The sequence below is a fragment of the Drosophila miranda genome, chromosome 4, assembly GCF_003369915.1.
Source record: "Drosophila miranda strain MSH22 chromosome 4, D.miranda_PacBio2.1, whole genome shotgun sequence".
Lineage (NCBI taxonomy): Eukaryota > Metazoa > Arthropoda > Insecta > Diptera > Drosophilidae > Drosophila > Drosophila miranda.
This window is the reverse complement of record NC_046677.1, coordinates 23,388,280-23,493,345: the sequence shown is the minus strand read 5'-3', so window position 1 is coordinate 23,493,345 and position 105,066 is coordinate 23,388,280. Positions and strand designations below refer to the sequence as shown.

The 105,066-nt window shown below is 43.9% G+C and overlaps 5 protein-coding genes and 2 long non-coding RNA genes across 9 annotated transcripts; 4 read left to right on the top strand and 3 right to left on the bottom strand.

Moving 5' to 3' along the window:
* The first annotated feature begins 398 nt into the window (after window positions 1-398).
* On the top strand, window positions 399-36,349 carry LOC108162419 (cGMP-dependent protein kinase, isozyme 2 forms cD5/T2). 2 transcript variants are annotated; one of them, XM_017297145.2, is made up of 10 exons: window positions 399-619; window positions 2,050-2,389; window positions 15,499-17,272; window positions 23,079-23,245; window positions 32,408-32,627; window positions 33,661-33,897; window positions 33,967-34,116; window positions 34,175-34,794; window positions 34,862-35,051; window positions 35,411-36,349. In XM_017297145.2, the coding sequence occupies exons 3-10, from the start codon at window positions 15,564-15,566 to the stop codon at window positions 35,574-35,576; spliced, it is 3,459 nt and encodes a 1,152-aa protein (XP_017152634.1). In that variant the 5' UTR covers window positions 399-619; window positions 2,050-2,389; window positions 15,499-15,563; the 3' UTR covers window positions 35,577-36,349. The 2 variants fall into 2 exon arrangements, with proteins under 2 accessions (XP_017152634.1, XP_017152636.1); XM_017297147.2 differs by lacking the exons at window positions 399-619; window positions 2,050-2,389; window positions 15,499-17,272; window positions 23,079-23,245 and adding exons at window positions 25,490-25,706; window positions 30,663-32,235.
* A 96-nt stretch (window positions 36,350-36,445) lies between these two features.
* On the top strand, window positions 36,446-37,385 carry LOC108162421 (PI-actitoxin-Aeq3a). Its single transcript, XM_017297149.2, has 2 exons — window positions 36,446-37,082; window positions 37,134-37,385. Exons 1-2 carry the CDS (start codon window positions 36,968-36,970, stop codon window positions 37,307-37,309), a joined length of 291 nt encoding a protein of 96 aa, XP_017152638.1. The 5' UTR covers window positions 36,446-36,967; the 3' UTR covers window positions 37,310-37,385.
* On the bottom strand, window positions 37,332-39,306 carry LOC108162420 (UDP-glucuronosyltransferase). Its single transcript, XM_017297148.2, has 3 exons — window positions 38,012-39,306; window positions 37,732-37,948; window positions 37,332-37,673 (listed from the first exon to the last, which is right to left on the bottom strand). Exons 1-3 carry the CDS (start codon window positions 39,123-39,125, stop codon window positions 37,382-37,384), a joined length of 1,623 nt encoding a protein of 540 aa, XP_017152637.1. The 5' UTR covers window positions 39,126-39,306; the 3' UTR covers window positions 37,332-37,381.
* Window positions 39,307-42,163: 2,857 nt separating this feature from the next.
* LOC117189035 lies at window positions 42,164-42,838 on the bottom strand. Its single transcript, XR_004473092.1, has 2 exons — window positions 42,577-42,838; window positions 42,164-42,516 (listed from the first exon to the last, which is right to left on the bottom strand). It is a non-coding gene; the product is annotated as an uncharacterized LOC117189035 (long non-coding RNA).
* A 15,092-nt stretch (window positions 42,839-57,930) lies between these two features.
* On the top strand, window positions 57,931-60,301 carry LOC108163823 (protein odd-skipped). The gene is made up of 2 exons (XM_017299311.2): window positions 57,931-58,334; window positions 58,446-60,301. The coding sequence occupies exons 1-2, from the start codon at window positions 58,262-58,264 to the stop codon at window positions 59,651-59,653; spliced, it is 1,281 nt and encodes a 426-aa protein (XP_017154800.1). The 5' UTR covers window positions 57,931-58,261; the 3' UTR covers window positions 59,654-60,301.
* Window positions 60,302-86,375: 26,074 nt separating this feature from the next.
* On the top strand, window positions 86,376-89,453 carry LOC108163889 (protein sister of odd and bowel). Its single transcript, XM_017299408.2, has 2 exons — window positions 86,376-88,610; window positions 88,707-89,453. Exons 1-2 carry the CDS (start codon window positions 87,250-87,252, stop codon window positions 89,155-89,157), a joined length of 1,812 nt encoding a protein of 603 aa, XP_017154897.1. The 5' UTR covers window positions 86,376-87,249; the 3' UTR covers window positions 89,158-89,453.
* A 2,482-nt stretch (window positions 89,454-91,935) lies between these two features.
* Window positions 91,936-94,204, bottom strand: LOC117189053. Of its 2 annotated transcripts, none has more exons than XR_004473108.1 (3): window positions 94,118-94,204; window positions 92,462-92,611; window positions 91,936-92,400 (listed from the first exon to the last, which is right to left on the bottom strand). It is a non-coding gene; the product is annotated as an uncharacterized LOC117189053 (long non-coding RNA). The 2 variants fall into 2 exon arrangements; XR_004473109.1 differs by lacking the exon at window positions 94,118-94,204 and adding an exon at window positions 93,202-93,423.
* Window positions 94,205-105,066: the final 10,862 nt, after the last annotated feature.

The following is a 105,066-nucleotide window of genomic DNA, read 5'->3' as shown; positions in this document are numbered from 1 at the left end:
TTTCAAGGTAATCCGCGGAGATACAGCAATAAACGAGCATCCAAAAACCACCGCCATGATTGATAGAATCGATTTGTTCCACCTGATTTGCAAGAAGAATCAAAACTTCACGTTCCACTGCCCACGTCCTGCTCACGTCCAAGTGCTGAGCGTCGCAGCCGCTGTCGGCGCCGGCTTAGTTATAGGCAAGGTGTATTCAAACAAAGTGAGGCATGACAAAATATCATAGGAGGATTTAATGAAAAGCCTCACCCTACCTAAATTTACCTTTGCTACCTGCTGTTGTTGCTCTCCCTCTCTCACTCTATCTGCTCCACTCTCTGTTTTTCTGTTGTTGTGGGGGTCTTGTAGTGCTCCAACGGCTCCAACGACTCTGTCCACTGCGCCGCGTTCTCATTGTGTTTTTTTCTTTCGCCGCGTTCGTTCGCTTCTGTCCCGCGAAAAACGTTGTGAGCGTGTGTGTGCGTGCTCTCTTCTAGTTGCTTCGCGTTGTTTTGTTCTACGGGCCAGCTAGGCTAGTCGTTCGATCTATCTAGGCTCCAACTCTCGCAGAGCGTGCGAGGGCATGTGTGCTCAATTCTTAGTGCTATTCCATATGTGCAACTATTTACCGTAAAATGTAAAGTCTAACGAAAAAACTATAAAAATGTTAATTTAAACAAATGCAAAAACCCTAATGACGGAACAAAGTTCATAGAAAACGCAGGAAAATCATGTGAATGCAGTTTTTTTTACAGTGACGGGGGCAGTAAATGGGAGAGCATCGGAGACGGAGAGAGAGAGAGAGAGAGAGCGAGCAGCGCACGCTCTCATCCGTTTGACATTTTAGTCAACGTTTTAGTGGAAATTTAATAACTTAAAGAGCTTTGGCCTGCATTGAATTAAACATTCGTTCCCCCCTCTCGCTAAGCTGCAGCATGACGCATTTTGTAGAAGTAGAAGATTTTCCACTTGACAATAGAAAACTCCAGTGATCCTCTTCGTCGTGGCGTTTAGCTCCAACTCGTGCGATCTCTGTCTCACTTTTTCGCCCTTCGGAACAACTGCATTTTTGCGTCGCATTTCCTTCTTTTGCTGTTGTTTCTCCTGCTGCCTGGCATTCCTTTCTCCTCTCCTCCCTTCTGCTTGCTTTTGTGGCTGTTGTTTGGCACACAAATTTTTTCCAATTTGTGCGCGTTGGTTGCCGCCTTCGCTGCTGTTTCTTTCTGTCTCGCCGCCGCGGATCTATTTTTAGCAACAGTACTGTTGTTGCTGTAGCATTGTTGTTGTTGGTTAACTACGCTACGCTGGCAGCAGCAGCAGCAGAACAGCAAACTATGCAGAGCGCGAGAGAAAACAATCGAGTAAAAGAGCACAAGAGTGAACAGCACAGTTGGGCCTCGAGTGGAGGAAACAAAACCTTGGAAGAATTTTCTATAAATTTGAGAGTGAACAGAAGGAAAGTCAGAGTGTTATCTAATACAATTATTGATTGTTGGAAGGTCAAATTGTATAAATTAAACATTTTGTGTCTTATGGGGAGTTTTCACTGTAAGAACCAGAGAGTCATCAAGAGAGCAATTAATACCTACAGTAAATGTGACGCGATGTGAAACAATGTGCTAAATATAAGTCGAGTCTCCACTGTACTTTCGACTCGAACGATAACAAAAACAGGCAGAGTGAGAACGTGAAAAGTGACTCTCAGAGCGCGAGAGTGGGTCACACAGTTTGACCTCGAATGAAGGATTTGACATGTAAAGTTTTTTAGGGGAATTTTCTGTATAGTGAAACGTGATGTCAAGAATATCTAAAATCATATTCTAAGAAAAATTCAAACTTAATAAAGTTTGTGTCCAAAAGAATACCGTAATACGTGACTCCACTGTACGTTTGACTCAGGTGATAACAATAACACAACGAGTGCGAGTGAGAGGATCCACTAATACACTTGTTTGATCGCGCTCTCTCTCAATGTCTTGTCTTTTGCTCGCTCTCTCTGTCGCTCTCCCATCTGTCATTCGCGCTCTCTGTCTAATAACATTTACATTTTAATGCCCAATTTCATAGAAAATCAAGTGGAAAAGACACGCGAGAAAAGTGAAACAAGAAAACAAAAGTGCAGCAATTGCTGACGCTCTCTGGCATGCACTCGCTTTAATTTTGTGCTTCCTGTGGAATTAACGGAGAGCAAAGGCAAAGCGTAAAACAGAAACGAGAGCGACATCAACAAGTGGAGGCAGGCCAGACCAGACGCAACTTTCTTCAGCCAAAAGCCGGCTGAGCGGGAGCCAGCCATCCATCAAAAGCGGGCGTTGAAGAAGAAAAACGTGCAAAGAGGAAGCTGAGATCAGGAGAGGAGATCATACTGCGCGCTCTTCTTGTTTTGACTCTGGAATTTCTTCAAAATGTAAGCTTCCTATACTACATATATTTATACCTAGTATTTGTAAGGTGTATCCACGAATGGAAATCGGAGTGTGGTATGTGGTGCCACGTCATCGCAGAAAAAGTTCATATTGAGAAAAACTCCAAAAAAACGCCAATGTTCAAAGATAATTGTGTTGATATTCTGCACAGCTATACCCGTATTTAGTAATGGGAATGCAGTAGTCGTTACAATTCAATATTTTCCTTAATACTCGCTTTAATATGCAATTATTGTCCGTTGCCTGGTATTTGCTCATTGGCGGCGTTATTTATTTATGGATTTATGCCGCCTACAAATTTCCGATTGCACAATCGACAACAGATCGGGGCGGCCTTTGCATATGAACAACATATGTATTGTTTGCCCCCGACTTATTCGAGCGCCCTTAAGCCGTCGCTGTATTTCACTTCTCCCTTCTGCTAGTATGCGCTATCTCGCTTACTCATTCAAAGCTTGCCCTTGTGCTTGCATTGAATAATCAATGGAGTAAAGGAGACTCAGGGTCCAAAGCCCTTGTTTTTTTTTGTCGTATGAATACCCCTTGGGTAGTTACGTGGGTGGGAGTATATTGGGTTGAGTCACTGAGTCTGACATTGTGTTTGTGAATCCTCATATACTGATCATTCAGACCAGAAACTCCAAGAGTAAAGAATTCCAGCCAATACAAAAATTATAGATTCTGTTCTGCGAGTCTTCTGTTCGAATGTTATCAATAATCATCTATATATAGCTTCCTACCTCATTAGAAATCAATAGATTTTCAAGGGTATCTATGGTTTCAGATCCAGAATCTATTCTTTCTTGTTGGATGAGATGATATGATTCAGGCAGAACTGATCCAATACACCGCAAGAATAACCAGGGAAATCTGCTCATGAGCCACGTAATGCGCTGCGGTTTTATAGCTCTTTCGTTACATGGCATATTCGAAGCGATCCATTGACGAACAAAGCACGTTGCTGATTTGTTTTTCGCTTTGTTTGCTTCGACTTTATTTATAGAATTTTTGTCATAAAGTTTAGCAAACAAATGAACAAACAATCAGTGAAAAATCGCTGACTATTTCAATTTGTTTTCGTTGAATTTTCGGAGTGGGGTTGGGGTGTGGTGTGTCTTACAACTGCGCAGATTTCAAGTGTAAAATTATTTATGGGGGCTTCTATTCGTACTATTTGCTAGTAAACAAAAAAAAAAAAACCTTATCTAAGGAAATGCTGGGAGTTGCACAACAGCTGTCACCGAAATGAAAAGAAATTACAGACTTTATTTGAGTAAATAAATTGCCTTTTGGCTTGGAAATTCTATATGTTTTTCCATACAATCGTAGGTACTCGTGTATTTTAAAAATTAAGTCGCAGTTGGAAAATTCGTTATAGGGGTTCAGAATTCCATAATATTGGCTTTGGCTCTACAACACAATAATATACGATAGGAGGGGCATTTCATGGGATACAAGGAAGTGTTGTTCAGTGGTATGACAAAGAATAACGTTCTTTGTGCGAAAAAAAACCAAGCAAAAATCAAGGTTTTCTTGAAGAGCGATAGCTAGAGAATCTATAGAACTTAGTGTAGGTAAAATATATCGTTCGAGATTCTTAGCTTTAAGCCAAGGCTAGGTTTAGATCTGATATATATATGTATATTTAATATTCACCAATTTTTATCAAATTTGGATGATTTATGATGTTGAACATCAAATAAAATAAACTGTTTTCTGTGATATAAGAACGATCTTTCCTACGGGAAATGTCTGAGCAATCTAATCTAATCTAATCTATGTCTGAATATCTAAGAAAGATATCTCCCAAATGGAAGAGTTTATTAAGGAATTTAAGTTTTCACTTTGGACAAAATTAGAAGGAAACCATAGTTGTGGATCCAATATATCCTCCATTAGGAATCACCAAAGAAATCATTCGATCATTCTCCATATCATGAATTTTATATTATTTGTATTTATTTAAATTTGTCGTAAACAACGTTTCGAATTCGAATCCGTTTCTGTTTATCGCTCATATCATTTGGCACTGCACTGGCGTTTCCCCTGTCAATTCCATTCCGAATAATAAATAAACAGACTGTCAGATCTTCAGTTTTCGCAGATCTTAGATTTCCCCCCAACCCTTCCCTCTGATTCTCGATCCCCTTTCCAGAAAATATATTTTTTACCGCTAAGCAGTTTGTTTTGGAATCTCTTTTTTCGTTTTGTTTTTTCTTTTGCCCGTTCTTTATTGTGGCCCCCAAGACGTGCCCCTTTTTCGGGTCGAGTTTCGAGAAAAAAATGCTTAAGCCGCATATCAAATTTTTGTACAATATGCAGTATTAACAAAAGAAAAACCAACAACAGAAAACGCCAATCAATTTTGAAAAAGGAAACATCTAAAATCAAACACCGGGTTTTTTTAATTTATAAAAGTTCATGTATTAAATTGGTTTCAAAAGAGCGTAAATCTTAAGAGAGCTTTCTTACGTTTGCTTACGTTGCATGACATAAATATTTGATCTCTTTCGTTTCGGCTCTCTTTCCTTATTTCTCTCTGCACTCTCTTTTATTTGTGAAACAGCTGGTAAGAGTTTCATTAAAGAGAACGACCCCTTGAGAGAATAAGTACGATCGCTAATGTATGTAATGTAAACAATGTACATATATGATACGTCTGAAAGCAATGTTATTTGAATTTACGCGCTTAATGTGTATCAGCCCTGGTGATCAGCTGGTGATCAGCTGGTGATCATCAAAATCCAGCCCTGGTATTCTCTTAATTTTTCGCTTTCATTTCGATTTCTCTCATTTTACTTTCTCAATTCTTTTACCTTGCAACCAATGAAAATATTGTTGAGCATTTGTAGATATATACAGATATTTGCAACCTTGATGTTGCCAAAACATGTTGCTAAGCATGATGAAAAACTAACAGTGCTGCCAGACTGATTTCAAATACCCAGCTGATTTATTGGCGGATAATTCAAATTTTAAATATTTTAGACTAATGATTCGAAGTTCTCCTGGAGAAGGAGTACTGAAAGAGAATTTTATATGGAATATGGGATAGAGCATTCGTAATGAGAAATGTGTAAGAAGATTCGATTATATCCTCTTTGTTCATCAGATTTCATCATAGAAAATGTGCAGAATAATAAAAAAAATCTGTTTATTCTCGTCATTTTATAGGACTTTTAATAACAAAATTCTTTTAATTCTGGAAATATACATACATAATCGTATGCATGCAAAATTCGATATCTCTTTCATCATAAAGTACCTACAAATAGTATTTGAGAATGGAGAATATAGAGTATTGTGAGATTATCATGAATCTATATATATTGCATCTACTAGAATATATGTATATTTATTCCACGATTTCCTAGATATAATAGTCATAAGAACTTTTAGAGTTCTCTTTAATTAATTTCATTGCTTTCTTTGTAGTTTTACTTTGCTTTAGTTATCTTTTCCGCATTTATAGATTTTCCACTGCCCCACCCACACACCACACACGAAGTGCGTGTGTGTTTTCTGTCACTCAATTGTGTGGCAGTGGCTGTGGCGGTGACTCTGTTGCCGCCCAAATAACCTTTCGATTGCGCCAATTAAATATTAAATATATTGTATAATTATTACCCATACGGGGAACGCTCCACTCCACTCACAAATCGAGACACGACGCCTTATCAAATTCCGCCAATGTCGCCGTCGCCGAATGCAAACAGAAAATACAACAGAGAAAACAACCTGCTATCGATGGATCCCCAGGGGCGTAGGGAGCCGCACAATACGCAAAAGGGGGATGAAAATTATGCGGGGGAATCTGTGACTCAGCCCCCCGCAGCGAAGCCCCTGTCTGTCTGTGGCTCCAATCAGTGCACGCAACGAACCATTTAGACACAGATGCAAATGTATCTGCATCTTTTGTGAGAGTTTCCATTGGATTTTCCACAACGATTTGCATGCGAAATAATTTAATAATGTTTTGATATTTACATGAAATCACGTCCCACGTGAAATTACTTTTTGCATGTCTGCCTCTCTCTTTCTCTTCCCCTCTGTAGAGCTCTCCCCCCTTTTCTCTGCCTCTTTTGTTGATTATATTTCCAGTTGCAGTCGTAATATTGTTTATTATAAATAAATCAGTTGCCCCTAAACGCTTTTCGCATGACTGCAGGAGCCATGAAGCAGCAATCGATGGCAGGGAACAGGCTTTTCTGATTGTGACACACAAAAGGAAAGAGCGATTGGGGAATAGAAAAAGAGAATAGCTGGGGAGAGAGAATAGGATTGCGGTCCCCGCAATAAATCATCCATTGAGTGTGGGACACCAGAAGGAATGAATGTTGCTGTTGGTTCTACAGGTTTTCTTGTGGAAATTTGATGTCAATTTCCCACATGCTGTCAACACGGCGTATGCATGATATATTTTTTGAAAGCCATGTATGCCGTGAAATATGATAATAAAGGTCATGGGTCTTAAATAGAGATATTAAATGCAATTAAGGTAAAAAATTGTGCGATAAAAATAAGAAATATTAGCAGGCTTATGGGTAAATGGAGGTGCTCTAAGCTTTAACATTTGTTGGTGTTAATATTTATTTTATTTTTATGCGAAAATGTCTATTTAATATAAAAAATGGCTTCATAAGATTTAAAGCTCGTTTTTAACGTCTTATTGCTAAGAAAACTTAAACCTTAAACATATATAAGCCTTGTAAACCATAAACCGTAAACCAGATTTTAAATTAAGCTTTTAAAACTCCCTTTTTTTTAATTACACCTTGAAAAATTTTAATTAAAATTCCTTAAACTAAATTAAATTAAAACTCTTCTTGGATTGTTTTGGAAAATGTCATTCCAAGGGTATTCCCATTTTATTTAAATGGAAAACCGTTGCAGCAATTAAGATGTCAACTGGCATATCCTTTAAATCACCAACGAAGTTAAATGGTGGCCCCTGGGTGCTGCGTGGATCTCATAAATATGCAAGTAGGGTATCTATAGGATACCCCATGCCGATCCAAGCGTGTGCCACCGTTGCATGGCAGTTGCTGCTGCTGCTGCCCCGAAACGCTTTTCATTCTACTCCGATACTCCAATACTCCGTTGCATGCTGTCGAGCAATTAGATTGTCAATGGAAATGCACTTTTAGCCAGCACTGTATGTGTGTGCATGTACTTTTAGCCAGCACTGTGTACTGTGTGGCTACAATTATGATCTGGACGACTGAACGATCTGTTAGCGGCCGCAACGCACGAATCAGAGACCGCCAGCCACAGGGCGTAGACACCCATATTCCTACCATATCCATAGATCACATATGTGTTGGAGAGTGCGTACGAGAGTGTCTGTATCTAAGTATCTTTTTGTGTGCATTTCAACTGGTTTTTTTCTTAGCCAAATTGCGAGTTTTAATTTAAACGACAACCACACACAAAACGAACGAAACCGAAACGTCGGGCGAAAACGCTTCTGGGGTTCACTTCGATAACAAACAACGTTTGCAGCAGTTGACTCGCTGTCAACGCTGTCTCTCTCTCACTAGCCCTCTCTCTCTCTCTCTTTTCTCGCTCTGCCACAAACTACTATCGATAGCCGCCTCTTACGATCGTCGCCCGAACACACGCCAATCCCTCGATTCATTTCTCGAGCGACGCTCAAACGGTATACAACGGATCGGATCGGATCGGAGAGTAGAGTAGAGTTGCTTCCCATCGACTGTGTCTCACCAATTAATTAAAGATACTCCGTATCCGTATCCAACCGATCGTTTCGTATCCACAGAATCGCATCTCGCGTCTCGCGTGTTTGTGTGCGTGTGTGTGTGTGTGTGTGTGCAATCCTCTGGTGCTTTTTTCTACCCCCGTTTTTGTGGTGTGTTCATTAAAAGTGCAAATTGTTTACGAGAATTTTGCTGCCTCTCGAAAGGTAATTTCCTTTTACGTTTTCACCAGCGTACCGTCCCAGGCGTGCAATTTTCCTTAATCGAGTGTGTACTCGTATCTGTGAGTGCACCGGTATCTGTGTGTGTGTGTGTGTGTGTGTAACGTTTTAATTAATGCCTGAAAGAAGAGGAGAAGAAAGAGCCAAGCAAAGACCCAAAGAGAAGAGTGAGTGACGGCTCCTGCGGATGACAGTCATGTGACAGGCCACCAGGCATTCGAATATATCGGCAAGATATTCCAGTAGCCGACAACTGTCATAACGGATGATGAGGGGACGCTAGGAAGGGGGGGGCTCCTTCTGTGGGGTCCATCCAACCATCGCTCCAATTGGTTTGATGCCAAACCCAAGAAAGGCTGCGCGAGTGGGTTTCCTATAAAGCAAGAGTTACAAATGTGGCAGATGAGATGAGAGGCTCCATTAGATGAATGATCATCGCTTGGAGGATCATTAAGGAATGTATTAACAACTTTATAAAGTCGTAAGGCGCATGAATGATCATCAAGGAGCGCCTTGAAATGTAGAAATTCGATGGAAACTGGATGTTTAAGGAATGCGTTTGCAGCTCTATAGCGATATGCAGATCGCTCGATGTAATTTAGTTATTATTCTTCTGAATAGGAGTTATTTTTTAACTCTAAGGGGATGTGGGTCGCTTGGGATCCTCCCGGAGTATTGGAGTAGCCTCTGGAAAATCATTAGAAAATGATTGGTTCTCCAGATTATAAAATAATACACTTATTCTTTTACTCCGAAAAAAGCTTATACGATCGTTTGGGATTGTTAAGGATGGTTAAGAAATTCATTTTTATTAGTATGTTCAAAAATCCCTTTATGTATCTTTTCAATGTTGTCCGCTCTAATCTCTTCATAAAAATAACCTGAATAATAATTGAGAAATCCTTTCAAAAAATGTTTCTTTTTGTGTACTCTCACATTTTCATTCATTATTTAATCATTTTTCACCAGAATACTTTTTCATGACTGGCAAAAGTCTGAGCCACAAAAAATTATACGATTAGAACTTGTTTTGGGTCATAAGCGGCATTTTCAGAGGTTTTCGTGGTTAAGACTGTTTATCGTTTAATAATTGTCTTGTGAAAGAAACTTGAAATGTCAGCAGTTTGACGAATCTCTAGATGAAAGATGTGAATGTTGTAAGAATCGCTGAATAGATCGCGATAATACATTCAAGATGTTATGGAGTAAGTTTTTAGTTTTATCTAGAATTTGTATACCTATACATAGGGAATGCTAGGGAAGTATTATTTAGGGTTTGGAACCATGAATAATCATGTTATTCAAAGAATACCGTACATTTATTTTTTCTTTTTCTTTCATTCTGAAATTTTTCTGTAGGCTTTTTCTGTGCGCTTCACTTCTCTGAAATGCCTCTTCTTATTCATTCAAGGCATTCGCCATTCACCTGCTACCTTAACCCTTCAGCAATCCTTGTTAAAATCGCTTTAAATTCAATTTAATTTCGAGACTGTCTCCAAAAAATAAAAAACAAAAAACAAACACCGAAAACCACTCCCGTTTCGTTTTGGTTCCCGCTGTGCAAAGGTTTTAATTGATCGAACGTGCGTTTCATACCAAATTGTTTTAGGCATTCGCCAATTTTTGCCATAGAAACTGGCGTCACAGTCGAGTATCGTATCGAATGTCTCCATGTGGCTATCCCATAGATAGAGATACAGATACTCGTAGAAGTACCAGCAGAATGAGTACACTTAATGCCTGAAACTAAACCAACTGAAAGACCTACCAAAATCAACCTACGAAACGAAACGAAACGATCGAATGACTGTTTTCTGTCGCGTATCTGAATGTTTTTTTCGTGTTATCAGGCGATCAATTGCCTTCGGCGGAACCAGGGACGAGGGACCGGAGGCAGTCGCTGTCGCAGTCGGAGGCATAGCGATCGATCGATCAGCGGACGTGTCGCCGGGACTAATGAACATTTGTAAACCAACAAAAATAAACGATAAATAAATCTAAAAAAAAACCTAACTAAAGCAAAAAACTAAAGCAACAGATTACACAGATTGAACAGATAACAAGAAAGGAATACTTCGAGCTATGGAATGCCCACTAGTTATGTAGAATACGTAAATTATATGGGGCATAGGGAGAGGAGGCACGTACTGAATTTGGTGCTCTTGTGGGGGCAAAAGAGTGGCAGGAAAAGAAGGATATAGGCCCAGTAAAATCAAGAGCCTTATGAAGGCGGAGTACAGATATTTATGTCAGAGGGGGACAGCACTATTTTGTTGTGCGATAAGGGAATGCATTGCGATGTGATGCGATGGCGAGATGCGATAATATTTTGTGAGTCGCAGTTTGTTGTTCTTTCTCTTTCTCTCCCTCTCCCTACCGATGGTGACAACGTTGCTCCTTGCACGCAATGCACTTCTCTCCCTGCAGTTGTTTCTATTCTTTCTTCCGCTGTTGCTGGGAGAGCAATTACGCTGCACTCTCATTCTCAGGCCCATCTCTCCGGAATTCTCCGGAAATAACGGGGTGGGGATAGGGTTTACTGTTTGTTGCCTGTATCGAATCGATGAATACCCTTTATATATACCGAGAATGTCTGCAGAATAATCTCTATCAAAAGTAAGAACTGTCGTACCGCGGGAGAGAGAGAGTGATATCGAGAGTACAGCTCTGACTCTTTGGGTCCACACAATCCGTCCTACCTTGCAACCAGCCGGACTGTACTATTCCCTCAATATATCCCAATCCCACGCTCCATTGACACTCTTGCTTATCTTTCAATTCCACGAATCTAATGACCCTTCCATTCCTTACACATGGGGGTATCATTACACAGTAACAACATACTAATGAGCGATGATCTTAGGCCTCGACTTGGCGTTGATTTTGCGTAAATCATTTGTTAATTTGCGTGCGGGGGTCACCAGGGGCGGCCGCGACAAAAAAAAAAACTGTTGTTTGTAGCTCGGGTCACGACGGGGCTTCGTCATGGCGTTGTCAACGCCTGCAATTCTATAAGAATTTATGACTCGAGACTCGAGATTCAACGTTGAATTTTTATTACAATTTTATTGATTACAAAACACACAGAACAGAAATGTTGAAAAACACAAACCCACACTGAAATGGAAAATAACTCGAATAATTGCACGGAATCGAACGAGAAATGGAAAACGGAATGAAATTCCCAGTTCCCCCGACAATCAATTTGTGTGGAATATTCTCTCGTAGTGTTTTTTTGTTGAGTAGTGGAGTGAATGAAAACCAGACAATTCTTGTTTCAATTTCGACTTCGAGGAAGCAACATTTAAGTATCTGCTGTATCTGTATCTGTATATGTATCTGTGTATGCCCCAATATGGCTGACATAACTCTCTCCAATTGATGTCTCAATTCTGTCGTGTGTTTGCGTGGAGCGGAAAAGTCGCTGACTAAACGCTTAATTATGCTTTAAATGATTCGAATGCGAGTGGCATTTTTGGCATGCCCCCATGCCCCATGCCTGGCCCATTATGTTGTTTGTTTAACATGATGTTGTCGAGGCGCTGTCTCCGCCTCAGAGTCCCTCTCTTTTCTGCTCCTCCCCTGAGACTCTCAGATTGACAGCTGGGACACTTGCCATGTGCCTTGGCTCCTCTGAAATGATCGTGAATGTCAGTTTTGATTAGCAAATGACCAACGGAATGATGATGATGATTGCAGTTTGCTGAAAAGCGAAAGAAATTTTGCCTCAAAGATTTAAATATTTGCTTTTGGGAATTGATTTTGATGGATGGATCGATGGGATGTCAAAGATGATCACCGATCAATGGCCACCAATGCCTTTTAGGGATTTAAGTGATTAAAAAAATTAATTTTTGGATAGGATTTAATGGAGATGTGGCCAAAATTATATCTTCATTGATGGTAATTCGTTGTTGTCTAGGCAAATGAGCCTTGAGAATGACTTAACAATTGCTCAAGACAGCAGAGCTTTGTATATATGGAGGGTTTTAGAGATTTATGGAAAAGAAAAAAGCTCACTTAAAACTAAGAAGTTGGAACGATTTTCTCGAGGCGCACATTCAAAAATGCAGATAAAAGATAGAGAGAGATCCATCCTCTCTCCCTGGCACTAAAATGTCTCTTATTGATCGATTTTCGTCCTCTCATAAAACCAGGGAATCAGCGAGCCCAAATTCTATTTGAACTTTGTTGCACAACTGCCTTGAGAATGTATCTACAGGCTGTATCTACAACCTGTTGTATCTCCCGCTATCAGCGATCATAATGACACACTAATTGCGCGTATCTTTCAATCTTTAACGCATTCGTGAGCGGCTGTCAGGGATTTCTACGAGAAGTCACGCCGCAGTCGTCCACAGAGAACTTCCCTAAATGGTCAAAGCTTTAGATACAATATACAATATGTATATGTACATATATAAGATTCTCTGGCATAAGTTTAACTTGGTTTTTTTTTAATTTTTGGGTTGGGGTGGGGTGTTATCAGTGGCATGAATGAACTCAACTCACGATCGATTCGATGTTAATACCCTCTCTCCTCCAGCGGCCAAAAACCGAGTTGACATTCAACAAAATGTAGTCGTTTATAAATGTTTTCATAATACTAATTAAAAGAAAGAAGAAAAAAAGGGGAACCTGTTTGCCACCAGAGTTGCCATCCGATCATTTAAATGACAATAAAAATATAAAATCATTTAAAATATTACGAAAGTCGACAGACTGTCTTTCGTTTGGTTTCCTTTTTATTTATGGCCACGAGATGGAAACAAATTGCAATCGTAATTGCGCTTAAGTGGCAGCCCCCCCGATCACGAGACCCAGCCAGCAAATTCATTGACAGACAGATACAGAGATACAGATACATTTAAAGGGGGTACCCGTCAATTGTGTCTATAAATAAAACCGCAGCGTCTCTCTGTTCGGGGCCTTTCCATCAATTGTTTCAATTTGTTTTGTTTTTTCCTTTCTGTTTTCTGTTTTTCTGGAGGAAGAACTGCCACTATTTTGGATCGGCGTGCGGATCGCGAGAATTGCATTTAGTAAAATTTGCGGGTAATTACCCATCGATAATTGCCCGCATTTTGTGGGGTAGTATCTCTCGTATCTTCTATCTCTCATATCCGTATCCGTTCGTTCCTCCGTTTTCTAGCCCTCAATGTCGATATTCCCCGCATTGTTTATGTAGTGCCCGAGCGCATACGAATCGTACATTAATCCCCTGTGCAATCATTAACAATGCTAATGTGCGTCTGAAACGATTGTTTGAAGATACATTGCGGGTGTTCGTTCTCCCGAGAGACGTTTTTCTGACACGCATCGCTGAGCCCTAACCCTCAAGGTGAATGCTGTATGATCGCTGATCTCCACAGAGAACTTCAGCCGTGATCTTGGACAGGTTTCTAAACGGATCTTTATGCTCAAGCTTTGCTTTTTTTATGGCTGGAAGGTGATCTTAATTTAGACTTTTGTTTTTGTTTTTTTAACGATCTTCTTGAAGTGTTTTTTGTTAGATCTTTATCGATCAATAAATTAAGATCAAATTCTGAAATGAACAAATTAGGCTGAAATTAAGGAGATAATTCATTACGAAGTCCCTGGTTTCACTTTCAAAAATTTACTAATCTTCAGATCTCTTTTTACATATTGAAAATTTTCATGATAGGAAATTCTTCAAATTTGTTTTGTTTTTCTGGTATTTATATTTATATTAAATATTATATTCATAAATTTTCGAGTATTTTGCTTGTATTTTTGCTGGTAGTTTTTCTCTGCTCATATTTCTGCTCTGGTATTTTTAGTATCTTTCTGGTAACTTTCCATTATACGATCGTATTTCTGATGATCACTTGAGAGCTTCTACGCATCCCATCCGCCATCTCAAACTGATCTTCCTCAACAGTGTCTTCTCATGCTTCGTGCTTCGTGCTTCAGGCACTCCCCAGACTGATCTTCACCTTCGATTTGAACTTGAATTTTCGAAGAATAATCTTCAATCTTCCACATACTATCCTATCACTGTTTGGATGCCATGATCCACTCATGATCCGCCCACTCATTAATGTTTTTGCTTATTATTCTATCCGCTTGTTCTTCCAAAAACCTGCCACACTTGTTTATAGTGGGGGTTTTTTTGTTCTTTCTTCTTCTATATGTAGTTTTTGTTTACAATGTACCCCAGACCATGTTTAGTTTTTAGACGGGTTTTATTTTTAGCTACTCTACTTGGCCATTCCATTTGAATTATTGTCTGTCTTGAAACGTGTCTGGAAACAAAAGCATAAGCAAACAAACTATAAGCGTTGAGCCACTTTATCTATTTCATATATGAAATTCTTTGAATTTCCCTGAAACGAAACTCATTTCGAGATACAAACTACGATTCGAAAGTGATATCTCTATGGACTTAAGGAGTGTCGCCCAAAAAAGTTTGTCAAATCATGTAAGAGGTTGTATATGCAGCAGATATGATAAGCCAGTGTGTGTCTGATATCCGAATTCTATGGGAAATTAATTTCGAAGAAGAGACGATGAAAAAGGGGGTCGCCTACGAGGAATTTCTTCCCCATTGGATACTTTTCATTCATTTTAAGCATTAAGGCTTTGATTGCTAAATCAGTTTATGCAGCTATAGATTGGAGATAAGCTATGGATTATAAAGATTAACTGTAGATTAGACTTGATAAGTGACGAACGCTTGAATCATTCTGTAAATATCGAGCCCAGTCTATCGATATTATAAACTATAGACCGTTTAGTCTTTGTTTTATTTCAATTGAATGATATCCGTTTGCTTCGATCCACATATGTGCCCGACTTCCCCTCCATTATCTACACTTGATTGCCTTTTGGTATCGATTATTGGTGTATTATCGATTTTTGATCAACATTTTATTTATTTATCGAAGTCTTTTTATCGAAGAGCAATAGAATTGTTTCCGATTGGTTTTGACTTGTTATCGATTTAAATTATCGATGTGTTTACGATGATTATCGAGCTTTGAAGTATCATCGTTCTTTTCCATTTTTAATGCAGGTACTTTAAGGCGGTACTTTATCATATTACAATATTAAATATGCAGTACCATCTCTGTCAAAAAAAATATCTACAACTAAAACTAATTCTCTTACTATTTCTCTCCTCATTGGCAGGGCTTCGTTTGCTCCATTGATAATCGTTTCCGTGGCGGCTGTTGTTTCTGCAAGCCGCCTGGAGGATGCGTTTCTGTTTTGATAGGCTGTGCTTCGCAACCAAGCGGCCAGCCACAAACAACAATCGCCAAAGCAGCAGCCACAGCACAAATGACCCACAGTGCACCAGCACCTGCACCACCGCCGAGAGCCATAGCCACAGCCATAGCCATAGCCCACATAGCACCACCACAGATGCAGCAGCAGCAGCAGCAACAGCAACAGCAACAGCAACAGCAACAGCAACTCCTTCAACAGCACCACCGCAGAAACAGCAGCAGATACACCACCAACCGATCGGAAAGGGAGGAGATCTATTCTATGCGGAATATCAGAAATTAAAGCCAGCGATAATTCATAGGGATTACAGGGATAAACCACCGGATATAGAACCAGAAAACGAGGAGAAACTTCCCCAAAAGGAGACCCCACCAGCACCACAATCTCCCAAGAAATCCCAGACACCTTCCATACAAACAGAGATACAGCGGACAGAGCTACAGATACAACAGCTACAGTCAGAGATACAACAGACACATCTACAGCTGCGTCGCTATCGCCGTCACAGCAGTGCCGAAGATCGTAGGAAACCGAAGCAGCAGCACCACACGAACCACACGAAGGTACTATCACCAGATTCCGATTTCGTTTCCGATTCCGCCGGCGATCCGAAGATCCGTAAAGCAGCCAGCATGCAGCAGGAGCCGAACGCCAACTATCAGTTCCAAACCGACTTGGGTCTGGTGAGCATCGTCCAGAACGTCGCCAACAACGCCGCGAACACCAACAACGCTTACGCCGCGACAAGCAACAACAACAACAATAATAATAATCTGCTGGGCGGCGGCGTCGGCATCGTGACATTGCCCTCCGCGGGTAATAACCTTGGACTTTTGGGCCTCGAACAGACGGCGTCGGGTCTCCGGCTGATACAAGCCCCACCGCCGCACTCCGATGTACTCACCCACACGCTGATCTACGGCACACCGCCGTCGGGGGCACAGCAGCTGCACACGGACCCCAGGAGTCTGTTGCATCAACAGGAGCTGCAGCTGCAGCAGCGCTATCAGCAGTTGCAACAGCTCCAGGCCCAGACGCAGGGACTCTTCTCGTACCACCAGCCGAGTCCGAGCGGTAATCCGGGAGCGAGTCAGCCGGTGGCAATACCCGGAGCGGCAGCCGTTGCTTCCTGCAACTCGCCCACGCAGCTGCAGGCGCAGCCGCTGCCACTGTCTCATCCCTCAACGCTGGCCTTGGCGCAGGTGCAGCAACAGATGCAGGGTCTCCGGATATCCGGAGGCTGTGGCGCCCCCAGTCCCGGCTCGGCCACTCCCTCACCGGTGGGCATGGGAGAGCCGACGCTGATGATGAGCAACACGGCCGCCTATGTGGCTGCCACGCCGCAGGAGGAGCGCTTCATACAGATCATCCAGGCCAAGGATCTCAAGATCCAGGAAATGCAGCGTGCCCTCCAGTTCAAGGACAACGAAATAGCGGAGCTTAAATCCCATCTGGATAAATTCCAGAGCGTCTTCCCCTTCAGCCGGAGCAGTGCCGCCGGTGCGGGCGGATCCTCGGGCGGCGGTAGTGGCCCCAGCACTGCCACAGGTGCCACCCGCAAGTCCGGACAGACCTTCCAGCGACAGCGTGCCCAGGGTATATCCGCAGAGCCTCAAAGTGAATCCTCGGTGCTGCTGGAGCATGTCACATTTCGCAAATACGACAAGAATGAGCGGTAAGTGGGACTATGGGTGGGATTTTCTTTATAGCACTTCATATGTTTCGAATGAAATCGTATGTCGTAAGCCCCTAAATGGAGGGCTTTATCCTTTGGGTTAAACTTCAATGCTGTACGAGCCTTAAATTAGTTCAGAAATGAAAAAAAAAATCTGAGAGTTCAGTGTCCTCCTTTTGTAGTCATTTGCTTTAGAGATTATAGCTCTTCACTGCAGGAATTATGAATATGAAATCTTGTATTAAATTGCATCATTCCTTATTCAAGTTGATATTTTGGAGATTAATTGGGTTTTATTTGGAAAGATTAAGAAATGGATTAATCAGAGGGAGAACTAAGGCTAAAGCTTTCCGTTCATACATAACTACTGAGTCCTGAGTATTTCATTCTCGTTAGTTTGTATTTCAATCTGATTTCATCAAGAAATGATAAGGAAAATAAAGTGTTGTTAATTGTGTTCCAATGGATAATTGAATACAATTTCATTGAAACATCATTGTTATTCCCAGTTTAATTCTAAAAATTGATTGCGTTTGATATTCCTAGATTGATTTTGTATGGAATACACAACCTTTGATAATTGTTGATTAGTTTTGATCAATATTTTTTTCTATAACTCGAATCCTTCAATTCCCTAGATCTTAACCCGTATTTGTTTACGTTCAAATCCATTTAAGATATTTATTGTTCAATTTTCCATAAATTTCGATATGTTTTGATTGAAATATCTTTCGTGGCAGATATAATCCGAAATATGTTCCTTTAGAATATAGCACTATAGTTCCTAATATTCGCTATATTAGATTCGAATCTTTTTCCATATATTTCGAATAGATTTCCACTGATTCACTTGTTATTCACTCGCTTTGATGCTCTGAAATCAGTTGAACCTGTAATCGCTTCCTCGCAACCACATAGATTAGCCATAGCCCTACATTATTTATAGTATGTATAATTTTGTAGGTCTATGTATTTATAAATATATATACGGATGTGCGCGATACGATAATGATCGGCCATGGTCGAATGGGCGTCATCACGGCGATGATCTTAATCAAATATTGGGAGCAGCGCCCTGTCGCCAGTCGCTTGTCGCCTGCCACAAAATGCGTTTATTAAAATTGACTTTTGCTGACAGTCGTCGCAGCATTCGCAAGTTCACAAGATTTCCTCGCAGATTTCCCCACAGATTTCCCCGATCCCAGAGCTCGCTATAGCTGTGCCAGTGGCCTTGGCCAGTGTCATCTTGCGCCATCTTCTTAACCCACAGAACACAGTGTACATATATCCACGAATATTCATGATATATTCTTTATGAATACTCGCATGTAGATGTAAATGAATTGTGGGTCCATAGAGACCCGCTGCCAATTGGCAACCAAATCACACGCTACATTGCGTCATGTTCATCGCTTTGTGTACCCCTTGCATTTGTTGGGGTTCAGGGGCATATTGAACGAGAAGAAAGGGTTTTTTGGGGGGCCGTAAATCATGTATTTAATACAGGATAAGCCAGGTACGTGTGTCTTTTTGTATGAAAAATGGGTTCTTGGAAACAATAAGTGGTAATGGAGGTCGAATATGACACTTTAAGAGAGAGTACAGTGAATAATTACTGAAGGAACATCCCTATTATCCCCAAAGTCATTCAATTTGTTGAGCAACACACCTAACACACCCTTCTCCAAGAGTAATTTTCAATAAAATACTATAATGTGAATGGTTTTTGTTAAGAATCACGCCCCATCACTGCTAAGAGTTCATTTACTCATTTCTTTATGCTGACTTTTCAGCTGAATCATAGGGTATTCTCTAGTCTAAATATTAATACTATTTGCGCATCTTTCTGGGGTATCTCCGGGGAGGAATATCTTTTTTTAAGACACTTTTTTCTTGCACGATATTCGTTCCAAATCTGCTGCCTGCCTGCAATCTGCTGCTGCTCGAAATGTACCAAGAAATTTATAACAAAAAAAATTAAATCTGTGAAAATGCGTGGGCCGTCGACTCTGCAGCTTTTTCACACATTTCGGCTAATGTCTGTCCTCAGGTCTCGCGTTCTCCCGGTTCTGCCTGGAAGTCGTTGCTCTTGGCCAGAATTCATTCTCCTTCTCTGAAGAGATTTCCTCTATTTGTTTTTTGGCTTGCCAAAACATAAAACACAACATAAATATTTGTTCTTCGTGGGAATCTGGCGGCAGTGCTAGAAAATTGCTTCCTGGGGATGGGCGACACGCGCTTCCAAGAGGCTGCCCCTCCGCGCCCGCCTCTCTATTATAATTGAAAACATAATCCCCCCCACCAGATCTGTGGCTCTAAGTAATGCCGCAAATTTGTTTAAATCGGCCATTTTTATGGCCCAAACTGTTGACACAATCACAGAAAAAATCGACCCGCAAACCCATGAAATTGCAATTCAAAGTTTTTTTTTGTTTTTTAATGGTTTCCCCCGGAATGGAGGAATGGTGGCATGTGTTTCATGTGTTGCATAGGTGGGGGTGTGGTGTGGTGTGGTGTGGCCACTCTATCTCTGACCAAAATCTATGCCGACGGCGGCGACGCATGCAACAGGACATTTTTTGACACTTGCGTGGCATAAATCACAAGCGCCGCAGGCCTGAGACTTTGGAGTTTTTTGTGGCACAGTGTGTGTGTGTGTGTGTCGCTTTCAACGGGGCCATCTAATAAATAATGCCACAAAATTGCATGAAAATTGCATTTGAATCGGAGTTGGAGTCGCGCGTAGAGTCGCAAATGGCGGGGGGTCGACTGAGAACTTGCTACATGCCCCAATATACATGTAGCACTAAAAGTCACAAATATCAAGATGAAAGATGACCAAGCCACAGACTTTGCAAAGTCATAAAAGTGGGGGCCTCAGAGTGTAATTAAAGATAGATATCTGTAGATTCAAGTTTCCAGATTTTTAATTTGAAAAGAAAACATGGAAAATAAAACAGCTCTTCGCCCAGACAAAGGTGTGATTCGTTATTTCCCATACAAATTTGTCATCCAATTAGTACCTTATTACTTCACAGAGAAAGATTCTAATAGCCCCATTTAACACACAACACTCCCCGATTAGTGTCTCAATCTCTGTATCTCTATCTAACACTGTATCTCCAAATGCGTCTGTTATTGGATTACCAAAAACAACTATTGATTTTGTTGAGTAATATCAGATTATATCAGAAGATTTTGGAATAAATTCATACATAGCTAGAGGGAGGGAAACGGAAAGGCAGAAAGTGTCTTGGCTGCTGCCCAACCGACCGAGGGGTGCAGCAGCATGACGCGCGACATTGTGATAGTGATGGATAAATAAATACCTAAAATCTTTATATTAGAACACCAAAAGTGATCTGAATTCATTAATCTCCACTAAATGGATCACTTTCAGCCATCAATTTACTTATCACCTTATTTCTTCAGTCAATTTATCAACCATTTTCCTTTTGATTGCTGCCAAGTTGTCGTCTGTCTGTAAGTCTCCTCCCAGAGACATGGCTTACAAGCCTTGATTGCCGTGCAATCTTGGACCCGCAAACACCTCACACATTGCATAGATTAAACGAATAGGTGGCCATGCCCATGCCCCACCCAGAACCAGTCAAAGCCTGATCTCTGGTTGGATACAACATACAGTACGGTGTCTGAACTTCCATTTACTCAATTCACATAGCGAGAAGTCACTTCATTTTATTGTCAACTGCTTTTAGACGTCAAGTATTTGCAGTTTTAATTTGGTTGTCGCTAAAAGATTGAACGCACCCGCAACCTCAGAGTTCTCTCATGGGACTTTGGGCACCCAATTCTGTTGTATCTTTTCTAAGGTGCAGCCTCCGTCCGTGCCTTGGCACACATTTCACAGATCAAATTTACGCACAAATAAAGCCATATCTAAATGGTTATAGCTTCCGACAATGGAACGCCGCAGCCGCAACTGGAACTGGAACTGGAACGCCGATCCGGCCCGTAGGTCTAATTGAAGCTATTAATTGTTTAGGCTCGTACTCGTACTCGAACTCCTCTGTGGCACCACACGAAGCTGTTGGTAATTGTGGTGCCTCTGGTGCGTGGTGGTGCGCAAGGAAAGCCAATGATAATTTACGCATATAAAGTGCCCCATGGGGGCACAGCACAGCACAGCAGCAGCAGCGCGACCCACTACCTCTCTTCCTTCTTCTGTTTTTGGGCGACAAAAACCCGTTCCTAGTGGGTTTTCTAGTGCGTTGAAATCTAATACTTTTCCATGGATTTTTCTCTTTTGCAACAAGAAACGCCGCTTGTTGTCGCTTCCTAGACGCCGCACTGCACCGCTGCTCGTGACTTGCGTATCGATTAGACACGGTCTGCACGATCTTTTTTTTTATATATGTATATTTTATGATATTTTATTAAATTTTAATTGTAAGTCTTATAGCGGAGTAACGCACAGGAAAAAAAAAAGATAAAGGTGTTCGAATACCCGCCAAACAGGCGCCACAGGTGTCGTTGTGCTGTGCAACATTTTTCGGTGCAACTCATCATCACATTTTGGTGCAATTTGGTGGCTGGTTCTGTAGCGGTTTTTGCTCCTGCCCCAAAACTGTCGCTGTGGAACTCCCCAAATTCGAGTCGTTGCCAAAAACGAAGCTTACAAATTGGCCCCCAACCCTAACATCGACGACAGGCTGTGCAACGCCTTCATCATTAACTCTCTGGTGGCACTGGGCTGCTTGCAACGTGTGGCAACACGGTGTTTTGTGCAGTGAACTTTTGGTGGTGATGTGATAGATCTGACCAGCTATTGGCGGTATCTCTTGGGTAAATTAATGGCTAAGAGCAGGGGACTTTAGGGCAGAATTACTGAATAAAGTTTGATCTTTTTTACAATTAAATACTGCAAAGGATATTCCTTTAGTATTTGAGATATAGGGGACTACAATTAATATATTAGTTAAGGCCTCTGTTGGTCTTGAGATATTTCATTTTGTAATATCGTTCTACATATCTATTCCGATAATCCTTGGAAAAATTTCCATATTTCGCATAGTATATCGTATTATTATGAACAGTACTTTATAAATGATTTCGCGCACTTCACTTTTGTTTGGTATTTTTTTGGTATTATTGGTATTTAATACGCAATTAAATTTTTAGTATTTTGGTTGGTATTTTTTTTACAAAAATTCACTTACAACTAAAAGAAAACATTTTTATGTAGCAAAGTTTTCAGTATTTTTGCTCTTTTGTCCTGTATGGTCACACTGTTCTGGCCTTAATAAATCACGTAGCTCAGATCACTACTAGTCCTTGCTCTGTCTCCGTCTCTGACTCCGTTTTCAGTATAACTCTTTTCTGTGGCCTGGCCTGGCCTGGCCTGGCCTGGGCCGCAAGTTGTCAAGTGCGCTGACAGATAAAGTCATTTGACATTTACAGGCATTGGGAACATGGCATGGCATGGCATGGTCTATGAGTCCATGAGTCTGATGCCCCACTCCCTCCCTAACTATCACTCCTGACTCTAAGCGAAGCATACAATTTTCAAATTTGTATTAATTTCATATCGGTCGATTGGGCGCATGCCAATATCCCCATCTACAATTTTTGGTGTTACAACGGCGGCAACTTGTTGCATGGCTTGTAACTTGTAAGCTGGCAAACGGCTGGCACAAACGCTGGCAGATAAAACGATTTATATGTGTCGGTCTGAAAATTAATTGGACTTTTGCTCGTGCAGCTCATTTTTGTGACAGTTTTGTGCCATTTTTAATAATCATAACTAATTGAGTTTATATCTATCGCCTGTCGCCTTTGATTGCAGCTCCCGTGAACTTATCAAGTCTGCCATTCTGGATAATGATTTCATGAAGAATCTGGATCTGTCGCAGATACGTGAAATCGTCGATTGCATGTATCCCGTTAAGTATCCAGCCAAGAATCTAATTATCAAAGAGGGAGACGTCGGCAGCATTGTTTATGTTATGGAAGGTGAGTTGAACGAAAAAACTAATGAAAATTAGTGTGGGTGGGTGGGATCGGGTAATAAGTAAAAGAAAGAAAGATTTATGTGTAGTATACGTAATTATCTACATGCATTCTACATGGGTGAAGCTTACTTTGACGGTGCAAAGTATGCAATGTGTAATATTACACGACATATGACATGAGCCCTAAAAGCAGGCATCGATATTTTTTGTTAGAAGTGCTGTTGCATTCTCTGCATTCTCGCCCACACTTTTTGACTCTCTTACTTCCTATCTTCCTATCTTTCTCTCTCCTCTCTCTTTCTATCTCTGTGTATGTTGTACTTTTTCTAGCAACATCTGAAAGATTTACAGCAACATTCAAGCAGAAATGGGCAACATGACGAGGATTTTCAGCAACCTTTGAGGGCATTTCGGAAATGCACGGCCTTGACACAAGAAAAAACAGAAAAAATGTGGAATTTCGTTCTTAATTCAGAAAATTAGTACATCCTTGTTGATATTTTCGATTCAACATCAAGAGGTACATTCCGTTTTTGCATACTCAAACGAGATCGTGCAACTCGTTGTGGCAGATAAGCCACCAAGCAGCTCCTCTACACACGTGTGCCCATGCCCAGTTCTGGGCTCTCTCGGCGGCTCTATGGCACACCCACACACTTACGCCGCAACTGGAGAGAAGTTCAACAAAATGTCAGTCTGTGACTCTTGAACAATGCCTTACGATGCCTTTCCTTTCATTTTTTTCTAGTTTTAATAGTTTGGTTTTTTTTTTTGCACGTTTCTGCGTCTGTCTTTCAGTTCACGAGTATTTCTGGGTGTGCTCTTGGGTATAGTCTACGACTCCACCACCAACAACTCGAACACCGGAGTCGTAGCTAATTGTTGTTTTAAATATTTGCACGTTAAAGGCTTTTCGACGGAGGTCTTTGGCTCTGCTTTGGCTATGGGGCAGGCTACCATCGGAGGGGTCTCTGAATTTACGAGTACATTTCGTGTTAATTTAGTGGAAGACTTAATTTACGTACCGTACTAACATTTGCATTTTAATTGCAATAGCCACGATATCAGCAGTATACACACCAAATTATGCACAAATAATTATAATCTACAGACAAATCATACGTACAAAGGCATTCCATCTTGCAAAAATTAAAATGGAGTTGCAGATGTAGATGCAGATGCAGAAGGGGAAGATGATGCTTCCTCAAAATCATGCAACAATCTTCAGAGATTTTGCGCTTCCTTAACCTGAGCATCGATGTCCGCACTTGGCTCCGCCGGCTGTCTGTGCCCCAGCCGGTGCCGTGCCTGTAACCCGCTACATCGAATGGGACGATTGGGGGAACAGATGTCACGGCATCTGTCTAGCCATATCATGTGTGAGGAAAAGAGAAAGGCATAGCTATGGAGAGTGACACAGCTATATAGAGAGTGTCGATCTCATTACACATGACCGAAAAAATCCAGATGGGAAAAGATTCGCCAGAATCGGGCCTTGTGAACCCTACAGATGCCCTGCAACAGGAAATGTCCCACATCGCCTGCGTAGGAGATAGCGTTGGGATCGGGAACGCTGAAAGTCTACCTGATTAAAATAGTCCAAGAAACAGAAGTCTATACTCGGCCATGATGTTTTGATTTCTGATTTAAATTTAAACCGAATGCTGATTAGCAGCTAAAACAAAACAATTTTAATAGAGAGTGTGCTGTCTGTGATTAGACAAACTTTTGTGCTAATCTATAACTAAAAGGTCACTGGACTTGAGTGTGTGTGTCGCCGTAAATACGTGAGTGTTCAGCATTTTATTTAAAAATGTGTTACGCTTGCCAGAAGATGTGTCCATCATAGCCAGCCAGTTCGGCCTGTACCCTACACCTTCGATTCCACACTTGTTTTTGCTCAGCGTCGTACCTGTGGATCTGTGTGTGTGTGCACGTTTTTGTACGTTCTCTTTTGCATCGCTCGCTCTCTCACCCACAAACAAAACAAAGCAGTGTGTGGCCACAGGTAATACTGAATAAAAGGTAGGGCAGTGGTCCGATCTCTTGCTCTTTCGAACAGATTGCTTGAGTTTTTGGTCCCTGTATCTCGCATGGCCGCACCTTCCATTGAATATATTTTGGTGCCAGCTGTGCTCCCATTGGGGCTGCTGTGTTGCCGCGCTCTCTCTCTCTCCCCATCGGTGGCTGCTGGTGCTCCCCTCTTTTAACAGTTGGAATCACAACACACCGCAGAGGGAGTGCGTCATTCGTTCGGGGCAGCACAAGCGAAAACAACGTGAGAGCGCATGCGCGCTCGGCTGCAATTGCAATTCTGTACTTCGTGTTCGTGTCGTGATTTGTGATCGTGCGTTTCGTGCTGCAGCAGCTGCATTTTTTTGCATACACGCTTCGTCGCGCAACAAAAGCAAAAAAACTAATCCACAAGAGTGCGATAGGGAGCGGAAAGAGTCTTAAGCAAAGTAAAATACATAATAATAGGCCGAATGCCGTAAAGTAATTCTCGAGATATTTCCAACAATTACATAAACATTTCTGAAATAAACAATAATCTGCATTCCATGTGTGAACCCGGGACCGCAGCCGGAGGTTCAGGTTCCCTCCAAGATTTCCTAAGAAATTCTCGACCCAAGCGAATGGAAAATAAAGACTGAAAAAGAGAGAGACGGGGGAAAAATCCAACACAAATTAAAAGTGAAAGTGAATTGTTAACATTCGTACGAACGCGAGTGCATTAAGAAATCGACTAAACGTTTAGTCCGGCTACAGCTTCTGTTTCCTGACGCCCCCGTGGGCGTGGTGGTGATCAGACAGAGCCAGAGACAGGGACAGAAAGAGAGACAAATGTAGTAGAGAATTGACACTCGGAGAAACAGTGGATGTCTTGGGGGATTTTGCTCGATTGAACAACAACAAACCGAAACCGAAAAGATCACTTGAAGAATTCCGGTTTGTGGTTTTCCATTGTTGCTGTTGTTGTCTTACTGTTGGCTGTAGTTGATTTTTATTGTTGTTGCTGCCCCGCTCCGTTGATTTGTGTATTTTTGTCGGTCATTGGTCTGAGCGAAAAAATCTCAAAAATTTGTGTAGAAATACAGAAAATTATAAAGGTTTTTGGCCAACCCGAATGCCAAATGTCGCACTGACAACGCCATGACAAACGGAACCACCAAAAAGCACTAAATGTACTCTTCTGGAAGATCGTGCAAGAATGTGGAGAATTGTGTGGAGATTTGAGCCTCGGATAATGTTCAAAGAAAATAGTGATAGGGAGGGAGGGAGGTAGATAGGGAGAGAGAAATTTAATTGAAATGCGGAAAAGAATTTCAAAAGAAATGCGACAGCTGCGGAATGACTCTTGGAATTGGTATCAAAAATTAAAACAAACATTAAATTAGAAATCGTGTGAAATGTGAGATCAAGCCATGAAGATCATGCCAAGACAGAAGCCAAAAAGCCAAACGACAAAGATGACAAGCGAAGAGAGAGATGAGAAGAGATAGAAACATCTGTGCTAATGTTACGCTGGAATCAAGCGCCACCACCTACCAACTCGAATCTACATACCTCGTACCCCCATTTGACTTCTTCTGTCTGTGGGTCGCCATCGTATCCAATTCCCGAAGCACAGCTCATTTGTTTCTGAATCTAGATGGTTAGTAGAGGAACTAGACCGGTCTACTTGGTGCCGGGGGCACTCTCACTTTTAAGTATCTCGCAAAAGGCCAAGTGGCAAAGCCATAGCCACAGCCACAGCCAGCTGGTCTCGGACAAGTTTTAAGCCTGAGGCTTGAAAGAGGTCTCCACTTTTGACATGCAAAATGGTGCCGCCGCTTTGCTCCGCTTCGGTGACTGTATTGAGTAATAGATGGAAAAGTGGAAAATGATGATCGCTTGAGGGGCTGGGTGGTAGAAGCAGCTCATTAAGAAATCTTGCCCTGAGGCTTGATCAAAATTGAACAAAATGATCATATTACCAGAAGTCATTAATAATTGGAAGAACCCCAATGGGTTTACGGTAGCTATGTATGTATTTATGGGTGAAATTTATTTAATAATGGCCTTTTTCAATATGCCCGGGTTGGGGTATTTCCCATCTTATCAGCACAAAATGCTACTTATGGATCACTGATCTTTCCACGACTTCCATTCTACATAAATCAGTGATCTTGTTCTTTATAGATTCTGGGGTATCAGCAACGTCAAGTCAAGTGGTTTGACAGCTGCTTTATTGCTGAATTTAATTAGAAATAAAATTGAACAAAGAGCATCAAATTTATTCAAGTTCTTATTCTCCTCTTTCTACCATCTTGTTTGACTACAATCTACAGATCGTCACAAGCCAACTTCAGATCTACAGATCTTTTGCAACCATCTCCCCCCTAATGCGGGGGCTCTGGCTCCGCTTTCGTTATAAGCCATGGCATGACTTTCATTAGCTGACCGATGGGGCCACAAATATTGCATATATTATATTTTACAAGCAACAGTTTCGTGTATCGAAATATGAGGTTGAAATGTGACTGTGCCAATGGAATGTTTTGTGTTGTGTTTTGTTGGCCTCAAAATGGAAGTCAAAAAGGGCGAAGCACAAACTTTAATTTCATGTAGATCGTACATAGTAATTACAGGCTTCCATTCCAAGCCCATGCAAAAAAACTGAAACCAAAACTCGAACGGAATCTCTTTCTGCCTGTCTGTCTGTCTGTCGGGCTGTGCCCTTGGCCCACAAGCCACAAGTGTGTGACTAACTCTGTGTCTTGGCATTAATTGCAATAGCAAAGAGAGGAGCCCTGCTCTCGGATTGAGTTCGGAGCACCGTTAACTCTATTTATAGCCAAATGTTAAAGCCATGTCGCGCTGGGTCTGTGGAGCTGCTTGCTTGAGCAAATTCTTGTTGCCAAACCAACGATTTATTCCAACGATTGTATTCAAATTAGCGAATCCGCGACTCTGTCGACTCCGGCGACTGGCTGACCTTCAAAGCCAACACTCAGGCAACATTCATTATTCATTCGTACGCGAACTGTAGCCGCCGCAGACTGGGACTGTGCGTGGTGTTGCAAAACCCTCAGCTCCGTCTGTCTGCAGCTTCCACTGGTAGCTCTGTTGTTGCATGACGAGCGGCACTTCCGCATTCGAAAAATGCCACCGACCTCTGTGAACTTTGCACTTGAGGATATTTTTGGGGAGAAAATAGCAGCCTGCTGCCTGTAGGCTGCCACCTGGACGTTCAAACATTCCATTGATTTGAAAGTTTTCTCCAAATTACGGAAATTGTTTGCTGCCTGCGCCTCACAGACATATACCATAGACCGTACATCTCTTATTCATATATCTCTTATCTTGAAAGCCAAATCACGCCTTTGATAAGAAAAACCTCTGGTTTCCCCCGTTCTTCCTATCTATCCTATATTTTATGAATGTCTCTGATGTCACAGCTAGGGACACATTGAGCAAATAAATATCTTATATTTGCGTTCGTTCCCGAGAGAGAACACCTCTTGCATGACACGATCGTCACCGTGCGGTCTGTGTTGTGTGCACGCGGTCTTTTGTTTGCTCTCTGATTGATCATAATAATGGCTCACAAATGTTGTGGCTCCCAGAGTCAAGGTGAATCGTTGTTTATGTGTTCGGTGCTAGTTGTTTGAGTTTCTTGTCGTTTTTTGTTGTTGGTCTTGTCAAAACATAACAATTAAACGTTGAAATTGGTTCGGGCTGTTGACAGTACGAGTAGATGGTGGATAGTACATATCTTTTCTTGAATGATACATTGTTGCACATGTTCTAATAGTTGGCGTTTCGTGGGTTTGCAAAGTACTATCTTGATTGAAATGTCATTTCAACTACATTTTTGCCATCCAACCAAGAGAATGCTCTAAAAATGGAAAAAGAAAAACCATGAAATTGAGAAGGTTCAAAAAGATATTGATACTAGTTCAGAAAACGGCTAAACGGGGAACACTATGTGTTCCGCGTCATGCAGCAGTGCGCCTCGGTTACTTTCCATCCCATATAAATGGCTCCCTCTCTCTTTCTCTGATTGATTCATCTCTCATTAGAGCGGTTAGGCTCTCTAATAATTGACAGATCACCCGCATAACTTGCGATGATCTCTCATCGAAAACTGAGAAGCACACCCTCCTGCGGCACTCATGAATGACTCACAATTGTATTCATATTCAACCCACATAAACAGTTTTCAAGATCACTTACATATGTCGTCTGTTTTTCCCAACCCATCAATTAGCGTACAAAACGAGTACACATCCATTGATCAGCGATCGTTTAAGCAATCTCCCGAATGTATTCCGAATATAATTCCCTTCCAATTCCGAAGGGTGCTCCACTTTCCTGGCCCAATGATTACGAGTGTTTGTATTCGCACTCGTCTGTAGGTCGCAGACTACGTCACTTTTTTGTCTGTTCGATGTTTATTTTCTCACTTCCTCTCCTCTGCGCACTCGATTCGCGCACTTTCATTCATTCATTGGCTAATTTATCGATGATTAAGCACTGAATGCATTCGCATTCGCATGCTCATTCGCAGAAAAACCAATGGTGAATACTTTTTCACGACTCACTCATTCACACGCTGATTCAAATTGACCGAAAATTAATTTGCACTTGATAATTGCTATTATTTTCTGTGTGGCTATGCGGCTCTGTGGCCCCACTTTGATCGACGGGAAATCCTATGCAGAAACCGGTCAAGAGATGCAGTGTTTTGTTTCTTTTTTCCAAGTACAGTGGGGACTCTTTTTTAGTGGATATGTGCTTAGCATATTTTCGTGTTAAATTCATGTTTTGAAAGATATTTAACAAAGGAAAAGGTGTCACGCGTCATCCACCAGCGTCATGGGTGGATCCACAACGCTTAACATTTCTTTAATTTTCAGTGTTGTTTTGATGGCAAATATTTACTAGCGGATTGCTCCCTTGTGAATGCAATTTTTCCTTTAGTTGGAGACATTTTTCAATCCCAATTTAGTTGGAGACTCCGTCGCCTCTCTCTCTATTTAGAGGCAACAGGTGTCCGCCCCAGAGAGAGCGAGAGAGAGAGCTACATATATACAGTGGCACCTGTCTTTAGCCGAATGTCATATGCAGTAGTACAAGTCTTTAGTCGAACGTCTTATACAGTAGTACCTGTCTTAAAGCGATGGTCATGCAGATCTCGAACTTGGCTTTTGGCCATAAAACCAAATCAATCCACAAAAACGTGAAGCAACTGCCACAAAATAAAAAAAAAACATCGAAAGTTGTACAACATACAAGAAAAAAAGCAACAGCAACGAAATAGCAACAAAAGCCACAAATGAAAACAACAAATAAATAAACTATTTAGCAATAAAAATAAAAATAAAAGAAAAGAAAATACAATTAGTGTTGTGTCTGTCCCGTACCCCCTTTAGGCCTCTGGAAGCGCCGTCGATCCATCCATCGTCCGTCGTCTGACTCGTCAAGTATTCCATGCGCGAAATATCTTTTGGATTGTGTTTTGTGGGTTATGCAAAAGATACAAATACACGCCCCAAAACATAAACTAAACTAAAAGACAGAAAAAATAAACACAAAGCACGTCCATCATCGTCGTCGTCGTCGTCGTCGTCATCATCATCGCTGGACAGTGAAATCTTTTTGTTTGTTCGGAATCCGTAAGGCGTTTCGTAATGAAAATCAAACATTATCCGGGAAAAGCCGTGGATGCCAGCCTCTCGCTGGAGGGCAGCAGTGCCATGGGTGCCATCTATGAAGCCAATTGGTTGCAGGCAGCGGCACCACTTCCACTTCCACACCATCCCCCAGGTGGAGGTGGAGGAGGCACAACGACCCTCAGTCGACAGGGAAGCAGTGCGGGTACCAGCTTTCTCCTGGATGGAATCTCAGCGTTGAGCAAATACCAAATGACTCTGGAGAATATCCGGAAATTGGAACAGCAGTCAAGGGACAGACGGAGGATTGTGAGCATCAAGGAGCTGAATGGCTATCGACCATCGGCGCTGCAGCATCACCAGCAGCAACAATTGGAGAACAATTGGGTGACAGAGGATCAGGATCAGGAAGAGGAGCCTCAAAAGGAGGAGGGTCCCGAACCCGGTCCCAATCCCAAGCAAAAGATCCCGGAACACGTAGAAGAACCTGCTGTCAATCATTATGTCCTCGATCCCACAGAGCGGCCGCGTGTGCCACGCCCACGGCAGCAATTGTCGGTGAAACCACCTTCGCTGCGACGATCCCAGACCATGGCCATGCCTCCGAGCTATGCTACGATGAGATCGCCACGAAAGCAGGCAAAAGCTGCAGCCACAGCCAGCAACAGTAGTTCCTCCGCGTACTCTACGTTCTCCTCCGCTGCGGAGGATGTAAGGGATCCTGCAGAGCAGGTGGTGATATGCCAGCAGCCGCAGCGTGGCATGCAGCCTGCTCCGCGAGCAATGCAGCCCCACAGAGAGCCTGCGCCGCGGCTGATGCAACCTCCTAGAGAGCCGCCACCAGAGCCGCCTATACGTGCCTCCAAGAATCAGCAGCCATTGCCAGCACAACGTACCTTCAAGGAGCAGCCAGTGCCGCAGCTACGTGCCCCGAAGGAGCAGCCATCAGTGCCACAACGTGTCGCCAAGCCCCTGAGCAGATCACAGACCAGTGTCCAGCGCTATGCCACCATTCGCATGCCCCATCACTCCACCTCCTTCTGTCGAGCGGCAGCCCGATCCACAGATCCATCGGCAGTGCGGAGGCACAGCCTGGAGCAGGCTCTGCAGGGACTCCAGGTTCAGGAGGAACAGCCTCGTCCGAGGGTGGCGGAGCCGCGACAAATCTCACCCACTGCCTCAAGCAATGGCAGCTCCAAGGATCTCAATGGGGAGGGTTTCTGCATACCCCGACCTCGTCTCATCGTTCCCGTTCACACATATGCACGTCGTCGTCGCACAGGGAATCTCAAGGAGCAGTCGAGTGCCGGGCAAGAGGAGGAACCAGCGAAGGGTAAGGGTAACAGTTGCAGTTACAGGAAGATCACAGATGCACAGACGATCATTTTGGGGTACATAAAGTAATGATTGCGGGGATCTATTGGGGATATATTAATCTTAAGAATGGGATAGATTATTTTCTTTTATTCTTCTAACAATTTTACATCTCCAATCTCCCTTTCCAGATGGACGCGTGGAGGTCTCACGCGAGGGCAAATACCTCTCGACCCTCTCCGGAGCGAAGGTCCTTGGGGAGCTGGCGATCCTGTACAATTGCCAGAGGACTGCCACGATTACGGCCATCAGCGAATGCAATCTGTGGGCCATCGAGCGGCAGTGCTTCCAGACCATCATGATGCGCACGGGGCTCATTCGTCAGGCGGAATACACGGATTTCCTCAAGAGGTAATACCCTTTTCCACCACATACAGGAGACATTATAAATTATTTCCTCAATCGTGGAAAATGGAAAATGGGAAATTTGTATGTGCATTTATAATGAAAGTTTCTTGCATTTTTTGGCCTTAATTAATGTACATTTTGCACTTAATTATATCAATTCCGCAAATGCACAGCAGCACTTCGTGTTTGCCCCATTATGGGGCACACAGCAAAATCGCTTCAGCTTAAGGATTTCTTCATTTTTTCGCTTTTATTTTTTGAGGTAAAGTAACTTTCTCCAGACAGAGCCATCATCGACAGGCATCCCCACATCTGCACATCGTCTCGTCTCGTCATCGTCATCGTCATGGTCATGGGCGTCGCATATGACGTGCGGCCAACGAACGCATAGAAATTTGTTGTTTTTTTCTTTTCAAATGGAGCTCCAAATGGTGGCGACTCCAACCAGTTTTTGGCCTTCAGTTCCAGATGCAAGATGCAAGTCCCGTAGATCGCGTAGATCTTTCAAGTGACCAATGAATTAATTGGTGGCATACGAATACCCGCCGTTAGGTGCCCGTAAAACCATAATTGAGGTTCGCCATGCACTCGTTTCGAGACCATGAAATGGCGGAAAAGCGAACTGCATTAACTTCGAAATGAAAATGAAAGTGCAATTGGGGATGCAATTGCGATGCAAAAGATACAGATGCAGATATACTCGTACACTGGCAGCATTTGCGCCAGAGGGATCTAAGACTTGCTTTGGAATCTCTCTAATCGAGAGCTGAGCACTAATTGAAGTACTTTCTCTACCCCTCCATTCCTTTAATTTGTGATCGATCAGATTGTGAAATTTAATGAAGAGAGTACCAAAGATTTATAGATCACCTTGATGATGCATTAGTGAACAAGTCAGGGACAAGAGAGACAAAAATCAAGTCTAACGAAGAGAATGGAGATATTTTCTTAGTTTCTTTGAAATCTCTTATTGCAATTGCAGCACTTTCTTTTAATTTGAATTGAAGTTAATCCAAACATTTTGCATTTTTTACAGTGTACCCATTTTCAAAGATCTAGCGGATGATACTCTCATCAAAATCTCCGATGTCCTGGAGGAGACGCACTATCAGCGTGGCGACTACATTGTGCGCCAGGGGGCACGCGGCGACACCTTCTTCATCATCTCCAAGGGCAAAGTGCGGGTGACGATCAAGCAACAGGATACCCAGGAGGAGAAATTCATTCGAATGTTGGGGAAGGGCGATTTCTTTGGCGAGAAGGCGCTTCAGGGGTGAGAAAAGCACAGATTAAAAATACGTGAATCCTAAATAACGGTGCTAAATTGATATTTTCTTAATAGGGATGATCTACGCACAGCCAACATTATTTGTGATTCCCCCGAGGGCGTGAGTTGTCTGGTGATTGATCGCGAGACCTTCAATCAGTTGATCTCCAATTTGGACGAAATCAAGCATCGCTATGACGATGAAGGAGCCATGGAACGCATCAAGTAAGACAGAGAGAGTCTCCCTATAAATACCCAAAAGTAATACCATATTCTTTTCCAGAATCAATGAGGAATTCCGGGACATAAATCTCACAGATTTGCGTGTGATTGCCACCCTAGGAGTGGGTGGTTTTGGACGCGTGGAACTAGTGCAGACCAATGGCGATGCCTCGCGCTCGTTTGCCCTCAAACAGATGAAGAAATCACAGATTGTGGAGACACGCCAGCAGCAGCACATCATGTCCGAGAAGGAGATCATGGGCGAGGCCAATTGCCAGTTTATTGTGAAGCTCTTCAAGACCTTCAAGGATAAAAAGTATCTGTACATGCTGATGGAGAGCTGCCTCGGTGGAGAGCTCTGGACCATACTGCGGGACAAGGGAAACTTTGATGATAGCACAACGAGATTCTACACCGCCTGTGTGGTGGAGGCCTTTGACTATCTGCACTCGCGGAATATTATCTACAGGGACCTGAAGCCGGAGAATCTGCTGCTGAATGATCGCGGCTATGTGAAGCTGGTGGACTTTGGTTTTGCCAAGAAGCTGCAGACGGGCCGCAAGACCTGGACGTTCTGCGGAACGCCCGAATACGTGGCCCCCGAGGTGATACTGAATCGTGGCCACGACATAAGTGCGGACTATTGGTCGTTGGGTGTCCTAATGTTTGAGCTGTTGACGGGTGAGTGTCGTAGAGATCTCAGAGATCGCAAAGTATTACTCACTAATTTGGGTTTCTTTTTCTTCAGGTACCCCTCCGTTTACGGGCTCCGATCCCATGCGCACCTACAACATCATACTTAAGGGCATCGATGCCATTGAATTCCCCAGGAATATCACACGAAATGCCAGCAATCTGATCAAGAAACTATGTCGTGATAATCCCGCCGAACGTTTGGGCTATCAGCGTGGCGGCATCAGCGAGATACAAAAGCACAAGTACGGGTCTTACACATTAAAACTAGAGTTGCATTTGGAGCACATTCATACGCGTATTTGAGGAGGATTTTGGTTCCACTGGGGTGTTAAAATGATTTTGTGTTTTCTAAAGCAGTATGTTATACCACACATATAGCACATATTTCAGGTCGTATAGTATTGGATTAACTCCGATCTGTGTTCATTTAGAATCAGAATATTTTGATTGTTTAAAATTGTAAATAATGTGAAATCGTTCCTGGCGATTGGTCTCTTTTTCATTTCTTTCGAAATTAATGGGTCCTAATGCAACAGAGTCTTCTCTTCTCTTCTCTTACAAATTCCAAGTTCCCCAACTAATACGAAAATTATCCTTATAGATGGTTCGATGGCTTCTACTGGTGGGGCCTTCAAAATTGCACACTGGAGCCACCGATCATGCCAACAGTCAAGAGTGTGGTGGATACCACAAACTTTGATGACTATCCACCCGATCCGGAGGGTCCACCCGCAGATGATGTCAGTGGATGGGATAAGGATTTCTAGTTTGGATTGGAATATTTTTCGTGTTTCCTAGACGATGCTCTCTCTCTATGCGTCTGCTACAATCATAAACAAAAAAGGAGAACAAACAGGAAAATAAGGAGGAATGGAGAATACAGAAGAATTGATCTTAAGTGCGCCATATGTACGCCAAAGCCAACAGTCAGCAGCTTTAATTCCAAAGCTGCCACCCAGTCCCCAAGAGTAGCAGTCGCACAAAGCACAACCCGCACACACATCGGCTCATCGTCTTAGCATATATTTATGTATCCTTATGATGTGCAACAGAATGAATTTATTAACGAGTTTATAACTATTATTATGTAATGAGAATGGGATGTCTAGTTTTCGTTTTTGGAATTGATGTAAATTGTAAGTAGGTGGGAGCTCTGCTCTGCTCTGTCATTGTAAAAATTCTTTTCTATCTGTATATCTACGACTATATATTATTAACATAACGACATATTATTATTATTATTCATTGTTAATGTCTCACACACACACACACACACAAAAACATACAAATCGGGTTGCCTTATAGTCTTTAAGAGTATATTTTAATGCAACATATGACCAAGAACGATTTTTTAATTTCATTACTCCCCTCCCCCATAATATTTGTTACTTTTTCCCCATAATATTTCTTATATCTCTTCTAACTTTCATTTAGTTCTAGCGATCATTTCTGTTATTTGTACGAATAATAATGCCTTTTAAATTGTCTTTTTTAAGTAAAACAGTTAGAAATTGAATAAACAAATTTATGCGACAAATAATGGATGGGATTGATGGATAAAGATGATCCTGTTTTAACATTTTTAAGTTATATGTTTAGTTTAGATATCTAGCTAGCTCAGGTTAATTATAGAATTGTAAAAGCGCATCATGCAGCAGTGCCCTTCGGTTGATTGCGTTTTTGCTCGGAAAGCTTCGGCTTGGTGTCGCTTAGGTCAGACAAAAGTTAATAATTATTGTAAGAGGAAAAGCTTGTCGTGTTTATAGATAGTTACTTTTCATATAGCAATATCTAAAGAATATTTCATAAGAAATATTCACTCAAAGTTCGACCTCATCCAAGGTACTTCCTGCTTTTGAGGTACCTCTCTATTTTGTAAGCTCCCCGGCCGCAAACTCACGTTTTCACTCAAGTGTAAGAAAATATGCAAAAAGACGAAGAAAAACTGAAAATGGAAACGAATTTGGGCAAAAAAGCAACACACGTCTACGTGCCAAGCAAAAGAAAACCCGAGATTCAACCGTAGAGAAAGCCGAGAAAAATCTGTCAAAGTGCATGACAGTTCATATGGGAACATTCTACGCCAGACGCTCGACCGGATCAGAACGGAGCACACAAAACGGAGGTTATAGATTCATTATTTAATGAATTAGTAATAATGCTGCTAATTCTGATGTGGAGACTACTTTGGCTGCTGCTGGCGTTGGGTTTAAGCCTGACGCTTGGAGCCAGTTTGGAGAATAAAAGCCATGCCGAAGTCCAGCTATTGATTGGTGAGTAAATGAAATCTCTGCAAATCCCAAGCTAATGGTTGTACCCTTTAGCTTGCCAACAGCCCAAAGCTCCGGGTCTTTGTCGTGGACGTCAGCTGCGTTATGCCTACAACAAGGAGACGGGCAACTGTGAGAGCTTCTACTACACGGGCTGTGCCTCTACGGAGAACAACTTCCTTACCTTCGAAGAGTGTCGAAGAGACTGCATGCAACGCTTGCGCTACTGAAGCCAGGAAAGACGAAACACCCTTCCTTTTTTCTTAATATATTTATTGGTATAAAGAATGTCATAGTTTGCCTTAAGATCTCTTTGACTTCCTGCGTCGATTGCCATTGAAAGACTTTGATGAACTACCACCAGAAAAGTGGCACAGGCTGTAGGCCAGTGCCATCAGCACCACGAAGATCAGGCACACACTATCCAGCGAGTGATAGACGAACCAATTGAGTTCTATGCCTGGGGACTGGAGCATTTCGGCAGCCAGCAGACCATGCTGGATCACATGCTCCACACACCAGATGGCGGATTCTAGGGGACTGTTTTGACGCTGGTTAAAGATCTTGGAGATGCCAAGTGATCGAGTGGCATAGCTTCAATAGAGAGAATAGTGTTAGCCAGATTATATACCAAAATATCAATGATGTATACCTCGTGTTATTCAGTTCGTTGAGGGCCTGCGTTACTCTCGTCACTCTAATGTCTTCATAGTCCAGCTTCAATCCCATTCCTCGATTTTGCACGGAAAAGGCATTCAAGAACTGATCGCCATAGATGGGTGTAACCAGCATAGGCTTTCCGCAATGTACCGATTCTGTAGTGCCAAGAAGACCGCCATGGGCCCAGAATAACTCCACTTTGGGGTGACCTGAAAAACGGACCCAATTCAATAAGGTATGTGGTCCAGAGGGATTTAAGCTTTATCTCTCACAAAGAAGTGCCAACTGTGGAGCCCATTTCACAAACAGGAATTTAGTAGAGTCCACTTTAGGTTTTTCATCCGCCTCCCATTTCCAGATCACGCGCAAGGGCTGCCGTTCTAAAGCCTCAACAATGGCCGCAAGCTTATCCACATCGATGCTGGAGATCCGAACCATAGACCCCCAGCTGATGAAGATTATGGGGACATCCGATTGATCGAGGAACTGAGCAATGTTTGGAGTTAGCTCCTGCTCCGCTTGGCTGGTAAGGTGCACACCGCCCACCTCTATGAATTGACGGGACTGCGGACGACTGCCCATCAGGGAGTAGTGCTGGTTGCCAAAGATAAAGGCGGTCTGAGTGCGCGCCACTTCATCCACATCCACATCGATGCCAAAATGCTTCCGGACTAAGGCGTTGTCCGCCCGAATTGAGTGATATTTGTAGAGGAGCTTTAGCATCTTTGCTTGGATGAAGTTCACCAGACGCTCGTCCCAGCTGAGGACACCGGCAAAGCCTACAAACTCCGACTGGATGAAGGAGGGTGTGTCTGGCAGATCGATACGATCGTAGTAGTAGGGCATTAGCGCACACGTGCTCAAGCCAATGATGGGCAGATCCATTAGCTTCGCCAAAGCCAGCTGGCAATCGGAATTGAAGTACTCCGTGAGCAGGAGGTCGTAGGGCTTCGTCTGGTGTCGCTTGAGGACCGTCTCCACATGGCCACTGGCGTAGAGGCGCTCACAGGACTCTTGGCCCTCCGAATGAAGAGCAATGTATTCCCAAAACAGAGTCAGCAAAGATCGGGTCGGTGTGTGTTCCGATAAGGGCACCAAATTGATGGTGGTGCTCGATTGATCCTCGCCTGCCTGAGAGATCAAAAGCTGCTCGTAGTTGGGCCACTCCGCCGCATGGGGATGATTCACATACGAGATCACAGTGAGCTGATGGCCACGCCTCACCAGTTCATTGAGTATGGGCATTACCACCTTAAAGTGGCTGAAACCAAAGTGCGGATACACAGCCAGCACATTTCCACCAAATGCTGGTGGAGGGGTTCCCGTAATGACGATTAACCACAACGCAATTAAAACGCTTCTGCTGATCCGCCACCACGTTGTCATCGTTACTTTGTTCTCGCGCGACTGCTTTCATCTTGATTATCTAATTTTACATGCATTCGTATATGTTTTATAAGAACGCTGTTCTGATACGAGTGGTTTTTGTTAATTCGTTGTTGTTCACTGCCAGTGCAGTAGAATTGCATTTGTGGTTCTTCACTAGTCATCAGTGCTGCCAAATTAACTACTTTATAGCTAGTTGGCATGACCAGACGGAAATCGAACTACTTAAATTTAGCTTTGTTCGTTTTGAATACAATTAACTAAATTATATTTGTAGCTTAATAATTGACATTCTTTTAATTACAGATACGGGCTGCAGCTATTTTTTCTTTTAAAAAGTTGACAGAAATACTTGTATTATTGAAAACACAACTCTGAATTTGGCAGATTTTACATGATTGCTACATACATATGTACATCAAATACATGTAGAATGTATAGTATTATACAACTACAGCGACATTGTATTAGAAACAAATTCCATTTAAATTTTCCTTCGACGATTAGTAGTACTGGTACTTAAATTCTCTTTTAAGCTAGCTACTCGGCTTCGTCGGTATTGGGCATTCCGTTTTGAACCATTCCACACTGGGCCAGCGACCCCATTTTTCGACGTTAATTCCAAAAAATTGGTCCTGCGCCGATCTGACCCTATTTGTCTAAGATTGCTGTTTGCTCTCCGAAGATTTGAATTTGCACATCATTAGAGTAATGGTTTTTTCTGTAGGCCATAATTCTGCTATCCGTCGGCCGATCGGGGCGTGGCATGTCTCTCCGTGATCGGGAAAGTCCTCCCAATCGACTGCCATCGGAAAAACGGACATAAATTTTTTTCCCGATGTAACCATCATTAAATTTGGCAAAAATCGGCCCCATTTTCGTAGGCAAGATTTTGATGCCGTTCGACAGTCTGGATCCTCACTATCCTGGGAGAGTTAGTCCTGCGCCGATCTGGCCCTAGTTGTCTGAGATATAGCCTTCTGAAGATCTGGATTTGCAAATCATTAGAATACTGGTTTTTTCTGCACGCTATATCTCGGCTACACAGCGGCCGATCTGGGCGTGGCATGTCTCTCCGTGATCGGGAAAGTCCTCAAAATCGACTGCCATCGGAAAAAAGGACATCAATTTTTTCACGATTTTCGCAAAAAATCATGATCATCATTAAATTTGCCAAAAATCGGCCTCATTTTCGCAGGCGAGATTTTGATGCCGTTCGACAGTCTGGATCCTCACTATCCTGGGAGAGTTGGTCCTGCCCCGATCTGGCCCTATTTGTCTGAGATATAGCTCTCCTAAGATTTGCATGTCATTAAAATACTGTTACTTTATTTAAGTCTTCTTTCCATTTTTTCAGGTCGCCCCCTCTGGTAGCCAGGAATTCCTTGCGTCTTACGCTGCTTTCTCCGCCTTGATTCCGCCGCAGCACCTCTTCCTCTCGCGGGGTCGAAGGATGACTCCTAGCTGGACTGTGGCAGCCACTGGGTATCGTAACTGTCGCTAACTCGACAGTTTGGCGTCCCGTCCTGGAGTCCTATCCAGTCATTATCGAAGCATATTCGGGACAGACCGAGTCCTATCCTAGCCAGACAGAATCGTCTCACAGCAGGACAGAAGCGCACCCCTTAGAAAATCCGTACCCAACAGCCACCATCATCCTTCGTTCTGGACATCGAAACAAGGACTTTGACTATGGCAACTAAGGGAGGGACTACGCGGGCTACTAGATAGATATCGTTGGTGATAGGTTTAAGGATATACGCGTCCATATATTTAGATAGTCGATACAAATGTTTTCCACTTGTTTATATATTTATACTAAGCTAAGTTATGATGAATAAAACTATTGAAAAATCATCCTTGCTGTTTTCTGTATCGGGGAAACTATCCCGATTACCAAAAGGCGTTGCACACCCAGATCGTTTCACAACTAGCGGAGAAAACTAGATACTTTTAATTGCCGAAAATGTCCTTGATCCTTGATAAGGACTCCATCAAATCAGGGAAATTTTTTCGATCACAGGAAGCCTTCGCACGCCCAGATCGGCCCACGAATAGCGGAGAAACCTAAATACATATGTATGGTTGGGGTTGGTCCTTACTGAAGGATCAAGGAAATTGTTAAGCTACCAATGAGGGGGAAAACAAGATATATATGTCTTAAGAAAATATCCTTGATCCTTGGTCCTTGCCAAGGACTCCATCAAATTAGGGACATTTTTTCGAAGACAGGAAGCCGTCGCATGTCCCGATCGGGCCTCGAATAACGGAGAAAACAAATCTGGCTTGTAACTGGCTTTAAAAATGTAGTTCAAGAAATCACCGATAGCGGCGCCACCGTACAAAAAAAAACTCGCGTCAAATGGCCAAAATCTGGATGGGACACCAGGCGAACAGAAATGAGCAGAAGGTCGCTGATTTTTTTTTTTTTAATTTTTGGTCCCCCAAAAGTATGCACCAATTTTTTTGCACTCGCTACAGTTGCTTACTGCTGATTTCTGTTCGCCTGGTATCCCATCCAGATTTTGGCCATTTGACGCGAGTTTTTTTTTGTACGGTGGCGCCGCTATCGGTGATTTCTTGAACTACATTTTTAAAGCCAGTTACAAGCCAGATTTGTTTTCTCCGTTATTCGAGGCCCGATCGGGACATGCGACGGCTTCCTGTCTTCGAAAAAATGTCCCTAATTTGATGGAGTCCTTGGCAAGGACCAAGGATCAAGGATATTTTCTTAAGACATATATATCTTGTTTTCCCCCTCATTGGTAGCTTAACAATTTCCTTGATCCTTCAGTAAGGACCAACCCCAACCATACATATGTATTTAGGTTTCTCCGCTATTCGTGGGCCGATCTGGGCGTGCGAAGGCTTCCTGTGATCGAAAAAATTTCCCTGATTTGATGGAGTCCTTATCAAGGATCAAGGACATTTTCGGCAATTAAAAGTATCTAGTTTTCTCCGCTAGTTGTGAAACGATCTGGGTGTGCAACGCCTTTTGGTAATCGGGATAGTTTCCCCGATACAGAAAACAGCAAGGATGATTTTTCAATAGTTTTATTCATCATAACTTAGCTTAGTATAAATATATAAACAAGTGGAAAACATTTGTATCGACTATCTAAATATATGGACGCTTATATCCTTAAGCCTAACACTAACGAAATCTATCTAGTAGCCCGCGTAGTCCCTCCAATGGTTGCCATAGTCAAAGTCCTTGTTTCGATGGCCAGAACGAAGGATCATGGTGGCTGTTGGGTACGGATTTTGCGAGGGGTGCGTTTCTGTCCTGCTATGAGACGATTCTGTCTGGCTGGGATAGGACTCGGTCTGTCCCGAATATGCTTCGATAATGATTGGATAGGACTCCGTCTGGCGGGGGTACTTAAGTCCCCTGTGGAGGAAGATATATGTATTTTAAGATATGTGAAAAATTATATACTGAATCACTCACGCGTCTTGAAGCTGAAGCCCAGCGTTTGATTCCCGTGGGCGTGAACCAACAATTCCGCCGTCGATCACTGGTCCCTGATGCAGCAGACGGGACGCCACATTGTCGAGTCAGCGACACAGCAATGGCATTACGGCTATGGCTCGCAAAAGGATAGCCAGTGGCTGCCACAGTCCAGCCAGGAGTCATCTCTCCGACCTCGCGAGAGGACGTGGAGCTACGGCGGAAGAAAGCAGCGTGAGACTCAAGGAATTCCTAGCTACTGGAGGGGCCGACCTGCTAAAAGGAAAGGAAGACTAAAATAAATATTTTAATGATATGCAAATCTTCGGAAGGCTATATCTCAGAAAAATAGACCCAGATCGGTGCAGGACCTACCCTCCCAGAGTCGTGAGGATCCAGACTGTCGAGCGCCATCAAAATCTCGACTACGGAAATGAGGCCGATTTTTGGCAAATTTAATGATGTAACCATCATGATTTTTTGCGAAAATCGTGAAAAAATTGATGTCCTTTTTTCCGATGGCAGTCGATTTTGAGGACTTTCCCGATCACGGAGAGACATGCCACGCCCAGATCGGCCGCTGTGTAGCCGAGATATAGCGTGCAGAAAAAACCAGTATTCTAATGATTTGCAAATCCAGATCTTCAGAAGGCTATATCTCAGACAACTAGGGCCAGATCGGCGCAGGACTAACTCTCCCAGGATAGTGAGGATCCAGACTGTCGAACGGCATCAAAATCTCGTTTACGAAAATGAGGCCGATTTTTGCACCACAGATTTTGACACAAATAAAATACGTTACATTTAAATTTTAATCCAAAAAATTTAAAACTAAAAAAAAAAAATTGCAATGATTCCAAATTTCACTATACTTTCGAAGTATCGAATATACTTCGAATTAGCGACATACTGACTTTTCAATAAACAGTTTTGCCGGTAATACAAAAAGTGTGAAGTAAAAGCAAATATGAGCAACAACTGCTAGAACGCAAAATGCCCTTTGAGGAGCAAAATTGCGCAACAAGTGAGTAGAGAACAAGTGAGCAAAAATTACCAAGTGAACAACAAAGAACAAGTGAGCAAAAAATAACAAGTGAACAAAAAAGAACAGCTTGGAAGGAACATGTTCAGTTGCTCACTTAAGTGAACAACTCTTTTTTGTTCACTCACTCATGAGCAACACAGCACTACATTGTATTGTATATTTTGCGCTTTACAGCACTGAGAATGTATGTATAACCATGTAGACTAGATGTAGCAATGCCAAATCAATTGTAGAATGTGTAGAGTTGCCACTCTGTTGATTTTAGTCGTGTATGTGGCGCCACTAAACCTGTTGAGATTTGAATTTATTGGCTGCGCGGCTTTTTGTTTCAACTCAAACGTATGCCAAAGAGTGAGCAAGCGAAAGGTAAAATAATGAAAAATAGATATCTTTAGAACATCCTTCTCTCTATATCTACTTGTGTCATGCAACAGCTAGAATTGATCGATCTTCCAACTGTTTCAAGAGGAAGCCCTCGCCGACAGGACTTGGACCATTTTTTTGGCGGCTGCATGAAGGGGCATTGAGGGAACTGCTGATAAAAGTAAAAATTGAATCGCTTGCAGCACCTAAAGGATTTTGTAGGCAGGATGTGGCGGCTTAACAAGCAATGTGAATGTAAATCAATTAATCCCTATTACATATGAGAACAGATCACAGAAATGAACAACATTTAACTCTCCCGAAATCAGACATACATACATACAAATGTACATCTGCATACATTTCACACATTAAGAAATCAATGCAAGTGTTAACTTGAGTCAAATGTCTCTAACGTTCGATTATGAAAAGCCTCAAGATATTCGACTGGACAATTGAATTGCGATGCCAATTGAGAAAACAGACCCTCAAAACACACATACACAATCAAAAGCGATAATGGACAGTAGTAAGCGTTAATTGAACCGCAAGCGATGTGGACCGATACTAAATGTAATTGGCATTCGAAATGCATCAGACATCTACAGAGATGCAGAGATACAGATACATTTAGCATTTAACAGCTGCCTATGCCGCAGCTGGGGCTGTCTGTCAAGTGCACTTTGCTCTTTGAGCTGCGGTTGCTGGTTGGTTTTTGGGCTGTGTTTGGACCGGGTCCGTGTCTGTGTCCGGGTACGAGTACGGGTACGGGTACGGGTCCGAGTCCGCCTGACATGCCCGCAAAGATTAGTGGCTGTAATTTGAAGTGGCTGCCCCTGTCCCATCCCTGAAGAGAGAACTATAGGGGGTTTTTTGGGAACAGAGGCCTGAAGCAACTCGATTGGAGTCTCTGGATGGAGATGGCATGGCTCGTTAGGCGTGGATATGGAACATGGGAGTGGGTGTGGGAGTATGGGAGTGTGGCAGTGGGCGTCCGTTCTATCGACCCACTTCCCAGGCCCCAATGCTGATGCCGATTGGCTCTTAGCACACACACTCACTCCCCTTCAACACGATAACAGCCAGTTAACGTTAAGTGTTTTCTCGGTAAGTGTTGGCTCGATAAAAAACGTATGTAAGAGTAAGAGTAAGAGCCAGAGCCAGAGCGAAATGTGGCATTCGAAGCAAACAGAGCAATTAAAAACGAACATTCGAGCGATAAGTAGGTGCCCATGGGAATAATTATATTTTGCCGGCTGTGCGTGAAGGCCCCTCTGCATCGGTAGTTTGGGTATTGGGATCCAGCAGCGACTTGACGCCCCCATTATAAACTCTGATTGCTGATATTGCGAGCATTCAAAGAGTTTCGAGAGGCTGCTCGGTTGGGAATAGGTTTTCGTTTTAGGATCTCTCTCTCTCTCTCTCTCTCTCTCTCTCTCTATGGACAATATCAGGGGTCAAATACACATGGGAATGGCTTCGGCTGGCACACCCATTCCCAGTCCTAGTTCTCTTCCCATACTCTAGGCACTTCTGTTTCTGGTTTTATCTAGAGTTTAAGTTTATAGGGTTTCATAATTTTGAGAGGTCTTTTTAGAGAGATTCTAGAAGTTATACTTCTGTTTTTGGTGGCAATGTCCTACTTCATCTGTTGGTTCCTTTGTTTGTGGACTTCCACAGTATCTATAGAAGGGTTCCCAAGTTGCAGAGGTTATATCTGTAATACCACTAAAATGTTCATTTCAGATGACGTCAGTGGCCCTCAAATGTTTGCCCCATTCAAGGCTCTAGAGTCGTGACGCAATTCACGCCACACGCTCCGACATTGTTCTCCTTTAATGACCACCGATTTGGTGGGCATCCTTCGAGCGATGTCGCTGCAGGACTTAATTAATGCGCTGTTTGCACAGATTTCAGCATTTCGCCATCGCCATTGCCATCACCATCGCAGTCGCAGTTATGATCCAATTTTGTCAGTTTAAGGACACATACGTTGGCTCATTTGTTTGCTCATTTGTCTGGCTGTTTACTTCGATTGTCGCCTCGACTGGACTGGACCAAGGACTGTCCCGAGCATCGATGGCCGGGATTAGTAGGCAATCAAAGGACAGGACATGTGTGCCCAGCGGGCGTCAGCTAGCACAGACAGACAGCTGTGTCCAAGTCATAGGACAGGGAAAAGGACCTACTGGGGAGTCCGGCAGTGATCCAATTAACGTCTGGACACAAGGCAAACAGAAAGTCTGCAGTCGCAGTCGTTAGGGGGTTCCCTTCCACATCCACTTAGGTACCGTACCCCGACCCCCAGTGGGACTCGTGCCGCCGGACAATGACGGGTAGCTGGTTGCCAAACTGTCGGCAGCGGCAGATAACTGCACCAATCTCAAGAGTGCCGGCTGGCCTTTTGGTCGACAGTTCCAGTGGCGCATTGGTGCAGTGGTTAGGTTGGAGCTTCAGTTTCCTGTCCCTGCCTGTCCGCACCGTCGAGTGCCAATGGGCGCATTAAGGCTGAACTACACAAGCTACTTGAATTTTGGTCTGGTCTGGTCTGGGTGCCAAGAAGCACGTAGCTGCAGTTTGGCCATGCCACTCCAGGTAGTTGCAAGAGCTGGACGAGCTTCCTCATGATATAAGGCTGGTTACAGCCATCGACTGTACACACAGTTGGCACTTGCTTCTACTTTCAATTGTCGATAGCTTATCGGAGGCGTTTGTTATAGTCACATATATATCTTCAAGTCCCCAAACATGCATTACATCCACGGCCGGGAGCTTAACTGCCACTTGTATATCCCCTGAAGGGCTAAGATTGCACTGTTTCCAACAGATAAGCTCGCATTTCAATGGGTTCTGTTCTGGTAAGCTATACCCTCTCAAGATCTCTCAGGCTGAGTTCTTTATTCAAAGTTAGGTGACAGATTGATTGTGATAATCAATCGAGTGGTGCGGCCATAGATAGAGATGAGTAATATGAGGCTAAATAATAGTTGAATTATTAAACATTTAAAAGATTTGGCCATTGGTTTGGTCTTTGATATTTTTCATATTGGTTAGCATAGACTAAATTTAGAAGGTATAGGTCAAAACATATACAAAATAAAGCTACTTTTAAATGATCTGTAGACTGTTATCTTCCTGATATTTTAGTTGGCTGCTTTTTCCATTATAAATGTTAGGTTTAAGTTTCATCCTTTAACTTGAAATTGTTTTAAAATATACCTACATTTACCCCCTATTGTAGTGTTTTCAGTATGGCCAGTCCATTCTTAATTTACGTCTTGGCCATTTTGGGCAAGGCCACTGCCACTCTTGCAGCCGTATCCACTTGTCGTTTGGCAAGTGTTAAAAGAACTTGATTCGTGCGCCGAAAATTCAAGGGAATCGACATTGGGCTTCCTTCTACTTCTCCTTCGTCTTGCAGCATTTGTGTTTGTTCATTACTTGATTTCTTGGCTCGGCGTTCGGGGCTCGGGGCACCGGGCACGGGGCGTGTGACTCGCGCGCTCAATGCAAACAAATGGAGAGGCGCGCACGCGCAATCCTCTTCTTTTGGGCCAAAAATGGGATTGAGGGAACGGAAGAGCACGGAACGGCGGGCATGTTTTACACGTGAATTATGATGACAAAAAGACGCCGGACGAGGCCAATAAAACGGGAATGGCAATGGGCCATAGGTCATGGAAATGGGATGCAAAGTGAAGGTGAAGCGGGCAGTGGAACACTCGACCTGAAAGCGTGTAAAAATTGGCATAAACAGAAGACGAGGCGAGGCATGTGTCCTTCCTTCCCTATATCCATATACTATTTACTCCTACAACTACTCCTACTCCTATTTCTATGTGTACTCCACGCGACGCGCTTTATGGCCTTTGTGCATTCGTGGAAAATATTCAATTGATACGAAATTGCTGCAATATAAATGCAGTGCTGCCGATCGGATCTGCTTCGAAGGGCTAGTAGGTACTGAAGCTCATAAATGCGGCAATAAAACCATCTTTCAGGACATGAAACGTGGAACATGGACTCATGTTCTCATGGACGCGCGTGTATTAGTACGGGAAGTGTGGCGAAATGGCTTGAAGAAGCATACGAGAGTAGGAGTAGTATAAGCGGCAATTTGTTAACAGCTTTGTTGTTGAGACAAAGTCACTATCTCTCTTTCTCTCTCTATCTCATTCTCTCTCTCTCAAAGGTTGAGAAATCGGAGAACTTCGACTCGTCCTCATCCTCATCCTCAGCATCGCTCATCGCGCACAATGATGTTGCAATTATTGAACCTTCTGTATTTTCAAATTTCCATCATTAATAACACAGGCGGAGGCCAAGGTGAAGGCAAAACACACACATGCAGATCTTCAGGCTCGGAACCACTCCGAGATCTCATATCCGTGGATCGTTCCGTTCCGTGCCGTGACATGCCGCTGTGGACGACTCGCTGTGACCATTAGCGAGTTTCGGCGGAATACGCGTGAATTCGTTTTGTCTAACAATGCGACGACTCACTGAGCGCATCAATTGAAGGCGAAGTCGAAGCAGGAATTTTCGGAATGCCAAAACGCCGCAGGTAACCCACGGCCTGGAACGATCTGGCCAAGAACTCTCGCCCAGGAATGGGTATTGGGCGAGGCATTAACGGTCCCAGCGAGGAGCCGGTGCAAGCATAAAGATCGCCCATAATTATTCATCTTGGGTGGGGACGAAACTCACGAGTCCGATTCCAAGGCAATGGCACAGGCAAAGGAAGAGCAAGGCATCTTCTACAGTGGAAGATTTCGCCTTGGGACCGCTTACTGTGTTTGTCAACGCAGATGCTAATCACAACATTAGTCCCGAGCGCTGAGCGGGATTCCACTTCAGCACAGAGCGGGATTCCAGAGATTCGATATGCTCGTTTGGCCTAGTCCATCAAGTCCATCCATCCATCTATCCATCGAAACCCAAACTCAAACCCAAACTTGGGCTAACCTCGCGCCCCCTCTGCGACCCAGCAGCAGCAAGCAGCGTCTCAAGGCTGTGGATGGATAATGGCAATTGCGCTTGGATGGAGGGAAGGCACACTGGATATACTCGTATCGATGAAGTTGTCGCCGAATCGAGTACGAGTATTTGCCAAACAGATAATTATTTGTAACTATTTAGCAGCAGGATGCGGCACCGATCGATTCCTCCTCGGGGAGCAACCTGGTAGGTGTCTCTGTCCCTGTCTCTGTTTTGGGTCTGCCTCTATTTCTTGTTCTGGTTGTCGTTCTGTGTGTGTGTGGCCAATCTTGGGTTAACCATGAAACGAAGTTCGATTAGTTGGCCATTGAATTGAGTGATTAGTAAAGGAGTTTCAACAGAGAGATATTAAGATACTAAAGAAAGGAAAAATATCCTTAGATGGAAGATTGCACACTCAGTAGAGGTAATTAGATAATTATTTACATGTTCCTTAACCTATTTGGGAAGAATGGTTTGACTGTGAAGATGGGAAGGGATATTTCGAAGTTCATAGAAGTTTAAATGTACATATGTGATAGATAGCAACAAAAAAGGTAAGATTTCGCTTTTCCATGAGATACTTTCTTATTTGAGACATGATTTGGGGTGATTCGAGCCTGATGTACTTCCAAATTTTGTATCCTTATCACTTGAGAGATTCCATTGGATATGCTCCTTGCCGGATTTTTATAACGAAATTTTTGACTGTGGACAAGCACTCAGATATCTGATATCTTCCTGCTTTAGACTTTGTTTTGTAACAACCACATAACCATAACACTGCTCCTTCACTTCACTGTGTTGTGCTGTGCTGTCACAACGAAACCAAACAATCTGTGGATCTTTAGATGATAAGAGTTTCGGTAGTACTCGACGGGGCAGCCAGCCAGCCACTTGAGTGGTGCAACTATTTACTACCGTATTGCTGCAACAGTTCCCCGAAAGACGCATTAGCCGTAAGTAGTCATAAAAAAATGCAACTGCAACACGTCCCTACACTCCACATTCAGCACTTGAGATGGAAAAGGAAAAGCGATTTGAGACCACACAAAAGTCACAGTCACACAAATGGAATTACAATCTGGAGTCTGTAACTGGACATAGTTTTAACCAATAAATTTCCAAGTGATTTCCCTACAAAATTCTTGTAGCTTGAGGCACTTGCCTCTGTGCCTCAATGTCTGTGCGAGAGCACCAGATGGGGATACTGCGTACTCGTACAATATGCGGCTGATGTCGACAATTAGTCTCAGCGAAAATATAAACAAACTCAATGGCGAATGGAGAGTTTTAAGAAATTGTTATCGGCCAAGGATTCCATCTCGGGTTACCCCACAAAATTGAACTCGAGAAGTGCTTTCTCTTTGGTTCGGTTCTGGTCGAGGTCTTCTGTAGTTGGGTCTTGTGCCTACAGTAATTTATGGATAGCGCCGCACTGTAAACACTGCCCTAATAACCGAATTGGGATAACCAACATTGCATGTAATCGGAGCAACAAACACTTGACACTCCCCGAAAGTGGCGCTGAAGGATGTCCAAGGATCGAGTCGAGTCGAATCATAGTGGAGCTGCAGCTGATCTACGCTGTGCCCCTCCACTGTCCTCTGATCTTCGATCTCTGCGTGTTTTTTGTGGGTCGCACATGTTTTGCCATCATAAATCACAGAATGTTATGGGTGCGACGTGTCGTGTCGTTCAAAACGCATTTTCACACTTTTCGTCGCCCCGTAATTTGAATACTTTACAAGATCTTCGATCTTCACTGGAAAATCATCGAAAATTGATCATCGGTTGGAATGAGTGGAGTGGGAGTGGAGTGGAAAAGGGCACTGGCTCATGGAGCATTATTAATTACACACTTGTCTTGGATTACGCAGTGGTATATAGTATCCCTTCTAGTGCATGCGATATGACTAGTTATCTATCAATGGGTGGCCACTGCGCGGGATCATTCCTTTCATTAATACTCCCTTAATGAGACGTGGGGCTGGGCATAAGCGTGAACACACTCCCCAGGTGTTTTTGGGCTAATTGAAAAGACCTACAACCCGAGCTGTGTGTATATTCAAGCCATTTCAATTAGCCCTACACCTCTGCTCTGCTCTGCTCCTCAGCAAGCACCCCCACAAGGAACTGATCCACAACAATTCCATTATTAATTAATCAAAGTATCTTTTCGAAAGCAAAGACTTTCAACTGTTGGTGGGCCTGGGGACTACGAGTAGTTTTCGCCACCATTTTGTTGAGGTGAGGTTCTTATAAGAGTTGAGTTCTGGCTCGTGTTTACATGCATCACATTTCACAAAAAAAAAAATACATACACATAAATATAGAATCCTTTCTTCCTTTCTCGGCAAAGAACTCCTGGATGTTACCCCAATCCTTAGATAATCCTCCTATTCGATGGATAAACCAATTTGTGTCCCAAAACCCTTTTTAAGCAGCCTCTCTTTTTAATTTATATTCACTTTTTCGTCACAGACTGCCATCATATCGAAATCTAAGGAAGACATTTGCTTGATAATCATTCAATTACCTATGAATATTTCAATTCAATAAATAGACGATTGATAGACCACTTGAAATATATTTTTGGTTTCAATCGAATCTATCATCAATGGGTTGAGACTGGCCACGCATTTTGATTGGCGGGCGCCGGTTTACTTTGGACCCAACCGCCATTCCTACGACCCAACCACCATATAGATGGCCATATAGCCAGCCATCCACATCCACATGCACTGCCACACAGCACAGCACAGCACAGCCTTCCCATCCGCCATATTGCTAAATCACAAACGCAAATAAAGCATAAAAGGAATAAATAAATGGAAAAAAGAGAAACAGACGGCAAAATATGAAAGTCGGCGGTCGGCGGCCCTCTCGGACGATGTTTATGACAAGCGCGGCGGCTAAAATCAAAGCCACCCGCTCGCTCGCCCTGTGACTCGGTCTCCGGCTCCGGCTTCGTCTCCGTGTCCGCCTCCGGCATCGTAAAGGTGTTGTCGCCCAGTTGTCATCGCTTCACCCTTCCCCCCAAACAATCCTCCTCCCCTCTTGACCTGGGGCCCAGTGTGCCGTTTTTTTTATCATTAGATTTTTTACCAACTCATTCTGTTTTTGCGACATTTTCGTGTCCCTTATCAAAATACGGGGTTGGTTCCGTTTACGATCTGACAGCAAACAGCACTCGACTGCTAGGCTGATGATGTGGTGACTGACGCTGGGCTCGATAAGCTCCCAAGCGACCGCCTCCCCCCATGTGGGGTGTACTACCACACACATAAGGTAGCCAACAGTCCACCAAAAGGAGATATAAAAGTGGGAGGAGCCTCCAGTTGGGTCGGGTCTTTGTTGAGATCTAAATATCTTACTGTGTGTTCCAACAACGGTGCGAAAACATAGCATACCAAAGAAAATAAAACACTGATTCCACATAATTTGAATGGAAAATATAAGATATAAAATTTACTGAAAATCGGGAAGAAAATTTCACTGCACAAAGAGAATTTGTCGAGACCGGAAACCTTGTTTCCCAATCCGTAAGAGTATAAGTCGAATTAGAAGATGAGTTGGATACCTTTATACCAAGAAAACCGAATAGAACATCTCAGATATAAGATTAATTGATGAATATTTACGTTATATTTGAGTTAAGGTAAGTTTTTAAAGAATCATGTTGAAAATTTCATGATGAAAAGATCATTAGCTCTATCATCATTGGCTTTCCCAAAAACCGTACAATTTGAAGTTTATTCAATAAAAAGTATGTTTCCAAAACAGAAAATTCCCATTCCATTTGAACCAACTCTTCATGCCATTGAAGAAGACTCAATGTGGGATTAAAGTGTTTTCCTCCAAGTCAAAGGATTAATCTAATTATTTTAGCAAATAAACTGCAATCCTTTCGGGGGTAACGAATCTCAAACCAAACCAAACCGAAAAACCCTTTTGATTCGCTACAGGAAATAGTGTGTATGGGGGAGTAGCCTCTCGCTGCACTAATATGACCAGAAAAGTCAACTCTCAAAGGATTAATCTAATTATTTTAACAAATAAAATAAACCCTTCCCTGGACTAAAACCGTAACCCTTCCTGGGATTCGCAACACACGAAACATCGAGGATATGTACACACTTTGAGAAGATATGCGTAGTGACTCCTTTTGGCAAGGCCACACACACACAAATACACAGACCTGAAGAGAAGTGCCTTTTGCGAAGTTCACTAATCCTTGGGCTACTCCTTTTGTTCGAGCGAGAGTTTCTCCGATTTCCCCGTACTATTGTCGTGCGTGAGCGGGTCCGGTGAGCAGAAGGAATAGAGCGGAGTAGAAGTAGAAGCCGAGGAAGGAGTAAAAGTGCGTCGCGCCCACCGCAAGGTGAAAGACAATGAAGGCAAGCCAAAAGGAGCGAACCCTAAGGAGAACATTTAGGGTTAGTTCCAGGATTTGGTCATAACCATAACCCAGGGACAAGACAGGAGAGGATTGCAGGAGAAGGGCTGGCAAGGGCTGGCCAGGGCTACCTGGGTTGGGCATCAACACCCCTTTAATTACGCTGGTAAAGATTACACCCCTTTTTCGAAGGGGTCGTAGAGGACCGAATGTTTTGGTTTTGGTCGTGGCAACTTATGGTTGCCTTGTCCTTGGCCGATTCACCCGCCCGCCCGTTTATGGCCCAGCCGCGATACTCTTCGCATTGGCCTGGCCCAAAAGGAGTCGCGGGCGTGACGCGTTTATGGTGTGTTTAGATACTTTTCGCAAGCAATTCAAATCGCAACAATGCAGCATGCACCCGTACTGCACCCAGGCCTTGACTTCTGATCGTATAATGCCCATATTTACCTAATTATAATGCGAATCTCAAGGACTGCCGTGGAACAATTTTTGCAACTTTTTGGCGTTGCTGGGAAATTGGTGTTGTGTTCAGCAGTTCATTGGAAGCATTTTCAATAACTCAAATTGTTTTTTCTTCTACCTCATTGGACCTTCTGCCTTCCTTCTCCTTCGGAGGCTTTCTCTCTTTCTGTTTTGCCATGAAATTGCAAATTGCTTTCGAGGCTAAGCCTTGAACCAAGTTTTTGCCTTCTTACAAGATCTTTCGCTCTCGCTCTCTCTCTCTATCTTCATCTCTCTCTGTCTATCTTTTCGACTTGATGTATGAGAAAATGATGTTGGATTTAACTTTAACCCCACCCATCTGCAGGAAATCCATTATGGGAGGGAAATAAAAAAAGACTTCTAGAGATGGCATTGATTCTTGGTTTCTTGGAAGATAAACAAAGATGTCAGTAGCTTAAGGAAGTTTGACTCGTAGAAAAATGTTATGTTCAAGGCTAAATCATAGATCTTCAGGGAGTTACCTTGAAAAATGCTGGGAAAAAAACATTTCTGCTGCTCTATTTTTTGTGAAAACGATTCTTGGACTAGTTTCAATTAAGTTTAAGTTTCAATTAAGTAGTTTTTGAAAGTAGTTTAACTCAGAGGAAAATGCATTTAAGTTTTACTGTGTTGGTCACCAGCAACCATTTTCTTAAGTTTTTACTTAGCAAGTGCAATGCTTTCTTAGAAGATCAACTAAAGATCCCAGTAGCTTAAAGAGGTCTGATTCAAAAGAAAAAAATTGTATTCCAAGCAACGAAGGTCATCAAAAATATCAGTACGTTTATTCTTAGTTTTTCCAATTTGTTGCCTTGACTCACAAAAAGTCGATTTTGTGGAAAAAAGCGAAGAGCGAAAAACGAAAATCGAAACCCCTGACCCATATGGGCCACTAAAAAGTAATTTTACAGTTATTGCCCATAGACAGTGACTGCAACAGCAACTGACACTGGCGTTAACAATGCAGCGACATTTTTGGCCTAAAAAATCTAATTTTTTTCGTGGAAACATGAAAAAATATCATAAAATATGCATGGCCCTAACGAAAAAACATACAAAAAAACAAAACAAAACAAAAAATGCACAAAATATTGCTAAAAACCGGGTCAGAGTCCAGAAAGTCAGAGGTAGAGCCATGGAGACCCGAGGGTCTTTCTGTGGCATCTTCTGCGAAGTGTTTGCCAGATTTTTATGGTAAGTAAGTTGTCATTTTTCGGTTTTATGATGATTTTGTGATTTTTTGCTCTCGTTGTTATATTTTTTACGCTCTACATTTTTTTTCCTCCAACTTTTCGCAGAGGACGAGGTCGAGATACAATGGCAGGCTACTAATGTCGAGCAGAGGGCCAGTTTTATAGTTTTTTATGGCTTTATGGCCCAGCCAATGACTTCTTTATTAGTGCAGGTCCTTGGCCTTCGCCTTCCCATCTTTTTTTATGGTCTTTAAGGAGCTCTCTCTCTCCGCGTATATCTCTGGATTGTTTCCGTTTCCGTGATGGATGTATGAAGATGAATTTGAGGATGCGGCTCTAGATCTGGTCTCCTTCCTATATGCAAATACAGGAACATGTGTGTTAGCTGAATCCTAATCCTTTTTGGCCATGTGTTGATAACAACAAACAGCAATAGCAGGAAGTCAGTGCCACGCCATATATCATATGGGAATGTACGCTGGGAAATATTCGGTCTGGGTCTTTCATGTGTGTCTCCGGTTCCACTCTGTTTGTGTGTTTATCTATCTATTTATTTATTTATTTGCCTTTGTACACTTATGACATGATGTTAATTACTGCGCGCGACTCCAAAAGCAAAGAGCGGAGAGTCAGAGAGTCAGTCGGTGGAAGAGTCACCGTCACAGAGGAGGAGTCACCGTTCACCGTCTGTCCGTCCCTCCGTCCCTGTCACTTTGAAATGGAAAAGTTCGCCGACTGTTTGCCCCGTGTCAACAGCGGCGACAATTGCCAAACGCTAAAGCTGCCCACGAATCCGACGGTACGGCACACATCCCATCGCACATACTCGTCGTTTAGTGCATATGTATGGTGATGGATAGAATAAAGATTTGATCTGGCCATGAGGAAATCCTTCACTCGCAGGATGCGGCTATTGATTCAGCCATGTTTGATGATGGGAAAGTTTATTGAGCCTGTTGTCTAAATATTGTTTAATTGGCTTTCGTCCAGAGGATCACGCGACTAGGAAAAGTCAATCCCAGAGTCCAGAGTCTGTGACGGAGTGTGTCGCAATGGGCTTAGTCCTGATGCTGATGTTGATCCTGGTCCTACGTTGAGTCTGTGCTTAAGTGGGTAAAACCTATCAATGGGAAATGTCTCGTTTCGTTTTGTTTTGCTTGGTTCATGGCTTAGCCGGAGATTACGGAAACGCTGTGGGAAAGACAAGTCGACAAGTCAAATTCGAGGGGATGTACTGCAGGGAATTCGGAAGCAGGAGATAATGGGATAAGAATATCCATAATTTGTTGGTTGGAAATTTTGAAATATTTTTTAATGTGTGGGAAATCCAAAATAGGAATTAGGATTCAATTGGATGATCGTCACTTGGTCTTTAAGTTTTTGTGTAAAGATTGTGGAATGAAAAAGACTATTTATATTGAGATTTATTTATAATATTTAAGTCTGTATAAGTATCTTCATCTAAACAACATGGAATCATCGTCGAACTATTTTCTGTAGGCCAACCACATTCAGGTGTATCTTTTCTTAGTGTTCGCGCTTAAATACCCTTAAAATTTTCACCTTTCACTGCTATCCATAAATTGCACCTGCTTGTCTCTCGATTCAATTATAGCTCATTTGGAGATACAATTGAGTAGCATGAAGCATTTCGAATGCGAAACTCATTAAAGGCAATTGGCAATGCCTGGTAAAAAGTTCACCCAAATAGGGAGTCACTTTTGATGGGAAAAGTTCGAAACTTCTATCATTATTCCATCATACTGCAAATTGATTGCTTAAATATCCTCTGGGAAATCCGTTTATCCCTTTTGCCATTGCAAATATGTTTTCCATATTCAATTTTTGGGGAAATGGGAATCAGAGTAACCATCAATCCCCTCATTATTTTGGCCCAAAAGTGAGTCTCTTTGATGCCACTAATTGAATTCCCGTTTTAAAGTGTAAACGTTAAAAAAAAGTGATTTGTATTGCAAATTAAAATTTAAGTGAAAACGAATCACACGGACAAACAGTGCAGAGTGCAGAGCACAGGGACAATAGATTACAATATCCTGGGGCGAGGAGCCAGCACGACATTAAAAAGGTTGAAAACAGACGAGGATTGAGGATGGGCACGAGGATGTGGATGGGCTCCCTGGCGGGGATGCAGCTGCGGCTGGCACATGCGCCTGGGTGGGATTGGACAGGGATTGGTTTGGGTTTGCTTTTGGGATAAGGATGCGGGCAGCAATGGCTGCCTGACGACTGCCGCCTGCCACCAGTCGGCAGAAGCAGCAGCAGCAGCCAGCAGCAACGGAGGCAGCAACAGCAGCAGCGGCAGCAGCAGCCAGCAGCAGCCAGCAGCAGCAGCAACAACGGGCGTCCGACCGTCAGGCCAACAGTTTCCGCTTGTTTACTGCCACGGAGACGGATACTCAGAGTCGTCCCAGAGTAAGAGTCACGTCACGAGAGTCAGAGTCAGAGTCGGGGCCCGGCCCGGCCAGGCACTGGGTACACGCGCAGATACAATAGCAACAACAATGACACAAAAGATACAGATACAGCAGCGCACGGCAGCCAGCCAATCCCAGAGCTCGACTGGGCAGCAGGGTAGGCGTGGACGTATCTACCATTTCCAAATAAATTCAACCCCAGATGGTCGGTCCGCGTTCGCTCCTCTCTCCACTCCACTCCATTCCATTCCACTGCTCGCGGAGCCTTCAAAACGGATCGACGAGTCCGCAGTTGCATTCAGTTATTAACGAGCGCTACTCTCAGATACAGATACATCCACAGCAGCAGCAGCAGCAGCACCAGCAGCAGCAGTAGTGGCAGGCACCAACAGCAGCAGAAGTCACTCAACACGCGCACACACACAGCGCGAAAGATAGAGAGAGATAGAGAGAGAGCCAGCGAGAGAGTATACGAGAGAAAGAGAGAGATGAACAGGCATAGAAAGAGATAGCACTCGTACGATTCACACGAGTTTGAGTCGGAGAGCGGCGTTCGCAACGAAATTCAGTTTATTTCGAGACGTTGTCGAGGGCACGTCGCATTCAAGAGATCGCACTGAACAACCAGATACAAGTGAAAGATACATTTACGTAAATAATTTACGGAACATACAGAGCAGAAAAGAAACCAAAGCAAAGCGAAGAGAACAAACAGTAGATTGATTCTACAGTGAATAACAAGTGAAGTTTCGAGATCAGTTCAAACCAAATACAAACGGGGATTACCATGTCTTCCACTTCCGCCTCGCCGATCAGCAACATAACCGTCGACGACGAGCTCAATATCAGCAGAGAACAAGGTAATTATCCGCAAAAAACAGCGACGGCAAAACGGATTACTCTAACACACCCAACATGTATCTGGAGTTGAACGAATCTAACAAAATCACTTTCTTTCGATCTTTTTCCAGACTTTGCCGAAGACGATTTCATTGTGATTAAAGAGGAGCGCGAGAGCAGTCTCTCCCCAATGCTAACACCGCCGCACACACCCACAGAGGAGCCCCTGCGAAGGGGACACCACTCCACAACCGCCGATGAGGCGGTAGCCACACAGCTCCATATGCGGCACATGGCACAGTACCAACAGCAGCAGCAACAGCAGCAGCAGCAACATCGTCTCTGGTTGCAGATGCAGCAGCAGCAGCAACAACATCCCCACTATCCCGTTTATGCGGCAGCTGCAGCCGGAGCTGCGGCCAGCGCCGATCCCGTTGCAGTACACCAGCAGCTAATGAATCACTGGATCCGCAACGCAGCCCTCTATCAGCAACAACAGCAGCAGCAGGCGGCACAGGCCCAGGCACACCACCATCCGCACCACGCCCACGCCCATGCCCACCCACACCACCACTCGCACCACGGCCACGCCCAGGCCCACCCACACCAGCATCCGCATCATCATCCCCATGGCGTGAGGCCATACCCCGCGGGATTGCACGGTCTCCACATCGCCGCTGGCCGCCACTTTGGCGCCCTGCCCACCATGAAGCTGAGCGGTACCTCGGGAGCGGGAGGAGCCACTGGCTCCGGCAGCAGCCGACCAAAGAAGCAGTTCATCTGCAAGTACTGCAACCGGCAGTTCACCAAATCCTACAACCTCCTTATCCACGAGCGCACCCACACGGACGAGCGTCCGTATTCCTGCGACATTTGCGGCAAAGCCTTCCGGCGGCAGGATCATCTGCGGGACCATCGCTACATCCACTCCAAGGACAAGCCCTTTAAGTGCAGCGACTGCGGCAAGGGCTTCTGCCAGTCCCGCACCCTGGCTGTACACAAGGTCACGCACTTGGAGGAGGGCCCTCACAAGTGCCCAATCTGCCAGCGAAGCTTCAACCAGCGGGCGAACCTCAAGAGCCATCTGCAGAGCCACAGCGAGCAGAGCAGCAAGGAGGCCACGTCACCAACTACACCCACATCCCCTTCCAGTGGTGGGGCACCAGCACAGGCATTGAGCTCGCCTCAACCTGAACAGTTGGTCCACCATCATCATCATCATCAACATCACCACATGCCCGTCCTGGATCTGTCCTCGTCGTCATCCGCCTCGTCTACCACCACGGAGAAGCCCAAGCGCACCCTAGGTTTCACCATCGACGAAATCATGAGCAGATAGAGAGATGCATGGAGACCGAACCGAAAGTTAATCAATTTTTGGTTTGTGTTTAGAGTCATGTCATCCAGAGCTGGCCCCGGCCAGGCATGGGAAATGCCTGGCCCGGACCTCGCACAGAGTGCAGCTCGAATCCTGGCCAAAAGGAAACCACAACCTCGCCAGCACACCCCGCAATCGCACCCAGTGAGAGGAGTAGAGGTAGAAGTAGCAGTGGAGATGCTATCAGTCAGAAATAGTGCAATCGGCTCTATATGGAATAGATATAGATGCCGGCATTGTCCTAGCCAAAGCCAAAGCAAACACAGATACAGATACGAATAGTATTGCAAACACACACGCCTCCTACAAAAACAATTCCAAAACATTATGCAGTCGAATCGAACTTCGCTGTCAACGCTGTAAACTATTATTTAATTATATATATTATCATGTAACTATAGTTTAATTAAAGTTAATATATGGTACCTTATAGCCAATTAAGTAAACCAAATGTTATGTTACAATAGAACAATCAATCAATCAAACATTTAAATTAATCCCAGACAAACCTCAAGCCCGTTCTTGGTTATTGAAAGACTGTTTTCGTAATAGCTTTTACAATTATATTTGAATAAATCAATCCGTGGATTGTTCAATGCATTAATCCAAGCCACGTCTCATGATTATTTCTTGTAGTAGTGATTCCCATATGATTTATGAACATATACAAGAATTTGCCCTATCAAACGCGACTTAACACAAAGATACAACGATCTCATTATCGCCTATAGTCTTTATATATATGTATGTATCAAAAATTGAGCATTGCATGCGCCTAAAATGATATGAAGCTATCACAAGAACCATACGATTATATGTATGTATAAATGGAAAATAATATCAACTGAAATTTATAACGTCTTTTCTTTATCGCGGTACATTCTCAGAGAATATCTGTGGGAATTTCTGGGATTTACTTAGCCAAAACCTAAGTTCTGCTTCCTTTTTATGATCGTCTGGAAATCGCAATGGTATTTGACAGATAAGTTAATCTACAGGGTTCTATGAAGTGGTTTATTATTCGGCAGAAGAAAGTATACATCATGGAATTGATTTTAGAAGGGTTGATAATTGATAAAGCTGCAATGAATTTCAAGTTATTGGAAATATAGTCATTCCGGTGAAAACTATATTAGATATATATTGGTTATAGAAGAGGTTATGCACTCTTAGTTTTAGCACAATTTCTAGCCAGTATTAAATCTTTTGAATGAGTCTATATTCACATTAACCTATGAAAACTGTAGTATATGTATCTTCTTCTTTAAATGTTCAACATTCTTCAAATACACATTTTCAATCTTCTTTCAATAATAATAGACTTTGAAAATCTATATTTTTGAATGCAAAATCTACTTGCAGTAACATCAAATATATATTTCATAGAATTTTCAGCTTGTTCTGTATCTTCCGCATAGCATTCCCCAACCTATTCTTGTCTGTATATCTGTATCTTCTAAATCTAAATCTAAATCGTATCATATCTGTATCTATATTATCTGCAACTCCTTTTTGGCCTTACTCCCACACCTTGTTCCCATGCTGCGGCGATAACTCATTTGATTCAATTTGGATGACCATCTAGGGAAGAACATCAAACAGCAGCTGTCAAAATTTATTAACCATTGGCACAACTCAGTTTTGATTCACATTCATATTTGAAGCATTTTAAGCAGCTCTATTAATTTTCAAGATTCCGATTAAGTAAGCAGAAGTTTCGCCTTATAAAAGGAAGCAACCAAATCAATGTTAAAACTGTCGCAAAAGTTAATTTATGAAATCGAAACGAATTGAATTTGATTTCGGGTTTGCTGATGTTTTGCTTTTGTTATATTTTTGAGGTGTGGTCCAAATATTTATGGCATTTATTTGGGTCTCGGTTTCGGTTTCGGTTTCGGTTTAGGATTTGGTTTAGTTTTCATTGTGGCTTCCATTGAAATTGTCCCATGAGTAAGAGAACGTGCCAAATGGCATCTAAATCTGGGGAAGACAATTGCAATCCTCTGAGGTTTCCAGCTCATTCTTTTTCGTTTGGAACTCCATTTCTTTTAGCACGCTCCTTACCAGGAACTGCCAATATTTCGATTGTGATCTTTGTCCCAAATCGAGCATAAGATTGTCTTTAATTGACGCCTGAGGTCATTTCTGTCTGACTGTCTGGCTGGCTGGCTGTCTGTGCCCGCATGCCAAGTACTAAGGATCTTCGTGCTGGTTGCACCAACAGCTGCCTCATTTGCTGCTCAATTTCCATTACACTTTGATGACATACTCGGGGCATTCGCTCGGGCATTATGGCCATGTACAATTGATTCCGTTTCGCATTGTTTGCGATTGCCATTACCATTGGCATTGCCATTGGCATCCAAAATGTAAACGTATTCGCCAATTGATGTCTACATTGAAGTCAACCCTCTTCAGGTGTGTGCTATGGTGTGGTGTGGTGTGGATCGATGCCATGACAAGTATCCTGGACGCGCCCTCCTGCCACGCCCAGGAGACATTTCAATGTCTCAAGATATCCTGCGGCTACGCACTGGCATTTGGCCAGTGTGGGTTGGCCAAAATCGCAGCAAGATCCAGACCGGGGCTATGGGTCTTATCTTGGTCAACCGTTGGACTTGTCCTAGCCATACCATCCTGTGTTTTGCAACACTTCACTGCAGGAAGTCCCCAGTGCCAGAGCACCACCAGGAGTTGGCCTGGGCCTGGGCCAGGTCATGTCCTGCCATTCGACACACACTGTCCACAGAACAGGCCATAATTGCACGAGTCCGCACTGCGTACAACCAAAATATTTTGTGAAAGTCACAGCGGGACATCGAAGACTGAGATTCCTGTGAGCCAGAGAGGGATGGGACAGGCAGAGGCTGTAGCTGTTATCCTGCAAGGAGTTGGTCAGATTGATGTGTGTCCGTATGGGGTTTTGTCCCTTTTGTCTGCTCCTGCCCTATCGCTGTCAGTTTGTGCCTTTTTTAGGCCACAATTAAAAGGATCGGTTCCGCAACTAGGGTGGCCCTAGCCCCGTACTGTTGGCACTTTCGGATCTATGCTGTACATATTTCCTCCTATCCAATATATCCTATAGGTATGTTGTAAATTGTAGTGGCAGGACGTGCTGCAGTACGACGTCTGCCAAAAGTGAGCCATTTACTGCCACAGAAGCACCCCTTGGCTCTCTCTTGGCTATGTCCTTCTCTATCCTTGTGTGTCTTGGCCCTTTTGGCACCCGTGGTGGCTGATGGCTCGATGGCTGCCTACCGAGCATGCAATTTTAATGAGCTGCAGGATCTCGACGGCAGGACATACTCTTGTTCAGCTCGGGGCACGTTCGCACTCCACTTGTGGCCTTGGTGGACCACCTAGTAGATGTGTCTGCGATGAAGTTGCCTCGTCTGCTCGCCAATTAAAACGTTGCAAATCGATTTTTCGCTATTCAATAGCTTAAGCGGGGAGTACCAGCGTCACCATTCCATTCAATGGATCTACCGAGGAGGTCTGGCTGGAGGGGGAGTTCGAGTACCAGCGGAACGAGGACACTCTTTAAATGGCCGTTGACAGAAACCCTCATAGCCGCTGATGGCGATGATGACAGCATTACCCTACACATAACTACATAACTCTGTATGTCTGTCTGCCATTTCCAAGTTGTCAAGTGAGCCAAGCCCAAAAACACAGATACAAAACTTGTCTCTCGTAATTGTACATTGTCTAGATTGTCAGCTTTTGAAGGTGGTTTGATATGCCGACGACGCTACGCCTTTAGCCCCATGGCACTACAGCAGTGCGTGCCACTTCACTGCTTTCGTTACGATTCGAATACTGTGATTTGATCACAAGTGAAATGATACTCGTATGAGGGAAGTGTTCGATATACATATATGGGAGTCTTTAGGAAAGATTGATATATGATGTCTAATGCATTAAGCATCACTGAACAAAGTTTTCATATTTGCAAAGGAATACCATTACCTCTATTTAATATTTGTTCATCTACGAATACAAATGCTTCACTTTTTAAGGACTGTGAATGAATAGGCATAAGCTTAAGTATCTTAAGTAGAAGACTCTTCAGAAAAATCACAACTCATCAGAGTGTAAGAATCTTCTAGTGACTCATACTCCACCTTTGCCTACCCATAGTTACCACCCCTTTTCAGAGCCGCCTATGATCGCTCCCCACTTGACGATGGTTGCGTTGTGGCACACACAGTAGTCGCATGTGTCACAATGTGTCGCAGCCTAATTGCACTACACGCGTAGTTACTTAGAGCCCCCAGACGACACCTACTTCCACTTGCCAGATGAAAAGCCGAACGACGAACGAGACACATATCTTGGAGGGGGCGATGGAGATACCCATTCCGAGACCGAGATACGTACTTGACAACATAACTAACTAACACACAACCAACCACATGAGCCCCCCTTCACCCCTCCCCACACCTAGCTGAGACACGCTGGGTGTTCGTTTTTCTTCTTTTATGGTCGTCTCCACTATCTATCGAATATTTTGACACTTTTGTTTTGCCTAAAAAGGTGTTTTAAATATAACTTACTTACGCGTCTTCTCGATATCAGCCAAAAAACAAAAACCAGAACAAAGCAAGCAACTGCTCTGGGGTTCTGTTTCAGGTTCTGTCTTAGATTTGGTCAAACAATTTAATCGCCTGAGGTTCTTCTGGTTGGGTTTGCCTTATCTGTTGGGCTCAATCTCCCAGTCAGTGCATTAATTGACACCTAGACCCTTTGGTGGTACTCCTTCCACCTAGACGAAACCCTAGAAGACCGACCCTCTAGGCCTGAGACCTTAGACTCTGACAAGGGACTGTCAATTAGGCTGGTGAATTTATCACCGGGCACAAATCAGTTTGGGAAAACAAATGCTAACCTGGCTAAGAGAGCGATCAATTTTATTGGCGGCGGGCAGCGACTAGACGACACCTTTGGGCATGGGAGGTCCACATCCACGGAGTCCATCCCCCATCCTCCCTCCAATCACTTATTGAGAACTTAATTGAATTACCAGAGAGACACAGGGAGAGAGTGGTGGCTTAGAGGCTGCTGTTAACCATAGTGTTTCCCCAAGGCATCGCGCCCAATGCCCTGTTGTTGTGGTGTTGGCCAGATAAAGATGAAATGGTCGGCAACAGGCAACACCTTAGTTAGTGGTTCCATCGTCCATGGCCGACAGAGAGAGAGAGAGAGAGAGAGAGATCTGTGCTGTCTTGACAACTCTTTTGTTTGTTATGCTCTGAGATTGCCGTCTTTTCACTTGTTCTTCGGTGTCCGTTCCACCGTTGTCCGCTGTCTGTTTTATTTTTTATTATTTCATTCTCTTTGACATTTTAATGCGCCCGCTGGCATTGTGGCACTCTCATGGTGGTCACTCGAACACCCTTGAAAATGGTGTGATAGCCATAATCCGATATAAATAAGACATTATAAGAGGGTCCCCCCCAGCACCCCTCAGCACCTAAGCAGGATCCCTCGGGCTCTGGGAATATCTCTCATTGGGGGATTACAAGGAATCGACGACATGTGGCGCTTCACTGGGCACAAAGGCAATCGCAGAGCTTTTATTCAAAGGAAGACGAGACTCGAAATGAGTAAGACCGAACCGGGGTGTGAGTCACGGACCACCTAATATGTGGCTAGAGCTCCTCTGCTCGTTATATCCTCACATCCTCTCATCATTCATTTTTGAGTTTTTTCATCAAAAATTCTCGTTTCAAAAAAGTGGGAACCATGACGGGAATCATGGGAGTAGTTAGGAGGGATTAAAGATGGAACGAATGATATGATAGATCTTAAGTTAGGAATGAGGTTCTCTTGAAAGCTATTCGCGATAAGGCTTATTCTCATTCTTTCCTGAATCGTTTTGAACCGATTCTTCTACCACATTTTCCGATACCTACATCGATAGTACCTTCATTTAGAGAAATCCGTGTCCTTTCTTTATGGAATCATCCTCCTGGCCTGCGCTCCTGCTCTGTACTTCTCTCCATGATCGATTGATTTCATCGATTATGGCCCAACAGTCAACGCTGTCTCTGAGCTCCAATGTTTATTTGTTTATTTGTTTGTCTCTCACATATCGTACGATACACCGACACACTCCCACAGAGAGAGAGACAGACACACACAAAACACATGATCAATTACAACCTGGCCGGGGCAGGTTCCCAAGCGGCAAGAGGAAAGCGGAAAGAGGCAAGAGCTTCGGGCCCACGTTCGAGGCGTACTCCTCGCCATGGGCATGCGCATGCGCACAGCTTCTTTCACTTATTATTAAAAGTAACAAATTATTTTCAATTGATTTACACGCTGGCAGTTCAGCGGTTCAAAAGCATACACCCGCGCACTGAACCCCATGAAGCCCAGGCCCGATCGCAGCCACAAGCCCTCGCTCTCGACCAAACCCTGACCCTGAACAGCGTTCCCTCTGCTGTTGATTAACCACTCACTGGGAACATTTAATGTGTAATAACGATTTGTATCTGGGCACAAAGTAGTTATGTTGAAATTCCTTGGGCCGCCGTCGCAGTTACCATCATTAATCATAAGAATGTGAATCTTTTTGAGGGAGTTGGGGTCTGGAGAGACACAGAAAGAGACAGAGAGAGAGAGAGAACACCTACATCAACAGCAGTTCACATGGCACACAAGATCTTCCGAGTTCCCGAACACACAATGATCTTCGGGGCTGGGGCCTGGACGAAACAATATTTCATATCCATAAACGGTTAGTCAGAGAGAAAGAGAGACGACTAGACCCCGATCATCGTCTATGCACCGATTTAACGCCCCGACATTTACATATGTATGTCCCTCACCCAGCCACAACCTCAACCTTTGCCTCCACTGCCTCCACTGCCTCCCATACCACCTCCACCCCGATCTTCAACTTCAACCTGAATCTTATTGGCGTTGGCGTTGGCGTTTGCCTACGGTACGTGCCTACAAATTATGTTTCTTCACGTTTACATGCCTCTGACATGCACTCCCAGGCGGGATTGGGCTTAAGCTTGGGCATGGGCCTGGGCCTGGGATTCTGGCTGGGATCTGCTGGGGATGCATTCGAGTCGAGTCGAGTCCATTGCGCTCTCTGGCTCTCACCGGGGTGTCCCTCGGCATCAACGTCAGACCTCATCAGGCCCCGATCGATGCCTCGTCATCCATCCCATCGACAGTCTTGGATTTTAAGTTAGGTTCTCTTTTCCATTTTTTACCCCGCTGCGTGCTCATCGGGTTCGTTGAGCTTTCTACGTTAATTTGTTAACAACAATACTCAATACGGTCAATACGGTGTCGCAATCGGCAATCGGCAGAGATGTGAGATCATTATGATATGGTAATTACCGCTCGATTGATGGAAGAGCGTTGAAAATTTGGCAAATTTCGTATTAAGTGCTTTAGGGCTGGGGCTGGAATAAGTTGGGGATCTCCAGCGAAGAATTGGTAATTTATTGATCTTTTTTATAAGAAAAGTTTAATTCAATTCAGTATAACCTTTCTTTGAAGGTTGATCATAAAGAATCAATATCCGTTATAGGAGAAATAGCACCTACCCAGGTCAATTTTTATTGAGCGTTCGTTAGAAGGATACGTATTATATCTATGGCATACATACGTAGACAAGCACTATAGTATATCCATAAAACTAAAGACCTCTCTTCAATTATGAATGAATCTAATTCCCATGAAGTTTCCAATATATTCGAGCTGAAATCCCATTGATCTTTCTTTAAATATGAATGATCCTCCAGGCAAGATAACGAGAATTGTCCGACTCTCATCGGGAAGAACCGTTTCAGCCATTTTCACATGATTATGGGAATAGGCAACAAGAAGGCAATAAAAGCCCCACACTTACATATGCTAAAAATGGGGGGTTGGGGTTGTAGTTGGGGTTCTCTCCTTAAGCACAATCCCCTTTTACTCCATTGCCAATTCCCAACTAATTTCAAGACCATATTGCATGATGTAGTGGGTACAAGAGGCGATTTTTATGTTAAGCACAAGGAATTCGGGCTATTAGCGCCAAAGGATTTTCTCATGGTTTAAAAATACTCAACGTGCGACAAATTTCGCCGCCGGCCAAATGCAGCACGAAAGCTGCACGCGGAGACGCGCGAGTCTCGGTTCGAGTGGAGTGGAGTGGAGTCCAGTGGATTGGACTGGAGTCCAGTAGAGTAAGGGCAGGTCATTCGGGGGTACTGGGGGAGTTGCATGGCTGCTGACCGACCGGCTGGGGCTGCAACTGAAGTTAAAGCTGGAACTGAAGCTGAGGGGCTGGACAGGCCATGGCAAACAGCAAACGGGCCACAACACAACACATCTCTGATTGCTCAGGCGCGTTGCGGGCGGTGCGGTAGGCAGTCGAGGCAGCGGCGTGCTTTATGGCAGGACACCCCTCTCATTCTCCCCCTCATTTGCCTTCTGCTGCCAGCGAACCTCTCGACCGGTCAGAGTGTACGCCACCAGCAACTAAAAGTCTGGAAGACAGGAGCGGATCCGCCATGGCCTGGAGAGGATTCACAGATTTGACTAATTGAAATTATGTATGAAGCTAAACTTGGCTTAGAAAGCGGTTTGGATATTATGAACAAAATCAGTGTCCCAAAACGAATGGTATTTTGAAATAAATAACTTTATTTTCCATTCCATAAACTAAACTAATACCCAGAAAACTTGGAATATCAATCAATAATCAGGAATCAAAGGCAATCGTATAGACAGCTGTAGTTAGCATAATATAATAAACTTCTGTTCTTAGGGATATGTCCCTGAGTTTCCTATAGATATAGACTCTACAGGTTCCAGAACTTATCAAAATTTCAGAAAGCAACTAAAAACTTTCGAAAATTCTTTATAACATAACTATCACAACATTTTGCATCCCCCTGAAGCGGTAAAGTCCGCTCCTGTCGTGAGAGGGGGATTTGTCCGCCTTGGCTCGGGCATACAATTTAATATTAAAGTTGATAAACATTTTGACCACGGCAGTTAGTAAGCAAACGTACGATCCACCTACTCGCCTTCTTTAACGGCAGCAACCGCAGCAGCAGCAGCAGCAGCATCTGTGGCAGCAGCAACTGTGGCTGCAACTGTGGCAGCACCGCCATCATCATCATCAACATCAGTGCGGACGTGGTCGTGGCCTGACCCGAGAGCCTCCCTCCAATAGTTGACTGTTCGTCTGGGGGTCGGGCTATATCGAGAGTCGGGGTTTAAAGTTGGGGGACTGGTGAAATAAATTCAGAAACTATGCCAGCTCCAAGAGTCCGAGTGCCGCGTCCTGAGTCAACTGATTGCGCCACAGATTCGCACTTAGTCAGTGGCTGACTGCGCTCTGAATCCCGAGTAGAGAGGGGTAGCTGCAAGGACAGAGGGCAGACTGTTTTGGGACATAAACGGGGGCGTGTTGGGGCACAGACATGGCGTGGCAATGAGCTTTGGTAGTCGCTCGAAACTCGAGTCGAGTCAAGTGTGGCCAGAACAGGGACTGGAAGTACGAATTTTGGGCGAAAATAAAATCGAGAATTTAAATGCAGAGCTCTCTTGAAGAGCTCTCGATACGCAGATATTGTGTCTAAATAATGTTCGGTGCTCGATAATTTGACTCCGGAGTGAAGCTTCTTCAATGCCCACGCCCCAAAGCTGGCTCCACCTTCGGCATTCGGCATTCGGCATTTAAGATGCAGCTTGTGCAGCCCTGGCACCGTGTCGGAGCCTTATAAAATGAGCAGCATACAGAGGCATGGGGCATGGCCAAGACCATGCACCAGCCGCCAGCCACCAGGCAAGACCCAACCAGACCCGAACCCGAACGCGAACGCTTTTCGAGAAATCAACGTCCAACGCGATTGTTCCCATGCAAGTTTCTACAAATATTTTTTTGTGAATTATTACCTTCGTATTTTTCCAGTTCGCGAGGAGTCAAATTGGTCGGCACACGCTCGAGGGCACACGCCATTTCCCACGGAGTGCCTTTATGGTGGAGAGCTGGGAGCTGGAGAGGGAGACGAAACGACTGCTGCCAGTCTGGCCATCGTCATCGTCCGCACCCGTCTACACTGCCTGATCCCAGATCCCCACCCTCCTTGCTTTTCGAAGCTGCCGTTGATCGCTGATCAGGGTTTTTGGAGGCTTAAGTTTTACGTTAAGTAAACCTCAGATCAGGGCAGGTGGTAGGTTGTTCAATTAGGCCTAGCCCCAGAGTTCAATGCGTAATCAAACCCCTATGCTCTCTTCCTCTCTCTCCCTCTCTCTTTCGTCTCTCCCAACTGTCAACTATCCACGTAATATGCAATAATTGCCAACTGCTGCAGTTGCCAACTGTCCAGCAAATCAAATATTGCTGCTCCTCTGCATCTGTCCTCTCTCCTGCTGCGAATTTGATGCCTTGCCCCGGCTGAGAGCATTTTCGGCCTACACCTTTTGTGGCTAATGGGGCTCTGGCTGGCCAAGAAGAAGAGGAATAAGCTCTCATTCCGCTCTCATGCCCAAGTGGATCTTGGATATCCGACTAGAGAATAAACCCACGCATTTTTACTTGGCTTTCGGTGATGCCTGAAACCCTGTGGGGTATATCTGGGGTACATTGGATTATGGAACATTGGGTTACAGCAACTGAGAGAAAAAAGATCTGTGCGAACATAAGTATAAGTATAAATCATGGCTAGAATGGGATCCTATATCTATCCGCTTCATAAGTCAACGATATTTTAAGATAGCTAATTATCAGATATTAGATGAATAATTTTCTGTGCTGATTAAGGGATCATTCGAAGCGTCTAATTGCTTTCATTATGATCGTTAAAGCTGATCTTAAGTCATAATCTATATCAGAGGAGATTAGAGACTGGAGATTTGTAGAAAGATATATCAATGTGAGATCCAGTCTGTGAAAAGTTTATTCAAATATCCCATTCAAGAAGTACCTTCTAGTCCGTTCATTTTCCACTAGCGAACATTTCTACTTCTGTTGGACTTTTTTTTATATTTTTAATTGGCTTGTCGCATGGGGCAGGAGGTGGAGAAGAAGGATGCGGACATGGATGAGGAGTCATGTAACCCAATGGTCCGAGTCTTCGTCTTCGTCTGAGGCTGGGACTGGGACTGGGGATGGTCGTGGCCGTGGCTGGGTGTCAGACACACATCTTCCCTGGTCGCAGGGCTAATAGAAGTGATGTCGATAGCACTTAAACACGATATCCGTTTCAATTTGTTTGGATTCTTCAATTTAAAAGGTGATAATTTTCTACTTTATGGCCCTCGACATGTGGGCCACCCATAAAACTGATATCGGAGTAGTGCCTGTCTCGTTGACTGTGTCCCCTGTTGGCAGTCCCTATCCTTGGGTCTGGCACTGGATTTGGGTCTCCATCTACGTCTGCATCTGGTTCTGGCTCTGGCTCTGCCTCTGTCTCTGGCTTTCTGTGAGTTTGGGTTTGGGTTTGGGTTTGGGACAATCTTGTCCATATACATTCAATACATTTGCAGTGTCAGGTTCGAGTTGAGTTCGATTCTGGTTCTGGTTGTGGTTCTGGAAGACATCGTATCACTCGCTTAATTTGTTATTCGCTGGTTTTCACACTTGATAATTGTGGCATCGGCTGGCGATCCCTCTCTCAGTCCCTCTTCCATCGCCAGGCAACCAGCATCATCAGCACCATCATCATCATTGACCACTTTGTGGTGGTTCTGGTGGTGCTGGTTTTGTGGTGTTCTGGTGGTTAGTGGTGGCAGTGCTACGGCTCTCTGTGTGGGCAGTTTCATTGCCGTTGTTGATGTTGTTGCGCCTGCAATGACTTCAGTTTATCAGCTCCAAGTCTCCAAGTCTCCGGGGGAATGTCTAAATTTTTTTCTTCTCTTTTTTTAACCTCTCGGGATGATGCGTTTTTGAATACCCTTAAACTTTTAGAGGTGTTACGATTATTAGCAGATGTTTGCCAGGTATTTCATTAGCGTCAAAGTACATCTGCTGCTGCATTCTGTTTGTTATAATTCCCTAAAAGCTAGAACAATTTTATAACTTTATGACCATATGGTTTTCTAGGAACGAAAGATTATCTGAGGGTAACAAAACGTCGACAACCTTCTAGAATTTCTTGTTGTTTTTTGGGTTTCTTTGATTGTTGGAACTGAACTATAGCGATTTAATGCGTATGCACAAATAAAACAAGCAACACGGCCACAAGTCGGCCAGGGCGACAAGTCTCTAAAGTCGGAGGCGTTTTAGCATCGCGTTTTAATGGCCAACTAAATCAACAGACAATTAATTAGTCATTCGACTGTGGGCTCCAGAACGATTCAACGGTTCGATGCGAGACTTGACAATGAATTCAATTCGAAACTCAAAACGTTTCCAAACTGGAAACGGAATTGGAATTGGAATAGGAATGGAATTGGAATTGAAATCATGATCTGTTATGTTTGATGATGCAAATGCAAATTGCTTTTGGTTGGGTGGTCCCTCAACAAATTCAAATGTACGACCCGATTAGCATAGCAGATCTCGGGTTTTGTTCTTCGGAAGATAAGCCCCGACTTGGGTTTGGATTGAGGATTGGAGGGAGGAAATCATCGTTAAGTTTATTTTGGCCCAGACAAAGAGTCTCGACTGTGGATGGGTACGTGGTACGGGGTGTAGGCCAATGACAATGACAATGACAATGAGGTGATGACGATTAGTTAAGAAGTTTCTTTATATTGAATCAATTGGAACATTAGGTGGAATGCGGTTGTATGTGTGTATGTTGAATGAGGTAGTAACGGGAAATAGGTATTTTAAAATTATTTTGAATTGAAACCTCGGATAATAATAATAATAATCATTTTACACACTTTTACAAGTTATGTTATGCTAAATCATTTTAATATTTTAGAATTCTTTAAAGAAATCGATACCCAAACTTTCTGTACTATTTAACATTATTTGGATGTTAAAATTTGACCATCATGGATTTTATTTCTCCGAAAACTGAATACAAAAGACGATTTTTACATAATTCCCTGTTTAAACATCTTCTTATTAATATTGTTATTGCCAAACACCTACCAAGTTTTCCCACTCTATCTCACATCGCTTTCCTATTACTCATGGCTCAAAGTTTTCTCTCAAGGAACCATCAAAAACGGTCTCAAGAAACCCAAGCCATGACATCGTTGGAGGCGGCTGTGGCTGTGGCGGTGGCGGCGGCAGTGGTGGCGGCGGCCTTCTCTGAAAACCGACAATCGACCGAAAAAATACTACACAATACACAATGCAAAATCATATCACTAGACATGGCTTACAATAACAGAGTCCAACTTTGACTGAGTGCAGAAGGTGGAGTGGAGGAGGGATGGAGATGGAGGCTGATGGAGAGGGAACTTTTACAGTGAATACTCATGGCTTGGACGGGCAGCATGCCAACAATGATATTAAAAATAACAATTGTCTTCAGTGGTCTTTAACACCCGCACCGCTGATAGACACGCAACAGCAACACCAACAGCAACAGCAATAACAGCAACATCTAAAGGGAGAGAGGCAACATGGGGAAGAGAAACACTTGAGTGGCATATAAAAGTCACATCGACAACTTCGATTGACTAAAGAAAATATTGTACATGGCGATGGAACACTGAACATCGTCGAATCCACCACAGATCCACAGATCGAACACCGATCCACCAACCGTACGAATGGAGCACCAGCACCAGGCACCCCGAGAGCATTTTTGAATACCTGAACAATCATGAAAATAATGACGTTGCACATTCCAAGAGCAGCAGCCGCATTCGGAGCCACAGCCGCACATGAGATACGCCGACGACTGAGAGTTGTCGAGAGATCCGCGCGGATCGAAGGCGATCGATGTATCCAAACATCCCAAACTCCCTCGTAGGCCTCCTCCATCGCGTCAGCTGCTGGCTGCTTCTTTTGGTGCTTCTTCTGCAGATGATGAGCTTTTTTCGATTCTCATCGACAGCGACACAGCAAGGGAGCCACAGCCACAGCCACATCCACATCAGACCATGATTATGCTCCGTCTCCATCCAGAGCTTCATAAATTAGTGATATTGCATTATTATGAGCCTGAGAGAGGCCCGGGCAGGGCGAGGTCAATGCGGCGTATGCGCAATTTTTGCATGCGACCAGCTGGAACATTGCACGGAACATTGATGATCTCGGAGATACCTGTGACTTATTTTAGGTGGATGAAATACATCCTTATATCTCATAGAAAGAGTGAAAAAGTTGACGCTACACAATTACTATTTTATGGCATATATGTAGTAAGTCAGTAACATATTTTGGGGAACTTCCGCACGAGAATTATTTCGTGAATAACTTTAGCATCATATTAGGGTTTTACCTTTCTTTATGGAGAACAGTTTTCGTTCTACAAGGATAGGACATGCTATGTCATCTGTCCAATATACCTTCCCACATTTAAGCATTAAAACATAAGCCGCGCTGGGGTTTGGCTTCCATAGAAATTTTTGCATCATGTTGTGATTAATGAAGCATAGCCGGGGCACAACTATTGACAGCCTATCAGTGTCTGTCTGTCTGTCAGTCTGTCTGGCGGAGATTCGCGACGGCAGCTGATGGAGTTGGGGGAAGACGCCTCCGCTCTCTCTCGCTCTTTTTGTATGGGGAGAATACCCCAAAGACTCTTTCCTTCCAGCCAATTGTTGCTTTGCGTGTTCCGTTGACTAAAGACTTCAATTCGGGCTTCAATCGTTTCATTTAACTGATGATCCGACTGCCGCCGCTGCCGCTGCCAGCCACTGCTGCTGATGGACGGCATTTTGGTGGGGCTCAGATTCTGGATTTTATATTTGGAATGGGAGTGGGAATGGTACCTTTTGTCTGGCTTTATTTTGTGGTGGCATCACGCAACTGCCATTTGGAGCGTTTTGGCTACCATAACATTATGGAGGAAGGTTCCTCCAGCATGGAATGGAATGAAACCCTTCGGTTATCCGGGTATTCGGGCACTTAACTACTTTATGGCTCCTTCCATATCGCATACACTTGTGAAGATCGAACCACAATGGCGCCCCCCCCAATCGAAATGCAGAAGTTCTTTTATGGTTTTTATAGCCTAGACACGGGATTCGGGCATCGGGATCCGCGGGGTCTTCGATACGATATATAGTACTATGCTCGTAAAAACAACGGTAAAAGTCGGGTGATATTCTTCAACTTTTTTATATGATTGAAAACGACACAAAAAAATGGGGAAAAATGTTAAAAAATAAAAAAATAAAACAGATTTCCAAACGCCACACAATCAGGACTGAGACACGGCCTCTCTTCTCAGGGGCTTCGCACTTCTGGCGGCCGCTAATAGCCCGATTTAATTGGCCATAACAGCCACAAAACCTACTACAACAGAACCGAAACCGAAACTATTGGGGCTCACTCACGTAGATGAGATTATGGATAATGGCCACAACTCTCATATCATTTCAACGGGTCCATATCCATATCCACATCCACACCGATGTCGATGTCGATGTCTATGGGTGGCTATAAATTTCTCTATCGGCATATTTTTCTTCTTTTTTTTTTGTTTTTTTTTTTTGTGTATTTTTGCCATTGTGTGGCCCAACGATAATATCATCGGGTTCGGGCATGGAATTTATCGGGCTAGGTGGCAGATGCAGTGGTGGTGGTGGTGGCGGCGGGGGAGCTCCGATATCAAGGCGGCGGTAGAGGAGGAGCAATATTTCACGGCTGATGGATGAGAGATATATCGAAGTACAATACGGGATGGTGTGATATATAGACTCATGCGGTGGTAAACATAAATCAGGCCCTCAAAGTTTCCCATTAATATAGAGTAGGGGGGTGGGGTGCCCCCCAATAGGAATAAACAAAATATTTTTGATAGGAAAATGGGAGAAGATGTTGTTTGTGGAAGAGGTACTTGTCAATGAATCCACCAAACCTGCGTTTCCGATCAGAAAAGTAATTTATTTAGATTCATTCCGAAAAATATTATATTTGAAATCAACAGAAGCATATAATCCGAAAAATATTATACTTGAAATCAACAGAAGCATCTATCCTAATATTCTTTTCCGTATCCATACTAAAAATTATTGATGACCTTTGAAAGAGTCTAAAAGATGTATGATGAAAGATCTTCTAAATTAAATTCCCTCCATGGATCAAAGCAAAGGTCCTTTTTTTAAGAAAAATAAATTCCTCTACCTGAAGCTCCTGATTTTCCATTAACGAAGCATGTAAATGGACTATACAAAAGTTGCCAGTTCCCACTCTTGTAAGCGTCCTCGCTCTGACTCTTCCCGGTAACCCCTTTCTCTTAAGGAAATCAAAACTAAGTCCATTCACATTGCGACCATTTCACGCGCTTGAACTGCGACCTTTCTGGGCCTGCTCCTGGCTCTGACTCTGGCTCTGTCTTTGGCTCTGGCTCCTTGCCTTCCTCCAGCCATAAATACGCGATTAAGTATTCAAATTCACAGTCTGATGTGAAAGACAACCAACATTCAGATGAAGAGGAGCATCCTCTGAGCCAATGATGATAATGCCGGCAATAAAGCGAATGGCAACTGAAATCGCACAAACTGGTAGTTGGCTGAGCTTTTAAACCTTTTAAACTTCAATCAAATTTCTCAGGACTTGGCTCAAAGAAAGAGAGAGAGAGGGAGAGAGAGGGAGAGGGAAAGACCATACGCCACAGTAATACATAATAATATTGTAATTTGGAGGGTCGAAAGAATGCGTAAAAGCCAGCTTTCTTTGAACTGGGACCCCGGACCAATCCCTGGGATACATCGTCTGTCTGTCTTTCCGACAGATGCCAACACGTAAACGCTTCACATGGGACACAGCGATGGAGAGCTACCACCAAAATTGCATGGCCAACAACATTTTATGGTTGTGTTATGCGTTGAGAAGAACAGAGCCCAAAAAATGCTTTGCTTTGATGAAAAATTTCCCCCTCAAAAGATAACTCTTTGGCCATATACAAATTGGCTTGGCCATTAGTCTTGGCCAGAAAGAACGCAAAAGATTTAAACGTTTTAGTGGCTGCGCTTAAGACTTTTGCCGCAATTTTTCCACTTGAGTTTATTACGGCATTATAGCCCCATAGAACGGAACGGGAGAGTGAGATCGAGAGTGAGGGGAACCGCCGCGGCGATCCGATCGACAGCCCGATCCCGAGATCTTTCAAGTTCCCACAACACAATTTGTTGTCGCTCCCTGCGCTATTCATTCGATTCCAAAGAATCGAATCCTTGCCTCTCCCCCCCGCTAGATGCTGGATTCCTTTATTTGGAAAACAATTCGATTAGAATTGACTTCTGTCGAGTGTCGTTCGGCAGAGAAAGAGGGAAAATACTTTCACGTAATGCACTAAAATGGACATCGGATCGACAACAATGAGCTACATTAATTGTTTGCCATTGTAAGGGCTCTCAGATATCCCCCTCCCACTCCGTTATCGCCGGACAATGGAAATGCTGACGCGGCCAGAAGATCCATGCGATTCCAATGACTCCGCCACAAGTGTCTCTCAGTCTTCTCTTAAGTCTGCTCTTCTTTTTCTTGTGTATTTTCACGCACATTGTGAAGTGGTTAGATAATCCATTGTTTACGGGGTCTTACTGTAGCAAGGGTAAGGCTGATGATCATCATCATCCTCAAGAACTGAAGTCCAAAACCGTTTGGTCATTTTGGCAGCGGGATTCATTCGAAAAACTCCAGTTGGTGTTAAAATTCGACTCACGTTGATTTTTTTATAATTGCAGACAGAATTGGTAGACAACCCGGCATCGGCAATCGGCATTGGAGGAGGAAATAATTTAAACGTTTCCAATAAACATTTGGAATATATTTTCAATTTGTAATGTTTTTGTGGATTTTTGAATAATTTTTACAATTTATCTGTTTTTATTCAGCCCATTTTAAGCCCAACAAGTAGCATCTTTAAACAGGCAGCAGAATCCACAAGGCGGTCTTAAACATTCAAAATTCGTTTTTTTTTTTTTTACAGAATTCTCCATCAAATAAAGGTTAAAGTAGGCTTATACATATATTGGACATTATATATTAGACCATCTTCCTGTAGTCCACTTTCAATTGCTCCTTTTCTGTTGTCCTGCTGGACCTCTGTAGAAGACTTTTGCAGTCCTGCATTTATGGTAATTTTGTTCTATACTTTGGAAGAACAAGTGCTAAGCTGATTTATACCGGGAGCACACTAGTAGTACTGACTCGAATTGAACACAAACGCATACGGATATGACTGATATAGTGTTGAGGAAAATGCGATTGATTCATTATTTTCCAAGGAACACTTGATCTAGAAAAACTATACAACAATTGCTGAAAATATCGTTTAGAGAACTTCTGTTGGAAAACAGAACCCCCCTCAAGTGGTGCTTGTATTAATTGATTGAATAACATTACCCATCCATCATCCATCCAAAAGACATTCCAATCACCGATCTTCCGCATGCAGATCCCCTTCCCAAGGAATTATAACACTTGACCGAAACTGTTGTTTACCCAGAAACCACCTCCATTACCATTTCATCTTAATCTATCAACCACCTTTCAAATGGCATTCACCATTCATACAGAGAAGAACCCTCGGAAACTATACAAAAATCAAATGGGAATCAATGGGAACTTTGGGAACAATCGCATTGGGGCGTTTTAGGTATAACAACAATAACTAAGAAAAGAGCAACGGGAAAGGGAAGGGGAGGAAGAACAGGGGGGAATCCGAATCTCAATTTGAATCCATAGCCAAGAAATGAAATCAATTCAAATGATGTGTATAAAAATGAAAATAATACAAAGATAAAGAGTGGAGAAAATGTGCGCAACATACAACGAACACAACTGGAAACAAAACCATATAATAAAAAATCAAGAAAAGTAACTACAAAAGCGCAAAGTATCTGAGTATTGGAGTATCTGAGAGGAGATGCTGATGCTGTGTGTTCGGATCTCTGGGATCTCTGTTGAGGTGAGGGTGAGGATGAGGTTGTTGCTGGCGGCGCTGCAGACCAGACACCGAACATCCGACAACGACTCGAACACCGATCCAAACCGAGCGAAGAGAGACAGAGACTCTTAACCTTTGACGCCCGAACAATGAAGTGGTTAAAAGCAAGACATTAACACACAGACATACAGGCGGCAACAATGGTAGGGGGCTTATACGATCTAAAGGGTCTGGGTCTATGGAGAAGCATAACGAACCGAACGGTGAGGAGAGCAGGAGGAGGAGACCTCATAGAGGAGAGACCAAGATCTGGTCTTGTGGCACTTGAGTGGAATGACAGAAATTAGTGAAATTTATTATTGATATCCACTTGAATTTATAGAGCAGCGAACAAAAGAGGTATCCCTACACCTACCTCACTCTCTCTCTCACTCTCTGGATAAAAGGTGTATCTTTGTTGATCGGGTGGCGTCGTCGCAGTCGTCGTCGTCTTGGACTTGGACTTGGTGTTTGCAGCTGCAACAGCTGAAAATTGATGGGCCCTGTAGAGAGAGAGACAGTCCAGGTATGGTTAGGGTCTTGGCTGCCCACCGATCTAATGTGTGTGATAAACAGGTTCAGGCAGTGGTCCGGGCCATTGGTAGGTGTCGCTGGGCATATAAATTATGAGCCAAAGACAATAAAATGCACACCAGGCAGCAGCGCTAATAGCCGATAGATACTGCTGTTGAGGCGCAGCGCTTTCTTTCGATATTGTATTGAGCCACCCAGAACACCCGCAGCAACAGCATCAGCAGCAGCACCCTGAAAAGAGTTTCCATTTCCGAGAAAACTTGGGCACGCACACAATAGAGTTATTTAGAGCTGAAACATTATTGATTTGAAATATCAGAAGAAGTAACCAACGCAAGTATGCGTTGAAATAACAGGCCAGATCATCGAGCAGAGGCCTTCTGCCTTTGGGGCCCTGTCAGGCCCGTGTTCTCAAGAGAAAAAGATTCCACAAAAAGCCGCCGAATGCCGAACACCGAACACACTCCACATTTCAAGGTGGTGCTTGATGTGTGCCTCAAGTGCCACGGAATGGGGCGAGTCTCGCTCTCGAGAGATCCTCGTGCTCGTGCCCTCTTTCAAATGTTTCGGGAGAAAGAATTGTGGAACCTTTAATTAAACGGTGGCCTAAAATATGCAAACGAGTTGGAGATGGAGTTGCAAGCGGCAGACGGACGGCCGAGTCGGCAGAGGTCCGACTCATAACTCATTTCAGAGGAACCGAACCCTCCACATCTCCAGAACCGAGGGCTCTGTTCTTCAGGAGGGAACCACTTTGCATACACACTGAAGGCGCTGCTAAACGGCTCACGCCCCACTTTCAACACACGTCCTTCGGGCGTTGGGGCCCCTTTTTTTCGGCAGTCGTCATGTGGGAGGAACCCACAGTGGAGGCTGGGCTACTGGAACACAGGCAGAACAAGAGAGAGAGCGATCTCCTTGGTCGGAAATTTGCATGGACCGTGAACATTTTGATTATGGTTTCGTTTCAAAATCTCATTTAAAATCGATTTATGCAGGAATTAAAATTCAGTTTAGCCAAGGCAACCCTTTCTGATACACTCTACTCCTCCTCCAGCTCCTCTCATTCCTCTCTGCCGTGTGTCCATCACGAGGTTAAGAAATTAGTAAAACTCATTTTGCATTTTTAGCCTCTGGGCTTAAACTTAATTCGGAAGCACAGCAGGAGGTTCTAAGTAAATAAATGTGGGCCCGCTCGCTCGAGAGTCAGTCTGGTCTGTGCTTTGGGTCTACGTCCACGTCCACGTCCACGTCTGGGTATTTCGCTGGTTCTTTCGTTTAATTTGCATTTTATTGCAGAGTCTCCTCCATGGAGACCTCCGCCAGAATCACAGTCCTACAGTCCTACAGTCCTCCAGTCCTCCAGTCTCGAGTCCAAGTCCCAACCTGCGACTGCAGCCAATTAAGCGTATATTTGCCACGCTTTACAGCTTTCCTTGCAACTTGAGGGCTGGCCGACTGTGCTCTACTTTGGTCAGGAGCGCACAGATAAAAATGATTAAAAGCCTCCAACAGTCAGACAGCGTTTTATATTAATTTGTGTATTATCTTTTCAGGGATTCTCTTGGACGATTCCTCTGGGACTCCTGCTTCAGAAAATTGAGAAATTGAAAGTGAATGCTTTTTGGCGCTCTCTGAGGAGTAGGGGGCAGGAGGCAGGAGCCAACAGGCAGACGGCAGCAGGAAATGAGTTGCCAATAGAACAATCATAAGACACCATAGGGGGTGACGATTTGTTTGGGGAAATAATACAATCCTGTAGAAGGCTGGCTACAGCCTGGAATTTATTATATCATATCCGGTAGGGATGGAAGGCCGACCATTGGCATATGAACTCTCCATCAGATTCGGTGGCAAGATCGTTATAGAAATAAAACCTTATGATTGCAATTATAGAAGTATCAGATCTTTATGGAAAAATTGTTGTGTGTGGCGTGCAACATTCTTCAAATTTGTTACAGAAAATTGCTTCTAGATGGTTTGCTTTTCCTCTCTGTCTCGAAGAAAGCTCAGCACCGAGTGCAGCAGGTGCTTTACGCCTTCCCCCTATACCTCGAGTAATTTCAGATAGACCCTCCCTTCCCTATGCGAGTAGATAAGGGGATCTACCCACCCTAGAGGTTCGAGCAATTTGAGGTGACCCAATGCGAATGCAAAATTGAAATACATTTCTTTCTCACGTAGTCGCCTGTCATTAGCTCAATCAAAGAAACGTTAAATCGCATCGCGCATCAATTTGGCCATTTAGAGGCCTTTGGAGCATTTGGCCGAAAACGGAGGAGAGAACCGAACCGTTTGTTCATCAGACACATGCCCCAGCGACCAATTCAGCGATGCAAGACGGAAAGGCATCGGCCGTCACTCAGGTCTCTGTTTTGGGTTTGGGGGGGAGTCCATTCAACGGACAGTCACTCGGACAGTCACTCAATAATTCGGCAGTCGTCCGTCCGTCTTTTACTACTTCTTCGACTTCCTTCGGACTTCTGAGGGACGTGGATGTGGGGGCAGGGGCGGGGGCGCGACAGGCCGCGAGAAAATTGCAACAATTTGGTACGAGTTGGAGTATTCGGCTGCATTACGATTTTTACTCCGTTTGTTGCAATTAATTGACAAACAGAGCCCCATTCGACCCTCGACCCAATCGAGAGTCGAACCGAGCCACACTCTCGACTTATTTGTGCATGCAAATTATATTGAACTGATTCCCACGGAGGAGGCCTTCGACCAGATGGTTTCGATTTGATTGTCGTCCGTTCTTCGGTTTTGGTTCGGATCGGATCGGCTCTGCTCTGCTCTGTCGCTTACGAGGCATGCAAATCATTCATGGAATGTGTGTGTTCGGGGGAGAAACATTTCCCATTCACACTGTTCTGGGATTGTGCTCGGTTCGGTCGGTATTGGGTGTGGGAATGGCTCTGGATTCGGATTCGGCCCTGATAGAGTGTGATGTATAATCACTTTGGACGTGGCTGAAACACATCCCGAAATTGGCAAGCATTTCTGATCGACTTGGGGTTCCTCGAGAGAGATGTGTGGCGCCATTGAAATTTCTGGCACATTTTTTTTACCCCATAGAATAAAGGACCGTTATACCCATTACAACGACAAATAAACGTTTGCATCTCAAACATACAATCTTTGAAATGGCCTCAAATTCGAACACAAACTCAACACGAAACTAGCAGGTAACCCTAATTAAAGACCCTCCCAAAATGATTATCCCAGTTTATGCCACATTCTCTCTCGTCTGTTCTCTTTACAATCTGTTTCTTTTTTTTCTTTTCTCCTGCCCTAACCACACATATTTGCAGATGATCTTTGTCCATGCGCCAACTCATTTGTTGTTTGCCTCAAGATCACCTCTCAGGAACTATGTCAATATATAAAACAACCTCAACAACAGCACACAAATACAATACAAGCATCGAAGATTTCAAGTACCCCTAAAAACAAGAAGAAATACCCATACAACTGTACTCGTATGAGTATACGGCAAAGATGAAAAAGAAATATTAATATTTCCTAATCCATTGTAATTATGATTTCTCTACCATTGTTTGTCAACCTTCGGGACAGCAGCAGCCGCAGCAGCAGCAACAGAGATCGCGGCGAGGTCTTTTCAATAGATCAAATTACCAAAAAAGATATGTCAATTCCTCCCCAGGAATTGAACACGAAAAACGATAAGAGATCTGCGTCAAAAAGTGGAATAAAAAGCAGCAGTCCAGTCCCCAGCATCTAATTGTTGGCCGGCCACAAATATAGAGGGGTACTACAGCCTGACTTTTTTTTCAACAGAAATCGAAAACGAACGCCTAATCTTGACGGCTGGCGTCAGGGATTAGTTGGTCCAATCAGCGGCAACGCCTGCGGCTAATGAGCGGCACTCTGCCTCTGCTGCCGTCTGCTGTTCTCTGGAATCCCAAAAAGAAGTCCAAAGAAACCACCGAACGTACGCCCCTGATAATTACTCCGTGTACCTCCGAGTTCCTATAAAAAGTCATTCGAAGACAATGGACCCAAGGCAGACCTAGAGCCCCTGCCCCTGTCCTGCCCAGATGATCAGTGTTAAGCGGGTGATCTTGGAGATCTCTTATCGGCGGGGCATAGATGTGTGTTATGACTTTTACTTTTCTTTGTCACGATCGTGTGGTGTGTCGCTTCAAATCAAAGCAGCAGATTAATAATATTTCCCTCGTCTGTACTGTCGATCGGAAAGATGACAGGAACGAGAACGAGAGCGTGGTGTTGTGGCTGGCGGTGGAGTCGGTGGAAAAATCAAAATCAAATTAAAAGACAGCAATCAATAATTTGACACGACTTGGAGCCAAGTCCAAGACCATGATCGAGGCACCAAGATCCTCAGCTGCGATCGTTTGTCGGTGTCCCGTTGTTCCAACAGAAGAGGATAGAGGATCGGGGAGATTTGTACAACTTTTGCGACATTTTGTTTGGGGGCCAGAGCCATATGAAGCTCTGGGATTGGGATGGGATGGGTCTGGCTCTCTCTCTCTCTGTCTCTCTCTGTGTGTCTCTTGCACCCATGTTGCAGGCTATGTACAACATCAAGTTTTATCGCTGATCGTGATCATGTAATTCCAGCCCACGCATGCGCGCACTCGGCGCTCACTTCGCGACTTCACTCGCGAAGGCGCAGGAATCAAGTTTAGCGCATTCTTATTGCCGATCTCAATGCTCGCTGGGATCTCTGCCTGGATCTGCTGGGATCTGCTGGATGTGGACCTTGTGACAGATGGTTGTAAGGCCTTAAGGCAATTCCCTCGCCTCGCCCAGAACGGCCCAAAAGGTGAACGGGGTGGGACGGGGACGGGGACGGGGACTGGTTTTGAGGCTAGCCTTAGCCCTGTGCGATCTTTATGTAAACTGGTACTTGAAATTTGAAATCATGTACCATTTGCCTTGAGAGACAGACAACGCGGATCGTTCGACTGCGACTGGGACTTGGACTGGGACTTGGTTTTCCTGGCAATCATTGATCGTGTCCCTGACGAGGCTTGGGTCTTGGATCTTGGATCTTGGGACTCAAGGCGGCACAGGAAACGAGCATTTAAAAGCGCGAGACTATCGAAATATAACGACGAATTTAAAGGAAGCTTGTGTCAATACGATGGAGTTTACCTTGGAATGTGCAATCGCGATGGCAAGATCTTTTGATGGCGCCGCCGACGACGGTGCCGATGCGCCAGGACAACGTAGAGGTAGAGATCAGGGCATAAGCTCATGAAGATCATCATCGTTTTGATGGGCACTAAGCGACATAATTGCTACCGTGAGATTCCAGCGAGAGCCACAGCCAGAGCCAGTGCCAGACACCGACTCTGATTCGGATCATTATGAACTGCGATCCTAATGCGCTCCAATCAAACACACACGAAACGAGCATATGACATGTTCGAGCATTATTAATCATGATAATATCTGTATAAATGGTAGAAAGCTGTGCACACAGCCACAGCCAACAGAGTCTGAGTCTTGGCCAAATTGCAATTTAATGTAGAAATAAATTGCACTCGGCCTGGACTGCACTCGGTTCCTGAGATGGAGTTGAAGTTGGAGCTGTTGCTGTATGCTGCATGCTGGATGTTGAATTCTGACCAACCGGCAGCCGAAGCTGGCAGCAGCTCCCATGATTATTGGTCATTTACTTGCGCCGTTTAGCGCATTAAAATGCAGCCTGTCCCGTCCCGTTCCGTACCGTTTCGTTCTGTCTCAAGTTTTATGCATAAAGAAATAATTGACAGTTGAAATGTTGGTCTACAGAGCCAGGTTTCAGACTGCACTTGTGGCTTATGATTGCAGTTGGTACGCGGATTGCAACGCTGAGGATTGTGCTTCGAATTGTGATTGGGATTGGGGATCGGGATTGGGATTGGGGATTGCCATTCTGTGGGGCGTGTGTTTTACGAGAATTCCTATCCTCCATCTCCATGGGATGGCGTGCGAGCAAAATCATTTCAATCAACTGCAGATGGAGATGGGGCGGCAGTCAAAATTGTTATGGTAGTATGCTGGAAGGTGGAAGGGGCTCGGCCTGGGGCAACAGAAATCAACGCTTTGACTAATGGCCACAATTTGCAAGTGCAACTCAGGTTCATGGTACACTGAGGTGAATGTTTCGGGCAGTGGAAGATCGCTAGAACGAGAATTTGGATAACTCTGAATAATTGAAGATCGGTGGAGAGTGGTGGATTAATGTCAAAGAGTTAAAGATCGGTAAAGATGGAAGAACAGCTCTTAAGGTCCTTAATTTCGAAAAAGGCTATTATTTTATTGTTTCATATTTGTTTCCTAGAATTCATTTACCTCAATTTTTGTATAGAATACAGGTGGTTTTTCTTTTGTCTAGCGATCGCAATCCTTTGGTTTCCCTTTTATAATCGCCGAACATTTGGTTTTTCGTTGGAACTGAAGCTAGAGGTTATCCGTGTTAAAGATGATCATTGCTGGAAACTCATAACGTTATATTCTTTTTTTTCACGATCAAAACCACTTTTAAAGATGTAGAAATGATCATATTTCGACTTTTTTAAAGGAAAATTCCAGAAGTGATTTTGATAAATAGTAATCTTCCTGAATTTTGGCACTAAAATAATATTTTTAACCAACAAAAAATTCGTAATAAGAAAAAAAGTGTAAAATTCATAGGAAAAATCATAAACAATTGCTGCAAAAAATAATAAACATAAAGGTAAATAGTCAAACTAGATTGAGGGAGATAGCTGCATGTAGAGCGAAAGAGAGAGATGTGCAGTGAGAGAGAGAGAAAGAGATTGAGAGCGCAGAAGACAACTCCCTCCCATGGCAATTGAGAAATAACACCCACTCAAAAAATTAACCACTAAGGCGCCACAAAACCGGTTTTGCAAACGATCGTAGAGAGATCTCTCACTCTCTCTCTCTCTCTCTCTCTTAAAGGTGCTCAAGAGATGAATAAACGTGTTTGCACCTGGCTTTTGGCTCTCTCCTACTCTCCCACTGATCGCTGTTCTCTTTCTACACCACAATCGCAGCTGGGACGCGTCGCTCTCTCTGGCTCGATCCTCTCCAGAACTCTCTCATTCGCTCTGTCTCTCTTGTGTCTGCTGCCTCAGTGTTGGTGAGAGCCACGGATCAACAAGTGAGCGCAGGTCCGCGCACCGTCCGCAGAGCAATGGACTTTTAGTTATTCCGAGATCTTTTACCAATATTGTGTGCAGCGACGGTTGATCAGACGGCCAGAAAGAAACAGAAGCAGAAAAAGAAAAAGAAGAAACAGAAACAGATAAGGAAGACGCAAAAGAAGAAGAAGAGCGGATAAAAAAGAGAACCAACAATCAAAGCAAACAAAAATCGAGTTAGATCCATGTGTGTGTCGGAAATTGCGGAAGTGTAGTGCGCAAAAAAAAGAAAACGGAAGCCGGCTAGTAAACGATAACAAACCAACTACCCAGCCACCCAACCACCCACCCACCTACTACTCTCTCTTCCTATCTGCTCTGATGGCAAATCAGCTCTGAATTAACGCGTGTGCCAGTCTCCAGTCTCCAGCATTCAAGCATCATTCCATCAGTCCGAAAGCGTGCCTGTGTCTACCGCCAATTTGTTGCTGCCTCCTCGTCGACCTGCATGCTCTTGGCCCGGCTAAAAAAACTGGCCCCCAGAAGACAGACTCTGTGCATTTTGGGCTGTTTTTTTTTTGTTGCTGTGGTTGGCCAACGTCAAATTCGATTTTTATGACTTTTGAAAGCGTGACTAAGACGTGATTTATGATGGCGTGTGGTTTTTAATATTCATGTGGACGCGCGCGCTCTTCCCCAGCTCCAGCTCCAGCACCGATCCGATCTCCATCTCCATCTGCAGCCCCAGCTCCGAGGAACCTGCGTAGGTGCGCCAAACAATAAAAAAAGGGTTGCATCTTTTTGCAGCAACAGCAAGAAGCCCACGGGGCACAGACTCCACCGATATCCAGCTGTGTGTGTGCGTGGATTCGACTTTTTTATGGATGCAGTTAAGCATTTGAGTGCTGCTGCTGCCGCTGCTGCTGCCGCTGCTGCTACGGCAACAGAGCAGAGCTGCAACAGCGATATGCAGAAAAGCAGTGCAACATCTGTGGAGGCGGCAGTCAATGAATTGGTGGAACTAGAGGGCAGTGCCACGGCCACAGCCACATCCAAGGGACACAGTGGCTGCACCAAGGAATCCCCCACGACTGGGAAAGACTCCAACAACAAATCCGACAAAAGCCACAGCAATTCCAGCCCCAACAAATCTGCGCCTGCCACAAAATCCAGCAATGCCGCAATGGCGGCTGCCACCGCTGCCACAGCCGCGGCGGCCACCAATGACCTTGCAGCGGCGGCTGCAGTGGTGCTCTCTTTACAGGGCACGATGGTGAGCAGCCTTCAGCAGGCGGCCCTCCTTCCGGCCAATTCCGCGGCGGCGGCAGCCCTCAATCTCCAGGCTCTAGAATCCTACTTGGCCCTGCAGCGGCTCACCGGCAAATCGGATGTCTTTCGATTCAGCAACAATCAGAACAGCAACAACAACACTGGGGCTGGGAGCAGCAACAGCAGCAGCATTGGCAGCAGCAGCTGCCACAACGAGGCAGAGACCAGCAGCAGCAGCACTCTTCCGAGTCTCATAGACATCGCCAGCATTGAGCTCAAGTCAAGCTGCTCATCGAGCTCCTCAGTGGGGTCTGTTGTTCCGCCCAGCAATGCAGCCGCAACCGGCAACACCTCCTCCTCCCCCGGCAGTGGCAGCAACAGCACCTCTAACAACAACAACCATAGCAGCAGCAACAGCCACACTTCATGTGCCACCAAGTGCCTGCCACTGCCTTCGATTGGAACTGTGAGTGCTGCTGTGGCAGCAGCTGCTGCCGCCGCTGCGGCCGCGGCCAATCATCAAGCGGCCCTCGATTGTGCAACAGCCGCAGAGCTGGCCGCCGAGTGCGATCTGCCCCTGCTTGATGGAGAGGATGCGCTGTCCTTCGAGGCCGGGGATCTCGACAGCAGCTATGGCAGCTTCATCTTCAATCCCACGACCTTTGGCCAGGCGGAAGCGGACACCTCGCTGCACTCCCTACAGGCCACCATGTACCAGGACAAGATGAGTGTGATGGGGGGAGGATCGATGGCCGGAGGTGGGGCCGTGGAGGAGGGGGCCAGCTCCACGGCAGCGGCTGCAGCGGCCGCACAGCGATCCAAGAAGCAGTTCATCTGCAAGTTCTGCAATCGACAGTTCACCAAGTCGTACAACCTACTGATCCATGAACGGACCCACACAGACGAGCGACCCTATTCGTGTGATATCTGTGGCAAGGCCTTCAGGCGGCAAGATCATCTAAGGGACCATAGGTAGGTACACCATGTCCACTGCTAGAATACAAGTATAGGGGAAAACATCCAGCTTTAGCCTCTATTCCCATCTTTGAATCTCTTTCGCCCTCACAGATACATCCACTCGAAAGAGAAGCCCTTCAAGTGCGCCGAATGTGGCAAGGGGTTCTGTCAGTCCCGCACTCTGGCCGTCCACAAGATCCTGCACATGGAGGAGTCGCCGCACAAGTGCCCCGTATGCAACAGATCGTTCAACCAGCGCTCCAACCTGAAGACCCACCTCCTCACCCACACGGATATCAAACCCTACAACTGCGCCTCCTGCGGCAAGGTCTTTCGCCGCAACTGCGATCTCCGACGGCACAGTCTCACCCACAATCTCTCCGCCACGGGCGGTGTGGGTGGCAATCTGAGTGATCTATTCGGCCCCGGCCCCGGCCCCCTTGGCTCCAGCTCAAGTTCCGATCTGGGTATGGGTCTGGCTCTACCTTTGGTTGGCGCAGCGGGCGGCTCCTCAGCCACTTCCTCCTCCTCATCAAGGGATCTGGTGGCCGTCAGCGATTGATCCAACTCCACTCACAGAACATATCCCACTCACTTTTAAGATAATCTCATTTGCAGCTCTCATGACACACGAGTCCCTCCACGAAGTCCCCCCACAGCTAACAGCATTTAACTTACAGTTAGTTTACCCGTAAGACAGGTTTAAGCCACGGATATTTGTGACGTAAGCTTAGCAGAAAAGTTTGACTTTATAAGGAACTACTCGATATCGATACTATTACTATATGTCTAGTGCTTAAGCGAAATTGTGAACTCTTATTGTACAATCGAATAAATGATAATAGATGAAAAGTAAAATTACAAGGAATGGTTTATTTTGTTGATGCATCAATCAAAAATCTCGGAGGAATGGGAGACATATATGGATCTGCACCTAAACTTCTCAGAGTTTGCCTTGAATGATGTAATAATGATGTTATTGAAGGAAGATTGCTCTTTCCAGACTATATAAGAATAAGGGAATTGAAGGATACAAAAAGAAAAAGTCCTGAAATGGATCAATTTGAAACAATTTCATGGTCTGTGCAAAACCCCATAAGATCTCACAGTCTTCCTTACGGGCTGTTCAAATTTCTTTTTTCAGATACCGATAACATCCTTTCGGTGCGTAAAACTGTTCCACTTCAATCTGGAAAGTTCTCTGAATCGAAAATGAGAAATTCCTTGAAATTTAGTTGGAAAATTCTCATGGTTTACCCACACATACCCATACTGCAACTCCTCTGTATTCCTATTCCTATTCCTACTCCAAACGCACTTCATTGGACGGACTCCTCTTCTGATTCCTCTGTTGTAGCTACACTATTTACCCACTTGTAGAAAACTAAAATCAAATATTTGTACCGATGTTTATCACTCAAGTGCCAACAAGGGCAATTAATGTACCATTAAAGGTGTACACCGAACACCAAACACCGAACACTGAACACCGTATACCGATCTCCACACAACAAGCCTTTGACAACAAACGACAACGACAACGACATCAAACAAGAATGACAACCAACAACCAGGGCGAGACAATGCGACGCGTCGTCGATGACTACTTTTCCCACCAGTTTTTCACCAGCTTGAGGATGGAGGGGAGCACCAGCTATGTGTGTCTATTGGTGTGGGAGGATACTTTGGTACCACTCTCCTGGTTACCTTCCTTTTTTTCCATTCATTATCATTATCTCGCTCTTAAGTCAAACAATGTTGAACAAGGCGAGCGACAAGCATGTAGGGCAGGCGCTATCAACTGATTTGACCACCCACGATTCCTGTCCCTATACCGATGGAGATCCTATCTGGAGAAGAGAACACAATTTCCCATGGAGTACTAGTATATCCCTACACTGTTAGGTGTGACCGTTAAAAGTCTTTGGAAATTTTATAGCAAAAAGTGGGCTGTCCGGCCAAGAACAAGGGTGGAGCTCCAGCAACAGCAACAGCACCAACCATCGAGACAGATGGTCGTCCGGCCATCCGTTCGGACTGCCACAAAGTTTACAATTTTTATTATCGACTACAAAAAGATGCGGCCATAACGACACATACAACAGTTCAAAAGCAAAACGCCGACCCGGGGTCCAGTCGGAGTCGCAGTCGCAGGTCCAGTTCCACTTTCAGAGTCCAGCCCCCCGTTCCAGACCTCGTTCCGTTCTTCTTTTAAGGCCACGTTTGTCAATCGTTAAACGGATCAATGTAAAGCCGCCTGCAATGTTGTCTCTGCTGCACTGCTGCGTTTCCTGTGCTCCATCTACAGCTACAGCTACAGCCAAACCAATTACAACGATCAAACAACAATTATGGTAAGCGAAGAGACCAAGACCAAGACCAAGACCAAGAGCCCATAGTACGTTCAACATTTTCAACACGATCTGCCTGCTGCTCTCTGCAAATATTTGCGCGGATATTGTTCTATTCAATGGAGGAGGAGAAACATCTACATCTACCCATTAGGTTAAGCCTTAAACAGAGTTTCAGAGATGAGCAGAGCAGAGTCTCTAAAGTCGAAAGCCAGAATGGAGCGTCTCTGCGAATTGCCAGCAATTTCACACTTTATGCGCGACGGCTTCATTTCCACAGGGAGAGTGCGCAGTGCGTCCACTCTAGAGACAAGTCCGACGTCCTCCGTCCTCCGTCCTCCGTCCTCCATCCTCCGACCTCCTTCTTCCTGCCTTGCTCCTCTCTGCCAAGGCGGCGCGTGCGGGCGAGGCGGATGTTTAAACGCTTTCGAGGCAACATTTTCAGCGGACTCGTATTGATGGGAAAATTATGAAATTCATTGTTTGTGTTTGACTAATAATTATGACAGCAAACGCATTGTCGTCATAAAACCAAAGGGACAGCCCGTAGATGGTCCCGCGGTTCGGTTTTCGGTATGGGGTTTGTTCGTTTTCGGTTGTTTTTTTTTTGGGTGGGGAGGGGAAGGGGGCTCCGCACTAAATTCGCTTTGAGGCACCGAAAAGCTGACTAACTCTAATAAGCCCATCAGCAGCAACAACACCCGACAGTCGACAGCCGCTTCGATCTGCAACACTTACAGGAAGGAGAACAACAACCAAACAACCAAACACCCAACAATGTAGTTGTCTAGTGTCGAGGCGTGGCAGCCAGCTCTTGGGCTCTGAAGCTCTGCAGTTCCGAGATTCTTTGAAGTCGGAATCCCATTGGGGATCTTTGGTCAAGGTGTTTGTTGGCAAAAGAGAGCGAGAGAGAGAGAAATATTTTGTTGCGTTTCCCGGAACCAACGCAACGCAACGCAAAGCAAAGCAAAAAGCGGAACGTTCTCGTTGTCGCCGGTTGTTTGGTCGTTGATTTTCTTTTCTTCTTTATTTTGTGTCTTTCTTTCTTTCTTTCTTGTTTTGGGGTGAATGTGAATGTAAATGTCATGGCTGTCGGTTGGTTGTTGCCTTCGGGTTATTTGGCCATTTCGGCACTCTGGCCAGTTAGTTGTCGGCACCATTTGCTTTATGATTTGATGTATGCCCCAACCAATAACTCGGAGCGGGTTATCGGCACCTCAATGGGAACGAATCCATGTTTGCACAGCGCTGATGCATGCCCCGTACACGAGTAGATCGCCCATCCCATCCATCCCATCCATCCACGCAGCCGCCGGCGTCCCAAAGTTCTGGGTCGGACCATCCTCTGGCGGAGCGTAAATTTCTGTGGCGTTCTTCTGCCTAATTAGGTGCCATATCGTAAAGGTTTTGCAGACATATTTGTTGCCTCTTGAAGGAGCCATTGAGAGATTTAGCTAAGAGGTGAAGTGAGGTTGAGTGTCGAATAGAGGATAGACAGTGGATTTTTTGAGACACAGATGTGAGGGAGTTAAAACAGGAGAAAGGTTTACGATAGATGTATATTGGATACATCGAAAGTATTCTCTATCTTCAACCACTTCCTGTCCTTCCAATTGCCTAGAAAGTATTCTATATTTTTCCTCTCCCTATTATCCGAATTCTCCCCTGAAAAAAAAACACCCATTCAGTCATCACAGCTCTCTCTAGGAATGCAGTCTCCCCATCCCCAATTCTAGGCTCCGTCACGCTTCAAAGCCCTCGTCAGCCGCCACAAGATCATAAACCATGGAAAACTCAATTTCTGGAAACGCCAAGACTACAGCTGCCAGCGAAGCGGTCTTTGTGCCAATGTCATCATACAGAAGAAAAGCTGCCGAAAATCGTGCAAGTGAATAGATAGAGCTTGCTTATCTCGCATCGCATCGGGTCTATGGAGAGGCCACACTCGCACTCCCCACAGCGGACAGCCAGAGGACTGAGGACTGAGGACTGAGGAGGAATTGCGTCCCAAGTGGTTATTAGATTTTATTGGATGGGACACTTTTGCCGACGGCTGGGCAGGCAGGCCCCAAACAGAGTTGGGAGTTAGCTCTCACGTTGCGGCAGAGTACTGACGCATGGCATATCCATACCCCACAATCCACACACACACACAAATATGCCCTTGCGCCTTGATGTTGCACCGTTTGTCGGTTGTTGGATTTTATTGCAGGCAGGCGCAAATGCAAACAAATGCTATATATACGTATACGTACGTATATGAGCTATAATCGTACATATATTTAGAGTTGTTGTACGCCCTAGAGTACTCGTATAATTGACAATCATCAGTGCAATCATCCGTTCGTCTGCACTCTCTCTCTAGAGAACGTCTGCCACTCTCTCCCTCTCTGAGTGTTTGCACAGGGCTTGTTTGACAAGTTCGCGGCACGTAGCACGGAGCAGTCGCCGCATCGAGTTGTGTACTACACATAATCATCAAACAGAAACGGCAACAGAGCCCACAACAGAACCCATCCAACAGAACTTAGAGAGCGAGAGGTGAGAGAGAGTGTTCGCACCAGATAATGGTATGGTATGGGCTTATCTCCCTCCCCTACCCACCCCACCCCACCCCCCAACCCAACCATCATCCCTCCCAACTGGAGGAGGGTTATATGACTTTTCGGAAACCCGATAAGCTCCATAAGTTCCATGGATAGCCATTACTCTCTGCCTCCATGGCACTGGTAGTACTCCCCAAGCTTCGAAGCTAATTGACGACGCGGTTAAATTAAAACGAAATCATTTGCAAGCACAACACTCCAACCCATAGCTCCTCCCCATTCCAAAAAAGAGTACCTTCTGGTACCCCGTTCCACAGAGAGAGCCCCAAGTACGTGTCCCCCCAGTACGTGGGTACTACCTAGGCGGCAGTCGGCGATGATTAGAACCAAAACAATCAAACACAAAACACATCAAAGAGCACCGGGGCCCGGTGCCGTCAATTTGTCATTAACGTAATATACTGACAAGATTGCTTTGCACGGATATGGTCGGACGTCGAACGGCTAACGTGTCCAACCCCCTTCTACCCACCATATACGGTACGGTGCGATACGGTACGGGGGGGTGTTTGTCGACAAATATAGAGTTTAGCGTCTGTCAAGGTGTTGTAATACTGTTACTTACTCGCAGGCCCCCCTCGCTGGGGCAGTTATAAATTTCCGTTTTAACGAAAAAATGTGACATATTTTCAGGTATTTGTTGTTCTTGCTTCTCTGAGTGTTTCTGATGTATGTACGTAACTCCTCCGATCTGTGTGTATATAAGGATTAGCAATGTGTGGGATTTTTCCTTATACGAGAAGAAAGAGTGTACTCAAAGTCGTTCTATTCTGTTCTATTTGAACAAGTGATTAATGGGCTATTAGTGAAATCTTTCGGATTTTCAGAGTATTGCATATAGAGCGGCGGTATGGGTCTTTCAAGTGAAATGAAAGAAGAAATCTACTAGGAAATATGTGAATGTACATGTTTACGACTACCTTTCACATACTCCTTGATAATGTGTCAATCAGAATTCCCTTCCATTCTATTGGAATGGAAAGCCCCCCTTCATTCAGATGTAATCCGACATTTGTGACATTATTGGCGCTCACTTAATGGTTAATTAGGTCTCTGTCTGTGTCTGTGTCTGTGTCAACGATTAACACACCTAATACGAGTAACAGAGTGCAATCCAACAAATAAATATGTGAGAGAAAGAAGAGTTAGAGGCCCATTTGCCATCTCTAAGCCGATGGCCGACCTGCGATAATCCCAAGGAGAGAAATGGATGGTTCCCTTGCCAGTTTAGAGAGTTCCTTTCGAAACCCAACAGATGCAAAAGACCTCATCCACAATTATGGTTATATAAGCCGTTTTGTGTTCAAAGATCAACGATGCATATAACCAGGAAAACGACAATATATCCGGCACCCGGCAACCGGTACCATACCATCAGAGATCCCTTCTGTCTGGTCTGTCTGGTCTGGCTGCCGTTGACAGTTCCAAGGGGCGGCCTTTAAAGTGCTCTCAGGCTATAGATAGATATATTTCACGCTTATCAGCATTCTGACAAGTTTTCAGATCCGATCCCTACTACCCCAGAAACAGGGGGTACAAATTGCTGCTTCTCTTTCGGTATCCGTATCCGTATTTTTGTTGTTTATTAGCTTAATAATTTGTGCCCACTTCGCACCCCATTTGCAGGTCTAAACCCTCGAATATACCCCCATCCCTTCTATAGGTCTAAGCCTTGAAATATCCCCTGAACGGACAGGGTACTGGTGCTGGTGGTGGATGTTTAATGAACTTCTGATGGGCGTGGCATGGTGTAGATTACAAGCGAAACAGTTGCAACTAATGGGGGAATGTTCCGGGGGTTGATTGTGGGAATGGGATGGCAAAAGATGGGAGTAGATGCTATGCTATGGTATGGCATGGGCCACCATGCTGTGATAATTGAATCAACATTGAGGCGGGCCAAAGCGCGTTAATGTTTGAAGTTCGTTTTGATTGCCGTTTATCCCGGGCACGTTAGGGGTTTCCCATAGCGATCTATATCGTACCTTCGTTATCTCTATGGCCAACGGGGGCGTCACAACTCGATTTGAATCATGACTCTTTGTTTTGTTCGGTTTTTTGCATATCTGAAATGGAAATCTGACTTGTGAAATCTGATTTTGTAGTTCAAAAACCATTGAAATTTTAGAATAAACAGATAGCACTATGCAGCACAGCTTAGATTGAACAATCACAGTCGTAAGTTCTTTGAAATATACCAAAAGTTGATTTTAAATGAAGTGAAACCTATGAAGAGGGTATATCGAGTTGTGCTTATGCTTTACTTAAATCCAAATGTATCTAAGCATGTGCTTAAAATCCACAAATCCATGACACAAAATATCGTGCCAGCTTGGTCCACATACAGTAATTAATTCGTTAGATTGGTCTTCTTTTGGCCAACAAAAAGAGAGAAGCGTGAAAAATGTTGTATATCAAGCGGCTGGGCTTCCTCCCAGTCGTGTCCCGAATTCCCCGATCTCTTGCTGGAGATTGATGGGCCCAACACGCGACTTCTTTGTACCAATAAATTCCCAGCAAAATTCAGACACAAAAGAGACAAATTCTTGGCCCAGAGATAAGGTCACAAAACACCAGAAAATCACACAGAAGAAGAAGTGTGGAAAAGAATAATCATCAATGGGGAATCTGTGGACCTGGAACTGGAACTGGGACTGGGACTCCACTCCGTCTCCATCCGTCCGTCCGTCCGTCTGTCCGCCTGTCTCCTCTTCCGGTTGGACATTTGACAGTTGCTGCCATAAATAAGCGTACAATGATTTTGTATAAACAAATTAGAAATCACACAACGAAAAATTGACCACAGATCGGGTATCTGTGAGTGCGGGATATGGTGCGGGAGTGGAGAGTGTGTGCGAGAGTTTACTTTACAGATGATAACAAAGTTGAAACAATAAACATTTTTCTCGCACAACAAAACACACAAATCCACTTAGCCACGCGCGCGCGTCTCTAGAAAGAAAGCCTCCGAAGAAGAGACCACCCGAAACCCAAGCGAAAGAAGAACGTTTCAAAGATATTTCGACCACTGGATACCTCCGTCATGAAGATGTATATTAAAAGATTTAAGGGAACATCATTAAAAAACAATACTATGGCACATCAATACTGCATGGGAGCACCATATGTACCTGGAATACTTCAGTACATATCTAAAATATTGCGAATATCAAGATCTGTTCCTCTAAATGGTGTAGTCTCTCTTTCCTGGTGCATACCCTTCGCTCCGACAATCACAGGGTAACCCAAAATTCCACATGACTGAAAAAGAGTTAGAGTAGAGGGGCATGGTGGTGCGGTGGTGCAATGCGTTGCGTTGGTGGTTCGCTGGCGTCATACTCGTATAACCAATGCGAAACAGACGGCAATTTATTGATGAGTTTATTGCAACCACCACTCGGCGAAAGAGGATGGACGGAGGGTCGAAATCTCCTCTACTCTCCTCTTCCTTCGAATGAGAATCAGAATGATGCTCGATGATGTCTATGTCGTCGCTTGCGCATCAGCATCATCATCATCATCAGTGGATTCTTTGTGTTGGTATCTTGCAGAGAATGGAGTCTGAAGACTGAAGACTGGGGACTGGCGTACAATTTGTAAATTTCGTTTTATGACAACGCGCGCCACGTAAAATAAAACCATCTTCGGGTCCATGTGTCGCCCAAACCCAAACCAAAACCCAAACCAAATCCGAAAACCCAGAAGAGAGGAAAACAGAAATGCTAATTTAAAAAATTATGAGTTTCGTTCGCTTTTGGTCACACCTTAAAAATGTGAGCAGAGACAAGCAACGAGCTAACTTGATTTGAGTTGAGTCGAGTCTCAGGCGAAGAGATACAGATACAGATACAGTCCGGGGTTCCGACTTGGCATTTTTTTTGGGCTGAGCGGAGATCTTCTTCTGGCGTATACGGTAGGTACAGCTCTAACTGTTATTTATCGTTAGACAAGACAAGCGGCAAGCTGCCGCTGTTTTCGAGTGGCCTGGCCCCTCTCCGTATCCCTCCCTGAATCCCCCCTGCATCATCTGCCGCTGGGACAACGATATTTGTGTGATATTTATAACGAATATTTATGGCCAGACGAATTTTGTTTTTGTCTGTGACGAGGTTATAACCAAAAATTTAACAAAAAGCCACAAACGAAGACATGCCGAAAGAAGGGGCCGAAGCTTTTGATACCCTTCTACATGTCTATAAGACATACTCCATTTTTTCGATAACAAGAAGTTTTGGAGCAACGACATAATTTTGAATCATTAAGACATCGATAATAATATTTAATGATAGAAGGATATTTTTTCAATACATTGCAAACATCTTGTTAAGTTCATAATACCCTCTGAAAACTTATCTAAAATCAGCAAAATTTAACAATATTGCACTGAAATTGAGATTTATAAGAGATGTTGGGAGACTTATAGAGTCGTTTCGTTTGCCGTTAATCTAAAGTTAGACTCAACTCTGAGTTATATCTGTATTACCAAAGCCCCACTCCAAGGCACATAAATCACTACATTCATATGTAGAATGATAATAATGATTTAAGAACAGTTTCTGGTTTTGAAGAACCATTTTCTATCTATATAATTTTTTTTTGTTAATTTCACCTACTTTATAATTGAAAAGTCAATATCGATACGATTGTAAAGGCTCTAGAAAATTCCCGGAACAGCTTGAGAGCTTCAGAAATAAGTATCAAAAGAATTCATATTTCAAATGCACATAAAATAACAATCTTATGTACGTACATATGTATTTACAACGGGGCAGGCCCCCTGCACACTCGCTTTGCTCGTGCGCCAACCTCCGACAACGGAGAGATAATACACATTTCATATTTGCATGCAATCCCGAGCAGAAATACCGTCTGATGTCTAACAAAAACAAAATTACATATTTATTACTTTATTTTTAACAGGGAAATATATATGTATCTTTAGGGACTATAGAATACTCTTCTTTCAAATCAGAACTCAATCAACTCAATGCTCGAATGTCAATTTTTTACCAACATAGATAATATAGATATATATATGTATAAACGAGGGGGAACGTTGTGAGTTGCTGCGGAGACCGCAACTCTACAGTTATACCCGATACTAAGTCAGTATGGCTCTCCTCCGGCAGACGCCGCTAATATTAAACCACACGACAAAGAGTGCGTGCGAGAGAGACAGAAAATCAGTCTGAGCGTGACGTCGGGGGCTGCGTAGCCAGTGCAAATTGATTTGTTCCTTTTGGCTATAAAAATGATCTGATCTGATCCAGATTCAGCAATCTGATATATATGATCATTATCTATGATTCTGCGTTTTTAGTTTTCTCGTATACTCAATATTGTGGAAGCAACAGATTTTCGTTCTTTGTGGGGGCGGAAGGGGGTGGGGCGAAATTTTGAGATATACGTTTTATAGTGGGATCTAACAGGAGTGCGGATACCAAATTTGGTTACTCTAGCCTTAATAGTCTCTGAGATTTGTGAATATCCCCAGATTTTCATCCTTTGCGGGGGCGGAAGGGGGTGTGGGCGAGACAAAATGAAATTGTTTTCTTGATTCTGGCTATAATAATTATACGATCTGGTTCAGATTTCGCACTCTAGAAGATATAGTCATCTTCTACGATTCTGCGTTTTTAGTTTTCTCGTATCGTCGAAATTGTGGATGCCACAGATTTTCGCCCTTTGTGGGAGCGGAAGTGGGCGAAGCAAAGTTTTGAAATATTCTTGTAGCAGTGACATATCACAGAAGTCTGGATCCAAAACATCGTTGCTCTAGCTTTTATAGTCTTTGAGGACTAGGCGATGAAGGGGACGGACAGACGGACGGACGGACAGACGGACAGACGGACAGACGGACGGACGGACAGACAGACAGGGCTCAATCGACTCGGCTATTGATGCTGATCAAGAATATATATACTTTATGGGGTCGGAAACGATTCCTTCTGGACGTTACACACATCCACATTCACCACAAATCTAATATACCCCAATACTCATTTTGAGTATCGGGTATAAATACGTGTATATACATATAAGATGCTGTCAACGCAAAAACATTTTAATTGGGAAAGGTTATGGTATAATTTTGATAACATGAGTATTATGAAGTAAACAATCTCCTAATTAATACATTCGACATATATATAAGTGAATCCATTTCCACTACAGAAGCGATTCATGATGAGATGCCGCTCAAACTGACTTGCTGATTGGTAATCGACTGACTGATCCATTGAAAAATCACTTATCCGTCACATTTTCTTCATCGATATACTCCGACTGCAGACAACTCCAGAGGATAGCCTTTCAGAAGGTCATTGCTACCGTAAAACCATGTTTATTTCGATACGACTTAATATTTTGTGCATCTTTGATATAGCTTCACACTTTCCCTCTTATCTTTATCGACTATCCTTTATTGATACGAGCTCTTATACATATTCCATGCCGATTTTTTTGCCGACATCCATTTCCGAATGCATTATCCAAATTCTCATCGAATTGTAGAAGAATAACTAATGAAAGCACAAGAAGTTTCCACAAAATATGTATGTGACTGGGAGGAAGTTTCTTATTCATTGTTGGCAGCTCTAGAATCGATTTACAACTAAATGAACAATGAGATTGTGCATCCAATGCGGAATTGAAAGTTTATTGAATAAATAAATACTAAAATTATGTGTCCAATGCACTCAATCGAAAGATTACTGCCCCCGACAGCTGATAGCCATTGGAAATGCATTTGGAACCCACATATCACGAGTAAAATCAATGCTTCACTATACAATATGTATTACTCTTCCAGGAAATTACGAAATAATGATTCATTCATTCAAGAATTATATAGATAGTTGGATTCGATTATTATTTTTCATTTATTTTATAGAACAAATTATATTAAAATGTTTAGATCTAATAGATCTCTACATATGTATATATTTCTTCTTTTTAAAACATCGCAGCTTCAGCCGATTCTCAGGCATCTACCAAAAATATCCATCCTTTGACAATCATTTCCAGTTGTAATCCAGTTAGGACTCCAGCCCGAATCCGAATCATATGTGCCGTACGACGAATTTAAGATAAAAAACAATATCCCAAAGAATAGGATTAGCTTATAGATGGTGCTCATGCTGCTCTATATATAAATATAGCTTCCTATTTGTCTCAGAAATGATTTCTAACTGAAGGCGCGCTCGTTCCCTTCGCGTTCAGAAACCAGAGTGAGATTACACTGAATGACCCCAGATAGCTTTTGGAAATTAAATATATTACATACTCGTATCAATCAATGAACCGATTAGAGAGCTTATATAATAGATCAATAAATAATAATTATTTCTTTGCGAGTACTAAAAAATACATATATGTATGTATTTTGCACAATAAGTTTTCTTGTCGTTTTACAGGGCGCAAAAGATCGTCAGATCTTTCTCTAATGAGGGAATATTCATCAATCGATTGCTTGCAGCCCTTTATTCAATAAGACGGTACGTTTGTGAGTATTAGGACAGTTTGGTCCACCTCAGTTTCCTTCAAATCGATCTTCATGGAACCTGCACGCTATCGAATCCTGAATCGAATATCGTACATCAATTCATTCAATAGGCGGCGCTGAGTTTGTGAGTGAGTGTTAAAGGCGAATAATTTTTGGAGTGCATTGCAGAGTTGTTGTTGCTGTTTGGTCTTTTGCCGAAAATATGATTTAACTAAATTATTACCTGCAGCACACCTTAAAGTAATACAAAAGGCACCACCACCACCATGGGCACCACCACCATGAGCACCACCACCAGCAGAAAGCCACCAGCAACAGCCGGCAACAACAATAAAGGAAACGCTTAATTCTGCATTGTCTTTCGAGGGGGCTCTGGGACTCTGGGATCTGGGACTGACTGCGGCTCGAAAGCAGACTAAACCGAACCGAAACCGAACCAAAGTCAAGTCAAGTCAAATGGAATGGATGGATGCACCTTAGCCAAGTCGAAGTCGAGGCATTGGAGCCGAGGAGGGGAATGGGTGTGGGAGTGGCTCTCGACGCGAAGCAGTCATCATCATAGTTTGGCCGACCGACTGCTCGTGGGTGGGTATCATACATTTGAGCAGAACGCCTCTCTATCCGACGTGCTCATGAGAGTGAAGTGAGTCGCAGATGGAGTTGGAGATGGAGATGGAGACGGGGTCGGTCTCTGCTGGGCCGCTTGCTGGGTCCAATTTTTCGCTTTTTTTCGTTCGTTTTTGGTTTTTTTTTGGTTGAGAAGGCAAAACGCATCACCATCACAATGTGCCATCAATAAGTGGTAACAGCGTGTGTTGTGGCCACAGATACCGCTCAAAGAGGTATATATTATGGGGTATACCATGCTTTCGACGATTATTGTACAAGTTTTGGGGGAAATCTTGGATTTTTGCGAAATATCTTGTGTAAATCCAGGAACTTATGCTTTAAAACAGTTCTTAGGATTCGTCATATGTGAAATAATTTCTCTTCTCACTAAGAATTTATGTACTATTTTATTGATACGTTCGATACATCATATAACTCTTTTTCACTGTTCGCTTTTCATTCCTTTCAATATACCCAAGAACCAAGTTCGTTATGTCCCAAAAGAGAGGTATTCCTTAGTTGATTCTGCACTGAATCAACGCCCAATATACCCAAAGAACCAAGTTCGTTATGTCCCAAAAGAGAGGTATTCCTTAGTTGATTCTGCACTGATCTCCCATAGCCTTCTTATAGTTGTTGTTGCTGCTTGTGGTGGCGCGTACCCAGGCTGGGGTTCATTCGTGAGCGGAACGTCCATCAATGTGGCAATACTGTTGCTTATGTTGCTGTTGCTGTTGCCGTTGCGCCGGAGCGACTCCGACGACGATCATAACTTGAAGTTCAATCGCAATGCCGCGGGCCATTTGCCGAGCCTTAGTGCCAAAGCCAAAGCCCAAAAGCAGCAGAAAACCCAGAGCCAAAAGAGCCACAAGAAGAAGTCGCAGCTGAAGCCAAAAGCTGAGGAACAGATGAGGCCACGAGAGGTACGAGAATCAATCGCCCACGTTTATGAATTGCTGCGGCGCCGAAACCGAACAAGTCGATGGGGAAGGGACCGCGACCGCTGCGCCGCCACCAGCAACGTGCAACATTTTAGTTGTCCACCATGCCCCCCCCCTTGCCACAGCCTGGGTCCGTATGCCTTGCAACCACAAAACGTCGCCACTTGCGCCTCATAAAAATCGAAAGAAAAAAAAGGAAAGAATGAAGCAGGGAAAATAAGGGCTAGGCACACGCGCCATCGAAGACTTTTCCCTTTTGGGTCTGCACCAGACTGCGCCTCATGCACCATTGCTCCATGCAGCAAGCTGCATGCACCATGCTCCATGGGGTTAAGCCCAAGCCACCTACGCTCCTCGATTCATGGCCAGAGAGAGAGAGAGAAAGAGGAATAAACGTCTCAACATCCACATCCGCATCCATTTGGCGGCATCGTCAGCGATGTAGCGATGGAGATGGAGCTCGTGGATCGGTGCATGCGACAAATATTTCAACACAGTCTCCGCTCGATTCTAATAGACCGATTTGTCAGGGATCAGATTACATGCCTGCCTGCCTGCCAACGCCCACATCCGGTCCGGGGTCTTGGTCAGAGCTCAGCCTCTGAGACTGGCCGCCGGCCCAATGATAAAGAAGTGTTGAATGAATGTTAGACCACGGCCAGCAGTTAAGACTGTGAAAGAACATATTTCACACACTCGACTCATCTCGGACACGGACACCGAGTGTGGTAGAAAAATGGTCGGGTGAATTGCAGTGAAAGACCCTCTGGGGAGGAGCAGAAGAGCTGGCTACCAAGTAGCGGAGAAGTGGTGCAGTGACCCAGTTGATAGTGAGAGAAAGAATTCCGAAGATCCGCTTATGGGAAGACTCTCTTTATATTTATTTTTCCACTCCTCAACCAATTGAAGTTCTATAACTCTTGGGCTCAAAGGTTAGCCCAAATTAATCGTTGGGAACATGATCTCTAAAGCAAACTTTACCTATCTGTATCTTTGTCTGTGCATTCCAAAGATCTCTTCATGATCACAACCCATTAAGGATCTGCAGCTATCACCCTCCTACGAGTATAGCCCTCTTCAGACTACCACATAACTGCCTCCCCTGTGAGCATTGTTTATGGTTAATCTTTATCAATTTAAAGAAATATCTTTGTTTCGACATTTGCACATAAACAGCGTAAAAAACTTTTGAAAGAACCGAAGCAACCAATCTGATCCGATCCGATCCGCAATCTCCAGGGATCGCAGGGAATTGCCATTGCGCCAGTGTCAGTGGCGTCTCCAACGGAAGCAAAACCACAGGGGGTGGGCGTGGTGGCGGCGGCGACGGCATCCGTCTGTCTGTCCCACTCTGCCTCTAGAGAAAGGGAAGGAGACACCTTTCCCGATGGTCCACTCCACAGACATTGGGCTGACAACAAGAAGCACCAAAAAGCACAATTTTAATGAGAATATATTTTGTGAAGTGGTCAAATGACAGGGCCCCCAAACGCAGAGGGATCCAGAGAACCAGAACCAGAGGGGGAGTAGACATTGTTCTGAAACAGAGAATATTATTCCGTGAAATATGAAATGTAGGATGGTAGGTGGATGATCCTTAACGAAGAGCCCCGAGAAAATGTCGTTCACACAGCGTGAAATGTTTTTCAAAATGCCATCACCAGAGGCTGAAATCCGCATCCACATCCACAGAGTTGCAAATGGAAGGGAGCGATCCGCAGCGTTTCCAGAGGAAGGTCCCATCCCCCCTGCTGTTGGGTGATGACTACTGCCTGGCAACTACTACTGTGGCTCCCCCCAAAAAATGGAAAAAGGCAAACGAACAAAGTCGCCAAGCCACAGAACCCCGATCTCAATCCCCACGGAAGATTCAGCATTTATATGGTCATCAATAAAAATAAATCAAAAGCGCATTTTTAGAAACCATTTAAAAAGAATAAAACAAGAAAAGAAAACCAAAATGTACTTTGGCGAATAGAAGGCTATATACCCTAATAAATCTATATTTATTTCGCTTCTATCGTTTCTATATATTATAGTGATTAAGGGGCAGGAATACGGTATGTATTTAACGAAAGCAGATCTTATGGAAGCTGTTCTATTGTGTATTACAAATACTTAACTTAGTTTATAATACCCTCTTCAAGGGTATTACAAAATATAGTAAGGTCACAAGATTTCTTTTCTCGAGGCTATATTTTGGTAGGTATATATGTATATATGGAAATTAACAAAAGTAGCCACGAACCTCCTTCGGGCACACATCTTTTGAGGGTTTGATGCAAAGTCCTTAGCACAGCGTTTTGCGAAAACAAACATTCATTCACATATGCCAACATCGCTACCGGATTATATATATGAGGAATATAATGCCAACTGTGACGGCTGTCCCAGACTCTACATCTACCTCTACCTCTGGTTGTGTGCTCAAAGATCTGAGGATCATCGTCACCACTTGGC

Bases quoted from the DNA above. Each gene is read 5' to 3' on its own strand.
- LOC108162419 (XM_017297145.2), top strand. From the start codon at position 15,564: ATGCGTTTCTGTTTTGATAGGCTGTGCTTCGCAACCAAGCGGCCAGCC. The intron at 33,898-33,966 runs GTGAGAAAAGCA...TTTTCTTAATAG, and splicing joins GGCGAGAAGGCGCTTCAGGG to GGATGATCTACGCACAGCCA. The intron at 34,795-34,861 runs GTGAGTGTCGTA...CTTTTTCTTCAG, and splicing joins AATGTTTGAGCTGTTGACGG to GTACCCCTCCGTTTACGGGC.
- LOC108162421 (XM_017297149.2), top strand. From the start codon at position 36,968: ATGCTGCTAATTCTGATGTGGAGACTACTTTGGCTGCTGCTGGCGTTG. The intron at 37,083-37,133 runs GTGAGTAAATGA...TGTACCCTTTAG, and splicing joins CGAAGTCCAGCTATTGATTG to CTTGCCAACAGCCCAAAGCT.
- LOC108162420 (XM_017297148.2), bottom strand. From the start codon at position 39,125: ATGACAACGTGGTGGCGGATCAGCAGAAGCGTTTTAATTGCGTTGTGG. The intron at 37,949-38,011 runs GTGAGAGATAAA...TCCGTTTTTCAG, and splicing joins TCCACAGTTGGCACTTCTTT to GTCACCCCAAAGTGGAGTTA. The intron at 37,674-37,731 runs GTATACATCATT...TCTCTATTGAAG, and splicing joins AACGAACTGAATAACACGAG to CTATGCCACTCGATCACTTG.
- LOC108163823 (XM_017299311.2), top strand. From the start codon at position 58,262: ATGTCTTCCACTTCCGCCTCGCCGATCAGCAACATAACCGTCGACGAC. The intron at 58,335-58,445 runs GTAATTATCCGC...ATCTTTTTCCAG, and splicing joins CAATATCAGCAGAGAACAAG to ACTTTGCCGAAGACGATTTC.
- LOC108163889 (XM_017299408.2), top strand. From the start codon at position 87,250: ATGGATGCAGTTAAGCATTTGAGTGCTGCTGCTGCCGCTGCTGCTGCC. The intron at 88,611-88,706 runs GTAGGTACACCA...TCGCCCTCACAG, and splicing joins GATCATCTAAGGGACCATAG to ATACATCCACTCGAAAGAGA.